Source organism: Danio aesculapii, chromosome 23, assembly GCF_903798145.1.
Source record: "Danio aesculapii chromosome 23, fDanAes4.1, whole genome shotgun sequence".
Classification (NCBI taxonomy): domain Eukaryota; kingdom Metazoa; phylum Chordata; class Actinopteri; order Cypriniformes; family Danionidae; genus Danio; species Danio aesculapii.
The window spans coordinates 49,058,856-49,194,111 of NC_079457.1; the positions used below are offsets into that span (position 1 = coordinate 49,058,856).

Genomic DNA, 135,256 nt, shown 5'->3' on the forward strand with positions numbered 1-135,256 from the left:
CCAGCGACCTTCTTGGTGTGAAGTGACAGCACTACCCACTGCGCCACCGTGCCGCCCTAACTGTAGCTTATATAATGTGAAAAGTAAGGGGCAAAGAACTGAGCCTTGATCTGTATAATGCCTCTTCATTAACTGATACACACTGATAATGTTCAGATAGATAAGACCTGAACCAGGCCAATGCAGTTCCTGTAATACCGACATAATTTTCAAGCCTTTCAAGGAGAATCTTATAAACAACTGTTTCAAATGCAGCACTGAGGTCCAATAACACTAAGAGAAAAATGCAACCACAGTCGGACGACCAGAGCAGGACATTGGTATCTCTTAGGAGTGCTGCTTCTGTGCTATGAAATGCTCTAAATCCAGATCTGAATTTCTCACACACATAGTTGAGCAGATAAGACTTTTTCTAGTATCTTTGATAGAAAAGGCAGGTCTGAATGGGTCTATTATTTACTATTTCTTTGGGATTAAGCAGTGTTTTTTATAAGAGGCTTAATGACAGCTAGTTTAAAAGTTTTAGGCACACATCAGTGGCGATTTTAGGATTTTCATTTTAGGGGGGCTCAGCCTCTTATAAGGTAATGAGATATATATATATATATATATATATATATATATATATATATATATATATATATATATATATATATATATATATATATATATATATATATATATATATATAGCCTAATATTACATTTATAAGTAGTAGTTTAATAGTAATACACTTAAAATGTTTGTTTAATATGGGTTGTATACTAGTATTCCACTATTACATGGGCAGGCATAACCATTTGAGCTCTAAATAAACCAAATAGGCTCAACACTTATTAAATGACACACATATAAATATATATATATATATTTTAAACTTACAGGCTAATTCACATATTTCACCATCTGAATGATAATAATAAATAAAAAGTTTCTTTTTAATAGCCTACTAGACAACACATGATGTTTCTATCTCTGTCAGTGACTCAGTGACTCTTAAGCGCTTCTGTCACTGTGTTTAATCCTTTCAGTGCAAGACTGTATGGTATAGTTAATGCTGCTGGAACTGTAAAGTGTTTAATAATAATTGTAGTTCATTTTGAAATAAAAATAGCTAAATGTTTATTAAGAGTTTCATTTTTCGCTGGAGGAAGCAGCTGTGCTGATGAGGTGAACGCAGAGAAAATCCGACTGCTCCTCCGTGACATCGGGATACAGGTGATACAAGGTTATCTATATCAAAGAACTGCAAATAAGCAGATATTATAACAATTTATCAATAAACACACACCTCGTTCTCTCGCTGTCCATGGCTGTGGTTTACTGATCAAATGAAAAACAAAAGACGTGGAGGAGATGAATTCTGCTGCCGTTTTCTTATCAAATTTAAAAGGGATTGAGGTGATAATTTAGTGTGCAGTTTATGAGCTAATCGCAAAAGTTTTAGGGGGGCTGTGTAGAAATATAAAGAGGCTACAGCCCCTCTAAAATAGGCCTAACAACGCCCATGGTACATATCCTACAAGTAGGGATGAATTCAAAACGTTAAGAACAGGTTCAGAACCTTCTGAAACAATCGTTTTGATAATATTGGCGATGCAGGATCTAACACAGACATTGTTGATTTGGAGGAATGTACCAGTTTACAGTTCTTCCTCACCTTTTGTTCAGAAAGTCTGAAGTTTGTCTATTAATGCTCTACATTGCTCTAATTGGGACGATGCTGTAGGAGGCAGACTGATGGTGTTTATTTTATCCATTATATTATAAATCTAGCATGTGAAGGAATTCATAAAGTCATTACTGCTGTGTTGAGATGCATGTTGATGCTTTATTTTTAGTTAGATTACCCACTGTGTTAAACAGGACCCTAGGATTGGGTTTATTTTCTTCTATTAAAATTGAAAAATAAGCAGATCTGGCAGACTCATACATAAGAAATTATTATTATTATCATTATTATTATTATTGTTGCAGATTTTGGTTGTGACAATTGAGAACTAATGCATAATATATATATATATATATATATATATATATATATATATATATATATATATATATATATATATATATATATAAAAGAAATATCACTTACACTCTATAAAAGGTTGCACCAGTTAATGTTAGTTAATCTATTTATTAATGTGAACTAAATAATACTTGTTCAGAATTGATTAATTATAAATTACAGCTGAATTTACTAATTTTTTTCAAATCCAAAGCTTTTTAACATTAGTTAATGTACAGTGAGTTAACAAACTAATAATGAACAAATTCATTTTCATGAACTAACATCAACAAACATGACTAAATGCTGTCATAAATGTGTTGTTTGTTGTTTGTTTGTGTTAGTAAATACATTAAAGTAAATTCTAAGACAAGTATAGACTCTGGCTGTCCATAAAGGATGGGGCAAATCTCAGATTTCCCCTAAATATCTTAATTTGTGATCTGAAGATTGAACAAAAATCGAAATGAAATAAAACAATTATTAACACTTGTTTAATTTTGGGTCAACTAAGCCTTAAAATAACGTTAACTAACGAAACATTATTGTAAAGTGTTACCAAAATATACCTATTCGCTATCTCAATATGTTGTCGGAGTTGTGTGCACAAAAGATCTGCCTTTTGAATGCATAACATGTACTAGCACATAGTATGTAATATCTGAATAAATATCTGTGAGCTGCAGTTGGTCAAAATGTTGACATGTTCCCTTCACATGTTTCCTCATTCATATGAATGGTTAAAGAGAGCAAAAAATAAAGATGTTTGGAGACACTACCTTTCAGTTCTCTTTTATGTCATGAATGAAGATCCAGCATTCGGATATGGTTTGCGTGTTGGGCCCGTACAGCATGCTGGTTTACATGAAACTGATGGATCTCCAGTTATTATGCAAGCAGAAGCACAAAACTGACATATGTGTACCATAATATGGTTATAAGTGTGTGATCATAGTTAAACATGCAATAAATTATTTAATAAAGAAAGACAGGTTAAAATGATTGGCCCAGACAACTCCTCAGTGTTAAATGCTTAGTTTTCAGAGTGTCCTAGTCCACGGAGAGTGAAAGTAACCCTGAAGCAGAGCTGCTGAAAGTGAAGTAGATTCAGTCTGACCTTTAGTGGTGACACTTGCAGAACCACTGAAGATAAGAGGAGCAAGAAGAACAGAAACACAGAAGAAACAGGCAGGCACACATAATAAAACTGCAAAAACACCATCTCAGTGTTTACTCATCAGTCATTTGGACTGGGACAGGTGTATAGGCTTAAGCACCTTTTGAGAGAGCAGGAGAGTGAGGTTTACCTGCACGGCACTTCAATAGCTGGCCTAGCATGGGTGTAAATCAGACGTCTCATCATGATACAGTATTATATATATATATATATACAGTGGGTACGATAAGTATTCAGACCCCCTTAAGTTTTTCACTCTCTGTTATATTGCAGCCATTTGCTAAAATCATTTAAGTCCATTTTTTCCTCATTAATGTACACACAGCACCATATATTAACAGAAAAACACAGAATTGTTGACATTTTTGCAGATTTATAGATTTATTAAAAAAGAAAATCTGAAATATCACATGGTCCTCAGTATTTAGACACTTTGCTCAGTATTAGAAGCCCCCTTTAGGGAAAGATGCAGTTTTTCACACCTGAATTTGGAGATCCTCTCCATATCTGTCAGCTTGGATGGTAAACATTGGTGAACAGCTGTTTTTAGGTCTCTCCAATGATGCTCAATAGGGTTTAAGTCAGGGCTCTGGCTGGGCCATTCAAAAACAGTCACGGAATGAAGATAATCCTTTGTTATTTTAGCTGTGTACTGAGGGTCATTGTCCTGTTGGAATATATATATTTAATATATGCATCAACTTGCATATATTTTGTCTTTAATGCATTTAACTGAAGGTATGACTCCTCACATCGTCTGAGAAAATCAGTAAGTACTGGACCATGACCTGTTTCATTATTGTAAAGTTGGCTGACAATGACAATAACCCTGTGAGATGTGCACATTGTGTATCATCCACAAAAAATGGACATTAATTTAAAACAAAACTAAGAATAAATAGATAATAGGTGAAAAAGTCAAGTAATGCATGACGAATAAACAATACATGATTCTGAAATGTGTCCTGCAGCTGATGATGTGATGTTACATTGTGATGAGCCATATTTGCAGATGGTGTAGTCAATAAACCAGAAGACCAGAATACGCTTTAGTAGAAATGACTTCATGCAGGTTTGTGGTGTATTTTCCAGCAGGGCTGAGATCCCGATCTCTCCTCCTCACCTTCACCTCCTCTGGTCTTCCGGAGATCTGCTGCATCATAAAGATTTCAGAGCTCAGAAACATGATCAGCCCAAAGAAGTGCTGCACACGGGAAAAACGATTCACATACAGCACAGAAATGCAGCCAGCTGGGTCACTAAATGAATCAAATGCATCTTTAGTCCCTAATAGAGTGCTGTTTGTTGAATCCGATGTCTCTGTTTTTCATCTCTGGTTTCAATTTTAAAAAAATGTATTCAACCCAGGCTCATTCTGAATACGTACCCTTATATACATTTCTGGAGAGCGCCAAATACGTCCCAGGAGGTACGTTTTTTTTGCAGTTTATGTTTATGTGAATCCACCAGAGGCCGCTGTGTACACTTTTTCAAATCTCAGATTTCCCTCGTGAGTGCCATTCACGCATATCGTAAATCCACTAGAGGCCGCTGTCGACTGACTAACTGACTGACCCACCCTCATCCTTCACTAAACCCAACCGATAGTGTTTTTAAAAGCCCCAATTCACCCAACCCTGTAGTGTTCGTTTTAAAGACAAAAGGCAGTCATACGTACCTCTGGTTACATAATTTGCGCTCTCCAGAAATTTATATAGGGCTACGTTTTCAGAATGAACCTATGTTGCGACTTCTTACAACTTCTTGAGGAAATAAAACATTTTCGAAGCATCAGACTCTATTTTAACGATCCAGGCGCAAAGTCTAAAGCACATGGTACAAAAGCATTAAGGGCGTCTCCGAATCCACTTTTGCAATTTTAAGATTGGATAAATCCGCTCTGTGCCCCGGTGCATGGTTTAACAGGGTTGAGCTTATTCTCTAAATGAGTTCTGGCTGTGTTTTGAGCAGAACGTGCATTAAACCAATCAGAATCTCGTCTCTCATTCCCTTTAAGAGTCAGTTTCGTCGCTCCATGGTGCATTTACTATTTACATGGAGACTTTGTAATTGTAAAAACAAACACTTCACTAGCGAGAAAACAGTTAAACAGAGTATCTGCAGCGCGAGGATAAAGAACGAGCCTCCTCCATTCAGCCTCTTTACTTTCTCTTTACTTTACTCCTTTACTTTGGTGGAGTAAGGAAACGGTGTTGTACTCACTCCACTGAACACATCCATCAGCCCACATATTTAATTTAGTTTGTTAAGCGCAAAGATTTGATCAAAACTATTTCTAAACTCAGATGCAGATCGTCTAAATAAACTGAAAAAGCCCCCCGAGGTGAAGAAGGCATGGAGGCAGTGCTGTTTATACTGATGTAGAAAATCATCATTTCTGGATCATTTTAATCCTTTAATTGTTTTCATCTGTAAAGATATGTGTGTGTTGCTGTTCATCCTGTGTGTATTCAGCAGTGTGTAAGTGTTTGGACCTGCATAGACGCATAACTAGCGCGCTCTGTGCTGGGCTTTAGAGCAGCTTTTAGTTGGTCAGTGCAGTCTATTTCAGCTCCTCAAAATAGCAACGCTCCAACAATGCGCCTTAACACACCTCCTTTATAGACCAGCACACCCATGAGTCCACAAAGCAGCGCAAATAGATTTGCTATTTAAACAACGTTGCGCAAAACGTTAGAATTAGGGTTGTGCTGGTCTGAAAATAGCAACAAATCACGCTCAACATGTCTTGTGCCTTATTGTGCTGTGTGTATGATAGGGCCCATCATGTTTATGTTCATCAAATGGACCAAAAGTGATCATGGAGCTGTTCATTGTGGTGTCCTGTGCTTGCTAAATAGTGCCTCCATACTAAGAATGAAGAGAGACATTAAATAGAGACATTCGGGTTTTTTTCCTTACAACACTTCTACTTGACTAACATCCAAAGATGTACAAATGAATGTCCGACATGTAATTAAAGCTGGGTAACTGTGTGCTATTCTGCGCAGTTTAATCTAGTCTCATCCAAAGAAGCGTGTGAATGTGCCAGATTCTCCTTCAGAAACATGTTTTCAAAGAGAACGCTGACACTGCACCCGCTGGACTGTGTGTGTGTGTGTGTGTGTGTGGCTCAGTTTTGGTTTGACTCAGAGGTTTCTGTGACACCGTGGACTCTCAGAGATAGAGGCTTTGTGTAGGATGAGTCTTCTTTAACATTTTCTCTCCTACTGCTGTCTCTTTTTCTACCCTGCCCTTTTGGCATGACATTATTTTTTCTATCTCTTTCACTCTTTCTCTCTCTCTCAGCAGCTTCACGTCTTGCTGTCTCCCACTCATGTGTTATCAGATCACTGTAAAAACTTTTCTGTGTGAATGTGCAGTTGATTCCTGGTGCCAAGTTCAACGTTATTCCTTATAATCACTCCGGAATTTCTACAGATGTAGTTTGATTAACTGACAATTAATCAACATAGGCTCATTCTGAAAACGTGCCCCTGTATACATTTATGGAGATCATGAATTATGTAGCCAGAAGTACCGATGGCTTAATTTCGCCTTTAAAACGAATGCTACTGGGCAGTACGACACCGTTCCTTTTTGCGTTTACCAGCTGACCGCTTACCTCCGTGTGGACGGCTTTACCAGTTTGTCCATTGGCTCGCCACGTATATTGGTGGACTTAAGATGCAGAGACAAGTTGAACGCGATGGCGGGGTTTGAGACCGGTGAGAACAGATCCAGAAAGCAGGCAAGGACTTGAGTTGCAGAGCAGAATTGACCACGGCGACAGTGAAGAACAGTTCCAGTAAGCAGGTAAGACAAAAACAGAAGCCAAAAAATACAATAAACAAGTAAATAACAGGGTGAAAATGTGGTAAAATCTGAAAACGTGGTGAAAATAATGGGGCTTTTTTTTCTGGACTGCTTTTGAAAACACTGTCAGTTGGGATCAAGGAAGGAGGAGGGTGGGTCAGTCGGTCGGTCAGGCAGTCAGTCGACAGCGGCCTCTGGTGGATCTGAAAAAGCGTAAACAGCGACCTCTGGTGGATTCACGAAAAAACGTAGCTCCTGGGACGTATTTGGCTCTCTTCAGAAATGTATACAGCAGTACGTTTTCAAATGAGCCTGGGTTGTATAAGACTGGTCCTCTTCAAACACTTATATAAGGTATAAAGCTTTGACTCTGGCGTCCAGCATCTTTATGTCAGACGGGAGTGATTAATATGAAGAAATATGTGCCTATTTATTTTTATGTTATTGACTTGTTATTGCATAGCTAAATAATTTGCAGCTACTTTTCATATATTGTGATGTCACAGTGTTCCCATTGCATTATTCAGGATAGAGTTTCTACAAAAGGCAACCTGTAGCTTACTATTCTTAGGAAAATCAACCACTGTAGCAACCAACTTTTTTGGGTTGTTGTGCATCCTGTGGTTTTAAACACCATGATTTTGAGACTATAGCTTTACTATAGTAATATTGTGGTAATACTATAATAACACCATAGGAACCATGACTGTAGTAACAATGTTTTTTGTGCAAATTATTGTAGCATGACAATATAATAATACTAGTATTAGTGCACCAATAAAGCTATGGTAATAATGTAGTATTAGTACTGCACTAAAGCTATAATAATCATAATACAGGAGCAAAGCAGGTTGTATTAAGTAAGGTAAAAATCTACGAAAGAGAATGTAAACTGCATTTGTAAAAAGGTTTACATGTGGCAGGATAATTAAGAAAGATCAAGTATTAATCAAGTATGTACATATAAATAAATCCATGGTAGTAAAACTAGGCTTATTTTATAGTCACTATGGTTTTACTTCAAAATCCATTAAACCATGGTTAATTTTCGTAAGGGTCTGTAACTGCTGATTAATAAAGAAGCGCTGGTGATGTTGATAGAAAATCAGATGTGCTAAATAAGAAATACAGAGTGTGGCTCCCATGATGAGAGTTAAGCAGCACTGCGTTTCAGAGCAGATGACCATTGATAAGCGTCTTCTTCCCACTCAGGGACACTTCTCAGCTTTCACCGTACTCTTCCATCAGGACTCAGATTTTCAGTGTGTGAGAGGCTAGCCAGCATGATGCCACAGAAGCCAAGATACAAACATGACAAAATATGTCCCTCGCTGTTTGTTTTGGCTGCTTGAGAACTCAGATTAGCATGGAAGAGATACTGTAGCTCATCATTTTCTAGTGAAACCTAAAATTAAGTGAGTTTTTCATTAAACCAAATAATCTGCAAATGGCAACCCAGGCTCATTATGGATACCTACCTCTATATACATTTCTGGAGAGCACCAAATACATCCCAGGAGCCAATTTTTTTGCAGTTGTTGTTTTCGTAAATCCACCAGAGGTCGCTGTGTACGCTTTTTCAGATCTCAGATTTCTCTCACGAGTGTCTGCTGTTCTCACGTAAATCCACCAGAGGCCGCTGTCGACTGACTGACTGACCCACTCTCTTCCTTCCCTAAACCCAATCGACAGTGTTTTCAAAAGGCCCAATTGACCCACCCACCGTCTTCCCTAAACCCAACTAATAGTGTTTTGAAAAGCAATCCAGAAAAAGAAAAGCCCTGGAGCCAGCCTGATTTTTACCACGTTGTCAGATTTTACCACATTTTTACCCTGTTATTTACTTGTTTATTTTATTTTTTGTCTTCTGTTTTTCCTGCTTTCTGGAATTATTTTTTACTGTACTCGAACCCCGTCGTCATCATCAATTCCTCTCTGCATCTCAAACCCGAGCGAACCTCTGCGATAACTGGTCACAGCTGGAAAGCCGTCTGTGCGGAGGTAAGCGGTAGGCTGCTAGCGCAAAATGTAATGCCATCATACCGCCCCGTATTGTTCGTTTCAAAGAGGAAATGCAGCCATACGTACTTCTGTCTACATAATTCGTGATCTCCAGAAATGTATACAGGAGCTATGCTTTCAGAATGAGCCTACGTTGGAAAATGGGGTCAGCAAAATAAAAGGGGTGAGCTTTGAAATGAGATTCTTTACCTTACCCCACTGAAACATGTATTAAGGACTTGCTTGTTTTATTTTTGGGGGTGACGCGGTGGCGCAGTAGGTAGCGCTGTCGCCTCACAGCAAGAAGGTCGCTGGTTCAAGCCTCAGCTGGGCCGGTTGGCATTTCTGTGTGGAGTTTGCATGTTCTCCCTGCATTCGCGTGGGTTTCCTCCGGGTGCTCCGGTTTCCCCCACAGTCCAAACACATGCGGTACAGGTGAATTGGGTAGGCTAAATTGTCCATAGTGTATGTGTGTGAATGAGTGTGTATGTTTCCCAGAGAAGGATTGCAGCTGGAAGGGCATCCGCTGCGTAAAACATGTGCTGGATAAGTTGGCGGTTCATTCCGCTGTAGTGATCCCAGATTAATAAAGGGACTAAGCCAAAAAGAAAATGAATGAATGAATGTTTTAATTTTGATTTCAGAAAACACTGAAAAAAATTATCCAAAGATTATTTGTTGAATTTAGTCATTTTTTTAAGTTAAGTTGATGCAAAATACTGAATTTAAACACAAATCAGTTTATAATTACACACTGTGAATCATTTATGAAGCATTAGCAGTTAGTGAATTCAATATTTGGTAAGCATTACCTCTACATTAACAGATGTTAGTAAGCAGTTTACAACTGCAGATACAAATACTGGAATTTTTGACTTAGAAGCACATCTATAATGTGCTTAATGATTGCATTTTCATACTGTCTTAATTATTGTTTTGTTTTCTCATTACTAAATTAAGTATTGCATCATTTATAAACCAGTTATTTAAGAGTAGCTGCTGGTTTTAAAAGATCGTTCAGAATGTGCAAGTAAATGATTACTAAACTATTCAAATGAACTTTTATATATCTTATCATTATATATATATATATATATATATATATATATATATATATATATATATATATATATATATATTATCTACTTATATATTATCTACTTATATATATATACATTTTATCTGTTTTTATGCTTATTTATTTTATTTATTTTACCATTCTTATTATTATGTTTATGTAAAGCACTTTGAATTGCCACTGTGTATGAAATGTGCTATTTAAATAAACTTGCCTATATATATATATATATATATATATATATATATATATATATATATATATATATATATATATATATATATATATATATATATATATATATATCTACTTATATATATCTTATCATTCATTCACTAATAGTTAATTTGTATGTTAATAAATGCTTTATTAACTCAACCATCATCCAGTTTTGTGACCTAATCTAAAGTGAGGATTATTTATGATTTATAAATCCCTGATAAATGACAATTAAAGGCTCATTTATATTCTAAACAGGCAAAAAAAAAGAAAAGAAACGACTTTATTAACTTCTATTCATTTGAAGATGCACAAATGAAACTGCATCAAATGAAATCTTTGCTACCTTAACTAAATTATAATTACTGTGCAGTTTAAACTTCGCTAAATAACATTGAAATGTTATATATATATTGTTGTTGTTTTATCCAGTTTGATGTATATTTTCCTGTTATTCAGCAATGTTTAAACTTTACAGTAATTTAACTCTTTAGATAAGATTGCGAAGATATATTGTTCATTTGATTCTGAGCCTTCATTTATTAGGGATTTATAAAGCGTAAATAGTCCTCACTTTAGATTCGGTTATAAAAGCTTGCTGAAGTTAAGTTAATAAAGCATCTGTTAACATATAAATGAACTATTAGTTGAATAATAAGATATATAAATGTTGATTTGAATAGTTTAGTTATCATTCACAAACTCATTCTCTCATTATAGATGTGCTTATAACAACACAGCATTTGCATCAGCAATTAAAAACTGCGGACATCTATTAATGTAGTTAATGAATAACAAATGACGAATTAATTTGTTAATGCTTAATAGATTATTCAGTGTTTAATAAAGTGTTACCAACAAATCAGGTTGAACGTTAATCAATTTCATTAGCTTAAAATCAGCCTCTATAAATTGTTTGCAATAGTTTTGCAGAAATCTTTCCTTTATTTTAAGTGTATAAAATGGCGTCCAGTCCAGTTTTTAGATAACTGAACTAAAAACAAGACAATATACACTCTACAAGAGGAAAACATTTAATGCAGTACAGTTGTACATCATAGTTAGATGTTTTCACAGCTTATGATCAGAAATCTCAGACTTCTGCTTACGGTACAGCGATGAAACGAGAGCTATATCACTATCCATCTACATACTTGTCACGTATGTAAATGCATATGCTCAGAGTTGAGAGTGTGTGTTTGAGAGCGATAGGATGAGTGGGAGTGTGTGTAATTACCCGTCTGTTATTGCATGCATGTGTGTGTGTGAGTGTGCTTATCCCTTTCTCGGTGAGTAAGGCGAGTGGGCGACAGCAGCAACTGGTCTGCCTGTGTGTTGTTGCACAGCAGACATGCCTCTCAGTGCACGCTATTACTCATTTCCTCAGGCTTGTGTACATGCACACACACGCACAAACTCTCACACTTCTTCACCGTCAGCCTTGCAGCCTTTCGACATGGTGTGACACCACAATTTGCCTGTAGATTTGCAAACACCGTTGCCTTAGTGGTGTGTCTGCATGTGTGTGTGTGTAGATGCAGATGTGATGGACTGCAGTGGCGTCACATGGGAATCTGCACAGAACAGCCCATCCAGGTCAGTCTCTTCAGGTCAGCGGTGCCTTTCATTCTGATCACGCTTTAACTCCTGCTTCTGCTTGCTGGAGATGTGCTGCAACTCTTCATTCTGTCATTTTTGCTTCAGTATTTTCAGTTCCCTTTTATTGCTGCTCTTGGTTGTTTGAAGAGAGATGCTTTGCAGGTAGTGTGAACTAGTTACACCAGAACTTGAGTTGATGGAGCTGGTGAAAATCATTTGAGTTAAGCCTCTGTGTTATTGTGAGGGTTAAATGTAGTAATGTCAGTGCTCATGATATGCCGTCTGACCATGAAGAACAGCAGTTTGCAGAACTCTTGCTTTGCTCTGATGTCTGTGAGGACGGTGTTTAACTCCTCCAGTGTTCAGTCATTTACTGCATCTCAAATGCTGCTCTTAAAGACCGTGCTTGTCTTCTTCATGCGTTCAGTGTTTGACTTGTTTTCTGCACATGTGATTTTTTTTAAAGATTCTTTCTAAATATTCAAACCGGCCACTTTATTAGGCACACCTGTCCAACTGATCATTAACGCAAATTGCTAATCACATGGCAGCAGCTCAGTGCATTTAGGCATGTAGACATGGTCAAGACGATCTGCTGCAGCTCAAAGCGAGCATCAGAATGGGGAAGAAAGGGGATTTAAGAGACTTTGAACGTGGCATGGTTGTTGCTGCCAGACGGGCTGCTCTGAGTATTACAGAAACTGCTGATCTACTGGGATTTTCACGCACAACCATCTCTAGGGTTTACAGAGAATGGTCCAACAAAGAGGAAATATCCAGTGAGCGGCAGTTCTGTGGGTGCAAATGCCTTGTTGATGCCAGAGGTCAGAGGAGAATGGCCAGACTGGTTCCAGCTGATAGAAAGGCAACAGTAACTCAAATAAGCACTCGTTACAACCGAGGTCTGCAGAAGAGCATCTCTGAACACACAACACGTCCAACCTTGAGGCGGATGGGCTACAGCAGCAGAAGAGCACACCGGGTGCCGCTCCTGTCAGCTAAGAACAGGAAACTGAGGCTACAATTCACACAGGCTCACCAAAACTGGACAATAGAAGATTGGAGAAACGTTGCCTGGTCTGATGAGTCTCCATTTCTGCTGACACATTCGGATCCTCGGCTCACAATTTGGCCTCAACAACATGAAAGCATGGATCCATCCTACCTGAGTATTGTTCTGACCATGTCCATCCCTTTATGAGCACAGTGTCTCCATCTTCTGATGGCTACTTCCAGCAGGATAACGCACCATGTCATAAAGCGCCAATCATCTCAGACTGGTTTCTTGAACATGACAATGAGTTCACTGTACTCAAATGGCCTCCACAGTCACCAGAGCTCAATCCAATAGAGCACCTTTGGGATGTGGTGGAACGGGAGATTGGCATCATGGATGTGCAGCCGACAAATCTGCAGCAACTGCGTGATGCTATCATGTCAATATGGAGCAAAATCTCTGAGGAATATTTCCAGTAGCTTGTTGAATCTCTGACATTAAGGATTAAGGCAGTTCTGAAAGCAAAACAGGGTCCAACCCGTTACTAGTAAGGTGTACCTAATAAAGTGGCCGGTGAGTGTATATCAGTTTGCTGTGCATTTTCCAATAACAAAGTACATCATGTCTGAGCAGTTTAATGTCACAAAGAATCTTTAAAATGAATATTTAAATGTTTCTCCATGTTTAGTCCAAGATTTCTTTTCTTGCAGCATGAAATGTTATTCAGACATGAAACACACATACAGTCTCATGCTATACAAATGATGAAGCACTTCTAAGCGCTTGACAGATTCTGTTTTTAGGAAGAATCTTGCTAATACTCAACTCTCTCTCGCTGTCTGTGTCATTCACGTCTAAATATCCCCCCACAGATTATTCACTCGAGAACTTGATTTTTGTTGTTTCTTTTGCTCATCATGCGATGAGCGCTGAACAGTTTGCCGGCCTACGTTTCCTGACAGGATCCCTATATAACCCTCAGCCTTCTTTGGTCACTGTAGATGTATGGACTCAGTTTCCATGGAGACAACAACAGGGTATTGGGTTCAGTCCATGCAGACAGTGTGGTAGACAGAGGCGTATAGAGAGAGACCAGATGTGCTGGCGGTGTGCAGCAGTCAAATATAAGTGTCTAATTCAGTGTTGGATTGACATTACAGAAACTCCTCCATAAGAAGGTGTAAATGACTAGCATCTTTCACGACTTTCAGGAGCCTTCATGTGTGTGTGTGTGTGTGTGTGTGTGTGTGTGTGTGTGTGTGTGGTGTGTGTGTGTGTGTGTGTGTGTGTGTGTGTGTGTGTGTGTGTGTGTGTGTGTGTGTGTGTGTGTGTGTGTGTGTGTGTGTGTGATCACAGTTCAGTAAGGTAACTTTTAACAACAAAAGATGTATTTCAGAACTTTTAGGTATTAAAATTTTGTTTACAGCTTAGTAAATATCAATAAATATTTACAAAATGGCATGTGGTCGCTTTCCATATGTGTGTGTGTGTGCATTGCTCCAACTAAATAACATTCACAGAGGCTCTATAAACATAAGATAATCATATTTAGTGCTTAAGGATGATGTCTGAGATTGTTCTGCTTGATACTTCATACATTTGAACCAACTTTTTCAAGTCGTCTGATTCGGCAATTGTATTATTTTTTCTTCAATGTATGGTTTCTGGTCCAAATATTAAATTATTATTGAATAAATGGCATTATAATTATATTTAAAGCAATAATAATTGCTGTGCAGGTAAAAACTGTTTGTAATTTGTCAATATTTGTAATAGGAATTAAGAAACACAAACAGAATTTGCTAATATTATTTCAAGATCATCAGACAAGGCTGTTTTTAGACCAAACCAAGTCATTTCAAAGTGATTTCCACACATTTTCATGACAAATATGTGATTAGCTCAGCGTGGGGACGTTTCACTTTGACATTCAAACGTTTCAGACATTCAGAAATGTGTCATTCAGAGTTGTTTCTGTCTTTGAAGCTCTGCGAGCGATCACTGATGTGTGTTTTCCTCTCCTCTTTCTCCTGTCAGGTGAGTGTGTGTTCAGGACTTGGCGGTGTGTGACCGGAGCTGTGCGTGATGCTGATCAGCAGAAGAACTCATCTCTCTCCTAGCCCTTTGCTCTCCCCAGCCCATGTAACCTAGTGTGGCCTAGGAGGCCCGTGGGATTGTCCCATGAATCCAAGCCCAGACCGCAGCAAGGAATGTCTCCCCCCAAAAAAGAGGGAGTCCCGACAGGGCTCGGCAGATCAGCCAGCCGCAGAGGATGACTTCAAACCCCCTGCACCTTTCCGGAGCCGGAGGCCACATCAGGCCGCCGAAGGTCCCAGAGAGGGTGGAGATCTGCTGCCCCCTGTCCCGCTGCCGCTGCCTTGGCCGGTGTCCTACACCCCCTCCATCCATCCTCACACATACCTGCCCCTGCAGCTGGGGGAGCGGCGCGGGTCCTGGAGAGACGCGCTGTGTGGACGGGCGGTGGACGGCGGACTGGAGCAGAGCGTTCCTCAGCACTCTCGCTGGCTCAGCAGCGACATCCCTCACATTAGCATGCAGCCGCTCCTCTCTGTGCCCACATTTAAGAGCGTCTACAGTGGGGATTCCAGGGAGATGTGGTCCTGTGGCCTCGGTCGGCCAGACTACAGCTCATCTCTGTTCTCCCCCCATGTCTTCCCACAGCCTGCCGTTTATCCGCCCGACAGCCTCCCCGACAGCAGACTCAGGTACCAGAGTAGGCGGCACAACGGCATTGATGGCCAAGACAGCAAGTCTGGGTTCAGCAGAAGGGCGCCCTCCTGCGACGACTATGGGAATGACAGTGTCAGCAGGTTAGATGCTCCACATGCCAATGGCAGAAGAAGACAGGAGAACACAAGCAGACAGACCCCTGAGAAGCGCCTTCTGCCACAAGTGAGTACAAGTGCACATTCCTCACCGTGGGACAGGGACCCTCGGGGAACGCCCAAAGCTCCAATGCCCCCTTTACCTGACACAAAGGCAGGGAAGGCCATCACTTCTCAGGACCATTTTGGTGGTAGTGCCTCTCCGGCCGGAGCTCAGATCTATTATACTCTGGGGTCTCTTTGCCCTTCTGCTCAGCAGAACCCTCAAGTGTTCCCACAGCCGAGTTCTCCCGTGTCCTGCTCCGCAAGGAACTCCCAGAACCAACACAACAGCCATGGTGTAGAGACAGACTGGAGTTCCCCAGCAGGACCCTGCCGCCCTCCCCTTGCTGTGCTCATGGGTCCAGACCCTCCACCTTCTGCAGTCCTACCTCATTTTGCCAAAGGTTCCCTGATTGAACTAGCTGGTGGCCATCTGAAAAGGGTGGAGGAGCTGAAGACAGAGGACTTTTTGCGCAGTGCTGACACCTTGCCGGAGTTTCACCTGAGCTCCTGCACTATTCTGTTGATCTCACCAGGACCCTCTTACGGATTCAACCACTTGCAGGTCTTGCTCACAGACCGTAACACTCAGGTGAGCCCAGCAAAACACACATGCATACACAAATGAAACTAGAGTCAACCCTGAAATGATTCATACCCTTGCTGTATAATTCCAGACTTGACTGTATAAGCACAAGTCAAGTGAAGACACAATTTACTAATGATGTCCACAGCCTACCAAAAACTGATGAAATAAACACGGGTAAACATGAAAATCAACCCGAAACCTCTTCCTGATGCAACGACTGAACCAGCAGTCACGTGCACAGAGAGATAATGAATTTGTTGATGCTGATGTAAATCTCTGAGATGAAAGTGAGTGTTCTCTGAACATTCTGGCAAGGTTCATGTAAGGTAAAAAAATACGATTGATAAGAGAGTTATCTAATAAAGTACTCAGCTTTTGTACACTGTGTACATAACTGTCCAATAATGTGGAAGCTCAGTGTTCAAATTCAGGTCAAATTAAATTAAAACTACTTAAATTAAAGTGATGATTGACCAGTAATGGAAATTTGCACTAAATTTTGGAAATACTGTTGTGGTATAATTGTCTAAAACAGTATAAAGAACTGTCATAAAAGAGTTGCCTAAATGACATACTGTACAACTATACTATGAATGCCTTGGGGTTTAGATATGACAGTGATGTGATGGAACTGGAGTTTTTAGGTCAAACAACAGTAAGAACAGATCTAAAAAAGATCTAAAATCCAAGACATTCTGCTTACTCTACAGTTTTAATAAGGCATACTGTATGTACACTCTCTGAATTGCTCTATATATAGAATATATCTATCGTCTCCTATATTATGCATGACGATGAGAAATGTTTGTCTCTTTTCACCTGAATTCTCTTTCTTCTTGCTATGCACAGCTCCAAAAACTATATAAAAAGGAAAATGCTAATGATATTTTGGGGAGTTTATTGTGTGGTTAAGCATCTTGAGTCAAGTTTGTTGATTGGCTAATTGTCCGATTTCCAGTGTACTACTGTCCCTATCATTCATTTGACTGGACAAGTAAGAAGGTTTTGGTTATTGTCTCATTTCCACTCTCTGGTTAGTTAAGATCTTTTGTAGGGCTGAATAGATGGGTGAATTAAATGAGCAGTGGCTAGCTGTGTAGAAGCATGACATGCGTGAAATAGCAGACCCAAACATCACCTTGCTATGATCAGAAATACCCACAGTAAACAGAAAACACTTGAGTATATTACACCAGTGTATTCCAGTTATCTGGTGCTTGGGTAGATCATTATATCTTTAATTAACTGCATGAAGCGACTTACTACAACCAAGGGGCTGCCAAAAGAGCTCAAATTACAGCAATAAAATAAAATGACAGGTTATAATTAAAGTAGTTAAAACAGTTCAATGGTTTCCATCTTTATCTTCCTTAAACGGGTGTAAATTTGAGCTACAGTACTTCTACAGAAGCATCGCCCGCATTTCTGGAATAATTCAAAGCACCAGCAAACTCAGAAATTGCTAAATAATCTAAATAATTCTCGTTACCTTAATGTCTCATTACTTTCGGCCGCAGCCGTATGCGATCTACAGCTGATTAACTAGCTATTGGATGGATGATAACAGCCTTCTAAGCCTACCAGAAGGCACAAAAGGCTCCTACTGGCCCATGTCTGTCAGCTGTTAATCACTGATAACCCCCATTCAATCGAGTGATAACATTCGAATCACCCCCACACTTGTCATATTCATATCATGGTCACAAGCCTCTTTAACCACACTGAAGCCTGGTGACTTGATAGCAATTAGAATTATGGACTTAAAGCCTATGTGATGGCATGATGGTGAGGTTTTTATGCAAACATAACCTGATTGGTTTTGATAGTTTCATTAAGGCAACGTGGTGGCGGAGTAGGTAGTGCTGTCGCCTCACAGCAAGAAGGACGCTGGTTTGAGCCTTGGCTGGGTCAGTTGGTGTTTCTGTGTGGAGTTTGCATGTTCTCCCCGTGCACACGTGGGTTTCTTCCAGCTGCTCCAGTTTCCCCTACAGTCCAAAGACATGTGGTACAGGTGAATTGGGTAGGCTAAATTGTCCGTTGTGTATGAGTGTGAATGTATGTTTCCCAGAGATGGGTTGCAGGTGGAAAGGCATCCGCTGCGTAAAACATGTGCTGGATAAGTTGGCGGTTCATTCCACTGTGGAGACCCCAGATTAATAAAGGAACTAAGCCGAAAGGAAAATGAATGAATAGTTTGATTAAATTCAATGATCTTAAACTGCTCCGATTCTGTTTTCAGATCTTATCAGTAGGCATCAAATCTCTCACAGAGTCACACGAGCAGCTGCTATTGGTGACTGCCTTGTTCCAAGTGTAAGATCTCATTTGGTCAATCTGTTTTCTCTGTAAACCGAATTGTGGAATGAATTACAGTACCAGTTAGCCCAAAATTAAACAGTAATATAAATGTTTTTAGTAGTGTACTTTAAAAAAAGTGGTTAAAAACAGCAGTGTCTCCACAAGTAGTCTGTTATTAGTTTGTTTGATCATCCCACCTTTGCTTTTGCCTTCAGTAATTGTATGTAAAGAATTATAATGTTGTGTATCTGTATCTATTTTATTTTCCTCTTATGCCAAGCCTGCCATGGACAGGAGTTGAGAATTAGCAAGTCTGCTAAAACACCTAAACAAATGCATTTGGTTGTCCAGTGTAATTGTGAAGTCAATGGGGTAAAAACAGCCATCAGCATAACCAAAGGAGAGTCGATTTGTTCAGAGTGTATTGTTGAGTTTTTGAACATTTTCTAAGCATTTTCTCCAAAAGATGTGTCAGAATAGGATTTGTCAGCAAAATCATCCCAATTTGCTGAAACAGAGAAAGCTGTGGGCAAATAAAGACTTAAAATCAGCCCGGAGTGGGTGAAAGAATCCCCAACAGCATACAAGGGTTAACCTTGGTTGTTGCTAGATTGGATATGGATGCGGTCGGAAGTTAACGAGAATTATTTATATTATTAATTAAATTTGCCATATATTGTATTTTAATAATACATACCCCCACCCCAACCCTAAACCAAACCATCACAGCATTGTAAAAATATTAATTATTGTTATACAGCGTCATTAAAAACTTCCGGCCGGCTGCGTATCCAATCTAGACTTTACCATTAACCTTACCTGAGCCACATACCTACCAAGTAGATATCAGCGAACAATTTAACTTATTGAATCAATGCACTATAAGGAATCTGTAAGGGTTTTTACCTGTGAATCATCAACAACTAACTGAACTCTTCCCTGTTGTTGGTCAGGAGCTTCTGACGGTGTTATCGGAGTACCCGTTCTTCGTGCGGGACCGCGGCTGGTCGTCCTGCAGTCCCCAGCGGAGCGCGCAACTGTACGGCCTGCAGTGTCGGCAGCTCAGCACAGGAGACGTGTGTCTGGCCCTGACCCCTACACCCACACACAAACCCAAACCCGCCAGCAGCGAGAGCCGGGGCCCGCCGGGGGGCAGCAGAGAGCCTCCATCCGGCCCCGAACTTCAGAACGCACACCGGCCCCGCAAGAGACGCTGGTCGGCCCCTGAGCTGGAGCCCGGAGCCCAGACAAACACACACAGCCCTTTACCTCAGCACTCCCACACACACCACTGATGATCTGACACGCTTCACCTGCTTTAGTTATAGCAGTGCTCCCCACCCTGTTCCTGGAGGCACACCAACAGGACATATTTTGGATGTCTCCCTTAACTTCAGGTTTTGAGGTGTCTTCTAATGTTCTGATGAGCTGATTCAGGTGTGTTTGATTAGGGAGAGGTTGAAAAAGTCAACCCAGGCTCAATCTAATTATGTACCCCTATATACAATTCTGGAGAGCGCCAAATACGTACAGGAGCTACTTTTTTTGTGCTGTTTTTGTTTTCGTGAATCCACCAGAGGTCGCTGTGTACGCTTTTTCAGATCTCAAATTTCTCTCGCGAGTGCAATTTATGCCTGCTGTTCTCACGTAAATCCACCAGAGGCCACTGTCGACTCTCCTTCCCTAAACTCAACTGATATTTTCCAGCAGCACTGATTGACCAGGGGTCCGTTCTTCGTACGTGGATTACTCAATTTGCTGGATTTGGTTATTGACGATTTGACAGGATCCAGGATAGTTTCGTTCTTCAAAACTCATCCCAGAGTTGTTGTCATAGTAACAGTTCTGGTAGCTCAAACCTGCTCGGGAGCAGCAGCTTATTTCATATAAACAGGATTAGATTGGGTCAGTACCAAATGCTGATATTTTCTTACAGAAGTAACCTATAGAGTATATACACTGAGGAAAATAGTAAAATAGTTAAAAAAAATTATAATTTATAATAATTATTAATATTTATGTTTATATACATATAACTAAAATATATATAAATATATATAACCTAGTAAATAAAAATACAAAAACGGGATGGTTCTCCGCAAGGGGATCAAAGAGAACATTTATTATTATGGATTTTTTAGATACAAATGCGAACTATTTTAAGGTACCGATCCAGCTTTAGTACAATTGCAAAAGTTGCAGATGCCTTTACTGATTTCAAAATGCTGATGCAAAATTATTTTAAATTCCTTACACAGATTAAGAAACTAAAATAGGCCTATAGGCTACTATAGTGAAGAAAATCCGATTTAAAATGTAAAACTGAATAAATTGGGAAACACTCTTGACAGATGAAAGTGTAAAGCCTGCAGCCCATAGTCAAGGTGTAAAGTTATTGCATATCATATTTAAACTGTTTACTACTAATTTAATGTAATTTTGCTCACATGGATAATTGAATATTAATCAGATGATGATGTCATTACACTGCTGTGCTGTCAGCCAATCGTTGCCATGCTGATCATGATTTCGGGGATCGATAGATCTGTCCTTCACAACACACGCAGCGATCTCAGATCAGTTCATTCAGACATTTTAATCTGATTCGCAAACCAAATTAGCCAGAGATCAGTCATCAAGATTAACAGATCCGGGATCTGCTGAATCATCTTAGATCATTTAAGCGAGGTACAAAGGACAGACCCCTTATCACCCCCTTCCCTAAACCCAACCGACAGTGTTTTCAAAAGCAATCCAGAAAAAGAAAAGCCCTGGCCTGATTTTTACCATGTTTTCAGATTTTACCACATTCTCACCCTGTTATTTACTTGTTTATTTTATTTTTTGGCTTTTGTTTTTGTCTTGCCTGCTTTCTGGATCCGTTCTTCACCGGACTCAAACCCCGCCATTGCGTTCAACTTGTCTCTGCATCTTAAGTCCACCAATATACGTGGTGAGCCAATGGACAAACTGGTTACAGCGGGAAAGCCGTCCATATAGAGGTAAGCGGTCAGCTGGTAGCATGAAAAGGAACGACATCATACCGCCCCGTAGACAAAATGCAGCCATATATACCTCTGGCTACCGAATTCGCGATCTCCAGAAATGTATAATGTGTCTAAAGTCTGCCGACGACAGTTAACTGGACAAACTTTTAACAGTGGGAAAGTCATCCATACAACAGTCAACTGCTAGCATGAAAAGGAACAGCGTCATACCACCCCCTAGTGTTCATTTTAAAGACAAAATGCAGCCATATATATCTCTGGATACATAATTCGCGATCTCCAGAAATGTATACAGGGGTACATTTTCAGAATGAGCCTATATTGCAAAATGTGTACTGTTGGTGTGCCTTCAGGAGTTACAGGACACCTCAAAGATACCACGGTACAGTTAGTCAGCAGAAACTCTCTTATTAAATGTCAAAATGTAGAACGACATATGCTAGCAAATCCCAAAATGAAAACAAATATGAGACAATCAACACTCACATGTCTGTGATGCCACGCACCTCTTAGTGATGCTAATCTCAAGCCTTTTTCTGCAGGGTATGTCTTTTTAATCAGTATTATCAGAAACCAATACTACTGGGTGAAAACACATGTACTCCACTGTACGAGAATATATCAACATGAGTGTTCTGTGAATATGCTAAATGAAATAGTCACTGTTATTTTCGTAATGGCAGTCTTGTTTCATGCTTATGAACTGCGTTTGTACCTTCGGTCCAGCAGGCGAGCTGAATGTATTAGCAGCCTTCAGCCGAGCTCTCCGTGTGGGGTCAACATGCTAGTTTACATTAGCATTACACTCAGCCTGTTCTCAGCCAGGGAAGAGACACTAAAGATGGAACAAAACCAAACTCTCTCACTCTCTCTATTTCAATTTCTCTCTCTCTCTCTTTCTGTCTCACACACACACACACACACACACAGGATCCTGAACCTGGTGTCTTTGAAGAGCGATGGTGCTAATCACACATCAGAAAAGAAAAGTGGGGTTTCCTTCGGTGTTTCCTTCTGTCGGAGAGCAGGGGGATTAAAAAATGAAGACAAATCTCGGGTTTTGAACTCAGATACGGGTATATCTACTCTTGATTAAGCACACTCTATCACTTTATTTTCTCTGATTTATTTTTGTGTCGTTGTGGTTTCTCAAATAACAATTGCTGTTAGTTTTTTGTTGTTGTTGTTTTCTTTATAAATGTTCTAAATGCTCTAAAGTTGTATATTTTTAAAGTTGTGAGACTGTAATACAATGTTGGCTAGAAATAAAAGAACAGCTTTCTAGATTTATATTTAATCAATCTCATTTCGTTTTCTCCCCCTTCAGGAAATGGCACATCAGAACCGTATCAGTGATGGATTACCTTTCTTTCCAAGTCTAAATATAATATATGCTTCAGATAGATATTATTATGAATTTGACAGCATGTCAAGCTTATTAAAAAAAAGATTACAACATGAAATCTAACACACACACACACACACAAGCTTGCTTTAAAGGTGACGTCCCTACTGTAAAAACCAGCTTAAACCAGCCTAGGCTGGTTGGCTGGTTTTAGCTGGTCAACCAGCCTGGTTTTAGAAGGGTTTTGGCCATTTCCAGGCTGGTTTCCAGCCATTTCCAGCCTGGTCCTAGCTGGTCAGGCTGGGTGATGACCAGCTAAAACCAGCTTGACCAGCCGAGCCAGGCTGGGAGCCCAGCCAAAACCAGCTATGTCCAGCTTAAACCAGGCTGGTCAGGCTGGTTTTAGCTGGATTTAGCTGGTCATTTTCCAGCCTGAATAGCTAAAACCAGGCTGGAAATGGCTGGAAATCAGCCTGGAAATTGCCAAAACCCCTCTAAAACCAGCCAATCAGCCTAGGCTGGTTTAAGCTGTATTTTTCAGCAGGGACATAGGATGCAATTCTCAGCTTTGGTTTGTATGCTTTGTCGTTTTCTACAGTAAGTTTAATTCATGTTTATTTCTAGTGCGCTTTAACAATGTAGACTGAGTCAAAGCACAGATATTTACATTAGATGTCTCCTACGCTGTTGTTGTCTATTGGAAGGAATGCGTCAATAGAGCCGCCATTTTACTACAGGGTAGCGCTCCTTTGAAAATGAATGCGGGACCAATGTGCAGTGGAGGTCTGTGGCCATCCAGAGCCAGCGATATACACATATATACATATATCTATGATTGGGAGTTTCCCCCGCTGGTCAGTATGCTAATATTGTTTTTTAAATAATGAAAATTATAATTTTACATCACTTTTCTACATCGATGGATGAGTGACCGCACGGGCAGTGCAGACAAAGAGCGTGTGTTTGTGTGCATTAAATGTAGTATCTCCCTCCTTGTTAAAATTGATCTAATCCATGTCCTGAAACACACACCCCTCTCTCTCCTCAATTTAACTGAGGGAGCGATTCGTTTGTGAATGAATCTCCGTTATGAAGACTCGTTCACTTTTAGCTGACAATAATGCAAGTTTCTGGCAGTGCAGTGTCTTGTTGTCATATTTCATTTACATTGTTTGCTTATTTTATTCAACAAAGCTAGCATAAGCTGAGTATTTAGTGTGAGTTGGTGCTCCTTTGCCTTATGGTGAATTCAGTAGGTGTCTGTATTGTCATCAATAACGTTACCTGTTGAGCACATACAAAAGCGTACAAAACAAAATCTTGCCTATGAAATGTTCTGCCTTTATGCTTTGTTTTCTTTGTTTGCTCGTTACTACACAGCGCTAAAGTCCAGCATCTTCACATCGGCTGTAGTCTTGACTAAGTGCGGTTGAATGACTTGTCCTGGGAGCCCTGTACAAATGTGGCGGCAGTATTGACGCATGCTCAGAGTCCGTATGTGATATCTAGTGTATATATCTATGTTCTGCATCAAACACAACCCATATAAAATGTGTCTCCTCAGTACAAGCTTATTCCTAACACCTTCTGTAATAACCAAATAACACAGCACACTAAACAAACTCTTTATTTCAATTTTGAAAAAATAATTTTATAAACAGATTAAGAAAATAATTTTATCAAAATTGTGATTAATAGTAGGAATAAAGACTTAGAAGTTGCAAAACCAGCCAATGAAAACAAAGTAATGTGAATATCTATAGATTGCAGTACTGCACTGTCAGTATTATTATAATTAATATTATTACTTTTATTATATATATAATATGAATGGACGCAGCTCTGTTGAAGCTGGTGTGTTCACTGGTTTTCCTGTGCGAGGGGTTGTGGGGGCTTCATCTCCACATTATTATCAGCTTTAAGCTTGCGCAGAGCCGCCACAGCAAACAGAGGAATCACCTACACACAAACAGCGAGAGGACTGTTATATACACTGTATTATGATGCTACAATGCTGCCCTCTACTGTTAGTCTTAGAACTGCTGCTTTTACACACACACACACACGCACACACACGCACAAAACCCTTAAGTTCTGAATACAGTGAGATCACATATCAATGAGGAGATTTTCAAGTACATACTTTAAAATCTTAAAAAGAAGTAGTCCTTTACATGGTCAATATATATATAAGCTATTAAATGAATTTACAGAAATGGTACTATATCATGATATATACACTCACCGGCCACTTTATTAGGTACACCTGTCCAACTGCTTGTTAAAGCACATTTCTAATCATCCAATCACATGGCAGCAACTCACTGCATTTAGGCATGTAGACATGGTCAAGACGATCTGCTGCAGGTCAAAGCGAGCATCAGAATGGGGAAGAAAGGGGATTTAAGAGACTTTGAACGTGGCATGGTTGTTGCTGCCAGACGGGCTGCTCTGAGTATTTCAGAAACTGCTGATCTACTGGGATTTTCACGCACAACCATCTCTAGGGTTTACAGAGAATGGTCCAACAAAGAGGAAATATCCAGTGAGCGGCAGTTCTGTGGGCGCAAATGCCTTGTTGATGCCAGAGGTCAGAGGAGAATGGCCAGACTGGTTCCAGCTGATAGAAAGGCAACAGTAACTCAAATAAGCACTCGTTACAACCGAGGTCTCCAATAGAAGATTGGAGAAACGTTGCCTGGTCTGATGAGTCTCCATTTCTGCTGACACATTCGGATGCTCGGCTCACAATTTGACATCAACAACATGAAAGCATGGATCCATCCTGTCTTGTATCAGCGGTTCAGGCTGCTGCTGGTGGTGTAATGGTGTGGGGGAGATTTTCTTGGCACACTTTTGGTCCAATAGTACCAATTGAGCATGGTGTCAACACCACAGCCTACCTGAGTATTGTTGCTGACCATGTCCATCCCTTTATGAGCACAGTGTCTCCATCTTCTGATGGCTACTTCCAGCAGGATAACGCACCATGTCATAAAGCACCAATCATCTCAGACTGGTTTCTTGAACACGACAATGAGTTCAGTGTACTCAAATGGCCTCCACAGTGACCAGAGCTCAATCCAATAGAGCACCTTTGGGATGTGGTGGAATGGGAGATTCGCATCATGGATATTGCAGCAACTGTGTGATGCTATCATGTCAATATGGAGCAAAATCTCCAGTAATATTTCCAGTAGCTTGTTGAATCTACGCCACGAAGGATTGAGGCAGTTCTGAAAGCAAAGGGGGGTCCAACCTGGTTATAGTAAGGTGTACCTAATAAAGTGGCCAGTGAGTGTATTGTTATCAGGATATGAGATGGCATTTGGCAAAAATAATTCTGTCAAGATCATTGTTTTTAAATGTTAGAAACAACCAAAATCTTACTTGCTGTAGTTTAATGAATTAAACCCTTATTTAATCAACTTTATCTCATCTACAGCATTTTTACCTGTTAATCCATAGCCCTGGGCAAATGGAGAAACATTATTTAGCATGAACGTCTCCTTTTGGACAGTAAAAATAACTGATTATATGAAGCCCGTTAGTATATGAAGCACTAGCAATAGTAACTCAATTAGCTGAGCCAAATGGATCAGCCGTTTGCTTATGGCTGTAAGAACGTCTGTTTTGAAGGATTAACTTTCACTTCAGTTTGAGTTCATGACCTTGCTTGTCCAGTTCTCTTAAAATAAAAAGCAGTCTAAAAATAATGTTTGTAAAGTGCACGTCACTCTGGGCTGTTTGCCTGGCTGTGGATGACAGGATAAAAGAATAATTATAATATTGCTCTGCTTCAGGCACAGACTGGTCGTTTGGCTTAATAAGACTGCTGAGTTTTGTCAGGAGCCACAGATGTAGATTTTATGTTCCTCTTTCATCCTCATAGTGATGGTCAGTATTGACCTGCATTATAAGAATCAGCAAGAAGACCTGTTTCTTAAGGCCTGTTCACACCAAGCACAATAACTACAATGATAACGATGAAGATGTAAAACCGGTGACAGTGTTAAAGAGTTCGCAGCACAAATACGGCGATACAGAGGAACAATATCGTCACTTTCAGGAGGATTTTTCCTGATGAACGATACAACTGGCAGCCAATCAGAATCCAGAAGAAATTAAAGCTACAGACAACACTCTGGAGAAGCACACTGGTGATGTTCAGCCCTCGCTGACAAGATTATTTAAAGATAGTGACTATCGTGGACACAATCGGTTGAACCATGGGAAATCATGATAGTTAATGAAGTTATGAAAGTCATGCTGGACAATTGAAGTCTGAAAATAAACATAGCGCAGGAATCCAGTGCTAGTTTGTGTGAAAATGCTGGAGAACTGACTATTATTGCTGAACTGAGTGTTTGATTAGATTGAATACAGTCAGCAGATCAATGACAGCAGCACACTGAGACTGACACCTGCTGGTGACAAGAGATAATGCACAATTAAAAGCAGAACCTGAACATAAACAGATCATTATTCATCTGTGCTTGGTGTGAACAGGCCTTTAGATGGAGTTTGTGGTGAACAGTTTCGTGCAGAACTCACTTGTGCCCTGATGAGCTTCTTGTTTTTGGGCTGCGTGGGGTCTGGAAACTCCTCTCCGAAACACAGCTCCACAGTGTACTGCGGCTCGGGCCCGATGCCCTGCCGGTAGTTTAGTAACTCTACCAAAAACACAGGAGGACCAGCGTGAGTACATGCTGAACGTCACAGTGACACTGCTGAGACACCGTCAAAAATAGCTAACAGTAGGTCAGCTACTAGCTTAGCTTCATTTTTCAGTAGCCTAACATTAGCAAACTAGCGTCCCCAGTAGACCCCAAATCAGAAAAAGCGGGACAGTATGAAAAACACAAATACAAGAAGAAAGAAGTGATTTGTAAATGTACTTTGACTTGTATTTTACTGCAGACAATATAACAAACATGATGTAATGTGTTCCCCGTGACTTATATTGTTTGTTTTTGTTTTTAAATAATCACATATTCCAGTTTTGGTTCTTGCAACACATTTCAAAAAAGTTGAGCAGTAAAGCGTTTACACTGTGTAATGTTGCCATTCCTTTCCTCAACACTTATAAGACGTTTAGGGACTGAAGACACCAAGTGATGAAGAGTTTCAGGTGTCATTTTGGTCAGACTTTATTTTGATGATCCGTTTGTTGAGTTTACACTGCATCTAAATGCCAAGTCATTCACATCAGATTATAAGTAGACAGTTAGGTTGGGGTTAGTGTAAGTCGACATGTACTTGCAAAGGGTTAGGGTTAAAAGGAGCTGTATCAACAGATATTGAGCAGACAGTCTACTAATACTACTACTAAAACGGACCATCAAAATAAAGTGTTCCCGTAATTTTGCCCCATTCTTCCTGCAAACAAGTCTTAATGTGGGCAACAGTACGGGGTCTTCGTTGTCGCATTTTGCACTTTAAAATGTGCGACACATTCTCTATTGGAGACAGGTCGGGACTGCAGGCAGGCCAGTCAAGTACCTGTATCCTCTGCAGCAGGACTCTGTAATGTGTGCAGAATGGGGTTTTGCATTGTCTTGCTGAAATATGCATGCAATGTACTGTTCAGCATTAATTAAATCAGCATCACAGAAGTGCAAATTACATTTACCAAGGGCACTGACACAACCCCGTACCATGACAGACCCTGGCTTTTGGACTTGTTTCTGGGAACAGTCTGGACGATCCTCTTCTTTTTGGGTCCGGAGCACACGGCGTCCATTCTCCCAAAAATACATGAAATACTGTTTCATCTGACCACAGTACACGTTTCCACTGTGTGATGGTCCATCCCAGATGCCTTCATGCCCAGAGAAGTCGATGGCGCTTCTGGACACTGTTAACATAGGGCTTCCTTTTGGCACAGTACAGTTTTCACTGGCATTTGTGGATGTAACTCTGTATTGTGGTACTTGATAGAGGTTTGCTGCAGTAGTCCTGAGCCCATGTGCTGATATGGCTTATAGATGAATGAGGATTCTTGATGCAGCGCCCCCTGAGGGATCGGAGAGCACGGTTGTTCAGCTTAGGCTTGCGCTCTTGTCCTTTACATACTGAAACTCCTCCAGATTCCTTTAATCTTTTAATTATATTATGCACTGTTGATAGTCAAATATGTCTTCCTGTCTTTCTTTGAGGAACATAGGCTGTTTCTCAATTCCCGGAATGCAGAGAACGGACTTGCGTTCTTGTGGAGAGCGGTCTTGCCACATCACCTCGGAAGAACGAACTCGGGAGACAGCAAGAACAGAAAACGCGTCCTGTGAGGAATGAGATGCTGCGTTCTTCCTGATAGTTCACGCGGTTTTTACAGAAAGTTATTAAAATATCACAGCATTCATACAATGATCTACTGCTTTTTCCCTTTTAAATATATATAACACGCACAAAAACCTTACAAATATTCTTTGCACAATGAAAATAAAACAGATCTCAATGTGAATTACAGCAAATAAACCTTAATGTGTTTATGTCTTTATTAAGATTTAATGGTGATGTTTACTTTCACCGTCTCATTTAGGGAAACTCCTAAGATAAATAAGTTATTTTGCTGAACTTTATATATATATATATACCTTTTTTCAGGGTTTTCACCTTTAACTGATAGGACAGTAGAGTATTTACAGGAAAGTGTGGGGAGCAGAGAGAAAGGAAGGATCGGCAAAGGACCACAAGGCGGGAATCGAACTCTGGTCACCGTGAGCACTGGAGTGCATGTGTTGACGCACTAACCACTACACCACTACACCACTAGCGCCAACGTATCTCTGAACTTTAATAATAAATCTATATAAATGCTGCGCTTCCCACATGCTTAATTCAGTCACAATGACTTCTGGGACTTCTAGAGCGAGTTCGCTGCTCAAGTCGGCATCGGTGTGTCCTCGATATCAAGAACACATTCGGGAGTTTTCACGTGTCCTCCGTTCTTGTGGTCTCGAGTTTTGGAACTTTGGCGGTTGATGATGATGTTACACGAGGACGCAAGAACGCATATTGAGAAACAGCTATTGTTTTGAAACATTTCAATAATTTCCTCATGTATTTGTTGGCAAGCTGGCGATCCTCGGCCCATCTTTGCTCCTAAAGGACTAGACCTTTCTTGATGCTGCTTTTGTACCAATCCCCTATGTCACATCACATCATTATTTCAGCAGTTTACCTGATTACCAGCCCTAAACTGCTCCTGTACCCACCTTTTTTTGCAATGTGTTGCAGGTCTGAATGACAGGAAAGGATGTATATTTACAAATGAAATGAAGTTCACCAGACAACACATCAAATATTTTGTGTTCATGTTGTCTGCAATGAAATACAAGTCAAAGTCAATGTGGAAATCAATACTTTCTTATTTTTTATTTCCGTTTTCCATACTGCCCCAACTTTTTCTGTTTTGGGATTGCATTTTTCCAGCCAGTAGCCGGCAGCTCGACCACAGCTACAGTACATTAATGAAGCAGCACCACGTCATCTAACAGGATCACTTACTACAATTACAGGTATCTACATGTAAATCACACACCTCACGCTTTTACATTCATTTTCTCTTGTCTATAGTTGTCTAACTCTGTATACACCGTCCGTCTTCACTAAACCTCTAAAATAGAGCAGATCAAATGCTTTAGGTGAGTTTCTCCATCTACAGATTGAGTTCCTCCTCTTACCCTGGCTGAAGATCTTCATGTCCAGCAGTTTGCAGGTTCTCTCTCGCTCCAGCTTGTTGGGTTTCTGTCTGTGCTCCGCCAGCGGGCCGTCCCAGTACACGCGGCCCTGGCAGAAGCGCTTGATGAACAGGCCATCGGGGGCGACCCACAGCAGCACACCTTTCTCCAGGTGCGGCAGGAGGCGTGTCATGGCCTCGCAGATCCCGGCGGGCAGCGCAGCGACGTCCGGCGGGGGGAAGAAAAGCTGTGTGGCTGCGCAGGGGCCGTAGATGCGCTCACTGCCCACCGGAGCACAGCCCTGCAGGAGGAAGCACCCGTCTGGAGAACAGCTGAGCACACTCTCCACCACACGCCCATAGTAGAACACGCGCAGCTCCAGACGACAGTCTACAACACACACACATGCACAGATACCACACACATTTCAGTGCTCTCAAATATCAACACTTTAAACATGTAATGCAGCTTTTTCCCTGTACATTACAATGCGTCCTGGTCATTTATTGACACGGTCTATTTATTTTAGCGTAACGTTTTAGAGTAATGGTCCATTAGTCAATGTATTTACTAACATTATCCAAGTATTAACAATTATGTAAAGTGTTTATTAATCACAGTTCAACACTTACTAATGCTAGGCTTGGCCGGTATCCAAATTTTGATACCGTCAAACCCCTTTTTCAATGACGAGTTACTGTCCTGCTTCTTAATTTCGTTCATTTATTTATTGATTGATTGATTGATTGATTTATTAATTTATTTATTAATTTATTAATTAATTAATTTATTTATTTATTTATTTATTTATTTATTTATTTATTTATTTATTTATTTATTTATTTATTTATTAATTCATTTATTTATTTATTTAATTAATTTATTTATTTATTTTAATATTTATGTTATTCTGAGCAAAAATATGTCACATTTTAGACAGCCACTAAAATATCATTGAGTGCAGCAACACTTTAGATATTAATAAATCTAGTTTAACAAGAATCGCCCAGTCAACAAGCACAGTTTGGCCCTAAAAAATCTCATTTATTGTCATTTTGAATATATTTTAAACATCAACACCCAATTGTGAGCAAGAAAGATTTTTAAAGCATTTTAAATATAACACTTGGTCACTAACCCAGTGTTTCCCAACCCTTTTCCTGGAGGCACACCAACAGTACATATTTTGGGTGTCTCCCTTACCTGACTAATTAACTTCAGGTTTTGGAGTCTCTTCTTATGTTCTAATGAGGGGATTCAGGTGTGTTTGATTAGGGAGAGATTAAAAATGTGTACAGTTGGTGTGCCTTCAGGAACAGGGTTGGGAAACACTGCACTAACCCTTATAGGAAATTAATCCTGCATTCAATTTTCCTTTATATTTTAATCAGTACAGGTCAGAATATGTATTTTGTTCGATTTTACATAAATATGTAGCGCTGAGAGAAGGATGATGAACATTCTTTCACCCATATCTTCACATTTTATTTCATCAAAAACAGTAATGTTCATTCATTCATTCATTTTCCTTCAGCTTAGTCCAGGGATGGGCAAACTCGATCCTCGAGGGCCGGTATCCTAATCAAACACACCTGAACACCCTAATTAGTGTCTTCAAGGTCACTAGAAAGCTACAAGCAGGTGTGTTTGATTAGGGTTGGAGCAAAACTATGCAGGGACACCGGCCCTTCAGGATCGAGTTTGCCCATCCCTGGCTTAGTCCCCTTATTCATCAGTGGTCGCCACAGAAGAATGAACCGCCAACATTCATACACACTCATACACTACGGCCAATTTAGTTCATCAATCCTCCTATAGCGCATGTGTTTGGACTGTGGGGGAAACCGGAGCACCCGGAGGAAACCCACACCAACACGGGGAGAACATGCAAACTCCACACAGAAACACCAACTGATCCAACCGGGACTCAAACCAGTTCACTTGCTGTGAGGCCACAGTGCTAACCACTGAGCCACCGTGTCGCCAACAGTAATGATTTCCACCCATTTGCTTTGATGCATATAAAATCATGCATAAAATGTTAATTAACTTCACGTGGACACGTGTGCAATAGGACGTCCCGTCTTCGACTCGCACCATTTCAGTCTTTGTTTCCCCTCTCCCAGTGAGTGCTTCAATCATAATGACTTAATATTTAATACATTCATGAAAAATCGATGAAAATTGAGTATGCAAACTGCTCCCTCACCTGTTATGTGGACCTGTGGCGGATATAAAGCTGCAGGTTGGAGATTAGCGCAGGGTTTGGCTCCTGTACCAGGACACACAGACGCTGTCCCATTCACTGCGAACACACACATATTTGCAGTGTAAGTGAAAGTGAAACCGTTTGCCTGAACTGATTGTTTTCTGAAAGTAAAACACTAACCAGTCCATTCAGCAACGCTGTCGGACTCGTCCTCCTAGATGTGAAAACACACTATTATTTTCGTTTTCAAGCAGTATTCTGTAGAGCAGATTTCTCCATCTTTACCTGCATGGACAGGTGTGTCTCTCTGAGAGCTTTACTGCAGTCGCTGTCCTGTGATATTACTGGATTTACAGCAGCGTCTGACAGACAGGAGGTGGAGCTTAGTGACTGCACATCTGCATATATACTATACATATCTATACATTTAAACATACTGTCTACACATATCTATACATATATACATACTGTCTATACATATCTATTCATTTAAACATACTGTCTACACATATCTATACATATATACATACTGTCTATACATATCTATTCATTTAAACATACTGTCTACACATATCTATACAGATATACAGCAGGGAAAGTAAGTATTGAACACGTTGTCATATTTTTTTCATGGGAATATTATTGCTAAAGGAGCTGTTGACATGAAATTGAAGCAGATTTTAGTAAAAACCCAAACAATACAAACATAAGAATAAAACAAAACGTATAAATCTGAGAAGTGAGTTCTGTGTAATAATAAAATGACAGAAGGAGAAAGAGCTGAACTACTGAAGCGTGTTTAATACTCTATATAAAGGCTTTTTTGAGTGCTGCAGATTAAAGACGCCTCTCATATGGAGACTGAAGCCTCATGCATTGCTCAGGTGTGAGTTTCTCACACACTTCAACAGAGTGTCAAAATCTTGATCCTTCTGTGGGTCTCGTCTATCAAATCTGAGCTTTATTCTGTATTCTCTATTGGATTTGGCTCAGGTGATTGGCTAGGCCGTTCTGCAGCTTGATTTTCTTTCTCTGAAAGCATCTGAGAGTCTCCTCTGCTGTGTTTTGGATCATTGTCCTGCTGAAATGTCCACCCTGGGTTCATCTTCATCCTCCTGCTAATGTAGATGTTGGACTGAAGCAGCTGATGTTCATTTACACTGAGGAAGGGCAGAGGGTTGCTGAAGAACTACTGAGAGATTTCAGCTGCAGTCTGGGCTTTCACTGCTGAACTACACCTCCCTTTCTTCATGTGTTCAACACTTTTTCCCTGTGTCATTTCATTTTATTGCACAGAACTTCATTTGTAAACTAATTAGATTTGTTTTCTTTGCATATTTGGATTTATTTGGTTGTTATCAACATCTGGTGAAAATTTCAAGTCATCAGCACCTTTAGAAATATATTTTCTGAGAAAAATGGTGACGTGTTCAATACTTATTCTCCCCACTTTATATTCATTGAAATAAGAGTTTGGTCACTGAATATCTTTAGGAATAGAATGATAATATATTTACATTTAAACCAGTTATTGCAAAATAATAATAAATACAAACTACAATTTTTTAACAAAATTTTACACATTGCAAAAAATGCTTTTCTTACTTAGAGATTTTGTCTTGTTTCTAACCCAATTATCTAAGCATTCTTAAATCCAAAAGCATTTTCTAGACAAATAATACTATTTTGTTTTCAGAAATAAGTCAAAATGAAAGCAAGTTTTCCATTAAAACAAGCAAAATAATCTGCCAAGAGGGTAAGGGGAATTAACTTAGGTCAAAAACTAGATTATTCTCTAATAATAATAACTGAATCACTTCATTTTGACTCATTATTGTCATTTGTCAGAAAATGCTTCTTGTTTTATCATTGTGTAGATATTTGGACTAGAAGCAACACAAAAACTCTGAGTAAGACATGCATGCTTTTGCAGTGTATTTGTTATGCTTCTCTTGATTTTTTCCTCTTTATTAAAAATGTATTGAATATTTTTCCCCTAATATATTCGTTTGTGTGTATAATTTTTGCAATTGTATTCTTTGGTACTGACTAATCTAATGTATATGCCCAAATATACGACTGTAAAGCATAATATATTCATCCATTCATTTTATTTTCAGCTTAGTCCCTTTATTAATCTGGAGTCGCCACAGCGGAATAAACCGCCAACTTATCCAGCATATATTTTACGCAGCGGATGCCCTTCCAGCTGCAACCCATCACTGGGAAACATCCATACTCACTCATTCACACTCATACCCTACAGACAATTTAGCTTACTCAATTCCCCTATAGCACATGTCATTGGACTTGTGGGGGAAACCGAAGCACCCGGAGGAAACTCACAAGGGGAGAACATGCAAACTCCACACAGAAATGCCAACTGACTCAGCCGAGGCTCGAACCAGCGACCTTCGTCCTGTGTGGCGGATTGTGCTACCCACTGCGCTGGCGTGACGCCCAAGCATAATATAGGAAATATTAATGTAAAGGAGAGATCTGTGAGGGTTTTGTATGTACTGCAAATGCAGAAGTGAGCTGTTTTCTGATGGTTTGCAGATCTGTGCTGGTACCTGTCCCCCGTCCGATGTCCTCCAGGATCCGGTACACCTTATAGGGCTCTGAGATGTCCAGCTGGCTGCGCTCTGAAACCTCCTGGAAGTCTGAGCTCTTGTTGAGGGCGCAGCGCAGACGCGTTTTCCACGTGGATGGGTCTGCTTTATCCCTGCCCTCCTGAAATTTACCCTTGTACATGGCCCATGCCTGAGACGCACAACATGTTTAGTCTAATTTCTGTATAAATACTGTATATTGCTGTATTCCAGGTGTATTTTTCAGATTTAATAAAAAAACAGGCGGTCACACTTTATTTTAATGTATAATTCACGCTATTAACAAATCCTTAAATAAGACTTTTAGCTCAATAAACTACTAATTATATGCTTGTTAATAGTTGGTAAGGAAGTATTTGGGTTTAGGTGTTGGGTAGGATTAGGGATTAGGCATTGGACGATAACCATCTTCAAGGTATACCGTGGTTTGGAAAAGTCAAGGTTTTAAAACCGCCAAAACTTTCTGTAATACCATTCCTACAGTATATGTACGATTTTTTGGGAGGTTTTTTAAGGACAACAGGATGTCCAGCAGAAAAGATATCCAAAGATGCCGTTTTAAATTGTAAAGAAATCTGTGTTTTTGAAACTAATCAAAACAGCAGAAGTCAGTGATTCATTTGAATGATTTAGCCTGACATGTTTACGGCTCCAAAATATTACAAATGTTTCTCAAAATAATATATATTGGCTGTGTCTGAAACCGCCTGCTACTTAGTAGGTACTGCATTTCATTTTGAATTTACTACTCAATCGATAGAAAAGTACATTCTATACAGTCTGAATGGAGCTCGGATGTACAACGGATGCCATTTTGTCATCACCATGTGATGATCACTCCCATTCATGAATTCTCTTGTGATGTATCTCGGCATAGCAAAGGATGCACACTACCAGAATCTCGCTGATAGTACGTAGGTTATCCGGGTATTTCTCACATACTGTTTTTCGAATACTATGAACTACTCGGCTCATATACTGTTTTTTGTTTTGCGTACTATATAAGCATAGTAAATAAAAGTATGCCGTTTCGGATGCAGCCATTGTGTTCAAAGCAGAAAAAAGTTTGAGCAGTATTCACAATACCGTGAAACCGTGGTATATTTATCCAGGGTTATCATACCGTTAGAATCTTATACTGCCCCATGCCTATTCGGGATATAGAATAAGACTGTACTTTATAAGCAATAATAAACAGTTGATATCTTAATAATAAGGACAGGTAATGAGCCAGTAGTAAATAGTGTGAATTGTTACTTAAACTAAAGCTTTACCATATGTTTTTTACTTTTAAGTAAACTGTATTAAATGAGAAATTCAATGAAATTACAGTTAAAACATAACATAAATAAATGAATGCTTTATACAGTTGAAATCAAAATGATTTGCCCTCCTGCTGAAGTTTACATTTTATTTTTAAATATTTCCCAAATTCAGTGTAACGGAGTTAAACATAACAGTTTTAATAACTCATTTCTAATAACTTGATTTCTTTTACCCAACCCAGGCTCATACTGATTACGCACCCCTGTATACATTTCTGGAGAGCACCAAATCTGTCCCAGGAGCTGCTTTTTTTGCAGTTTTTGTTTTCGTGAATTGGCAGCTCTGAAGCAGCTGTGTATGCTTTTTCAGATCTCAAATTTCTCTCGCGCCTGCTGTTCTCACATAAATCCACCAGAGGCCGCAGTCGACTGACCAACCGATCCAACAAAAGCAATCCAGAAAAAGAAAAGCCCTCACCTGATTTTTACCACATTTTCCGATTTTACCACATTTTCACCTTGTTATTTACTTGTTTATTTTATTTTTTGGCTTCTATTTTTGTCTTACCTGCTTTCTAGAACCGTTCTTCACTTGACTCGAACCACGTCATCGCAGTGAAATCCTCCCTGCATCTCAAGGCGAGCCACTGGACAAACTGGTAGCAGCGGGAAAGCCGTCCACATGGAGGTAAGCAGTCAGCTAATATTGCGAAAAGAAACGGCATCATACCGCCCTGTAGCATTTGTTTAACAGACGAAATGCAGCCATACGTACTTCTGGATACATAATTCGCGATCTCCAGAAATGTATACAGGGATACGTTTTCAGAATGAGCTTGTGTTGCTTTTACCTTTGCCATGATGACAGCACATAATATTTGAATAGATATTCTTCAAGATACTAGTATTCAGCTTAAAGCAGTGGCGTTGCGGGGGGAGGCTTTGGGAGCTTAAGCCCCTGATGTATAGTCAAAACCCCCTGATCTTTTGGAATATGTTGCACTTAAAAAATAGGTTGTATAACATTTATTGTGTTATCCAAGTACTTAAAATTACCACATACATCACGTGCATTCCACTTAACGCAGCTTTCGGGTTGGGTATGTAAATAGTCAGCTGTTCAGCAGTACCTGCTTCTACCAGCAGGTGGTAGTGAGATTGCGCCACTGCACTGTCCTCATGCATTCATTATTTTGAGGAGCTGATGAGGTAATAATACAACTATTTCATTCATTAATTTTCTTTTCGCCACAGCGGAATGAACCGCCAACTTATCCAGCACATGTTTTACGCAGCGGATGCCCTTCCAGCTGCAACCCATCTCTGGGAAACATCCATACATACTCATTCACACTCATACTACAGACAATTTAGCCTACCCAATTCACCTGTACCGCATGTCTTTGGACTGTGGGGGAAACAGGAGCACCCGAATACCAGGAGAACATGCAAACTCCACACAGAAATGCCAACAGGCTCAGCCGAGGCTCAAACCAGCAACCTTCTTGCTGTGAGGCAACAGCACTACCTACTGCGCCACTGCGTCGCCCTACAACTGTTTCGCCAAACTGAATAATTCTAACTACTGACGAAGCTTGATGTTTGTTTTCACAGTGTAGTTTTGCTGAAATAAAATAACTGTAATCAATAAACTGTGTGTCATTTCAATGTAAATACATGCAAATTATTCAGAAAAACGTGAATTGTACTAACTTTCTAGATATGATATAGATATCTAGACATATTATCTTGATATGATACAGTAAGTCACATCTGTTTCCGTAAGTTAATAGTTAAATCACAGTGATCCTCTATCTTATTGTTGTATAGCTATATCCTACAGTAACATATCTAGCATTTCAGTTAGCATCGGATTATAAATTGACTTTATTATATGAAAATACCTAAAATTGCTGGAAGAACACATGTAGACCATTTATTTTTGTTCAGCGGGGGGAATTACAACTTCTTTGATTTGTTTTTTTTGGGGGGGACCCCTTATCCCTTTCAACACTAGCAATGCCCCTGGCTTTAAACATGACATTAAAAGGCTTAACTAGGGTAATTAGGTAAGTTAGGGTGATTAATAGAGGTAAAGTTGGTTTTATATTCGCACATTTGTTTATTTAGTCGTCTCTATATTGTTTACAATGCTACTTTGAATATTTGGTCTGAATTAGCATGTAATTATGACTTCAAAACAACATTAGCATAATCAAATTGACTGTGAACTGTGTTGTACTTTGATAGTCATTTGCTGCTAATATGATTCCCCTATTTAGAATTTGCAAATAATATATTTCTGAAATGATATTATTAAAGAGAATGTCTGAATATCTCAATATAAAACCAACTTTACCTCTATGGGTAATTAGGCAAGTCATTGTATAACAGTGGTTTGTTCTGGAGACAATCCAACACTAATATTGCTGAAGGGGGCTAATAATATTGAGCTTAAAATGGCTTTAAAACTATTAAAAACTGCTTTTATTCTAGCCCAAATAAAACTAATAAGACTTTCTCCAGAAGAACAAATATTAGAGGAAATACTGAGAGAAATTCCTGAATCTGTTCAACATCATTTGGGAAATCATTTGGGAAATATCTGAAAGCTTCACAGGAGGGCAAATAATTTTACCTTCAACACACACACACACACACACGCACACACACACGCACACGCACACGCACACGCACACACACACACACACACACACACACACACACACACACACACACACAGGTGTTGTCGTTAATCAGTTTATCCGGCTGTTCACCTTAAACAGAGCCGCGTCCTGGTTCTGTCTGTAGTCCTGTTTAGCGGCGTGTTTCCACGGGATCCTGAACATGTTTTTCTCCGCGTTCTCCCAGCTCAGCCCGGGGTAGTCTGCGCTGTCTATCTGCGCTATCAGCCACTCTCTGAGGCGCATGTGTCTGGACCTGTCCTCCATCCTTCCGGACCAGCAGATCTGCTGTTCTGCAAAAACAGAACCCATGGGTCTCACTACACTACACTATAATAAAGCTGCTGCTAAAGTCATGAAGAAGTCAAAAGTTTGACAAACTCACAGCGGCGCCCGTGCATGTATTCAGACGGCTGAGTGTGTGCTTAGGAAAAGTGAAAGTAAAAGTATGAAGTGAAACGCTTTCGGTTTCCCTTGCAAAAGCGCGTGTTGCTCTCGGTTTACAGAGACCTGGTGACGTCACACACACGATAGAGTAATAACCTCTGTGTGTATTACGTGTGCTGATCAGCGTGTCAGCTGTGTGTGCAGAAACACACGGACTGATACACGAGCAGAGCACAAACTGAGCCCCCAAAAATAACCTCTCTCCTAGTGTAGTTTCTGTTTGCCTGTCGGTGAATTCCGCTGGATTCAGTTCCCCGTTCCCCCACTCACTGCGCATGCGCGACTTCAGTGCCAAAATCATGACGTCATGATTCAGCTCATGCTGGTGGAAACAGAACCTGAAACTACTGAAAGTTTCAAGTTATTAATCTATTTACTTTGTTGATTAAGTTCCATATTCATAAGTGTAAATATTCTACAGTGTTTACCTTTGTAAACGTCGTACCCTATATGGTACAGAAAAGTGCTTTTATGGTACAATTGAAATAAAGGTACACAATTGTTCTCATAAAAAAGTGTTGGACAACTCCTCCTTTATTACAGTATCTATGAAATGATGATTATGATTGATAGCAGCTGGTACTCATTAGCTAACACATGATCCACCAATCAGACGATTCCTAAACCACTAAAAATAACCAGAGTGTCTTACGTTAGCCATCTTCGTCTTGAAGAATCCCCCCTTCCACCCCTTCTCCTCCCATTTCCTCGTCAGGGCAGCATGGAGGCCTAATAGTTAGCATCATTGCCTCACAGCAAGAATGTCACTGGTTCAGATCTTACCTCGCCAGGTCGGCGTGTCTGTGTGGAGTTTGCATTTTCTCCCCGTGTTTGCGTGTGTTTTCCCCGCGCTCTCCGTTTTCCTCCCTTAGACCAAAACCATGCAACACAAGTAAATTGACAAAACTAAATTGACATTATAGACAAGCATTGAATCCAGTATTCACTCTATAGCATTCATAATCTACATCTACCATTATCAAGCAGGGGAGTTCTCGAGATCTACCTGAACTCGGACTACCCTCTCGCCCTCCAATGGGGGGGAGCCCCGGGCTCGAGAATCTCACGAGCTCAGGGCTCTCTCCCGGGACAGCATGCCAAACAAGCTTTATAATCAATCATTAGCTAAGGGCGGACTCTTGAAACTTTTTTTAAAATCTTGTTTACATTTTTTTGATGGTTTACTGAACATAAATTGACACATCTTGGATAAAGCAAAATGCCTTTAAATAGTTCTTGAAGGAACACATTTGACACTGTTAAGGTGCAGTGTCTTGTTACTGAAGTGGTGCCTTCATGGATCAGATATGTACCTTTTGATGAAGGCACAATGTTGTATCTGCAGCTATTAAAAACCAAAGGTACATTTTGGTTTCCCATGGTACAAATCATGTCCTTAAAGGTACAAACTGCAATGGTACAAATGTGTTTCTTTGTCTTAAGGTACAATTCTGTTCCATCGAAAGGTGCTGCCACAGTGACCAGGGTTTGAACCTTCTTTGGTACAACATTGTACCATTTTTTTCTGAGTGTGTAACAAACAAAAAAACCTGTTTTACTGTGTTGAAAAATGACTTCTCGACTAGTCAACACTAATAGAAACGCCATTAAAACTGTCCATTTGTGTTTTATTTTCATAATCTTTGATTAATTTAAAGGTCCTACTTGTTTATAATGTTCCTGGGTTGTGTGCAGGCATATCAGCCTATAATCAAGCAACCAGTTATCCTGTGTTTACTGCAGATCTGGCCTTCCTTTCTCGTTTTTTGTTTTCAGTGAACTTCACTAATATTCAGTTTATTCAAATTAAATAACATGAACATATATGATTCCCTTTTCTTCACATATTTTGATCACTGCACCCCAAGTCCCCATTATGTCCTCAGACTCACCGCCAGGGGGCGCTGCTGTATCATCTGTTGTTTTGTTTTTGACAGGACCTTTTACAGTTTTCCTCAATTGCTTTTTGGAATTGGACAATTTAATTTTTCAAAGCAATAAATTCAGATCTCTGAACAATTAACTTCCTGTTCACGTGAGAGTGTAATTTCTGTAGTTTGGACTAAAACTAATCGCATTTGGCTTGATGACTTCTTTCATCATATAAGCCATCACACTCAAAACTGTTGATTCAATCATCAACCATTTGTATACACGCATGTTTACACCATAAATATCTGATATTGACATTGTTTGTAGTGTCTGCTAAACTGGTAAATGACCTCTAGTTGAATCTATTTATCAGTTTCCATGGTTGACTGTCATGGTGAATATGTGAACTTTATTTATAATTTCAAGAGGATCACGTGCTTATGATTGAACACAGCTGGTCATGCATTAGCCAATCCATGATTCACCAATCAGACGATTCCTTAGTCACTATAAATACCCTGAGATCCACATAACAGTAATCTTCGTTTTGAAGAATTCCCCCCTCCACCCCTACTCCTCCTCCTTTCCTAAATGGGTGGCACGGTGACCCAGTGGTTAGCACTGTTGCCTCACAGCAAGAACGTCACAGCTTCTAGTCCTTACCAAGCCAATTGACGTTTCTGTGTGGAGTTTACACGTTCTTCCTGTCCCCACATGGCTTCCCCCGGGTCCCCCCGGTTTCCTCCCACCGTCCAAAAACATGCAACTTAAGTTAATTGACTAATCCAAATCAGCACCATAGACGTGCTCAGAGTAAGTAGTTATCTCTCAAGAGCTGTTCATTAGCTACTACAGCAGGGGAGTTCTCCAGATCTACCTGAGCTCAAACTCCCCTCTCGCTCTGCAACGGGAGGGAGCCCCAGGCTCGAGGATCTTCTGAGCTCAGGGCTCTCTCCTGGGACAGCATGCCAAACACACTTTCAGCTAAGTGTGAACTCTTGAAACAACTAATCATTTTGAGCAGTGTGGCTCACACAATGACAAATACACTTTATGTTTTGGTGGTCTTGGCCAAATTACTGACACGATAACTGGGTTTTGAAGCATGAATGAAATGTTTTGGGGGATGAACTACATTTTGCAGACATGCAATACAGTTCTGAAGTTCCAGCAAAGCCTTTTGAGATTTGCACTGATGGTTTAGAGAATGCTAAAGGGTTTTGTCTAAACCCCAGCACACTTCAGAAACTTTGTTCCTCAATAAAAATCGATAAGAATCCCTCTGTCACCCTTCTCGAATGGCTGTGTTGCAGATTACTCCGCTATATAGGCACAGTCCCATAAACACTGCACTGAACTAAAACTATCAGCAGTTCACCGCACACAAACACACAGCAAAGCGTTATTTCCTGCAGTTAATCTTTCACAATTTCTCCTTCATAAGCTCTGCACCCAACACAGTCTCGCTTTTGTTGTTAATACTGTCACTATCTCAACAATTAATAAGGAATTAACCATGTATACAACACTAGTCTCTGAACAAGTAAAGTCAGACTGAGAAAGATCCATATTTTGGTAAAACTCTCACTATTGATGGGAAAACATATATGGGGGGGGGGGGGGTTAATAATTCTGACTTCAACTGTACAGTTTGAGTATATTGTGTATTACAGAGAGCAGTGCTGAAATGTAATGTTTGAGATGTGTGTGTGTGTGTCTATGTGCGCTGGTGTGTGAGTGCTGCTGTGTGGAGGGTCAGTGTGATCTGTGACGGGACGGTCCCGCACACACCCGCACCCGCACCATCTGCTCTTCACGCTCTGCTGAACACAACACCACACAGCACACCCTCAATATAGATCACAACCAGATCAAACCCTATAGAGTCCTCAGAGCTGTACAATCTGACACTCTCTAATGGGTAAATAAGCATCTTCTCTTTCAGCATTCTCTGCATTTCTCCAATGATGATGAGCATGAATGACACCCATGCTTTGTCTGAATTACTAAATCTGATCACAAAGCCAGTCATTTAAATTAAGATCATCAGAAAGCAGGATAGACACGCTTTACATTGATGTCTGGTTTTGTTATGACAGGACAATATTTCAATATCTGGAATCTAAGGGTTAAATTTTTTTAATATAATATAATATAATATAATATAATATAATATAATATAATATAATATAATATAATATAATATAATATAATATAATATAATATAATATAATATAATATAATATAATATAATATAATATAATAAACATTCATTCATTTTCTTAGTCCCTTTATTAATCCAGGGTCACCACAGCGGAATGAACCACCAACTTATCCAGCACATGTTTTACGCAGCGGATGCCCTTCCAGCCGCAACCCATCTCTGGGAAAAAAACATATACACACTCACTCACACTCATACACTATGGACAATTTAGCCTTCCCAACTGACCTAAAACGCATGTCTTTGGACTGTGACTGTGGGAGAAACCGGAGCACCCGGAGGAAACCCACGCAAACTCAGGGAGAACATGCAAACTCCACACTGGAATGCCAACTGACCCAGCTGAGACTCGAACCAGCGACCTTCTTGCTATGAGGCGACAGCACTACCTACTGCTAATATAATATAATATAATATAATATGATATAATATAATATAATATAATATAATATAATATAATATAATATAATATAATATAATATAATATAATATAATATAATATAATATAACAACAATATAATATAATATAATTACATGTAATAATATAATATAATATAATAAAATAAAATAAAATAAAATAAAATAAAATAATATAATATAATATGATATAACAACAATATAATATAATATAATATAATATAATATAATATAATATAAAATAATAAAATAAAATAAAATAAAATAAAATAAAATAAAATATAATAAAATAAAATAAAATAAAATAAAATAAAATAAAATAAAATAAAATAAAATAAAATATAATATAATATAATATAATATAATATAATATAATAAAATAAAATAAAATAAAATAAAATAAAATAAAATAAAATAAAATATAATATAATATAATATAATATAATATAATATAATAAAATAAAATAAAATAAAATAAAATAATATAATATAATATAATATAATATAATATAATATAATATAATATAACAACAATATAATATAATATAATTACATGTAATAATATAATATAATATAATAAAATAAAATAAAATAAAATAAAATAAATAAAATAAAATAAAATAAAATAATATAATATAATATGATATAACAACAATATAATATAATATAATATAATATAATATAATATAATATAAAATAATAAAATAAAATAAAATAAAATAAAATAAAATAAAATAAAATAAAATAAAATAAAATAAAATAAAATAAAATATAATATAATAAAATAAAATAAAATAAAATAAAATAAAATATAATATAATATAATATAATATAATATAATATAATATAATAAAATAATATAATATAATATAATATAATAAAATAAAATAAAATAAAATAAAATAAAATAAAATAAAATAAAATAAAATATAATATAATATAATATAATATAATAAAATAAAATAAAATAAAATAAAATAAAATATAATATAATATAATATAATATAATATAATATAATATAATATAATAAAATAAAATAAAATAAAATATAATATAATATAATATAATAATATAATATAATATAATATAATATAATATAATATAATAATATAATATAATATAATATAATATAATATAATATAATATAATATAATATAATATAATATTAGCAATGCATGCAACTGATCAAAAATTAGGTATCATTTTGCCTCATGCTGTGTATTCTAGGCTTTTCCCATTTACACACCCATGACTGCTTTTGTGGTCTCACGTATGACGGTGCATTTCCCCCATTGTTCCTAAAGTAAACACACTGGCATTGATGTGATTGGAGGATTGTGGTAATAATGACAGGGCTGTAAGCATAATGAAGGAGCCGGGCTGATGGAGGCTGTGTGAGTGTGTGTGTTTTCTCCATTGTGGCTCAAAGAGGGGAAAAAAAGGGAGGGGGGTGCAGGTCCAGAAGGATGATGTCACCTCTACTGCTCAGCCAATGGGAGACGAGTGGGTGGAGCCGAGGGAGAGCGGGGGAGGGGCAGAAAGGGTGTGTTTCTCCCTCACTGCAGCATCCTTCAAGCCTTCACTTCATTGGCCGAGGAGAACAGAGAGGAACACACACACACAGAAGAACAGAGCAAGGCGTGTCCCGCACCATCCAGACCAACACACAGATTCACCTGCAGAGGTAAGAATCCACATCATTTGTGTCGGATATCACAGGGTCTTTCTTTTGTGCTGGATGTGTAGTGCATGCATAGTGGATGCATGTGGGTGTGTGTGTGTCACTAGGTGTCGAAGGCAGCTTGAACACACCTTGGCCTTGTGTGTATTCACAGTTGTGAAGGAGCTGGTAGGCGGATCTGTTCTCTGCTGGAGGAAATAAAAGGATGTATTTAATAGCAGTGGGTTATTCCTGTATGTCCAATAATTAAGGGGTAAAGTGACATTGTTTCTGCTCAATCATTTCCAGGAGGCCCATATGTGAGCATGGCAGCTTTCCATTGCATTTAAGTGTTAATAATGAAAGCTCTCCAGCTGATTTGCTCAGTAATGTTCTGTAATCTGGTGTAATTCATACTTCTCTCATTAGTGTGGAGGAGCATCCCATAACTGAGGTGTTATTCTGTCTGTCAGTGCTGCTCCAGCCGCCTCCGCCTCTGTGTGTGCGTGTGTGTGTGTGTGTGTGTGTGTGTGTAAGGTATACGGGCTCAGCCATTGTTTCTTTATGTGCTCTGCTTGTTATGATGCAGGCTAAAGCTATACTAAACTACTTGTGAAGCGTTTCTCCGTTTGATCCTTCATGATTAACTGTGTTCAGTGTGTCTTTAATCTCACCGTCTACAGCTTAATATGATGAAGTTCTGAAGCACAAGCATGTAACAGAATAGACTAAATATGGCACAGTTAATATGGCAGTATATATTAATATCTGTTTATATCTGTTTTAAAATAACATTACACATGCTGAGGATAATAATGAATAATAATAATATTAATAATAATAATAATAATAATAATAATAATAATATCTGTTCTGCTAAAGACAAAAAGTCATCTATCTCCTCGACGGCCTGTGGAAATCATTCCTGCTCATTTCATCAGTCTGTATATTTCCCTCTTTGGCATTTTTAAAATTATTATTAATTTTAACACTGGTATATAAATGGAAATGCATGTTTAGGTGATTTGCTGTTGTCTCCTGTTCATCTATTCAATGTAAAAAGAGCTCATTATTATTGTTTATTAGCTGTTATTATCTGTGTGATGACAAGTGATCTATATATATTATTATTATTATTATTATTATTATTATTATTATTATTATTATTATTGGACAAAGATTAGAGATTGCTTCCAAAATGAAAGTTTGTTCTGACATAATTTAAGTGTGTGTATTGTGTATATTTATTAAGTATATAAAGACACACATACATGCATATTTTTTAAAAAAATCTAAATTTATATTTATATATATATATATATATATATATATATAATACAAATTATAAATAAAACCAAAATATCTATGCAAAAAAAGTTATGCATGTGTGTGTGTGTGTGTGTGTATACTGTATATATATATATATATATATATATATATATATATATATATATATATATATATATATATATATATATATATATATATATATATATATATATATATATATATATATATATATAGTATTTAGCATGTATAGCCTATATTTATTATATAAACAAGTTACATAGGCTGAATTTAAATACATAAATTAAGTTGAACATTACTAAATTACATTTGTTTAAATTCAGCCCATATGAATTGTTTGCAACCCCAATATAATGTGTAAAACAGCTTCATATGAACATTTACTTTACACAGTATATAATAAGAACAAAGCAGGAATTCCTGTGTGCACCCAGTTCGGGAAGACTTTCGGTCTTATGTGATGATGTCTTCTCATGTAACACAATAATTTATAGAAATAACCCATCGAAAAAGGCTTTAAGACCAAGCGGAGTCCTGGTGTGACTTTTTTAAATCAGATTGGCCAAGTAAGAAAGGCTGTGCAAGAAAACATCTGACATAAGCAAAGTCATCTTTCACTACTGTATTGCTTTTAAATAGAGAAAACATTTGATAAGGATCTTTTATTATAAATCTTGGACCTTATTCTTGAAGGAAAAAATGACCAATAAAAAGGTGTGAAGCACCAAAAGCTGTGAAGCCCATAATTAATTTGAATAATGTTTTGGATATTATGAAATCTCAAATGTACTTTTTTACAAGAGAGGCAACAAAAATGGTGAAGCTCTGAATTATTATTATTATTATTATTATTATTATTATTATTATTATTATTATTATTATTATTTTATTATTATTATTATTATATTATGTTTAAAATTTTTATTATTCAAATGGCCAAATTCTGACTGAGGAAAGTTGAATGAGCTGTGCCAGTTTGTTAATTGACTAATAAATTACGATAGGCTAGAGTCTGTAATTTAAAACTTTTTTCTAATGATATATGACGTATAGTTCCATAACTAAAATACATTCATTATTAATATTTGTCCTAATTCTTTATTCTAATATATTTAATATTTTCGGCACATCAGAAAGTGTGGTTATGATGACCATCCGACAAGCTAAGCCAGCTAAAATGGTGCTTAAATGTCACCAAAATTCAGTTTTTAAACCTCATAATTAAATAGAAAATGAGGTGAATAACTGCAAAAAGGTCCATTTTTTGTTTTTTTGAGAGAGAAAAGCACCAGCCCTTTCACCAGACTGGCTACAGTCCTGTTATGATTATTTATTTTAATGTTTTATCGTATCCATTTATTTACTTGCTTTTATTTTCCTCATAATTTAGTATTTTTGTTCATTATAATCTGGTTTTACATGTAATAGAGCTACTTGTATTAACCTGTGTTACTTTGTCATGAACCCGAAGAAACCTGAATTACCAAATCCTACTAGTTGAGAAGAGGAACAGTCATTCCCAAACGCTAGAAGAGCGCTAATTCATTTACAGTAACTTCAGAGACGCTCCGTAAATCAGCGAATATCGATCATCTAACGACACTCATTGGAGAAATATAAGATTACCTGCTGTGTTTAGTTTCACTTCGCCCTCATATAGGCTGTAATCCGACACAGAAACAGCAGTGTGTGTGTGTGTGTGTGTGTGTGTGTGCGTGTGTGTGTGTGTGTTTATGTGTGTGTGTCGAGCACAGAGAGATGTCCTGACTCTAAAATCAGATTAAATTTGAGGAGTTTAGCAGGAGTTGAGGAGGAAAGTGAACTGTAAACTGCTGGATACCGCGTGCGAGCGCGTGTGCGTAAGGATAATTATGCAAACGATTTCCCCCGAATTGGCTGATTGTCTGATCGTGCTCCTCCCGATGCTGCTTAATAAAACATCGTTTATTTTAACCGCTCAGGGCAAATTTCCGACACGATCTTCTCATTTGAAGATAATAGCGCGTTATTGTGCACGGTCATGTTTATGTCATCAGTTATTAACCTTACAGTGTTAGCTATTCAGCCTGTCACACACACACACAGCTGTTTATTTCCTCAGGCCATTAGGGATATACACCAGCAGTCAAAAGTGTGGCGTCAGTATGGTTTTTGTTATGTTTATATAATAAGCTTATTCTCCTCACCAAGGGGGCATTTATGTAATAAACATACAGTAAAATATATTCAATTGTGCATTTGGTTCGAGCTGGGTCAGTTGGCGCTTCTGTGTGGAGTTTGCATGTTCTTCCCCCACAGTCCAAACACATGCGCTATATAGGGGAATTGATTAACTAAAATGGCCGTAGTGTGTGAGTGTGTGTGTGAATGAGTGTGTATGGGTGTTTCCCAGTACTGGGTTGTGGCTGGAAGGTCATCCTCAGCGTGAAACACATGCTGGAATAGTTGGCGGTTCATTCCGCTGTGGTGACCCCTGATGAATAAAGGGACTAAGCTGAAGGAAAATGAATGAATGAATCTTAAAGGTTGAGTTGAGTATTGCCGCAGAGGAGATATAATCATCCCTCATCTGAAACTTGACAGCAAAGTTTGTCTCCTGTATGCTGAAAATGTCTGACAAGTCATGGAAGAAATATCTAGTGTTACAGGGATTGTATAAAGTAAAAGTCATTGTATAACAGTGGTTTGTTCTGGAGACAATCCAACACTAATATTGCTGAAGGGGGCTAATAATATTAACCTTAAAATGGCTTTAAAACTATTAAAAACTTTCTCCAGAGGAAAATAAATAAGAGGAAATATTGTGAAAAATTCCTTGCTGTGTTAAACATCATTTGGCAAATATTGGAAAGAGAATATATTTCACAGAAGGGAGATTAATGTTTCCCTCTGATTTATTGGTCGATGCATCATAACAGAATTATTTATAGTTTCACACATTTAGAGTTTGCTGATGATTTACTGCTGGTATATCAATCGTCTTTGTAGTAAAATCCTTAGAAGTATTGCTTAACAACTTATGTATTCAATATATATATATACTGTGCTCAGCATATATGAGTATACCCCTCACAAATGTCTTTTTTAAATGAGTCATTTCTATAGGATGCCTTACAATATTATATTTGTATATACACATGATTTGCATATACATTCGATTATTCAGTACTGAAGGCAAATCTCGAGCTACAAAATAACTTACAATAACTGTTCAAAAATTAGTAGTCAGAATTTATATGTCAGGGGAAAATATTAAATAGAAGTTTAAAAAAGAGCAAAAATCAAAAGAAACAAAAAATATATAACATTTTGTTGAAATTTTGTACTTTGTAATTGTTTTTGCAATATTTTGCATGACTTTAAATGTATTATCTTTCTATTTCTAAAGATGTTTGGTGACTAAAATATTAATTGAATAATTTATTTTATTAAATTTATATATTTAATTTAAGTTAATTTATAAATATATTGTTCAAATGCATCAAAATATGACCTATATTCACTGAGGAATGGATAAAAATGTTCATTTTCAAAATGTACTACTCATTTATGCTGAGCACTGTATATAATCCCCTGAATTTGGTAACTAGAGCACAACACAGTTAAAATAATAATTAGAATAATAATTCATTCATTCAGTTTCCTCCAGCTTTGTCCCTTTATTTATGAGGGATTGCCACAGCGGAATGAACCGCCAACTTATCCAGCATATGTTTTATGCAGCGGATGCCCTTCCAGCTGCCCAGCAATTCCCCTAGTGCATGTGTTTGGACTGTGGGGGAAACCGGAGCACACGGAGGAAACCCACGTCAACAATGTTTAACTGGGTCCAACTGACTCGAACCAGAGACCTTCTTGCTGTGAGGCCACAGTGCTAACCACTGAGCCACCATGTCTCCAATAATAACAATAATTATTATTATTATAGAATAAAAAAAATCAATCCCAATGCAAAATGATCACCCCAACCTTAAGCCAACAGTCTTTAAAACCTCAGATTAAAGTGATGATGGGAATGACTCTCCAACAGCTTCAACAATCACATCTGAGTTTTACAGTAAACAACAGCAATAATTAGCTGTGATCATCTACTTGCAGATTGGGTGTGTATTACTGGTGTTTTTACAGTGTGTGTGCTGTTCGGAGTGTTTGTGTTGAATTCGGTGCAGTGCTGACTGCAGTTGTAAACTAGTGAGGGACCCTAGACTCTCACATTACAGACTAGTGTTCTCCAGAGAGTGCGGAGGAAGACGCTGATATTTCCACAGTTTCGCAATGAAAGTTCTCCATAGTTCACAGCATTTCCTGACATATTTCATCAGTGCGGCGTCTGCTTGTGACATTTCTCTTTCCATATTCCCATTCTTTGGGGTTGTGTGTCAGAATGGAGGCTTTGTTTCACTCCTCGGCTGGTTTTTCCACTGAGTTTATTAACTTCATTCTGTTTCCCAGCAGTTCATGTGTCATTTCTCAGAACTGTTCATTTCTAGACGTGTTTTCAGAGCTGGAGCAAGAAATACAACTGACTCAGTGAGATAAATAAAATATTATATCAATTAAAAGTGTAGATCAAAACGAAAGAGCAGCCTAGAGTTCATACACCACACTTCAGTCACTGCTGTTCATCTGCAGCTGCTGGTCATTTCCTTCATTATCTCTGTGTGTGTGTGTGTGTGTGTGTGTGTGTGTGTGTGTGTGTGTGCGTGTGTGTGTGTGTGTGTGTGTGTGTGTGTGTAAGAGAGAGAGAGAGAGGGGGGGGGGGGGGGGGGGTACAGTGAGAGAAACAGATTCACTTAACTCAGCATCCTGAATGGGGCTCTTATGAATGAATCATTTTAGGAAATGCCTTTGCTTCCAGGAAATGCCTTTGGAACTCTTGAGAACGCTATTGAAGTAGCTCTGACATCATTAATTAGTCATGCATGCATAATATTTTTATGAGTTAATAAGCCATCTCGTCATTAGAGAGACAACACTTCCCCACCATTGATGAGTTGTTACGGCAATCTGTGTTTTAAATGTATTACGGTAAGGAAAGTGTTTTACGTTAAGCGAAGGGTAATACAGTAAGGAAAGTGTTTTACGTTAAGCGAAGGGTAATACGGTAAGGAAAGTGTTTTACGGTAAACGAAGGGTAATACAGTAAGGAAAGTGTTTTACGGTAAGCGAAGGGTAATACGGTAAGGAAAGTGTTTTACAGTAAGCGAAGGGTAATATGGTAAGGAAAGTGTTTTACGTTAAGCGAAGGGTAATACAGTAAGGAAAGTGTTTTACGGTAAGCGAAGGGTAATACAGTAAGGAAAGTGTTTTACGGTAAGCGAAGGGTAATACAGTAAGGAAAGTGTTTTACGGTAAGCGAAGGGTAATACGGTAAGGAAAGTGTTTTACAGTAAGCGAAGGGTAATATGGTAAGGAAAGTGTTTTACGTTAAGCGAAGGGTAATACAGTAAGGAAAGTGTTTTACAGTAAGCAAAGGGTTATACGGTAAGGAAAGTTTTTTACAGTAAGCAAAGGGTAATACGGTAAGGAAAGTGTTTTACGGTAAGCGAAGGGTAATATGGTAAGGAAAGTGTTTTACAGTAAGCAAAGGGTAAGATGGTAAGGAAAGTGTTTTACGGTAAGCGAAGGGTAATACGGTAAGGAAAGGAAAGTGTTTTACAGTAAGCAAAGGGTAATACGGTAAGGAAAGTGTTTTACGGTAAGCGAAGGGTGATACGGTAAGGAAAGTGTTTTACAGTAAGCAAAGGGTAAGATGGTAAGGAAAGTGTTTTACGTTAAGCGAAGGGTAATACGGTAAGGAAAGTGTTTTACAGTAAGCAAAGGGTAATACGGTAAGGAAAGTGTTTTACGGTAAGCGAAGGGTAATACGTAAGGAAAGTGTTTTACAGTAAGCAAAGGGTAATACGGTAAGGAAAGTGTTTTACGGTAAGCGAAGGGTAATATGGTAAGGAAAGTGTTTTACAGTAAGCGAAGGGTAATACGGTAAGGAAAGTGTTTTACAGTAAGCGAAAGGGTAATATGGTAAGGAAAGTGTTTTACAGTAAGCAAAGGGTATTACGGTAAGGAAAGTGTTTTACAGTAAGCGAAGGGTAATAGGGTAAGGAAAGAAAAGTGTTTTACGGTAAGTGAAGGGTATTATGGTAAGGAAAGTGTTTTACGTTAAGCGAAGGGTAATACGGTAAGGAAAGTGTTTTACAGTAAGCGAAGGGTAATATGGTAAGGAAAGTGTTTTACGGTAAGCGAAGGGTATTACGGTAAGGAAAGTGTTTTACAGTAAGCGAAGGGTAATAGGGTAAGGAAAGGAAAGTGTTTTGCAGTAAGTGAAGGGTAATATGGTAAGGAAAGTGTTTTACGGTAAGCGAAGGGTATTATGGTAAGGAAAGTGTTTTACAGTAAGCGAAGGGTAATATGGTAAGGAAAGTGTTTTACAGTAAGCAAAGGGAAATACTGTAAGGAAAGTGTTTTACAGTAAGCGAAGGGTATTATGGTAAGGAAAGTGTTTTACAGTAAGCGAAGGGTAATATGGTAAGGAAAGTGTTTTACGGTAAGCAAAGGGTTTTATGGTAAGGAAAGTGTTTTACGGTAAGCGAAGGGTAATACGGTAAGGAAAGGAAAGTGTTTTACAGTAAGCGAAGGGTAATATGGTAAGGAAAGTGTTTTACAGTAAGCGAAGGGTATTATGGGTAAAGAAAATGTTTTACGGTAAGTGAAAAGTAATACGGTAAGGAAAGTGTTTTACGGTAAGTGAAGGGTAATATGGTAAGGAAAGTGTATTACGGTAAGCAAAGTGTAAAATGGTAAGGAAACGTATTATGGTAAGCGGAGGGTGAGTGAAGGGTAATGCGGTAAGTTAAGTGTATTACGGTAAGGAAAGTAAATTACAGTAAGCCAAGGGTAAGTGAAGAGTAATATGGTAAGGTAAGTGTATTATGATTAGAATAGTGTAGGGGGGTAAGCGAAGGGTAAGTGAAGGGTAATACGGTAAGGTAAGTATATTACGGTAAGGAAAGTATTACAGTAATCAAAGGGTAAGTGAATGGTAATACACTAAGGTAAGTGTATTACGGTAAGGAAAGTGTATTCCGGCTAGAAAAGGGTCATACGGTAAGGTATGTGTCTTACAGTAAGGAAACTGTATTTCAGTAAGGCAAGGGGTAATATGTTAAGGTATGTGTATTACGGTAAAAAGAGATTGTATTACGGTAGGGGAAGTGTATTACGGTAACCAAAGGGTAATAGGGTAAATGAAGTGTATTATGGTAAAGAAAGTGTATCATGTTTAGGAAAGTTTTTCGCTAAGGAAAGTGTGTTATGATAAGAAACGTGTTTTACGGTTAGAAAAATTTATTACGGTAAGGAAAGTGTATTACGGTAAAGGAAATGTATTCCGGTAGGAAAGTGTATTACGGTTAGAAAAGTGTATTACTGTAAGGAAAGTGTAATGCTGTAAGGGAAGTGTTTTACAGTAAGGGAAGCCTAGTGTTTGTCCTGAATGAGTTACAGGACTCGTGGGTCTCCTGGGAGAAAGTGTAGATCACAAGTATAAAACGAAGAGGTATACCATACCGTCAAAATGAATTGATTGTTACATGCGTTGTGATGCAGAGGTGAACTATTCATCATCGGTTCAGTAATAGGTCATCACTGGTTATTATGTGCTCATGTCATTGATCTCAGATGTGCTATGTTGCGGTAGCTTACTATGGTGAAGGAGGCCAGCATGGGTAATTAAAACACTCAAACTACTTAAAAAGCTGACGACTGTGGGCGCCAATAGCCCAGTGGTTAGTGTGGTGATGTAAAGAGCAGAGGTGTTCAGAGTTTGATTACTGGCCTTCCCCCTTTTCTCTCTCTGTTCCCTCTCTCCACTGCCCTATCCTATAATAAAGGTGAACAAACCCTAAAAACAATAATAATTTCTCTGTGTGGAGTTTGCATGTTCTCCTCGTGTTGGCATGGGTTTCCTCCGGGTGCTCCGGTTTCCCCTACAGTCCGAACACATACAATATAGGGGAATTGATGAACTAAACTGGCCGTAGTGTATGAGTGTGTGTGTGTGTGTGAATGAGTGTGTGTGGATGTTTCCCAGAACTATGTTGCAGCTGTGTAAAACATATGCAGGATAAGTTGGCAGTTCATTCCACTGTGGCGACCCCTGATGAATAAAGGAACTAAGCATAGCTCTCTCAAAACATCCGTACAAGCATTAAAGATGATAGTGTACTACACAGAACAGCATATGATATACTCACGTTGTTGTTGTTGTTGTTGTTTTATAGTTAATTATTGATTGGATTTAAAAGGATAGCTGTGTTATTACTTATTTATAGTTATGCTGTTTATCAGTTTTGTGCCTGTCAGATGAGCTTACATTGATACCTTTTACAGAGATCACAGGGCTAATAATCTGTCCATGCAGAGTGAAATCTCGAAGATGCACTATATTTATGACGACACGCATCTGGATTCAAGTGAACACGCTGATGGAATTTGAAAATTTCTTTTAATCTATAATTAAATTTTAAGCTTGAAATCCTTAATTATTGAGTGTATTACATTATTTGAGACTACTTGAGGTTAAGTAGTTGTTTTTTTTAAAGGGGTTTTCACCTTTATTGATAGGACCGTGGAGATTTAGAGACAGGAAAGTATGGGGGAGCAGAGATAGGGGAAGGGTCTCAAGCTGGGGCTCGAACTCAGGTCACCGTGAACACCTCAGTGCCATGTGTCGACACACTAACCACAAGGCTATTGGCGCCGACAGGGTTAAGTTGTTATCTGACAGACTGCACTGCTGTCTACTGAAGCACAGTGTGCCCTGTCATTTCCAGCTCAGAGTCGTACACTGCCTGACCGTAAGCGTTTGCCTTTAATAGAGGCGTGTTTCTCTTAAGGTCGCTTGAATGGGAAACGCTCTCTGCTTGTGTTCAGGGGTTGAAGATTATTGAGTTTTTCAGGCAGGGCTCTTTTGGGAATATGGGCTTCATTAATTCTGCACTCTGTGATGGTGAAAACATCCTGCTTTGGCTTCCAGATTGTGCTGGAGTCCTTAGTGAGAGTAAATAAATAAATAAAAGTATTTCCCTGAGCTTAGTTATATGGAAATTTTGGGTCTGGCCTCTGAGAGATCCTACTCATAATCTCTGCCCTGTCAGCTGCGGATGCTCAGAGCAGTGTTTCCCAACCCTGTTCCTGGAGGCACACCAACAGTAGATATTATGGATGTCTCCCTTATCTGGCCCATTTACTTCAGGTTTTGGAGTCTCCTCTGATGTCCTGATCAGTTGATTGAGGTGTGTTTGATAAGGGAGAGGTGGAAAATGTGTACTTTTGGTGTGCCTTTAGGAACAGGGTTGGGAAACACTGGTTTAGAGCATACAGTTCTTCTTTGGGGCTCTCGAAATCATGAGTGATGTTTCACCTCTTGGTGCACCTTCAGTCCAGTCTTCTGCATGGTTGGTTTATTTGTCCGCACACTCTCAGGGTTTTGGGAAACACTTATAAATGATTCCTTCAGGACACATCGAGGCTGAGGCCTGCAAGCCAGCCGAATGTCCTTAAATTTCTGCTGGAACTCTCTAAGAGGAGTGCGGCTGATAAACTCAATGTCTAAGATGTGCTGTGCACACTAGAGCTGTGTTCCAATCCAGTTTTTATGCCCTTTACTCACTCGCTAATCCCTAACCCTAACCCAATCTACAGAAAATTATGAATTCTTCCCAAATAGTTATCTTAAGAAATTGGATTTTTATTGCAACATATATCACAAAAATACTAGATACTGCAATGTCAGATTTTTCTAATATTGTTCAGCTCTAGCAGCAACATATGAAAGTTGAGTTTGAGTTTCCGGTGTGCCGCATGGGTATGAATGGAGGTCTGTGGGGTGAAAAGTGCAGCGTGACCACGGCTTTAGACTGGGTTTCTGCAGCACAGAGAGCAGCATCCACATGAATGAATTGTTCACGTGCGCTCTTCACTGTTCATCTGCCACTGCTTTGTGCTGGTTTAGTTGAGTTTAGTTCATGTGTTTACAGGGGCAATGCACATTAATCTACATTCCTGTAAATTGTGCCAGAATCAGCCAAGAGTGGCTATTTTTCATCTGTAGACTCCTGACAGGAGCAAAAATACGAGCACTGATTGTTGATGAACACTGACATGGGATTGTGATTGTTTATCAAACATTAAAATCACATACCTAAAAAAGTAATGCATTCATTCATTCATTTTCCATCGGGTTAGTTCCTGATTTATCAGGGGTCGCCACAGTGGAATGAACCACCAACTAAGTATCACATGAAATACATTAAATAAAGAGCAGGGTGTGGCCGAAAGAGAGAGGAAGAGGAGGAGAAATCAGTGACTCAGCACAATCAAGCCCACTGTCTGGAAACTGCAGCTGGATGGACACAGCGATTAATGCCTGCTGCCCATTTCATCCATTAATGGGCCTTAATAACACAGCTGCCACTCCTCAATATTTCAACAGCGCACACAAACACACACACACACACAAAGTGAGAGAGAGAACAGAACAAATGTGTCCTGTTTCTCTTCGCAAAAGGACTATCATACATTTTTTCTAGAAGACTCCTGAAGTGTTATTGTGTGTAGTTTATATACACTCACCGGCCACTTTATTAGGTACACCTTACTAGTTCCGGGTTGGACCCTCTTTTGCCTTCAGAACTGCCGTAATCCTTGGTGTCGTAGATTCAACAAGCTACTGGAAATATTCCTCAGAGATTTTGCTTCATATTGACATGATAGCATCACACAGTTGCTGCAGGTTTGACGGCTGCGCATCCATGATGCCAATCTCCCGTTCCACCACATCCTAAAGGTGCTCTATTGGATTGAGATCTGCTGACTGTGGAGGCCATTTGAGTACAGTGAACTCATTGTCATGTTCAAGAAACCAGTCTGAGATGATTCACGCTTTATGACATGGAAAATCTCCCCAACACCATTACACCACCACCAGCAGCCTGAACCGCTGATACAAGGCAGGATGGATCCATGCTTTCATGTTGTTGAGGCCAAATTGTGAGCCGAGCATCTGAATGTGTCAGCAGAAATGGAGACTCATCAGACCAGGCAACGTTTCTCCAATCTTCTATTGTCCAGTTTTGGTGAGCCTGTGTGAATTGTAGCCTCAGTTTCCTGTTCTTAGCTGACAGGAGCGGCACCCGGTGTGGTCTTCTGCTGCTGTAGCCCATCCGCCTCAAGGTTGGACGTGTTGTGTGTTTAGAGATGCTCTTCTGCAGACCTCGGTTGTAACGAGTGCTTATTTGAGTTACTGTTGCCTTTCTATCAGCTGGAACCAGTCTGGCCATTCTCCTCTGACCTCTGGCATCAACAAGGCATTTGAGCCCACAGAACTGCCGCTCACTGGATATTTCCTCTTTGTCAGACCATTCTCTGTAAACCCTAGAGATGGTTGTGCGTGAAAATCCCAGTAGATCATCAGTTTCTGAAATACTCAGACCAACCCGTCTGGCAGCAACAACCATGCCACGTTCAGAGTCACTTAAATCCCCTTTCTTCCCCATTCTGATGCTCGCTTTTTTCTCTTTTGAAACAGGGAAAGAGTCCCTTTTTGGTACGCTTGTGATTGCATTTTTGTAAATTACTTTTGATTCACTCAAACCCTTTAAAGTGACATCTCACTGTGATCCACATTCAGCACATTACTGTATTTGGGTGTTGAGCGTTTTCTCTCATTTCAGATTCATTCTGATATAAATATGGCATGTAGTTACTGATCATACGATATTAATGTACATAAATAGAGATTCCACAATACTCAAACCATCATCTGATTTAAATGTGTTTCCTTTAAAGTTTCTGGATCTCAGTATAGATTAGCATGTTTGATCATACAGGATCATGTGTGTGTGTTTGTGTGTGTGTGTGTGTGTGTGTGTGTGTGTGTGTGTTGTGATAGAGAGATATTCAGGAAACGGACCTCAGAGTCCTTTAATGTAAAGAGACACTCTGAGATGGTTTCTAATGTAATAATCCTGCTCAGCCTGATCTCTTTATCTGTGTTCGCTAACGGTCAAATCAATCTTATTGACCTTTTCTTTCTTATCTGTGTTATCTGTAATCAAGTTTCTCTCATGCACTCTTATCAGTCTTCAGTGTTTTTTTTTAATGATGCCATTTACATAAGTCAAATATTTGTGTGTATGTGCATGCTTTTATAGGATCTGTGCTTTAGTTTTGAGCCCTTCGTCAATCTCCTCATCTGTTTACAGATGTGCTCACTGAATACAAACCTAACAGGTCGCTCTGATCATTTGGATCAAGTAAATTAGTTCAGTCAGAGCAGGGTGAATCAGCTACTAACAGCGCCCCTGCTGCTGGAATCAGCTTCCAGAAATGATCAGATGTGCTCCAACATTAGGCACATTCACATCAGGACTGAACACACATCAGTTTAGCTGTGCCTTTACTGAATGAGCACTGTGCTGTGACACACACATCACACTATAGTGTCTTTCTGTTCTCTTTGTGTTTCTTTATAACCTGTTTTAACACATTTTAATCTGTTTTAATCATTTTTATTCTTATTTTTAATTTTTATACATATAAAAAAAGTTGGGATAGTACTGAAAACGCTAATTAAAAAAACGACTTGTTTTCATTGCAGACAATACAACAAACATTATCATATGTGTTCCTCGTGATTTTTATTGGGGGGTTTTTTGTTTGTTTTATTTAGCTTTTTCCCAAATTAAACAAGTATTGCAATTTTGGTTCCTGCAGCACATTTCAAATGCAGTTGGACCGAGAGCAGTTTAGGGCTGGTAATCAGGTAAACTGCTGAAATATTGATGTGATGTGACACAGGTGATGTCAACAGGTGATTGTGATTATGATTGGGTACAAAAGCAGCATCAGTAAAGGTCTAGTCCTTTAGGAGCAAAGATGGGCTGAGGATCGCCAGTTTGACCACAAATACATGAGAAAATGATTGAAATAGTTTAAACACAATGTTCCTCAGAGAAAAAGAGGAAGACATGTTTCACTATCAACAGTACATAATATAATTAAAGGATTGAAGAATCTGGAGGAATTTCAGTGCATAAATGGGTGCAAGCCTAAACTAAACAACTGTGATCTCCGATACCCCTTAGGGGGCGCTGCATCAAGAATCCTCATTCATCTATAAGCCAGATCACCACATGAGCTCAGGACTACCTTTATCAAGTACCACAATACAGAGTTACATCCACAAATGCCAGTGAAAACTGTACTGTGCCAAAAGGAAGCCCTATGTTAACAATGTCCAGAAGCGCAGTCGACTTCTCTGGGCTCAGAGGCATCTGGGATGGACCATCACACAGTGAAAACTATGCTCAGATGAATCAGTGTTTCAGGTATATTTTGGGGGAAAAGGACATCATATGCTCTGGACCAAAGAAGAAAAGGATCATCCAGACTGTTACCAGCAAGTCCAAAAGCCAGGGTCTGTCATGGTACGGGGTTGTGTCAGTGCCCTTGGTAAAGGTAACCTGCACTTCTGTGATGCTCCATTAATGCTGAACACAGAGAGATTCTGGAGCTCAATGTGCTGCCTTCTTCTCCAGGGACGCCCCTGCATATTTCAATAAGACAATGCTTGACTGGCCTGCCTGCAGTCCCGACCTGTCTCCAATACAGAATACGTGGCAAATTGTAAAGCGCAAAATGCGACAACGAAGACCCCGTACCCCTGAAACACTTCATCACTCTGTGTCTTCTGCCCCTAAACATCTTTTAAGTGTTGTGAAAAGGAATGACAACATTACAAAGCAGCTCCAGCTGTTTTTCAATGTGTTGCAAGAACCAAAATTGAAATTTAAAAATAAAAAATACAATCATGAGGAACACATCAAATTATGTTTTTTGTATTATCTGCAATCAAATACAAGTCAAGGTAAATTTTTTCTTGTTTATGTAAAGCACTTTGAATTACCATTGTGTATGAAATGCGCTATATAAATAAGCTTGCCTTGTCTTCTCCTATGTGGTGCAGGATTGACCCAGACGCGAGCCTGTCCCCCAGACGTCCTTCAGTCTGTGTGTGTGTCTGGAGTCGGGGCTGTTTTCATGTTTGCTCCAGAATGCCTCCAGTGCAGAGTCAGCCTGCAGGCAGAAGAGGACAGAAGCGCACTCATCTTCATCTGCTGCTCCTCTTCCTCACCGCGGCACAAACCCATGCGTACATTCAGATCCCGCACGACTGTGAGTAAAACACAACGCAGACTCAGATCAAAATGTTTCCAACTAAACACGTGGTTTCTGTTGCTGAACGCCATCTGAATCCCATCTTTCCAAGTCATTACCACTTACAAATTAAGACTTACAGTCTTATTTGTTTTATTTGGGCTAGAATAAAAGCAGTTTTTAATAGTTTTAAGCTCAATATTATTAGCCCCCTTCAGCAATATTAGTTTTGGATTGTCTCCAGAATAAACCACTGTTATACAATGACTTGCCTAATTACCCTAACTTTACCCTAATTACCCTAGTGAAGCCTTTAAATGTGACTTTAAGCTGAATACTAGTGTCTTGAAGAATATCTAGTCTAATATTATGTGCTGTCATCATGGCAAAAAACTGGTGTTTAGAGTTAAGATAAGACATGGTAACACTACAATAACAGTGCATGAATAATGATGTATTAATATGTACACTAAACATTACTTTATTTTGACTTAATGAAGAGTTGAGGCGCGCACTAATCATGAACTAACTTTAAATACAACATGAGCCACAAAGAGTTCTGATGACCAGCTAAAACCAGCTTGACCAGCCTAGCCAGGCTGGGAGCCCAGCCAAAACCAGCTATGTCCAGCTTAAGCCAGGCTGGTCAGGCTGGTTTTAGCTGGATTTAGCTGAAAATTTTCCAGCCTGACCAGCTAAGACCAGGCTGGAAATGGCTGGAAACCAGGCTGGAAATGGACAAAACCCCTCTAAAACCAGGCTGGTTGACCAGCTAAAACCAGCCAACCAGCCTAGGCTGGTTTAAGCTGGATTTTCCAGCAGGGTAAACTAAGCATAAACTAATGTGGTAATTAATACATTAATTAACAAACAAGCATGAACTTACAAGTAATTAAGGTCGCCGCTATTCACACATGAACTCACGTGATTCGTATTGTAGATAAAGTTAGTTCATGATTAGCGCATGCATTAACTCATCATTATAATATGTTTAGTTTACACATTAACACATCATTATTCATGTACTATCTTTGTAAAGTATTACACAAGACCTTTTAATAACACAAAAAGAAACACCAGTTTCTGATATCAAGCATCATAACGGACTGTCTTGTGTAGCTGAATATAACTGGAAGCGAATGACAGCACAGGTTTTGACTCGTTCGACTTGCAGTGGATCAATAATGTGGATTGGATGCTGTATCAGATCTCTGTCTAACCCTGCTTTCCTTCTGTCTCTTTAATCTTCTTTCTTCTGCTGCTCTGCCAGACACATATAACAAGCGTAAGTACATCAGTGTCTCCGTTAATATCTTGACCACCAGCGCTGCACATCTGTCCTTTCTAGAGGACGTTTGTAAATCAGATAATCTCCTACCTACTGCATACTACAGAATTAACTCTTTCATTCTCTGAAGTGGACATTTAATGATACCAAATTTATAGGGGTGGGGTTAAAGTAATAGATATTGAACAAAAGTTGTATGAACGCCTATGAATAACAGTGGACAACAATATAAGACAAAATAAGGTTTGTGTGATATTTACAGTAGCTTTCAGCAGCTTGGAACATGCTTTCTGTCTGTTCCCGCAGTAAAACAGGCTCCAGAGTTCAGGACTCAGCCCATGTCTCACACCGCTTTCTCCCTGGATGATGTTAATCTGGCCTGTGAAGCCAGCGGAGACCCGCCGCCCAGGTCAGTCTGCAGCAGAGCAGCTTCTTATCATTATTATTAAGATCATTACACTGCCAACAACACAGAGGTCCAGCAGATCTTAGGTATCAAAACGACACCAATGACTGAACTTCACCTGGAATCAATACTGGCAATTCATTGTCTGTTTTCTCTTTTCATAATCTCTCTGGCATGTACGACAGCAGTGATGTCAGACCCTAAATAACTGGCTAAACTTGTGTGATATGAAAGAAGACCCCTCTGCATGCTCTAGTATATTCTCTCACTGTATCTGGACAGACGTAGATCCACGTAGACCTAGAAGTACGTACAGACGTAGGCGTAGAAGTAGGTTTAGAGCAGGGGTGCCCAAACTCTGTCCTGGAGGGCCAGTGTCCTGCGTAGTTTAGTTCCAACCCCAATCAGACACACCTGAACCAGCTAATCAAGCTCTTTCTAGATATACTTGAAATTTCCAAAAGGGTGTATTGAAGGAAGTTGGAGCTAAACTATGCATGACACCGGCCCTCCAGGACTGAGTTTGGGCACCCCTGATTTAGAGCCTGTGTGCAGGACAGCAGACAGTCCAACTGTTTAGGAAAATCAAGGGGAAAAGGAGAAACAGCTATACGTCAACTGTTTGAACTGAACAGGGCGATTTGCGTACAATCTTGTGTTTTCCTGTCATGTGGACTATATGGAAACCTCTGTTATTTGTCTTTATAGCTTTTTCAGGACAACACATCTAGCAGATTCAGCATGGTGTAAGCTATGTAGACATTTGAGCCACACATACATATTTACATTAATGACATTAGTTCAGACAAAACCTAGCTTTGCAACTAACTCCCCATTGAGAATTAGTAGTGTTAGTAGATCGTCAAGTCATGGTGAGTAGAACAAATTGACATGCTGAGTTACTTGTCATTTAAGATGTCACCAAACTTTTTCTCTCATCTTTATATATCTTTTTTTTCTCACTGACAGTTTCCGCTGGGTCAAAGATGGAAAGCAGTTTGGGGAGGTGCTGTTGGAGTCGGGAACTCTGACGCCGCATCCAACAACGGACCTGAACTTCTATCAGGGCACATATCGCTGCTATGCTGCAAATGAGCTAGGAACCGCCGTCTCTAACCTGGTGCATCTGACCACCGAGCGTGAGTTTTACCTTAAACACTGCGTCTCAGTTACTGTGTTTGGAAAAACCATTGTGTATTTTGACATTGCTTTGAGCTTTACCTCTTTAATTCGTCTTTACCATTTTAATTCTGAACAGATAGCCTGCATAAAAATATTAATTCTTTTGTTTTCCACCCCCTTTTTACTATGGGTTTACCAGCTCTACAGTTGCTCTGCTTGGATCTTTCTAAAAATGTTTCATCATTGTTCATACTGTTTAGACCTAACTAAAAGAACTAGAAGAAGTAAAAGAAGAACGTTTAGAACTAATAACTGCACATCTGCTTGTGGGTCATTGTGATACTATTGCAGCATTTGTGAAGTGGGTTCTGGGAAGTTTCATTTACCTTCCAGAAGAAGACTTCATCAGCTTCATTCCAGGCCCAGAGCTCATCCAGCCACCAATCACACACTTGTGCAGAGTGAAAGCCTGATCCTGTCTAGACAAATGAGCCAATATGAAGGACTGAGCCTGTCATCACCCTGGAGCTGAAACCAACAAGAGGTCTGACCCGAGTCTTCTACATGAGTCAACACTGTAGGTGTTTTCATAGAGTCTTAGGGGTTGGTTTGGTACCACACCCACACTCCAGCCACCAAAAGGGAGTTGCTGCATCTCTTCTGGTTTCCCTAGACCTAAATGTCCTGCATCTATTCTGGTTCCTCCAGACCTAAATCTCCTGCATCTCATCTGGTTCCTCCAGACCTGAATCTCCTGCATCTCATCTGGTTCCTCCAGACCTGAATCTCCTGCATCTCATCTGGTTCCTCCAGACCTGAATCTCCTGCATCTCCTCTGGTTCCTCCAGACCTGGATCTCCTGCATCTCCTCTGGTTCCTCCAGACCTGAATCTCCTGCATCTCCTCTGGTTCCTCAGGACCTGAATCTCCTTCATCTCATCTGGTTCCTCCAGACCTGAATCTCCTGCATCTCCTCTGTTTCCTCTAGACCTGAATCTCCTGCATCTCCTCTGGTTCCAAGAGCCCTAAATTTCTTGCATCTCCTCTGGTTCCTCTATACCTGAAACTTCTGCATCTTCTCCGGATCCTTCAGACCTGCATCCCCTCTGGTTCCTTTATATCTGAAACCTTTTCATCTCATCTGGATCATCCAGACCTGAATCTCCTCAAGCTCATCTAATTTCTCTAGCCCTGAATACCCTGCATCTCCTCTGATTCCACAATACCAGAATCTCCTGCATCTCCTCTGGTTTATCCAGTTCTGAACCTTCTGCATGTCTTCTGGCCCTCTAGCCATGAATCTACTGCACCTCTTCTGGTTCCTCTAGCCCTGAATCTCCTGCATCTCCTCTGGTTCCTATATACCCGAATCTTCTGAATCTTTCCTGCTTTGTCCAGCCCTGAATCTCCTGCCTCTCCTCAGGTTCCTCTAGACATGAATCTCCTGCCTCTCCTCAGGTTCCTCTAGACATGAATCTCCTGCATCTCCTCAGGTTCCTCTAGACATGAATCTCCTGCATCTCCTCAGGTTCCTCAAGACCTGACTCTTTTGTCACTCAAATGGACCCAAACCTCTTTCCTGACCTTCATCATCCTTGTGTTTCTGGTGTTCTCCCTTGTTTCAACTTCCTAAAAGAAAGTAAAACATATACAGTATATCAGTGACTGCATTCTCTTGTGGATGTGTGTGTGTGCTGTCTGAACTCACCTGTGTCCACCATTACCATTTGCTCTGATGCTTTTAATGAATATTGGCCTGCTGCACTAATCTAAAGTAGTACATGAGCGAATAGTGAAATGTCTGGATGTATTTCATTGAAATAAAGGGCGGTACATCTGTTTTGTTTAGATGTTCTGCTCAATTTAAACTGTGGAAATGGCAAAAGCGTTGACAAAGTTTGTCAGGATGTGAGCACTAGATCATCTCTGTCAGACCCAGTGCAGTATAAAACACTGTGAACCATCAATAGCAGTCATGCACACTCTTTCTTGGGAGTTAGCAGCTCAAGACAACAAAGGGAAAGATAAGTCATCAGAGTATTTAAACAGATTTTTCTGGTCAGTATAAAAGACAGTTGTGCTTATTCCTTTTCACAGCCGTCCCAAGCTTGGCCAAAGTGAAGAAGCAGAAACGAAGACCGTATGAGGTGGGGGAAAGTGCAGTCCTCCGCTGTAACCCTCCCAAGAGTTCTGTCACCCCGAAAATACACTGGATGGACATGCGTAAATCCTCTATTCAATCTAAATCAAAATGGTCCTACACAACATTAGAATTTTTATAACTGAATGCTTCTCTCTCTCTCTCTCTCTCTCTCTCTCTCTCTCTCTCTCTCTCTCTCTCTCTCTCTCTCTCTCTCTCTCTCTCTCTCTCTCTCTCTCTCTCTCAGAGTTTCACCACATTCCTCTGAATGAGCGGGTGACCATAAGTCTGGATGGAAATCTGTACTTTGCCAATCTTATAGCCAACGACAGCAGAGACGACTACACCTGTAATGCGCACTACATCAACGCCAGCATCATCCTGCCTAAAGAGCCCATGTCCATCTACGTCACACCCTGTGTGTAGCTTTCTCATCTGTATTCATGTAATTAGACTCAGAAATGTGAAGTAAAATGGATCCAAGAAAATGTTAACACTGTTTGTGTGCTGCCTCACATCTTTTATTACACAAGAATGACTGGATATTTAATATAATGATATTTTGTCCAAAAAGGTTTTGGCCAGCATGTGTTTTAAAAACTTTCTTCATTATAATTCAGCAGAAAAGCTATGTGGAGGACTCAGAATGGTTTCATTAACACTCTTCAAGAGTAATCATCTCTGCTATCAGAATTAGTGTCGTGAGCACCTCCTATCAGAATCTGACATTTTGAAAAGCATTTCCAGTAATGTACACTCACTAAAATGACTCTTGTGTACATTTGTTTATGTTTTTATGCAGACATAAAGCTTTGATTTAGTAATGGGGATTCATTTGTGTTCCTCCAATATGTTTTTTACAGCCAATTCTGTGGTGAAGAATCGGCGGGCGAAGCTGCACCACCCAGGCGGAGCCCGCAGCTCATACCTGGTGCTGAGGGGCCAAACACTGACCCTGGAGTGTATCCCAGAAGGCCTGTGAGTGTGTCTTAAGTGCTGAATTTATTTTTTGTGTACTATACCTCCTGTTGCAAATGTGATATATATGTAATTATGATATGTTGAAAGAAAACGTTTCATGTGCATGATCGCTATTTAAAATAAAGAACTGGAGCCAAAGACATGATATGTGAACGGCTTCTAAAGCGGTCAATGGGGTTGGCAGGGCAAATCCATTGAAACAAAGCTAAAAAAAATTGTCAAAATAATCGGACTCACATTGTTGTGGGAGTGTGTGTTAGAGATGAGGGGTGAGGGGAGATTTAAGAGGGCAGAGTTAAGAACCAACCCACAGACACAGATTAAAAGTAGCCCAAACTTCCAGGAAAACCACAGACTGGTACAAATTACTTTAGCTCCACCTGCTGGCCGGCGGGATGATCGCTGCTTCACACATTTATCAGGAGTTCAAGATGTATTGCGCTTAAATATATCATTTACTACCATGCACTTACTGTGTACATGTTTTTACATGGTACTTACATGAAAATTATCGGCGTGTATTACATCTGTAATTCATTTCAGTTCTATTTACTATCATAACAGAGTGATACACCTTAACCTAGCTTCAGATCTGTCTCCCGTATCGCACGTCAGGAACACCAGAAGAGTTGTGCAATACATGAACACTATAGGTACATTGTACTGACATAAGAAAATAAATACAAAGTACTTAAGGCAACTTCATATAAAGTGGGACCAGATAATACATACTGTATGAACCAAGCAGAAGAGTCACAGATACCTTTTGTTGAGACATTTTTCCCAATTTGATCAATTTACACACATAGCCCTACTAAGAATACTAGCTTAAACCAGCCTAGGCTGGTTGGTTGGTTTTAGCTGGTTGACCAGCCTGGTTTTAGAGGGGTTTTGGCCATTTCCAGGCTGGTTTCCAGCCATTTCCAGCCTGGTCTTAGCTGGTCAGGCTGGGAGATGACCAGCGAAAACCAGCTTGACCAGCCTAGACAGGCTGGGAGCCCAGCCAAAACCAGCTATGTCCAGCTTAAACCAGGCACGCTAAGACCACGCTGGAAATGGCTGGAGACCAGCCTGGAAATGGCCAAAACCCCTCTAAAACCAGGCTGGTCGACCAGCTAAAACCAGCCAACCAGCCTAGGCTGGTTTAAGCTGGATTTTTTAGCAGGGAGAGCTTGTCAGATAGACTGAATGAAGGGTCAGATGTGACAGGAGAGAACAAACCTTTCTGTTTTAAGCTAATATCTTTAAGCTTACGTCCAGTGCGATGACCTAAAATGCTTACGCCAGGCTTTGTGAAGACAAAATCAAAATTCACCTCAAGAGGCTTTACCTGTTTATTAATGGTGTTCATGAACTGAAGTATGCCATTGAAAAGGCTCAAATCTGTTTGTTTTTGTGTGTGTGTGTGTGTGTGATTCAGACCGACTCCAGAGGTACACTGGGAAAGGTTAGACTCCGCTCTGTCTCCAAACCGCACCAAGAAGCTGTACAACAACCGCTGGCTGCAGATAGACAATGTGCTGGAGTCTGATGATGGAGAGTACATCTGCACTGCCAGAAACAGCGAGAACTCTGTCAAACACCACTACACTGTCACAGTAGAGGGTGAGACACACACAAACACACACTTACTGAGTTCACTATCTAATGATAAATGATGCATGACTGCCTAAAGCAAACCCTGTTATCTTTACCATGAGAGCGGCATGGCTATTAGCACTTTAACAGGCTTTCACTTTCATTAGTTGCACAAAAACATGCTACGACTGATACACCATGCTATTTAGATTGTTTTGAAGCACAAAGATACTACATACTGCACTCTGATATCCTTATTGCGATCTCCGTGTAGTTTCTGATGAATATCTCAGGTTAGGGTTAGGGTACTATAAAATTCCAGAGACAAAAATGATGAAATGCACTGAATTTGCACACGTCATCATAATCCCCTGCTGCGTGCCTTGTTAAGTGTACTGTAGTCAATGCATATTATTAAAAGAAAGACTAGCAGTATTATAGAAGGGAAAACAACAGAACAGAATGAAGTATTGCTTGTTTTATATGTTCAGTATCACTAATTCCCTGATTATTGTATTTCACATTTGGAAGCATTATATATATATATATACACGAGCAATATCACATGAGTGGCAGTGCGATATGGCCGTATCGATGTATGTAGTGCTGATATACAGCCATATCACACTGCTACTCGTGTGATATTGTGTTTATAAAACAGTTCGATGGTATAATCATGTATTTAAAAAAGAAAATCAAACACAGAAAGTCTCAAAAGCGAGGAACTTTCTTCCTCCATTCATTGACATCTGCAGCTGACGTCAGAACAGCAGAAACCGCTGCTCATTCACCAACATCACAGCTAGTATTTGAATGATTCTCTAGCGTAATGATTATAGAAAAAAGTGATTTTGCTGCGATTTTAAGATTATAAGGCTGAACAGCATGAAATGCCATCAGTCTACAGAGATTTCCCGTTATTTCTCTATTGTAATCGGGATAATTAACCCCGAAAAAGCCAAAGCAAAAGCAAACACTAGCAGATTACTGTGCACTGTAAAAAAAAATATCGTAAAAAAAAGGTCAAATGACTGGCAGCTACGGCTGCCAAACAAAAACCATAATATTACGGTAAAATTTCTTTATTGAAATATAGTGCAAAAAATAATAAATCTACAGATGTTTTCATTAAAATGTTTACAAAAAAACACTGTTATTTTACAGACTTTTCCTAGATTATTACGATCAAATCCGTTCAAAAAAGTTACACACTAAGAGTTTTACAGAGAAACACTGTTATTTCACAAACTTTTCCTAGATTTTTATGATCGAACACCATCAATAAAGTGACTGCACTAAAATTTCAAGAGAAAAAATGTTATTTAAAAGAATTTTATCTCTCAACCATAACAATTAAACACCTTTAATAAAATGCCAAGACATGCTCATGGTCGTAATTTAACAGTTTTATTTTGGATCAAAAACATCTGGAAAAACAACAAACGAGATACAACTGATTAAAATTCTCACAACTTTAAGATTACAGTTGTTGCATTTTATTGAATAGTTTTTATGTAAAACATGTAGATGTTTAAGTTATATGGAATAATTCAGTTACAAATCTTAAATGAAATGGAACTTTAATGTGAAGGGGATGCTGACAAAGGAGTGCAGATCCAAATGCAGGTTTATTACACAGAGATGGTCAGGCAAGCAACAGTCAACACAGGGGCAAACAGATGTATGCAGGGAATCCAGAGTCATGGTCAAATAACAGCCAAATGGTCAGTCCAAGCGGCAAACCACATAAACAATTAACAAACAAAGCACGGCAAAAGAAGAGAAACGCATCATAATGTTCACAGTAACAGCATTACAAGACTTAACAATTGGTGCGTGCGTCTGTGCTGCTTTTAAAGTCCATGTAATCAGTTTATAACGATCCTCCGACTGTGTGTGTGCAATTAGCGGAATCCGGAACAGGTGCATGTGAGCGGAATTTATCTATTTTATTTATTGAACGGATTTGATCGTAATAATCTAGGAAAAGTCTGTAAAATAACAGTGTTTTTCTGTAAACATTTTAATGAAAACATCTGTAGATTTATTATTTTTTGCACTTTATTTCAACAAAGAAATTTTACCGTAATTTTATGGTTTTTGTTTGGCAGCCGTAGCTGCCAGTCATTTGACCTTTTTTTTTAAGATTTTTAAAATTTTTTTACAGAGCAAGTAATTACAATTTATTACTTTAATTTTATGTAATTTTAAATGTGCTTCAAAAAAACTGGAAAAAACACTAAATAATACGGCAATTGTATTGTATAAAACATGAAAATTCCTGTAATTTGTCATTAATTTTCTAGTACATAAAATAACAGTCAAGCTGTTAATTTACAAATATTGTTTGTAATTTTTACGGACTTTTGAATATAATTTAAAATAACAGAAAAAATACTGTATAAATAATACTGTAATTTCCCTGTATAAAAAACAAAAACGTCAGTAATTTGTTTTTAATGATAAAGTACCTAAAATGACAGTCAAACTGTAAATTTAGAAAGATTGTTTGTCGTTTTACTAAGTTTTGAATTTAATTTGAAATGACAAAAAAATACTGTAAAAAATGTAGAGATATTTTCTGTAAAATTAGTTTTTTTTTTACAGTGTGGTATAATTACAGCACTACATCATACAAAAGAGAGAGGTCGACTTAGTGTCACTTACCTGTTCTGTAATGGTTTGATCAGCTGTAGTTTGAAATTTACGCTGAGTTTTTTCTCCCTCTAAGGCAGAGGTTCCAAAAGTGGGGGTCGGGACCCCCCGGGGGGTCACGGGACAATGAGGGGGTCGCTTGGTGGTTTCCAAAAATCTAATTCATTTTAATTAAATATTGAACATATTTTATCCATAACCTGAAGAAAAAGGACTGAGGAAAAAAATAGTAGTTAATAGTAGCATTGTTAACACGTTAATAATAAACATTACAAAAACAACATGCAAATAAAAACTATCAGCCTTTTGATTTATGTGCAACCCCTGGGGTGATAACGTCATATTAAAGACACAGCAATAGCGCCAGATGCAGCACATTGATTTTATGGCACCTTTACTGCACTCACGTACATTAAATATAAATACAGGCCACAACTGAACATGGAGGATGGTCTCCGAGTGGCATTGTCCAAAATTAAATGATGAATAGACTTGGGCCTTTTGGTATGTGTGGGTCATTGTGTGCAAGGTTTATATATTTATGACCACCTCAAAGAAAATTGGGGGTTTCGAGTCACTGGAATTGTTATTTTGGGGGACACTGACTTTTCACTAGTCTCTGTCACCATCTTGTGGTGGTTAGCCATCAATTTCTTTGCTCCGCATGCTGATGGCTACCGACACGCTCCGAAATCATAAATATTTAAAATAGGCACTATCCTTATAAATAAACTGCAGAGCTGCAATCTAAACAACTACATTCTCACCTAAAAAAGCCTCAAAAGTACATTATGTTGTCCAACAGCTGCAATATTTGACAAACTGTAGTGAGTGTATTCCTCTGCTTGTCACTCTATGTGAGAGTAATACACAAGGACGGTCGTGTATGTATATATTTATATATATATATAAATCCAGTTTCCGCTGTTTGTGTTGTTTGCAGCTGCCCCTTACTGGACCAAGAGGCCTGAGGAGCATCTGTATGCCCCTGGAGAGACGGTCAGACTGGACTGTCAGGCCGATGGTATTCCTGCACCAAACATCACCTGGAGCATCAATGGAGTTCCCGTTTCAGGTCGACATCTAAAGCTCTGTGTCTGCATTCACAATCAGTAATCTGCTCACTTCTCTTACTAATCAGTGCTGTGTTTCCCAAACAGCAACGTAACTCACAGCTGAACTACTATAGTAGATCACCATTCTGGAAACAAACGATGTAGCGACAAGAGTTTCCCCTGTACTTTCTGTAGCCATTTGAAGTGAAGTGAGCCTGTCAAGTATGGTTTTACCCATACTCAAAAATGGTCCTCTGCTTTTAGACTATGGCGATGTCTCAAATTGTCTACTACTCAATTGCAATGCATTTAATATTGAATTTACTACTCGAGTGTTACGTTAAAGTACATTCTATACTCCATGAATGTCAGTATGATTACAACTTAGACATACTACATCCTCCATTTTGTCATCATCACGTGACCTACCCGCATCAGCTGCATTGATTCACTCCCATTCATTAATTATCTCGTGGTGCATTATGGGATAGCATAGCGTGCATTGGATCCACACTTCAGAATCTCGCCGGAATTAGTAGGCCATCTGGGAACTTCTCGCATACTGTTTTTTGAATTCTGTGAATTCAGACACACTACTCGGTTCGCATAGTATTTTTAGCGTACTATATAGTACACTCTCAGAAATAAAGGTACGTGAGCTGTCACTGGGGTGGTACCTTTTCAAAAGGTACACATTTGTACTTGGGTCCATACTGGTACCTCAAATGTATATATTAGTACCCTCAAATTTTAAGAGGAACACTTTTGTGCTTTTTAAATACTAATATGCACCCTTGAGGTATTAATGTGGACCTTTTAGGGTCCTTTTAAAAAGGTATCACCACTGTGACAGCTCGCGTACCTTTATTTCTGAGAGTGTATGGGAGTGTATGCAATTTCTGACTCATGTATATCTAGTGTGCCATGTATATCCAAGTGAGCACACACACATATTGAGTAAGGAGTGAGAAGACACACACAAACACACAGTAAGCTATTGCTTCCAGTGTCTCAGGGCTCCTCAGCTGCGTATGAACTATGGAGGATGGAGAGAGTGCTGTTCATTCAGTCCAACTTCCTAACGAATTTGAAAGAATGTAACATACAGCAGTATTGCAAAACTTTCAGATAATGTTTCCCCTTGTAGACCCATGACTTATGATGATTGTACATCTCTAAGGAGGAGAGCTAAGTCTAATGATTTTGTTGGTGTGTGTCTGTGTGCTGTAGGGACAGATGTGGACCCGAGACGTCGTGTGAGTTCTGGGAAACTGATCCTGTCCAATGTGGAGTTCAGCGATACGGCAGTTTATCAGTGTGAGGCCACCAACAAACACGGAAGCATCCTGATCAACACACACGTGCATGTTGTTGGTGAGTGTTAATAGTGTAAATGATGTCACCTCAGAAATGTTCCATACTTCTACACAGGCTCATTGGGAATATGTGCCCAGGGCTACATATTTGAGAAGTGCAAAATATGTACCCGGGCTACGTATTTCTGCATTTTGTGTGCAAAATAAAAGCTACGGCACAGTATGACGCCACCGACAACCTTCTGTACCTTTTCACTCAACACTGTTAACGGCTTGCCTACATATGGATAATTTTTTATGCCATGGCCAACTAGCTTACTGTTTTCCATGTACGATGTTGACCTTGGGATGCAGACCAGAGTGCACTCGGGTTTGAGATCAGCAAAGTAAAATGAAACAAATAAAAATAAATGAAAGCCAGTGTTCCTCAACCACTTTTCTCTTCTAGTTTGCTCTTGAAAACACTCTGGGTTGTGTTTAGGGAAGAGTGTGTGTGGGGCAGTCCATTTCAAGCTGATATTATACAAAAGTCGACCAGCCTCTCTCACGGGCGCTATGAGAAGACGATGATATTCGCAGAAATACTTGCCCCAGTTACATATTTGAGATTTGAGATTGTCAAAAATATACACGGCGCCCTCTTTTGGATCAGTGGAAAAAATTGCAAGAATGCATAGTCCGCGGTACATGTTTCTGGGTTCTCAAATATGTAGCCCTGGGAATGTATCTCCAATAAGTCTCCAATAAGTCTGTGTTAAAATGTTTTGACTTCCTAAATCAGTCAATTGAACACAGTTTTGTACCATATTTAAGATGGTAAAACTGATGTTGTTTTACAGACTGACCCTTGCCTTCTCTTTGCAATCTGACAATAATGTACTGTATTGTAGAACTGCCCGCTCAGATCCTGACCCCAGACGAGCGTCTCTATCAGGCCACAGCAGGACAGACTGTGATGTTGGATTGCAGAACGTTTGGGTCGCCTCTACCCAAAGTACACTGGTGAGCATGCACTTTGTTTTGCATTGTCATCATATATTTTCTGCACACACCTACTACTCAATACTGCAGAAGTAATAATGTATGTAATCTTTGTAGCTTTCAACCAAAGTGCACTTTCAGCTTTTTTTTTAAGTAATTGTTCATAATGCATCTTCTTAAATTCTTTCTGTAGAGTAAAGTGCATGCATTGGATTTAGAACCATGGTTATCTTAAAGGTTTGATTGGGGGATGAGAGAAGAGTAAAGCTTAATTGCGTAGAGCAACGTGAACGGATGTTTTGTTGTGTTTTATGTATAATCCAATGGGATTGATTGTTTGCAGGGAGATTCTAGACTCTATTCCAGCTCTGTCTAATGCTAAAATATCTCAGATGACCAATGGAAGTCTTAAGATCAGTAACGTGAGTGAAGAAGACAGCAATAGATACACGTGTTCAGTGAGCGAAACCAACAAGAGCATCAGTGCGGAGCTGGATGTCCTGAGTAAGTGTCCACTACACTGTCCTACGCCATAGCAAAACCACTCACATTCACCCAACAAACAAACTGTCCAATTTAAATTAATGACCAATAAAATAATATAATCCATTACACCCCAAGTTGACCCACATGTTGTCTCTGATATGGACGTGCATTGATCATTGATTGTCTTGTCATGGTGTTGTCTGCAGACAGAACTAAGATTGTCGGACCTCCCCAGAATCTCCATGTTATACGTGGAAGTGATGCGGTTTTACAGTGCAAATACACAGTGGACCACAACTTGAAATCTCCCATGGTTCAGTGGAAAAAGGATGGACACAAGATCACAGCATCTACAAGCAATGACAAGTAAACACAGATCTTCTTATCTTTATGTCGTGCTGTGCTTTAGCTTGTGGATGATCCTCTATTTATCACCACTTATTGGTCAAAACAATCTTATAAAACATGTTGATATCAGGTATAGCAAAACCCAAGAAATGCACAATGATTTTCTAGAGATATGTAGTGATTGAGAAAGTGTCCGGTGCATATGGAGAGAAGAGTGTTTCTACAGGTGGTTTGTCAAAGCCACTCACCTGGCATATTCTGGTTTGGTTGCAGATACTATGAAATCGAAGGCTCTCTAAAGGTCTGGGATGTTCAGATGGAGGATATGGGCATCTACAGCTGTGAGGTCAGCACTACACTGGACTCAGACACTGCCAGCGGATACATCACTGTTCAGGGTAAGTCTGTCAACACCACACACATCTAATCAAACCCAATCTCATGTTTCTTAAAGACGTTAATGTGTCGGACGCTCCACAGATAAACCTGATCCTCCTCAATCTCTGGAGCTGTCTGAAAAGATGGAGCGTAGTGTGACCATCTCTTGGATGCCGAGCGCCGAAAACAACAGTCCTGTCACTGGTAACTGCAGCACCATCCTCTTTCATTATATTTGAGGATGATTGGGGACGTCTCAGCAGCCACAAGACCTGGGAAGAAAAAGGCACACACAGTCTGTTGGTACTCAACCGAGCTGAGAGGTTCTGAATGGGGGGGGTTTGGACGATTCCAGGGGCCCAAGCAGTTTTGGTGCCCCCAGTGATATTTTTAGGGGCCCAAATGACCCCCCCCCCTTCACTTTCGTCTGCAAACAAGGGGTACAATAGGTCTCATTTGAAAGAAAAAGACTCCTTTAGGGGTGTGATTCTGGCTTGGGGTGCAAGAGGTTCTGGGTTCAAATCCCGGACGAGCCCCCAATTTCCGCTACAATCTTTTGGGTTTAGCCGTAACAGAAAAACAGTGGGCATGGCTTGTTTTCTCTACTGCGAGCTGATTGGATGTAGTAAAGTAGGCGTGTCATTCAGAGAGATGGGGAAAGGGTTTGGGGAGAGTTATTACAACCTAACAGACTCCTCCTGCTCATCATTTCTGTTTGCTGTCATAGTGACTGACAGCTGGAGGGGTGTGGTTAAGTGTGTTAGCCCCGCCTAATACCTCAGACAGACCAAATCTGAGAATTTAACTGAACACAAACAGGAAGTGCTTTCAATTAAAGATTACAAGAGCAAACTATTGTTTTGTTCTTAATGACATGCACAGACAAAATGTTCAGCACAAAAACTAACGATGTGAGCTAACGACATCATTATGGCTTGTTCTGATTTCATGTGTACTCTAAAACGCTTTATTTCTGTTGTCCTGCAGAGTATGTGATTGAGATGAATGAGGGGGAGACTCCAGAAGAGGGTCAATGGCAGAAATACAGGAGTGTTTCTCAGGACATCCGACAGCTGGAGATCCATCTGCAGCCCTACAGCAAATACCACTTCCAGATCCGGGCAGTGAACGGCATAGGAACCAGTGCTCCCAGCAGGCCCTCGCTCTCCTACAGCACTCCAGCTGCCAGTAAGACGGATTTCACAACCTTTTCTGTTTATTTAGCCAAATATACCATTTAATTTAAGAGATTTTTAAACTTATAGGTAAAAAATATAGCAAGTATATAGCAAGTATAGTCTTACTTGCTAACTTACTTACTGACTTAATTAATTACTAACCTACCTACCAACTTACTAACCTACCTACCTATGTACTTACTTATTTACTTACTGACTTACTTATTTACTAACCTACCTACCTACTTACCTACCCACCTACGTACTTACTTATTTACTTACTGACTTACTTACTTATTTACTAACTTACCTATCTACTTACTTACCTACCTACCTACGTACTTACTTATTTACTTACTGACTTATTTACTAACTTACCTACCTACTTACTTACCTACCTACCTACCTACTGACTTACTTATTTACTTACTGACTTACTTATTTACTAACCTACCTACCTACATACTTACTTACCTACCTACCCACTTACTTATTTACTTACTGACTTACTTATTTACTAACTTACCTACCTACCTACCTACCTACCTACCTACCTACGTACCTACCTACCTACCAACCTATCTACCTACGTACTTCCTTACTTACTGATTTACCATACCTACCTACATATTTACTTACTTACTAACTTACTTACTGGCATACTTACCTACCTATGTACCTACCTACCTACCTACCTACCTACCTACATATTTACTTACTGACTTACTTAAGAACTTAATTACTTTCTGACTTACTCACTGACTTACTGACCTACCTACTTGCCTACCTACGTACTGACTGACTGACTTACTTACTTACTTACTTACTAACTGACTTACCTACCTACGTACTTACTTACTTACCTACTTTATCCCAGGGCCATTTATATCGAAGTTGATATTTAGCTGCACCCTGTATGGTGTTTCCTAACATCTAATTTTTACGAGGTGGGTTGTCAGCCCAACGCTCAACCCCCAACCTGGAGGACCAGGACATACACACATACACCACGACCAATTTAGTTGATCAGTTCCCCTATAGCGCATGTGTTTTGACTGTGAGGGAAACCGGAGCACCCGGAGGAAACCCATGCCAACACGGGGAGAACATGCAAACTCCACACAGAAACGCCAACCGACCCAGCCGGGACTCGAACCAGCGACCTTCTTGCTGTGACCTTCACGACCTTCACCATATCGCCCCCCCAAAAAACACACATATAAACACATATATTAAATCAAGCAAAAAGTGAAGATAAAGCACAGAACATGGTCACCATTCATTCATTCCAATGGCTTGTTTTCCCCTACAGCAAAAGTAGTGGCAGGACATGTCGACCAGATCTATTAAGAGGAGAAAATCCTTCCATTTCTAAGTATTTTTGTTTTACTTATTAACATTCTCTGTTGTGCACAGAACCGGACACGAACCCAGAGAATGTGATGACTGTGTCCACTGACCCAAAGAGTATGATCATCTCATGGCAGGTGATAATCAGTGCTTTTTAATCCTCACCTAAAGAGAAACCCATATTCAAGAGTCACGATCTTCCACATAATCTCTTCTGTATTTCTGCAATATAGGAGATGGATCGGCGTCAGTTTAACGGGCCGGGGTTCCAGTATAAGGTGTTCTGGCGTCGAGCAGCAGACAGCGGTGCACACTGGACAGAGAGCAGCGTCTCCAATCCTCCACTCATGGTCAATAACACTGGAACATTCGTCTCCTTCGAGATTAAAGTTCAGGCGGTCAATGACCTCGGTGCGGCACCAGAACCGCTCACAGTGATCGGCTACTCCGGGGAAGACTGTACGTTCTCTAACATCTACATTAGTTGATCATGATTCTGATGCTGATGATATACAGGGCAATGTTGCTGGCCGAATTTTGCAAAGCCATGCTTGGCTAGTTTTCTACTGAGAATGGGAAGGAATATGGACCCTTTTCACATTTATAGGTTTCTTATTCGTCACAGTTGGTAAACTCCAGGATGACTACAGGAAAAACTCCAGGATGGTGTTATTAACGCTTTCAGAAAGAGGAAAACAATAGTGTGAGACTGATTACGTGTCATGACAGTCTTGTGATGAGGGTCAGTTGTATCTGTAACCCATTGCACTAGTCAGTTACCCTGTGTCTCCTATTTATGGCGTTATTCCCCAGCAACATTGCTGAAGAGCTTGCCTTGTGTATCATTAGCATAAGTGTTTTAGGAGTCTTGCTGAGAGAGTAATTGCTCTCGAACTCTTCCAGTTCCTCTGGAGGCTCCGTCAGCGTTGTCTGTCACTGAGCTGAACAAAACTTCTGTGACGGTGAGATGGAGTCCAGTCAGGTTGGAGTCTGTCCGGGGAAAACTACTGGGATACAAGGTACAGGATCTTTAAACCACAATCTGCACTTCACTAGGAAACATCCATACACACTCATTCACACTCATACACTACAGACAATTCAGCTTACTCAGTTCACCTATACTACATGTCTTTGGACTTCTGGGGGAAACTGGAGGAAATCCATGCCAACACGGGGAGAACATGCAAACTCCACACAGAAACGCCAACTGACCCAGCCGAGGCTCGAACCAGCGGCCTACTTCCTGTGAGGCAAACGTGCTACCCACTGCGCCACCGTGCAGCCATATATATATGTATATGCAGAAAGTAGCGGCATTACAAAATCACTGCGTTTAAGGTCTGTTTTCTTTGAAGTGGCCCATCAGGCAAACAACGTCATAAGACGTTAATATTAGGTTAGATTTAGGTCGTGACGTCAGGTGACCAATATTCAATGTCTAGCAAGCGTCTAAAGGCCCCGGCTCACACCGTGCAATTTTTTATAATCCTGAACGACTGTACGTCAGACTGCACGAACATGGCTCCCATGGCACACTGTAAGATCTCAGCTGTCATAAAGTCAGACTGAACAACAATGAAGACGTGGAAACACGCAAGAAAACTCTCCCGGAGTTTGACGTCATCCACTCGCCACACTTTCACTATCTGTAGTGGCAATTTTGCACACGCCGTGTCATTTGAATAGTCATATGGACTGCGTCATCAGATTCTGCGCTCCTATTGGTTCTTGGATTGACACTTATAGCAGCTGTTGTCACACTGCAGGAAAGTGTCTGAAATCTTCTGACACTGCCAGAACTTCATCTGAGAGAACATCTGATCGCAACAGGCAGTAAGCCGCTGTCTGTGAACATGTCAAACCCACAATCAAAGAGCACAGATTTAAGCCTGGGATTTCAGGAATCTTTTAGGATTTCCCAAATTTGTCTCAGATGACAAATCTCACAGTGTGAGCAGAGCTTTAAGGACAAAGTTATTTTGATGCCCAATAATGATGTCAAGTGATGTTGATTTTAGGTTGTGTTAGAAAATGTTCAAAATCCAATGTCAGGCCAACATCTTAAACCAACGTCATATTGACATCAGATACTGACATTTATTTATCAACTATGGCAACCAAAATCCAACGTCTGATAGACGTCATAGTGGTAACGTCCACACAACATCAAGCTGTAACATCATCAGACGTTGAAATTTGATTGATTTTAGGTTGGACGTTGGACGTTGATGTCAGTCTGACGTTGGGTTCTGGCATCAACCCGATTTTCATTTTCAAACAAAATCCAACGTCCCCATGATGTTGCAATACAACGTCAATCTGACATGTTGACGTCCTGTGCCTGCTGTGGGGTCTCAGAATGCACAAGAAGCACTGCATTAAATTCCATCATTCCCCGCCATGTCTTTCAATTCTGAAAATGATTTTACCACTCTATTTTCAATGGAGTTTCCTTTTTCCTGATGGCGCTTGTGTTTAAACTGTCCTTCATCTCGTTTTACAACTAAATGAATGCTGAAGTCTTTTAAACAGACTGTATTTTAATTACATTTCAACATCCATGCTGTGAAAGGAACCGTATGATATTGAAAAAAGTCTCATTAACCGTCCACCGAAAGTTTATCTCTAGGGGAGAAAACACTAGCTGTGCATATGTCATATAGTTGGCTTCTTTGTGTATTCAGATCTATTTGAGAATGAAGGGTCCCAGTGGGAGACTCCGGGCCGGGCGGTCTCCAGCAGTGGGTAATCCCACAGTGATAGAAGTCCCTGCTGATGCGGCGGAGAAGATCGTGAGTGGCCTGCAGTTTTACTCAGACTATGCTCTGACCGTCACTGCATTCAACAGCAAAGGTGAAGGTCCACATTCAGAGGAGAGCAGCTTCAGCACACCGGAGGGCGGTAAGGGCTCATCTCAGAGCATGTCAAACGTCTGTGAGTGTGTTAATTAATGGTAATTAACTCTGTCCTGCACGCAGCTCCTGGACCAGTGTTATTCCTGCCCTTCGACAGCCCGTCTGAGAGCGAGATCACCCTGCGCTGGGAAGCACCACACAAACCCAATGGGGAGATCAGAGGATACCTGCTGCAATACCAGGAGGGTGAGGACACACACACACACACACACACACACACACACACACACACACACACACACTAATCCAATTGAGAGATTCAATTTAACTTGAATCCTCAAATCTATTTAGCATGCCACTGGGGTAAGAGAAATAATCTAGATTTTCCTTTTGACACAAGATTATTCTGCTTACCTCATTGGCAAATTATTGGACCCACTTTATTTTGATGGTGCATTTGTTGAATTTAAGTTATATTGCGTCTACATGTCAACTAATTCTCATCAGATTAAAATTATATTAAAATATTGTGTGTTTAGTGGTGTTTGGCAGTGAGAGCCCACAGCATGTGGAGTCCATCGACCTGCCGGCGGTGACGGAGTTTACACTGAAGAATCTGAATCCGGAGAGCCGCTACACCTTCCACATCAGTGCCCGAAACAGTGCTGGCGATGGGGCCACGGCCATACAGAGCGGCGCCACCCTGCTGGACGGAGGTACACCACACATCTCTCATTTATTAGTCTGAGAACATAAACAGATATACAGATGAAGTCAAAATGAATCTCCTCTGAATTTTTCCTCTTTTTCAAATATTTCCCAAATGATGTTGAACAGATTGAGGAATTTAGGGGAGTAGGGGAGCGCGGGGAACAAAGTAATGCAGGGTAAATTGTAATAGAGTTTGAAGGTATTTGCTCAGGGTTGACCATGGCATGCTTCTAAGGTTTTCACCATAGTGTCGGCAGATGTCTTCCTGCCAATTATTAAAAAAGTTCAGGGAAATATGGATGAGAATCACAGGAGAAACCTTTTTTTTTTTTTAAAGAAATCTGTGAAAGTCTCTATGTAAGATCTTATATTGTTGTGTCTAGCGTCTTCTAGGCTAAAAGATGGAACCATTTTGAAAGATGTAAAAACAGGCAGTGACTGCTAGTCAGTTTTGAGGAAAACAAGACACAGCAGGGTTAGTTGTAACAGGGTGTTACAAATGAGCCCAACACTGTTGGACACCAACTAAACTAACAAAATAATTTTAGAATTTTGAGTTTAATGTTTAATTTTAAAAAATAAAATGTTTTTTAGTAGAAAATATTTTTTAATAGACAAATTTTTTTTTTTATTGCTAACACTACAAATAAATGCATTGGATAATAATGGATAATAATGCAAATCAATCCAAACGTGTTTACACAATAGATGAATAAATAAATGAACATACTGTGCTATGTAGAATAAAAAAAGAATTGAGCCAAGTACTGAGGAAAAATAGCTACTATTTAAAGTAAACTGGATTTAGATTAATTGTCTAAAATCTGCCTTTTTAAGCATGTGTTACAACTAACCCCCTGTCTGTTACAACTTGCCCCGCAGGTGGGGTAAATAGTAACATTTATACCCCGGGCACTTTAGGCAACAGTGCACAGAAACCACAGGTCCGGCGATCACACAACCAGTGCTCATTTGTAGGAGAGGCTTGTGTGTTATTGGTAAAAAGCTAATGGTTTGTTTAACGCCATTACTTTACTCATTATTTGGCCCAAACCAAAAAGTGTTACTTTGTGCCCTGCTCTCCCCTATTCCCTCTAATGTTTGTTCTTCTGGAGAAAGTCTTATTTGTTTTATTTCAGCTAGAATAAAAAGCAGTTTTTAATAGTTTTAAAGCCATTTTAAGCTCAATATTATTAGCCCCCTTCAGCAATATTAGTGTTGGATTGTCTCCAGAATAAACCACTGTTATACAATGACTTGCCTAATTACCCTAACTTTACCCTAATTACCCTAGTTAAGCCTTTAAATGTGACTTTAAGCTGAATACTAGTAAATATCTAGTCTAATATTATGTGCTGTCATCATGACGAAGAGAAAAGACATCAGTTATTAGAGATGAGTTATTATATCTATTTTGATTAGAAATGTGTTGAAATAATCTGCTCTCTGTTAAACAGAAATTTGGTAAAAAAAATATACAGGCTAATAATTCTAATTTCAACTGTGTGTGTCTCCTATGCAGAACCTCCATCTGCAATCAATGTGACGGCTAGAGAAACCTCAGTCAACCTCAGCTGGGTTCCTGGAGACCGACATCGAAACTTTGTCTTTAGTTTCCGTTACGGGAAAGATAAAGGTAAGACCCATATCTTTGATCTGCATTTTTCACCCATCGTATGATCAACTAACAGTAAATGAAAAGATGTTGATCACCATCAACAAACATTAGCGGTTAGCTGTGTTTCCATTACAAGATGCAAATTAGATTTTGAACAAAATCCAACCATAACAAAGTTCGTTTTGAGTTTGTTTGGAAACTGCTCACTAATGAAAACCTTTTAGGAGATGTTTGGTTTTGTCTCCCAAACAGCTCTGAGCTGTCATTGATTAGTGATGGTCTCTCTCAAGGTTTTTTCCTTCACTCTGGTCAATTGGTGAAGTTTGCTCCTCCACTGTATCCACTGGCTGCACATGGAAAGATTTTCTCTTCAGTGTTTGGACTTTCCGCAGTAAAATTAAACCACACTGAACTGAACTAAGCCCTATGTTAACAGTGTCCAGAAGCACAGTTGACCTCTATGGGCTCTGAGAGATCTGGGATAGACCATCACACAGTGGAAACATGTACTGTGGTCAGATGAATCAGTATTTCAGGTATTTTTGGAGAAATGGACGCCGTGTGCTCCGGACCAAAGAAGAAAAGGATCATCCAGACTGTTACCAGCAAGTCCAAAAGCCAGGGTCTGTCATGGTATGGGGTTGTGTCAGTGCCCTTGGCAAAGGTAACTTGCACTTCTGTGATGCTCCATTAATGCTGGAAAGCACAGAGAGATTTTGGCCTTTTTCATGGACTGGCCTGCCTGCAGTCCTGACCTGTCTCCAATAGAGAATGTGTGGAGCATTTTGAAGTACAACATGTGACAACGAAGACCCCGTACTGTTGCCCATCTTAAGACTTATTTGTAGGAAGAATGGGACAAAATGGCACCTTAAACTCTTCATCACTTGGTGTCTTGAGTTCCTAAACATCTTTTAAGTGTTGTGAAAAGGAACGGCAACACTACACAGTGGTAAATGCTTTACTGATCCAGCCTTTTTTCGAAATGTGTTGCTAGAACCAAAACTTGAACATGTGTTTATTTATTATAAAACCATCATGAAGAACACATATAATAATGTCTGTTGTGTTGTCCGCAATGAGACACAAGTCAAGGTAAATTTAGAAATCACTACTTTCTTATTTTATTTGCGTTTTCCATACTGCCTCAACCTTTTCTGATTGGGGTTGGAGTTTCTTGTTAGTTCTCTGTCTGATAATGATGGTGGTGATGTTTTTGCAGATGGTGCTGAATGGGAATGGGAGTCAGAGAAGATCAACTCTACACAGGCCTTCTATCAGCTGCAGGATCTGGTTCCGGGCGTTAAATACCGTCTACAGGTCCATCCTGGGAACTTTACTGTAAAATTCCAAACGATGCAAGGTACGCTCCTACTGTTTGTACAGGTAAACACAGGAAAACTAGCTGTCTGAAATTTGACAAGTAATGTAGGTCATATTTGTTTGAGCTGATGATTCTTAAAACACCACATTTCACAAACACAATTAGCTTGACAAGTTTAATGAACTAGTTTAAATTAAAAGCCTCAGTCTCAGTCACTATTTTCTTTCTGGTGAGGCTCATTTCTTCATTTTTAATGTTTGTGTTCATTTATTTATTTAAGATATGAACTGTTTATAAGCGCTTAATCCCTAATCCTATCCAACTCCTTACTAATTAATAAGCAGATCATTAGTAGTTATCAGTCAGTCAATTGTTTGTTAATGGCATAAATTGTACATTGAAATAAAGCGTGACCAAAAAAAGATATTTTGAAGAATGTTGGAAACCTTTTACCATTGACTTCCAAAGTATCTAATTTTCCAACTAAGTCAATGGTTACATGTTTTTAGCTTTCTTCAAAATATCTTCAAAATAAACTCGTAAAGGTTTATAACCACATGAGTGAGGGTAAATAGTGAGTAAAGTTTCCTTTTTTTGGTGAGTTTTAAGTAATGAGGTGTATTGAACAGGTCACCTACAGCTACTCACCAAAGTGCGTCGCCCTCTATAGGTCAAATAATCATTACATGTTGTCCCATACATATCTTGTTCTCTCAGAAAGTAAAGCAGGTGTCGTATGCAAGTAACGCAGATGACTAGATACTAAAGAGATGTTATTGAGTATGAAGTAAAAGTGTGAGTTTGGTCAGTCTTAAAGGGGCAGTTCACCCAAAAATGAACAGATTTACTGTTTACTCTCCCTCGGGTGGTTCCAAACCTTTATGAGTTTCTCTCTGGTGTTGAACACTAAAGAAGATATTTTGAAGAATGCTGAAAACCTGATTGACTCTCTATAGCATCTCTATAGCATTTTTAAAATCTCTTCTTTTGCATTCAACACTAGAGAGTAACTCATACAGGTTTGGGAGCACTTGATGGAGAGTAAACCATGAGTAAATGTTGATTTTTTTTGTGTGTGTGAACTGCCCCTTTAAGAGTTGTGTGTGTGCATGAATTTGTGTATGTTCTCAGAGCCGCACGAGTCGCCCAGGAACTTTGCGACGGAGGGCTGGTTCATTGGTCTGATCAGCGCTCTGGTTCTGCTGCTGCTGGTTCTGCTCATCCTCTGCTACATCAAGAAGAGCAAAGGAGGAAAATATTCAGGTGAGTGACTGAGGAAAAATCATCAGCACTCGTCACTCTGGAACACCTGAATGGTCTTGATGACGTTTGCATGTTCTCCCCGTGTTGGTGTGGGTTTCCTCCGGGTGCTCCGGTTTGCCCCACAATCCACATGCGCTATAGGGGAACTGATTAACTAAACTGGCCGTAGTGGATGAGTGTGTGTGGGGGGGTTTCCCAGTGCTGGGTTGCAGCTGTAAGGGCATCCGCTGTGTTAAACATATGCTGGAATAGTTGGCGGTTCATTCTGCTGTGGACCCCTGATGAATAAATGACTAAACCGAAGGGATAAATGAATGAAACCCACCAGAATTAAAAAGCTTCATAAGCCTGAAAGCTGCACTGAAATGAAATCACTTTTTTCTAATAGTATGTTAAGAGTAAAGAACATTTCAACTATTTATTAACTATTCAACACATCCTTTACTGCTTTAGGATAATGTTGAAGACTTTTTGATCCACTTCAAATGTTGAAATCAAACGCAAAACAAAGCATTAAATCTTAAATCCAAGTGTTGTTATTGTTATTATGAATAAATGACTGCGCTAGCTGTGTGAATGCTTCTTCTCGGAGGTAATATTGTGTGTGTAGAATATACTGTATGAAATGACTCCAGTTTTCAGAGCATCAGCACTCCTGTGTGCTCACTTGTGCATTATTTATGAAGTCTCTGTTTATTTGTGTCTCAGTGAAAGATAAAGAGGAGGGTCAGGGGGACGCAGCAAACCAAAAACTGAAGGATGACGCGTTTGGAGAGTACAGGTACACGTTCACAAACACACATCACGTTACGCAGAACCTGCGGAGGTAAATCAATGGATAAATGACTAAAAGTGCGCTTTACAGGTAGTGGAATGAAGTCAAATGCTTCAATATTGGACAATCGAAAAGGAAAAAAAAAGTGTTAAGATGAGCGGCAGTCCAACAGTCAGAGAAATGCACGATGCATCTGAAACTGCAGTTGTGATTAACTTATTATTGATACAATAATACCTATTGTGCACCTTTTACTTTGTACTTACATTTTTAAAATGCATACATTTACCACTGTAATTCATTTCTGTATTTGCATTAATAATTACACAGTTTGTTTAGTCGTAACCAAACCACTAAACCTAAGTGAAGAGAGTTTCTTCCTTCAGTGGACATTTAAAGCTAGATGAAGGGAAGCTCAGACACTGGTGTTTATGAAGATTTACTTGTTAAGATGAAGCTGTTTTAATGCTACTCTGGCTTGTTTTAAACGTATTCAAGTAACCTGCATTCATTTATATAAAACAAAACCTTAATACTGACAACGATGCTAAAATGAGAACGTCCCAGTAGCGACTGTAACCCACGCTCCCTAAAGGAGGGAATGGAGACGTTGTGTCTTGGGGAACACATTTGGGAATCACCAGATGACCAATCACTTTGAAGAGTACCAAAACAGACTAAAGCTGCGGTCACACTGGACTTGTCTCCCCATAGATTTACATTCATACACACGTGAATGCTTCAGACTGGAAACGCAAGGTCTTGCGTCAAGTTTTGCATCAACCTTATCACCCATCACTTGACTGTGTGAGACCAATCAAGGATCAAAACATGACCTCTCTGCACAGAAATGTAAAATATGGAGCAATGGCTCGCTTTTTTAAATGTCTAACCATTTAGTTTTATCCCGTCCCTTTTTGCAGCGCCGTACAACAGAATTCCGCATGCACAAACTCTAGTGTGACCGCAGCTTAATGAGTGTAGCTCATCTAATCACCTGACTATATAGGCAGCACCTGAGGAGAGCAAGCCAGGCTTTATTTGAGGATGAAGCTGAATGCTCAGCTATCGGATGGAGATCCAGCTGCTGTGGCAGAGGAGACAAAACTTCTCCTTCAGGAAACGTGGGTTACAGATGTAACCAGGACGTTCCCCTTCAGATCGGGAACTCCAATGTTGCGTCCTTGACACATTGGGAATGTGTATGGAAGCTGAGCCCGTCAGGCGTTTGGTGAGAGGCTTGCCAAGTACAGCGTGAGTGCACAACATCACCAAGAGAGCAACCTTCCAACATCCCCAAGCCATTAACTAACCAGAATATGGGAATATTTAGAGTAAAATTAGGGAGTCCTACAAATCTTTTACCGAGCTAGCTGCAGACTAGGTATGCTGGCAGCTTGCACTCTGCAACTCTTATATAGTCGCCCACTGAAGCTAAGCAGGACAGCATCCGGTCGGTACCTGGATGGGAGACCACATGGGAAAACTAGGGTTCTGCCTGAAGTGGTGTTTGTAAAACCAGCAGAGGGCGCTCAACCTGTGGTCTGTGTGGGTCCCTAACGCCCCAGTATATTGATGGGGACTCTATATTACACAGTGAGCAGTGAGATGTTAAACTGAGGTCCTGACTCTCTGTGGTCATTAATAATCCCAGGATATTCTTGGAAAAAGAGTAAGGGTTTAATCTTGGCATCCTTAACAAATTTGCTCACTCACCTCTGTCCATCATGGCCTCCTAACCATCCCCATATCTTAATTGGCTTCATCACTCTGTCTCCTCTCCACCAATCGGCTGGTGTGTGCGGTCTGGCTGCTGTCGCGTCATCCAGGTGGAATCTGCACACTGGTGGTGGATGAAGAGATTCCCCTGAAAAAATATGTAAAGTGCTTTGAGTGTTTAGAAAAAGTGCTATATAAATGTAAGGAATTATACATTATTATTTTAGAGATAAGACTGTACGTTGGAAAAGTGTGCCAGACCCGGAGGGGAAGGATGCTGTGAAGGCCATCAGCTACCCAAGGGGACATCTGAAGACAATATAAGCATATGGGCTAGCCCTATTCAGGGGAGCACTACATATGATAAGCTGGTTGGTGGGTAGGGAGGACACGGGTCCACCTAAGTAGAGAGAACTTCACTGTGACTGAATGACATAAATGGGATGGCCAATGGGGATCACACATAGCTGGAACCGATCCCCATAACGCGGGTAGACCAATTCCAGACATTGTACTGGGCTAAGCACCCGGCTCCAATGAAAAGGCTGGTTCTGCCTCCTCAGCAGGCATCGCTTGTAAGTTCACTACCTGGTCTTGAAGGGGCGTGATAGGAACCTTGGGCACATATTCGGGCTAAGTTTTGGGCACGATTCGCTGAACCCCCAATATGTGATGCAGTACCTGTGCCCATCATCTGGAGACAGGAACCACCACATCCAGAAGCGCACAGTCAGAACAGCGTCTTAAAAAATATGTGTTGCCTGATTGTGTTGCCCTCTTAGGGGAAATCTGCTCTTTTATTAGACTGCTCTTTTAACAGTACCCAGCAAAACCCAGCATTCAGGGTTTGGAGATTCACCCAGCCCGACTGCCGCTGTCTGCGTCATCATTAACACTGGATACATGAAGCTTGATCTCTCTGAATTCAGCGCAGGAGATGTTGTCTTTTAGTTAAGTGAGGCTTCTGAAGCGAAAACTCTGCCTCGTTCTCTGAGGCTGGTGGAGTTTATACTCCACTGATTGTAATCAATTGCACCTTAGACATTCACTGGCCTGTTTTCTTACTCTTCAGAGTGATTGGTCATCTGGCAATTCCCAATGTGTCAAGGACACGACATTGTAGTTCCCAATCTGAAGGGGAAACTTGTTTGTAAAGCTGAAAGCATGCTAACTTGATCAGACTGTCTGAGTGACTTGTGCTGTTTTCTGTCTCATGATTCCCTCTGCTTTCCCACTCACGCACAGATCTCTGGAGAGGTAAGATCTGCTTTAGTTACTGTGTTCCTCCTGAATGTGCATGAGTCTGACCACTGCTGTGTGTCTCCATCAGTGATATGGAAAAGTGCTCCATCAGCCAGCCGTCAGGGTGCGAGAGCAAGCGCAGCAGCAACGACAGCCTGGCGGATTACGGGGACAGCGTGGACATCCAGTTCAATGAGGACGGCTCCTTCATCGGGCAATACAGTGGCCGCAGGGATCCCCGTGGGCACGACAGCTCTGGCGCCGTGTCGCCGGTCAACCCCAACATGCCTCCACCCAGCCACAGCTTCCCCACTTCCGTCACCGGGATCCTGGGGCCTAATTAATAATGCATCATGGGCCCTTTAGGGACTTTAGACAGGATAACAATTTCAGGACGGTCATGATTAAAAGTCGTCATCTGCAGACACACATCGACTCACACTCATCCCACAGGACGATTTCTCGTAACATTCCACCCTGAACACTGTTTACAACGTCCACTCCTCGCCCGCTGCTGTGTCCCTGTAGGGGTCTGGGTCTGCAGAGCAGTAGGTGTTGCTGCAGCCTGTTCAGCATTGAAGCTCATTGCACACTGATGCCGAAATGTACATGTTCAGAAATAAATTCGACCTCAGGTTGTGTCAGGTTTATTGACAGACTGCCTACGAAACGTTCATCTGTCATTAAAAAATTGATGAATTCTGAGAGGAGTTTTGACAGTTCAGGAGAAAGGCAAAATCCAGAACGCCGTCACTCGCAGTACAGATCACTTCATGACAAACATAGTGTGTGAAATAAAGACAGAATGTGGAGGATGGTTAAGAAACACTGCTGCAGACAACTGATTGTGCGTATGTGTGCATGTGTGTGTGTGTGTGTGTGTCCTTTAATGTACTGCCAGTCTATGTTCAGGATTCGTTTACAAACGGAATGTGTCAAGTGACACAAGCAAACTACCAAAATGCCGCTGACTTCCTGAAGTAAACCTTTTGTCTCAGGATAATCCCACGCAGCTCTTTGATACGCTGAACTCTCCATCCTCTCGGTAGCCTACAGTGGATTGGATGAACATAATATTTTGAAGTGGAATTGAATATTTTGGGAAGGAATTGAATTTGAATTTTTTTTCCGTTTGTTGCAACAGATTAATTAACACACTTCAGACTACACGGAAATACATCTATACGAACATTTCGGACTTCAGTGTGCAAAGACCTTTAGGGCCAGACTCGGGCCGTGCACAAATTTAGTAGGAGCTTCAGTCTGCGCTGAGTTTTCAGCACTCCAACACCCAAACCTGGTGTTGGAGGCCTTCAGTCCTGCAGATCAGCTCCACACATCCATCTGGAGGATTCTAGTATGTCTACTGAGAGCTTGATAGGCTGCGTTTCATTATGGTTCGGGCTAAACTTATCACGGGTGTATTACCCAAACAGTGAGGTACCTGCCATACCCACCACCATACCTGAATCATACCTGCCAACACAAGGAGTCTCCTGTATTTCACATCCATCTCCCACCACCCTCCCGTTTTGTTATTTCTCCCGGAAATCTCCCATTTTCCAACCCCTTCACCATAACCCCCAACACCGCATCACCCCAAGCCCATCTTTTTGGTACAGTCTTCTACACTCCCACTAGGTCATCAACTTTAGTATAGTATCCAGATGCTGGCGCCGCCCTAAATCCAGTCCATGGTAAATTACTAACACCACAAACATCCCGCGCCCCTGGTTCTCAACTTTGTTCCTCAGATTGTCCCACCCACATCCACACCAGCCCATCCCCCCAACACCATCTTTTTGGTACAGTCTTCTACACCCCCACCAGATCATCAACTTTGTTATAGTATCCGATCGCCGGCGGTGCCCCAAAATCCAGTCCAAGGTACAGTTACTAACACCACCAACATCCCGCACCCCTGGTTCTTAACTTTGTTACTCAGATTTACCTACCCACATCCACACCCAACCACCATCCCCCCCTCCCAACCCATCTTTTTGGTACAGTCTTCTACATCCCCACCGGGTCATCAACTTTGGTATAGTATCCAGTCGCCGGTGCCACCCGAAATCCAGTCCATAGTACAGTTACTAACACCACAACCATGCTGCACCCTTGGTTCTCAATTTTCTTACTCTGATTTCCACATCCACACCCAACCTCCTATCCCCCAAACCCATCTTTTTGGTAAAGTCTTCTACATCACCACCGGGTCATCAACTTTGGTATAGTATCCGGTCGCCAGCACCGCCTGAAATCCGGTCCATGGTACAATTACTAACACTACAAACATACTGCGCCCCTGGTCTCAACTTTTTTACTCAGATTCTCCCAATCACATACACCCTGTCACCCTCTCCAACTACCCAGACCCCCCCCCACACACACACACACCCACCCCCCCACCCCCACCCCCCCAAAATGCGTACCCAGTCACCAAGAAATTCATATGCAATTGTTGGCAGGTATGGCTTAAACTACTGTAGTATAGTACATTGTTCATGAAATATGCCGGAACAAGTGTTTCCCAAAACCTGCCAGAGACCCTTCGTGACGTCCCGAGTCTGACCCATTTCCCTCTACCCATCACACACTCAATCTGAACACCACACACTCACACATGAACTTCAGGATGCCTTCCTAAGTCTCACGAATGATTGGCTTTTAAAAATCCTATCCCTCAAGAGCCTGATAAACGAAACAAACAGATCTTGCTGCCTCTCTGAACAATGCCTTATGTAGAAAACATCAGCTGAAATCTCTGCAGTGCTCCTGTACGGGGCGCACGCAGCAGAAACAATGTCCTAAAGGCTGAACAAGCAGAAAAAAATAATCCTTGGTGTTTTATTATGATTTATTGTAAAGCCATTCTTCTTATTCTTTTTAGTATTTTATTTTTTACGAAATACATGTTTTACATCTTGCGTTTGGTTTTATAAAGGCTAATATATTTTGCTTTGTAAATATCACTTTTTTTAAACTTCAGTCGTGTACTCTTATTGTTTGTTATTTTGCAAATGATGCTTCATTAATCCTTCATGTTTCTTTTATAATGCAGTGTGTAGAAACATTTATTATTACTACCGTCTCTCCGTCTTAATAATCAAAGTTCAGGGCCGTGTATCATTTGTATTGTTGCCCAAATGTGTTACGCGAGTATGTTTTTAAACTAATGTATTTGATGCAATTTCTTACATTAAATCCCTCTGGAGTACATACAGCCGCTGCACTAAAGCCAAATTTTGTGATTTTGAAACTAACATATTATATATTTTTAATGGAAAACAAACAGCAGCTTTGTTTGAGGGTTGATTTCCTGCGGCGAATAACAGCATGTGGAGCTGTAGTGCTAGGCTAGTTAATGTAGTAGTGTAACGCTGAGGCTAATCCCATCATACTGCCTTAGGGGCCGTTCACACAGAATGTGTTTTTCCTCTCCAACGTGCTACTTTTCTATTGATTTTCAATGTAAACACACACTTGACGGACGTGTTTGACTATTACGCTCACGCCTCGTGTCTTTTAGCACCATGTTTTTTAGATGCCGTGTCAAGTTAAAGATCTTCAACTTTCACACGCAGTCAGTCAGTCCCACAGCAGTGGACTAATCAGAAGAGCTCGGAGGCGGGGCAAACATTGCAAGCTTTTGTTTATAGTAGAAAGATCCCATGACAACTGTTGTATTTACCGTTATAGCATGGCGGAGGGGGCGCTGATTGAGTGTCCAGATATCCTATGTTATATAATGTGTCTTCAAGTGCTTCCAGGTCCAAACGCTATATCAAACTGTATGATAAGACTCAACAAATGGTTATAATAAACATTTACAAAGCGCCGTAATGCTTTTGAAAATCACGACCGCACTGTATATAACCATGCCTAATATCAGATGGCCAGAAAGTGATTAATTAAACTGTTAAAACATTAGTGTCTATGATGAAGTCCAGAGACTGGCGATGCAGTGGTGCAGTAGGTAGAACCGTCGCCTCACAGCAAGAAGGTCGCTGGTTTGAGCCTCGGCTGGGTCAGTTGGCATTTCTGTGTGGAGTTTGCATGTTCTCCCAGCGTTCGTGTGGGTTTTCTCCAGATGCTCCGGTTTCCCCCTCAATCCAAACACATGCGCTATAGGGGAATTGATTAAATAAATTGGCCATAGTGCATGTGTGTGAATGTGAGAGTGTGTATGGGTGTTTCCCAGTACTAGCTTGTAGCTGGAAGGGCATCCACTGTGTAAAACATATGCTGGAATAGTTGGTGGTTCATTCCGCATGTGGCGACCCCTGATAAATAAGGGACTAAGCTGAAGAAGCTGAATGAATGAATTATAACAATATCAACAGCAGTGCTGATTCAGTGGTTGCTTAGCAACATAAAAAGCGCAGCGCACTTCTCTTTTTCTTGCCAACAATAAAAGGCAATGCGCTCTCAGAGGAGAAAACACATTCAGTGTGATCGGCCCTTTGTGGAGTCTTAGTGCTTGAGCGTTTGGTGTCATCGGTCTGTCAGCTTGCCAATATTAACACTCCAGCAGTGCTAATCGTGTACAGTAAACTCCTACTAACAAAACCCGTCTTATGAAATAACCTGTGGCGCATCTGTGTAATGTCATGGGCCGGCGTGACTCTAGCTGTCTATGTGTTGACGGAAATTACGACGAACTGACGGCAGGTAAATAAACACTGATGGTTCACATTATGAATGTATTGCTTAGATCTCACCTTTGATACTTTCTGTTGTATTTATACTATATCCATGGTGTCATGCTTGAATTAGCGATCCTCTTATTTATTATCATGCTAAAATCTGACCTTTAGATTAGCTTTTAGAGAAAAGGTCTGAAATGCGATGCAATTTTTTGAACTGGTCTTCTTCTGAATGAATGAATGTGCTGAATACTGTTGTAATTGCGTGCGACACTTGATTAAATGCGTTTTGGGAGCAGTGATGGTGTCGTTACAGCCTTACTGGTTTGGATGGAGGTTATAAAGTTGGTTTTACATTCGCACAGACTTTCAGTAACACAGAATTTTAGAGAACTGGCATATAGGAATGACTTCAAGACAACATTAGCACTATTTCCCTGACTGTGAGTGATGTTGTACTCTGACAGTCATTGGCTGATCATATGATTTACATATCTAGAGTTTGAAAACAATACTATTCTGGCATTATGTTAAGAAGGTGAAAGTAAAAGTGCGAATATAATACCAACTACACCTCAATCAGTTTGATGACAGTGTCAATCCATTGTACTTGTTAGCTGTTTTCTTTTATACTGTAGTTCTTGCTTTACTGATATCATGCTGGTGCATTTTCAGAAACACACATCCAGTCAGTAAAATAGACTTTGAGTTAACTGCTTCATAATATCATTTAGCACACGTGTCACTCCTGAATTGTACTGTTGAAAGTCATCCTGGTTAAATCAGAATATTTACAACAAATGTATGTAAGATTATGTAGCCTGTGTACGCATTCAAATCTATTTTCCTATATGAACAAAGTGAAGCGGTGGAGTCCGGTGCATGGCTTTACTGTAAAAGACCCGAAGAGACGCGACAGCGAGCACGTCACCTTCCTTTCCTGCTTTTTTTGGGATATGTTGATATTGTATGTAACCGTCTTCTTACCTCTGCCTTCTATTTGTACGATAAATGACTATAAAAAGACAGTCAGAGTGCTAACAATGAGCTGTGGTGACGAATGAGCGTCAGTCACGATGAGCTGGGTCTGTACAAAAACAGAGAATATAAGCAGTCAATGATGGAGCTTGTGAGCTGCAGTGGTACCGTGTGCTGTATGTGCTGAACAATACTCAATAAAACAACAATAATTATGCAGAAAAGAACACCTCTTGCCTTGTCATATGCCTTTTTCTTTTTTTATATGATGTATTTAACATTTTTTACATCCCAGCAGACACACAACGTCATAAGACGTTAATATTAGGTTAGGTTTACGTCGTAACGTCAGGTCACCAAAATCCAATGTCTAGCCAGCATCTAAGGACAATGTTAATTTTTAAAAAACGAAGTGAAATAAAGATTAAATAACGAAGTGTCTAAAGTGACCAAAATCCAAAAGTGACCAAAATCCAGCGTCGAGTCAACATCATAAACCAACGTCATATTGACGTTAATTACTGATATTTATTCATCAGGTATGGCAACCAAAATCCAACATCTGATAGACGTCATAGTGGTAACATCCACACAACGTAAAGCTAACATCATTAGACGTTGATATTTGGTTGATTTTAGGTTTAAGAAAGTGACCAAAATCCAACGTCGAGCCAACATCTTAAACCAACATCATATAGACATCAAATACTGACATTTATTCATCAGGCAACCAAAATCCAACGTCTGATAGACGTCATACTGGTAACGTCCACACAACGTCAACCTAACATCATTAGACAACGATATTTGGTTGATTTTAGGTTGTAGGAAGTGACCAAAATCCAACGTCGAGCTAACATCTTAAACTAATGTCATATTGACGTCAAACACTGACATTTATTCATCAGGCAACCAAAATCCAACGTCTGATAGACGTCATACTGGTAACGTCCACACAACTTCAAGCTGTAACATCATTAGACGTTGATATTTGGTTGCTTTTAGGTTGTAGAAAGTGACCAAAATCCAAAGTTTTTTCTCTTTTTATATTATTCCATAAGTATTTCTGTACTAGCTATTATTGAATTTGCTCAATGTCCTTATTGTTACCATCATCACTTTCTCTTATTCCCGCACGCTTATTACTGAACAGCAGAAATAACGATACTGACAGTCAAAAGTAAAGTTGAATTATTAATTCAGTAAGCATTTAATCATATGAGTAGAGAACAGAGGAGGGGCTTTTTAAACAACAGAAGCAACAGTAAATGAACATTAAATCAGACGAAGAAATAAAAAGCTTATCTCGGATATTTCATGAAGGGTTCATTTCAGGTACTTTAGGGGGAAAAGGTAAAAACTTTACAAATTAAGAGTTATTGCATGTGCTGAACATTCAGAGGATCAACCAGGAGCGTTTAATAACATTTCTGATCACTTAATAACGACTCTTTCTGTATCACTGCTGAAGTCAAACGCAGAGTTCAGGAGTTTTACGGCAGAATCCACAACAATGCATCGTAATAATGATCATCTTAAAGGGACAGTTCACCCAAAACAGATTCTGCATTGCAACAGAAGATAATTTGAAGAATGCTGGAAACCTGTAACCATTGACTTACATAGTATTCATCAGTGGTTACCGGCATTCATCAAAATATCTTCTTTAGTGTTCAACAGATGAAAGAAGCTTATAAAGGTTTATAACCACTTGAGGGAGAGTAAATAATGAGTACATTTACATTTTTTTTGGGTGAACCGTCGCTATAACTTTCTTAAAAATGGTTTTGTAACTGTAAACATGACATTATTTGATCAGTTCCTGTCAAGTGTAACTAAGTGTGAACAAATATCTAGAATAAACCAGCAGTGCTGACAGGTGTATGTGTCCCCTGGCAATAACATTCACATTAATGAAAAGGATACTCACAGCATTCGGATCGGGACACTGCTAGGCCACACCAGACCACTAGCGCAGATAAAACAAAACTGTGTCGGCGGCTCACGTCAGGTTCTGTCTGGACTAAAAATGTACACGTGAACACACCAAATGAACGAAAGCTGTCTGAAACAAGAGTGTGTGTTCTGAACTTGCACAAGATGACATGTGTTTCCGCTCCCGCAGGGGGCAGTGTAGTCTGTTTTCTCATTCAACAAGAGGAAATCAAAATTCTGCCGCTTGTGCAAAGCATAAACAAAGCAGCGTTCAGCAGTATAATCACAGCAATCGTCACTCACCAGTGAGGGATTCGAGCCTGATCTCACGAGGAAACGTAACTATTTTACGTTTTGTCCGTTTAGTGGCGAGTTCAGTCGTACAGAAATGTACGATATTAAAAAGGAAGCGTGGCACCCAACTCCACCCCCAAACCCAACTATCATTGGGGGATAAGCAAACCCTACTAAATTGTATGAATGGGACTCTACGACTTCATTCGAATTAGCCACTAATTCCAAAAGTTACGAATTGCTGTGAGATCGCGTTGGGGATTCACTCCTGCAGATATGTCTGATGATCTAACTATCCATATAGTTTACAGATATTACACAAATGTAGTGAAACTGCAGCTGGCTTCTGTGTTTCTTCCTGACTTGAATTGTTTACGTCACTTCACTACGTCACACTCTGATTCGCTGCTGCTGAGATCCAATTCCCGGATCTCATTGGCCAGATTTGGCATGTAGAATGATTGGTTATTCAGCAGCGAATCAGAGTGTGCCATAGAGTTTAGATTCTCTGCCCAAGCCGAACCCAGACTTGACCCGACCCGATATTTCCTGCCACTATCTTCAGGTCAAGCATTTGTGGCTTTTAGTCAATATTTAATTAGCCTAATTGCATGAAGAGCTAAACACAAATCTATAATGAGAGCATTCGATTACGTTCCTACTGCTTGTGCTCATTTAAGACGAAATTATATTGGAAACCTGCAACCACTTACTTTCATAATCTTTGTTTTGCCTACTGTGCAAGTCAATGGTTACTGGTTCAGCATTCTTCAAAATATCTTCTTTAGTGTTCAACAGAAATAAACCCATAAAGGTTTATAACCACTTGAGGGAGAGTAAATAATAAGGAAATGACTATTTTTTGGGGTGAACCGTCGCTGTATTCAGGGTAGAGTTTCTTAAAAATAGTTTTGTATTTGTAAAAATTATTATTTGATCAGTTTCTGTAATAAAAAGAGTGTGAACAGATATCTAGAATAAACCAGCAGTGCTGACAGGTGTATGTGTCCTCTGACAATAGCATTCACATTAATGAAACAGATACTCAAAGCATTCGGATCGGGACACTGCTAGGCCACGCCAGACAGCTAGCTGTCTTTAAAATAAAAAGATGCCACGACGGTCATGTTTACATATTATTAAGTGTGTTTGTCTGTTTAAAAACACACCAAAATCCCAAAGCGTCCATTTTCGCTCATCTTCAAATGGCTTGTACAGAAGCTGATCTGAGAACAGTCCTTAAACAGTCCGTCAGTGCGTATGGAGAGCAGAAGCAGAGTGCAGGCGTTTGCCTTTCACACTGCTGATCGACAGCTGATGCACAGATCGATCTATCTCTATTCTATATAGTTACCCAGCTATCTGTATATATAAATACACTTTTTATTTCTATTTTCACCTGCACCAACTTGTGAAAACATGTGAAACATGAATTGACAGATTCAGAGCTTGCATAATGATTGCAGCCATTTTATATTCCTTTCAACCTGATTTCAAGCCAAAATAAAGTGAAAGCATGATTCTCTTGAACAGCTCTTGCAATTAGACTACATCACATTTAAGATGCTGCGTTCACTTTTCATAGAAAGATATGGGAAAATGTTTAAATGGGACGATAGCGGGATAGAATGGCAAGAAACAGGAGAATCCCAGCAAACAGAGGGTTGCCAGGTATGCAGAAAGGATGATAGTCAACCTTCAATGTCCTCTTTAGTCACTTCTTCAAGGCAGCATACCCCTGAGAGCGAGGTAAGATACATCTAAACTAATTTCCCGGTTATGACGCTCCACGTATTCTGGCTTAAATCGGGCTCGAACTTTAATGTCTCAGACTGGGTCCGGTTCGGACAAGGTGCACAGGCTCTAGGTTTTATTTTTTGGGCCCGATCTAAGCTCTAGTGTGACGTAGCGAAGTGACGTAGCAAGTAAACAATTCAAGTCAAGAAGAAACACACTGAAATTCCACTACATTTCTCAAATATCAGCAAGCGATATGAGTTATTAGATTATCAGACATGGTGAGTGACGGTTACTGTGATAATGAAGCTTTGTTTATGCTTTGCGCATCGAAAGTTTGGTTTCCTTTTGTTAAATAAACAGACTATACTGCCCCCTGCTGGAGCAGAAACACTCCTCCTCCACACAGGCACAATCACACACTCTGGTTTCGTTCCGCTAGTTATTCGCCATCAGCTTGCGGTGTCTCGGTCTTAAGCAAAAGCATATCTGAAGGATAAATAACGAATCAGTTCTGATCAAGTGTTGTCACGATACTGACATTTTAAAAGCATCCACTTCTCGCTAACATTTGAGCACATTCTGAAACACCGCTGATTGGCCGTTGTGTTCACCTGCTCAACAGAAATGACTGTGATTGGCCGTGAAGGTCATCAGTTTTCATTCGTGTTCAACACAGACACAGGGACACTGGAGTGTTTTAGAGCCGCGTAGATCAGCTGATCTGTCTATGAGCTGACATACCAGCAATCTGCTGATGGATCGACTGATCTTTGCGGCTTTAAAACACTCCAGTGTCCCTGTATCGGTGTTTGCACGGGTGAACAGTGATGAACTGAGGACCTGCACGGCCAATCACAGTCATTTCTGTTGAGCACATGAACACAACGGCCAATCAGCAGAGTTTCAGAATGCGCTCAAATGTTAGCAGGACATGGATTTAAATGTCAGTATTGATCTGTTCTGAAATTCAGTATCGTGACAACACTAATCAGATCTTTTAGCTAGTTATTAAAGTGTTTAATGCGCAGCAGTGGTGTGTGAGCTAGGAGCAGAGCTCCAGCGTGTCCATAGGCTCCTCCGGCTCCGGCTGCTTGTGGTTTAATCCGTTCGTTTCTCCAGTTCTGCTGTCCGAGTCCGGCTGGGGGAACGTCTCAGATGAAGCAATGCATTCTGGGCTGTCAGTCCGATCTCTGCTCGCTCCTGATGCTAAACCTGATGCTGATCCTGCTGCAGGTTCTGTAGGCTCTCCAGCACACACTGGACTGTCCATCTGATCCCGAAGATCTGTGCAGTCCACCGCTCCAGCTTCACCCTCACTGATATTATTATTATTAGCCAGATTCTGGAGGTCTTCATCTGGTGTGTCTGCAGGCACATCAGCGCTCTGTCCATTATTCAGATGCTGCTCGTCTGTTTCTGTGTGTTTCTCCGGATCTTCAGCTCCGGACACACTCTCTCCGTCCTCTTGTTTCTTCACATCGGTGATATCGGCGGTGGATTTGCAGTGTTTGGCGTCCGCTTCTCCATCTTTACTCTTGTATCGTGAGTCTTCATTGGCTGCGCTCTCTCCGCTTAGCACCACAGAGTTCTGCCGCTTCTCCGACTTCTTCTTGAAGCGCTTCTGGATTTTTCTGGGACACCACACGAACTTGTCTTTGGGCTCAAAGTGCTGGAAGGCGAAGCGCACCAGCTTCCTGCGCTCCCGCTTGTCCCGCACCGCGAACAGGAAGTAGTCCAGGACGCTGCGTTTGACACTGCTGAGCGTCTTCCGGACCAGCGTTTCCTCCAGGAAAAACCGCACCAGAGGAGCCTGGAAGTGCTCGAAGCCAAGCTCTCCGAGGCTCTTGAGTATCCGGGTAATTCTCAGATTATTGTGCATGTTTCTAAAAGAGGAAAAGCAGATTTAGAAATAAACAGAACACCTTGAAAATATGAACTGAGCCTTTAATTGTCATTTATTAGGGATTTATAAATCATAAATAATCCTCACTTTAGATTAGGTCACAAAACTGGATGATGGTTGAGTTAATAAAGCATTTATTAACATACAAATTAACCTAAAATAACCTAGTTTTCCCCCCTTTTTTTTGTCAAGTATGAGTCTCCGAATGGTTCCTCCAGTGACCGAATGAGAGCGGCCGCTTCGTATTCAGGCACTGACGGCTGAATGGCAGTAGAGTTCAGAGGTAGGAGCTTTTGCCCAGTCATTTTGGACTTTGGCTGTGGGACTGGGGTTATCTGACCATGAACTGATGACTATTATTAATCAATGTCTGGATTACCCTCTTTCTATTGAGGGGATGAAATCACTCAGTTTTAGGAGTTTGCTGTCCCCCTTAAAGTGAATAGTCAAGAGTTTCATTGTGTTCCCAAGATGGTTTTCACCTAAAGATACCACCGCCCCAGACTGTCTTTGCATGGCCTTAGAGCTTAGAGATTTTGGATAGTGTTGAGACGCAGCCCCAAGTTGATCTTTTTGAATCCCAGCCTAAGGGAACTTCTAGTCCTGAGACTCCACTGGAGATTGTTTTTGCCCCAGGACCCCAGGACCCCTTTCTAAAATGGCTGATGAAGTGGAATTTTGTTTAAACAAAGCCGATATTGTCGGCGCAATAGCCTAGTTGTTAGCGTGTCGACATATGGTGCAGTAGCACGTCAGGGCGTCCCGAATTCGAATCTCTTCTTGAGGACATTTCTCTACCCTACTCTCCTCTCTCTCTAATTTCGCTTCCTGTCTAAATACTGTCCTATCTAATAAAGGCAAAAAGTTCAAAAATAAATCTAAAAAAAATAAAAACAAAGCTGATACCTCTGAACCTTTTTGCAAATGGACATTAGTTCAGATTTCATGATTGTGGCCACAGCATTTGCCTAAGATGGTTGATAGTTCTGAGCTTCGGTGCCATGTCACGGCTATCTTCAAACCAGTCCCTGAACCCTTTGCTAGTTTTGATTTTGTTTTGAAACTGCATGTTCAGAGGATTCATCCTTAGAGTTAGGGGAATCTTTATTTTCAATGCTTTCTGACTTTTTCTGTTCTTATAGAACCGATATAATTCTAATATTTTGGAAACATAATTTTTTAGTTTTCTTGAGTTTCACATCAGTGAACCCTCACCCTCAAGCGCCGGTAGACCCTCGCCCACAAGAGTCGGTGAACCATCACTTTCAAATGCTGAGCCTTCAGGTGCTTTATGTGCTTTATTCAGTGTTAAATGCTTATAACGTGACTTTGATTACCATTCCATAAAAATCCATTAGGTGTCATTTAAATAAATACCTAAATTTGATGGACTGAAGCATGTATTACTCAAACTAACATCACTGAAATCCTCAGCCATACCTCTCTAGATTAGCGAATCTCTCCCTCCAGTTGTCGGCGCGCTTCACTTCTCCAGTTTCTCTGTTCTGCAGCTGAAGCCCATAGAAGCCCAGCATGAGTTCATACGAGTCTAGAAGACGACTCTTAGCTTCTTCACTCTCCCTGAACGCCTACAGGACAACACAAACACAAGACACTCAAACTAGGACAACACCTGGAGAACATCTGGAGAAAACTCAGTGTTATAACTCACCTGGATCTCTTTCTTGGTGAGCTCTGCTGCCATGTAGTTCACTCCCGGCTCTCGCAGAGGAAACAGCCTGAATGCAGGACAGATTTAGTTTTCAAGAGCAGGAAAACATACTAACATACTACCAAATCACATACGTGTGCACTGTTCTACGTCATTCTGTAGAACAAATAATGTCAGTAGCTCATTCACAGATAAAACTACCTAGAAAGAGTAGGTGCACTTTAAATGGGAGGAGCTACTGATGAAGGGGAGGAGCTACTAATGAAGGGGAGGAACTGATGATGAAGTGGAGGCGATACTGATGATGAAGGGGAGGAGCTACTAATGAAGGGGAGGAGCTAATGATGAAGTGGAGGAGATACTGATGATGAAAGGGAGGAGCTGATGATGAAGTGGAGGAGATACTGATGATGAAGGGGAGGAGCTACTAATGAAGGGGAGGAGCTGATGATGAAGTGGAGGAGATACTGATGATGAAGGGGAGGAGCTACTAATGAAGGGGAGGAGCTGATGATGAAGTGGAGGAGATACTAAAGATGAAGAGGAGGAGCTGATGATGAAGGGGAGGAGCTACATATGAAAGGGAGGAGCTACTGATGATGAAGGGGAGAACCTGATGATGAAGAGGAGCGACTGATGAAGAAGAGGAACTACTGAAGAGGTGGATACTGATAAAGAGGAGGAGCTACATATGAAGGGGAGGAGTTGCTGATGAAGAGAAAGAGATTCTAATGAAGGGAAGGAGATCCTGGTGAAGAGGAGGAGCTACTGATGACGAAGGGGGGACCTGATGATGAAGAGGAGGTGCTACCTATGAAGGGGAGGACATACTAAAGATGAATGGGAGGAGCTGATGATGAAGAAGAGGAGCTACATGTGAAGAGGAGGAGCTACATATGAAGGGGAGGAGCTACTGATAAAGAGAAAGAGATTCTGATGAAGGGGAGGAGAAACTGATGAAGAGGAGGAGCGACTGATGAAGAAGAGGAACTACTGATGAGGTGGATACTGATAAAGAGGAGGAGCTACATATGAAGAGGAGGAGCTGCTGATGAAGAGAAAGAGATTCTGATGAAGGGGAGGAGACCCTGGTGAGGAAGAGGAGCCACAGATGATGAAGGGGGGGACCTGATGATGAAGAGGAGGAGCTACTGATAAGGAAACTACATATGAAGGGGAGGAGCTACTAATGAATAGGAGGAGATACTGATAATGATGGGGAGGAGCTGATGATAAAGAGGAGCTACATATGAAGGGGAGGAGCTACTGATGAAGAGGAGGAGATACTGATAATGATGGGGAGGAGCTGATGATAAAGAGGAGCTACATATGAAGGGGAGGAGCTACTGATGAAGAGGAGGAGATACTGACAATGATAGGGAGGAGCTGATGATAAAGAGAAGCTACATATGAAGGGGAGGAGCTACTGATGAAGAGGAGGAGATACTGATAATGATGGGGAGGAGCTGATGATAAAGAGGAGCTACATATGAAGGGGAGGAGCTACTGATGAAGAGGAGGAGATCCTGATGATGATAAGGAGGAGCTACTGATGAAGAGAAAGAACTCTACACGACATGATTGAGTATAAGTGCAAACGTGTGTCATTTGGGATGCAACCATTGCCAGACAACAACTAAGAAGATGGTGTTAAAGTTAAAGATGTTTCATACCACTGAATGTAGGAATGGACTCTCTCCAGCCTTTTGTAATCGGTCCTCCACTCGGTGTGAAATGTCTCAATCGAGACGTCTAATGACCAGAAAGAAGAAGATCAGGTTCAACTCAACTCAACTTTGGGAAGTGGAGAAGAAAGCCAGCACGTACCGTCAGGAGAAGACTTAATTTCATTTAGGTAGAACTTTAAGTTGGTCATTCTTTCTTCTGGGCACTCCTCTTCATTGATATTCTGTAACGAGATGAGAAAAATAATGTCAGGTGCACATTTAATAACGTCTCCATCTCACTTTAGGAGGGAAAACCCAAACTCTTACTGGATATCCGTGTCTATAGTTCTGCATATCCTTGGCCGCTCTGAGGTTTCTGGAGGAAGAGTTGGACCACTGCAAAGATTGAAAGATTGATTCGTTTCAGGTTCACGCTTTCATTGCCTGCATGCCCGACTAACGAAATCCCAAACCATCTTTCTTAGATGCAGTTGAACACTTTGATTTTTAACATGTTATTAAGATAAGTTCCTTCTGCTCACTGAGATGCATTAATTCAACATACAGTGCATCCGGAAAGTATTGATAGCGCTTCACTTTTTCCACATTTGTTTATGTTCCAGCCTTATTCCAAAATAAATTTAATTGATTGATTTCCTCAACATTCTACACACAATCCCCCATAATGACAATGTGGACAAAGAGTTTTTGAAATTATTGCAAATTTATTATAAATGAAAAATCACATGTACATCAGTATTCACAGCCTTTGTTCAATACTTTGTTGATGCACCTTTGACAGCGATTACAGCCTCAAGTCTTCTTGAATATGATGCCACAAGCTTGGCACACCTGTCTTTGGGGATTTTGGCCCATTCCTCTTTGCAGTACCTCTCAAGCCAGGTTGGATGGGAAGCGACGGTGTACATCCTTTTTCAGATCTCTCCAGAGATGTTCAATAGGATTTAGGTCTGGGCTCTGGCTGGGCCATTCACAGAGTTGTCGTGAGGTCACTCCATTGATATTTTGGGATGTGTCTTCTGTCTGGCCGCTCTACCATACAGGCCTGATTGGTGGATTGCTGCACAGATGGTTGTCCTTCTGTAAGGTTCTCCTCTCTCCACAGAAGAACGCTGGAGCTCAGACAGAGTGACCATCGGGTTATTGATCACCTCCCTGACTAAGGCCCTTCTCCCCCGATCACTCAGCTTGGATGGCCGGCCAGCTCTAGGAAGAGTCCTGGTGGTCAAACATCTTCCACTTACGGATGATGGAGGCCGCTGTGCTCATTGGAGCTTTCAGAGCAGCAGAAATGTTTCTGTCACCTTCCCCAGCCTCGTGCCTCCAGACAATCCTGCCTCAGAGGTCTACAGCCAATTCCTTTGTCTTCATGCTTGGTTTGTGCTTTGATATGCACTGTCAACCCTGGGCCCTTATATAGACAGGTGTACGCCTTTTCAGATCATGTCCAAACAGCTGAATTGAGCACAGGTGAACTCCAATGAAGCTGCTGAAACATCTAAAGAATGATCAGTGGAAACAGAATGCTGAGCTCAATGTAGAGCTTCACGCCAAAGCCTGTCAATACTGATGTACATGTGATTTTATAGCTTTTTATTTGCTTTTTATCCAGTTTGAATCCAGCATTCTTTGTTTTCCCTATTACAAATCAGATTGGAATTTGGAAATACATTTATTTTGAATAGAAAGGAAATATTTTTGTTTAAAGTGAAAATAATGAAGGTATTTAATAAGGTTTAGGCTATCTATATTGTGTATAAACAGCATCTAAATAGTTATTTTAAATATTCTATAAACAGTTATTTTCCACCTGGTGTTAAATGCTAGCGACATCTTAATGTAATTAATTTGGGTTTACAATGTTAGTTGGCCTGCTTCACCCATATTCTCCGACCGCATGGCTCCGCTTGAAGAACATTTAATAAATGACACATCCCTTAATAAAGGTGCCTCCCTTTCTGTACAAAGCACATACTGCTTAGACAACTATATATTTTCCTCTTAGCATATATAGTTGCCACCATATATAATTATTTTTATCTTTGTTCAAATGTATAATCAATAAAAAGCACACAGATATTTTTCATTATTTTGTTTTAACTAAATACAATGCTTTAAAGGCTTTAAAAATAAGTTAAATATTTGTAGACTAGAAATATATGTACTATATATCATTTATTTAAACAAATACAGGCAATACAATATAGATTAATTTTATTTCAAATATATTAATCTTATTTTTAATTCATCTATAGGGGTATGGCCGGGTAAGGGGGCCCTACAAGACATTGTACCCAGGGGCCTCTGAATTCTTAATCTGGGCCTGTGTAGTGGTATACATTGTACGGGGTCTTTTATAAATAATACTCTGTATAATTACTGTTTTTACATTACTGTGAGGGTTGGGGTAGGGGTAGATGTAAATAAAATACAATTACTGAGTAAACTCTCTGCTGAAAAAACTGCTTAAACCAGCCTAAACTGGTTGGCTGGTTTTAGCTGGTCGACCTGGCTGGTTTTAGAGGGGTTTTTGGCCATTTCCAGCCTGGTATTAGCTGGTCAGGCTGGAAAATGACTAGCTAAAACCAGCTTGACCAGCCTGGATTTAACTGGACATAGCTGGTTTTGGCTAGGCTGGTCAAGGTGGTCTTAGCTGGTCATCTGCCAGCCTGACAAGTTAAGACCAGGCTGGAAATGGCTGGAAACCAGTCTGAAAATAGCCAAAACTCTCTAAAACCAGGCTGATCGACCAGCAAAACCAGCCTAGGCTGGTTTAAGCTTTTTTTCAGCAGGGATAATACATAATATGAATAGTACTAGGTATAATTACTGTTTTTACATTACTGTGATGGCTTGGGATGGGGGTAGACGTTAATAAAAATACAATTAATCGATAATTTGATCAATAATGGAAACAATTCGCGTTTGTTTCCAGCCGCAGCTGTATCCCTTCAAGCAGCAACCCCCAATCTCACGTCCAGTCGATGACGTGAAATCATGGAGTGACGTACATCCGGTCAGCAGAGCTTACGTTAAATAACTAGCTAACATGCTATTCTGTAAAACACACTAAAATAGCCGAAACAGAGCTTCAAGTGTATGTAAATTGTTGCTTCAGAGAGGTTTATTTGCACACTTCCGCTCGAGCTCATCAAGTGATAAGAGAGTAGCGGTCCCACACGCACACATGAATAAAAACACGAATATCACAGCGCGAATAAAACCAACGTCTCTCTGAGGCTAACCGCAGCGTTTCTGTAGGACCAAAGAGTCCCTGTGCAGAGCCTTAATGTGTGTGTATATAGTAAGAACACGTACATATGTCTAATATATAGATGAAGGTGTATAAATAGACACATACGAAGGCGGGCCGTGTTTTCCGGCTGCGGCCGCTGTGCTCCAGCTCGTCCCCGTCGCTCTCCGTGTCCCAGGTGGAGTCATACTCACACAGCAGATCGTCCTCCATCCCTGAACAGCCGAGCGATGATGGAGAATAAGCTGATCAATAACCTGATCAATAATCAACCCGCGCTGTGGAGAGCAGCATCCGCACAGAGCCATTGGAGGAGCAGATGACCGTCCGCTGCTGCAGCTCAGCGACTGCACACACACACACACACACATACACGCTCGCTCGCTCACACACACACACACACACACACACACACACACTCACACACACACACACATATATACTGTACACACTTATGTACGTTCACACACACCCATACAAATACACAAACATATACACACACGCACATACATATATACACACACATACACCTCTACATGTACACACACACATATATATCCGGTATATTATATATTTTACATATTAAATCTTAATGCAGAAATGAAGTGCTATAAACGAAAATAGCAGTTATATAACCAAACACAGAAACAAACATGTAAAGCATAGGAGTGTTTCTAACCAAATGTATGGTGCATTAAGTCAGGAGGAGTGTGTCCTACGGGTGGTTTGTCAAGCCCACTCACCTGCATAGCGCACTTATGGATCATTATGTGTTAACGATAGGTCTTTAAGCTAGTTTTGAACTGAGAGAGTGTGTCTGAGCCTCGGACGTTATCAGGAAGGCTATTCCTGAGTTTAGGAGCCATATATGAGAAGGCTCGACCTCCTTTAGTAGACTTTGCTATTTTAGGTACTACCAGAAGCCCAGAGTTTTGAGATCTTAAGGAGCAAGTTGGATTGTAGCGAGACCGATAAACAGGAGCACAATTATTTAAAGATTTATAGGTAAGAAGCAATATTTCATAATCAATACAGAACTGAACAGCAGCCAGTGTGAGGAGGATAAAATTGGGGTGATGTGATCATAGACTTTGTATGAACTCTGGCAGCTGCATTTTGCACTAGCTGAAGTTTATTAATAGAGGACGCTGGGCATGTGGTGTCAAGTGTGTTAATGCCGTCCTGCTGAACTACTTTCATTTCTGTATGTCAAAGCGCTTCTGGATTACAGGTGAGATGAGGTATAAACAACAGCAGACTCCATGCAGAGACTGTGCAGCCGATTAGCCTCGGCACTGAACTGCTATTTCTGAACGTGGTAGCTATGGCAACAGCTGTAATGAAGCAGATCATAATAAGCCAGAGATAACACTCATCTTCGTCAACATTGAATTCTATGATAATGATTCCTCTGTGTTGTTTACTATGCCACTGTCATATGATCCTGAAGGAATGATGGGTGGGATTCCACCAGCCTGGTTTTAGAGGGGTTTTGGCCATTTCCAGCCTGGTTTTAGCTAATCAACTCCTTGCCTAACCAGAGCAGGCTGGAAATGGCCAAAACCCCTGTAAAAGCAGGCTGGTCGACCAGCTAAAATCAGCCTAGCTTTAGGCTAGTTTTTTTCACCAGAGATATACCGCGACTTAGATTAAATATAAGCATTGCTTTTCTAACATTGCTATTTTATTCACTCACCAGAGAGAGAAAGAGAGGCCTTCCCTACTGAAAAATCCAGCTTAAACCAGCCTAGGCTGGTTGGCTGGTTTTAGCTGGTCGACCAGCCTGGTTTTAGAGGGGTTTTGGCCATTTCCAGGCTGGTTTGCAGCCATTTCCAGTCTGGTCTTAGCTGGTCAGGCTGGAAAATGACCAGCTAAAACCAGCTTGACCACCTAATCAGGCTGGGAGCCCAGCCAAAACCAGCTATGTCCATCTTAAACCAGGCTGGTCAAGCTGGTTTTAGCTGGCCATTTTCCAGCCTGACCAGCTAAGACCAGACTGGAAATGGCTGCAAACCAGCCTGGAAATGGACAAAACCCCTCTAAAACCAGGCTGGTCGACCAGCTAAAACCAGCCAACCAGCCTAGGCTGGTTTAAGCTGGATTTTTCAGCAGGGTTTGCTTACTTGACTTTATATGTGTGAGTAAATCAAAGCCCCTCAGTTCTCAGAACACTGTAAACACAGCAAGTGTACTTCTGCACACACACGCACACACACACACACACACACACACACACACACACTATAATCTGCTGTTTTACTCCCCTGAACACCATATAAAAGACAGAAACTCTTATGTAAAGGGTTAATGCTGACATCTGATGATCAACAGTAAATATTAGGAATGTTCCCTCTTCCCAACAGGTAAAACCAGCAGCAATCAAGAATGCATGATTATCTGCTGTCATGGCTTTGCCATCAATAAATGTGATTATAATGGAAGTCAATGGGGGGAAAACAACACCAACATCACCAATGGAGAGTCAATCTGAACAGTGTGTTGTTGAATTTTTTAACATTGTCTAAGCATTTTCCCAAAAAGGGTTAAATCGCGTGATTTGCGCATCACAGGAAGAAAAGTGAAGAGGCTCCGCTAATCTGATCTCCTCTCCAGCATCTCTGCCTAATGTAATGTAATGAAGGAGACGGCGACATGAACACGACGCACTGTGCGCTTCCCCGGGAATGCCTCTGACAGTCGCGACAGCCTGCACCCCAGCTGAGTGTGTGTGAAGATGAAGAAGCAGAATGTGCGCACTCTGTCCCTCATCCTCTGCATCTTCTCCTATCTGCTGGTGGGCGCCGCGGTGTTCGTGGCGCTGGAGTCCGACACCGAGAGCGCCCGAAAGCGGATGCTGGAGCAGAAGCGCGCGGAGCTGCGGAGGAAATACCGCTTTACCGACGGAGACTATCTGGAGCTGGAGCGCGTGCTGCGGCAGGCGGAGCCACACCGCGCCGGCACACAGTGGAGGTTCGCCGGATCCTTTTACTTCGCCATCACCGTCATCACCACCATAGGTGCGGTCCAGGGTTTCACACACTAGAGTGGGTTATATTCTCACACACATGCAGACATTCAATAAAACAGCAAAGCAGGGTTTTAAATAGGCGAATGCAGGTTAATAATAATGAGTTATGAGTTATGAGATGATATTGTGTGTGAAATCGCCTTCAGACAACATCAGCACTATGTCAGTCAGCAGTGTTGTGTTCTGATAGACAGTGGCTGATCATATGATTTACCTGTTTACAGTTTAACAACAATACTTTTCATTATATTAGGAAGGTGAAAGCAGGTAAAACCAACTTCACCTTATTTAAAGCCCATAAATAAATCTACTTGCTAAAAACATCTCATCATCAAATGCTTATTAAGTTTAAGTCTCATTGATTTTACTCTTCAGTCCTTGTTACAGTAGATATAACTCAAATTAATCAATACAACAGTCCTAAAAACCAAAGCCAACCTAATATATATTTTTATTTTATAATTATTATATACTCTACTCATTTAAAATGCCTGGATCAATCAATAATCAATCTTTAATCAATTAATTTATCAATACAATTATGATTTGGAAAGAAAAGGCTTATATGATGACTAAATAAGTGTATGATTAAATTAAATAATACAATTAACATTACATCTTTAGAATTTACAATTCATAAATTCTATACATTATTCTACAGTTAATAATCTAACATTTAATTATCCATTAACGTTTACAATTGTGGCGCAAATGGGTAGCACAATCGCCTCACAGCAAAAAGGTCTCTGGTTTGAGCCCCGGCTGGGTCAGTTGGTGTTTCTGTGTGGAGTTTGCATGTTCTCCCCATGTTGGTGAGGGTTTCCTCCGGGTGCTCCGGTTTCCCCCACAGTCCAAACACATGCGCTATAGGGGAATTGGGAAAGCTAAATTGGCTGTAGTGTATGAGTGTGAATGGGTGTTTCCCAGTGATGGGTTGCAGCTGGAGTAGTTGGAGGTTCATTCCACTGTGGCGACCGCTGATTAATAAAGGGACTAAGCAAAAAAAAAAAGAATGAATTTAACATTAGTCAGCTGATTTACAAATCGAATGTTAATTTACAATTCATCGGTATCGTAAACTAACCACACAGCTTTAATAACACAGACAATTATTGTTACTACTATTATTAAGAAACACTATTAATTGTGTTTAGAAAATTACATTAGTTTCCATATGAAAATCTAAATAAAGTACTTGAACAGGTCAGTCAGTTAGACGGTTTACTCAGATCTGGAGATATTTTGAAGAATGTAGGTTTCAAAAACGCTGCCGGTCCTCATTAACTTAGACGCAAGCCAAAAGAGACCAGTTTCTTTTCGGCTTGGTCCCTTTAATAATCAAGGGTCGCCACAGTGGAATGAACCGCCAACTTATCCAGCGTATGTTTTACACAGCAGATGCCCGTCCAGCTGCAACCAAGTGCTGGGAAACACCCATACACTAATTTATTTGCACACATACACCACGGACAATTTTAGTTTTTAGCACATATGTTTGGACTATGGGGGAAACCCACACCAACACGGGGAGAACATGCAAACTCCACACAGAAAAGCCCAGTGGAGGCTCGAACAAGTGACCTTCTTGCTGTGAGGTGATTGTGCTACGCACTGCGCCACCGTGACACCCTGAGACCAGCAGATAAATCTTCAAAATATCTATTCTTTTCCTCAGAAAAGAAAGACATGTCTGGTAATATTCAAGGATTAACCCTTGTGTACAGTTCAGACTCCCCATTGGTGATGTTGGTGCTGTTTTTCCCCCATTGACTTCCATTATAATCACAATTTTTGATTGCAAAGCCATGACAGCAGATAATCATGCATTCTTGATTGTTGCTGGTTTACCTTCAGGGAACTTCAATGCTCCGTCAAATATCAACACTGTGGGAGCACTTTGTGTTTGTCGATGTCCTGAAGCTCGTGTGCAATCACTCTAAAGGATCTGGCGATGCGTGACATCACTCCAGGAAGATTTATATAACCTGGGCTTTACATACAGCTGCAACTGTTTTTGTTGAAACGAGGGTTTGTGTGACACTCTCTCCCCACCTACGTTGAAAAATATACAGTTACATTGTTCAAAGGATGGCAGAAAAGAAATACAGATGTCGTGTTCCTTCCTGTCCTCGTTACTTGACGGAGCAGAACACACACGAGCTGTGCACTGAGTGTTTGGGAAAGGATCAATCAGCCCTCAAAAAGGTGTTGAACGTGTTGCGAGGATCACAGATGCATTTAGCAGAGGGGTTAGACACGGGCTCTTTCTCTTCCCTTATCTGCTATATCCGAGGAGAGAGAATATAATGAGCATCTGTTTGGGAGATGGAGATCTGCAACCTTCCTCTCTCAAATATGAGGTGCTAATGATTGGTATTATATAATTGGTAAGGCATGAAATAAGTCCTATTCAGTCCACATGTTGTGTGGAATCTTGCATATGGAGGAGCATTTGTCTCATCTCCAATTGAAAAAAATCATCTGCAGTGACCTCGGGGGACTGGGCTCAAAGATTGAAAAAAAATCAATAACTTCTTTGGGCCGTGGACCAGTCTCTTCACACCACAGATGAGATGGCCAAGGCTGCTCCATGATGGCTAGCATGGTTATGGAGACACATTTGAGCCAGACTATTGGAGACACTGCTTGCTGCAGAGCCATTTGAGCTCCAGCGAAGGTGAGCTTGAGCTCTCGCTCCTCCTCCTGTAAGCTGTTCTAATGCGTACACCCACCCCACTCCTAACCCCAACCACCAGTGACATCACTCGTAGAAGAAGTGCAAGGAAGGAGGAGCTGGAACTCAAGCTCCCCCTTGTTGGAGCTCAGCTCTGCCCAAGTGACTCTGCAGTGAGCACCACTTGGGGGCTATTGTGGAACTCAGTCAGCAATGTCATTAACTCTTCTAGGCCTGTGAGGCGGGGGCAGCCCCAGCCATCAACCAGCTCCTCAAATAAGCATCGAGCGGTGCAGAAAAAAAGCATTGCCACCCGCCATCCCCCTAAAAAACAGTGGTCTGAGGATCACTGTGGTCACCAATAGGGTCTCAAAGAGACTAGGAAGTCAGTCTTTCACACGATTAAAGTTATGCAGTGTTGCGGTCGAGCCCTGGCCATGTGGAACAAGCCCTGGTTCCTGTCCCAGGGTCCAATGCTGGCAACAGTTTGTCAATGCATCACGCTGACAACAGACGCTTCCTGCATGGGCTGGGGAGTGACCTTGTGAGGCCTCTCTACATCAAGACAGTGGGGAGATCATCATCTCCTGTGGCACATAAACTGCCTGGGGGTGTTGCAAGTGAGACACTTTCTCCGTCATGTGAGGGGTCACCATGAGTTGATCAAACACCAGCTTACATCAATCACCAGGGGGGGTCTGAGGTCACACCCTCTTTGCAGACTGGCACATCACTGGTTGGCCCGAGTTTGGTTCTTGGACCTAGTGTCCATCCTGGATGGCCTTCCATGGGAGATTCTGTTCAGAAGAGACCTCCTATCCCAGGTGGTGACTGTGCACCCCTGTCAGGATTTGTGGAAACCTTTTTCATCTGCCTCCTTTCACATCACAAGACCAGGAAAAGCCTAATTTCTTTACCCAGTTAGGGCTCTGAATGCCTACGTCTACAGAGCTGTCCTGTGGCATAGATCAGATTAGTTGTTTGCTCTATGTGGAAACCCTCATCATGGTTCCCCTGCGTCCAAGCAAGTTTGAGCAGGTGAATAGTAAATGCTGTCTCATTGCATACATAGTCCAGTTTCAGCCCTGTCCGGGCCCAATCAACACAGGTATAGTGGATTCCAACTCCTTATCTGGAATTATCCGATGTATCCAACTCAGTGGGAAGGTCTACCCCTCACACCTTCACCCAGTTTTATCAAGTGGTTAAAGATCCCTTTCCAGGGTCTAACACTTTAGTGCTTTGACGTTGTTGGGATTGCGTTCACATAGCATCAATATTTGTAATGTAATGTCTATTTATATTGTGCATATATCATGTATGGCCATCCACCCAAAGCACTTCATAATCATGAGGGGGTCTTTCCACACCACCACCAGTGTGCAGCTCCACTTGGATGATGCGACTGCAGCCACAGGACAACGGCACCAGTGCTTCACCACACACCAGCTACAGGTGGAGTGGAGAGACAGTGGTAGAGTTAATTAGGTGGATGGGAATGATTGGGAGGCTATGATTGGTAAGGGCTGATGGAGGGAATTTGGCCAAGATACCAGGGTTACACCCCTACTCTTTACCAGAAGTGCCATGGGATTATTAATAGGCACAGAGAGTCAGGACCTCAGTCTCATCTGAAAGACTGCGCTCACTGACAGTATTGTGTTCCCTTCACTATATTGGGGCATTAGGCCTCACACAGACCGCAGGTTGAGCTCCCCCTGCTGGCCTCACGAACACCAGTGCCAACAACAACCTAGCTTTCCCATGTGGTCTCCCATCCAGGTACTGACCAGGCTCAACACTGCTTAGCTTCAGTGAGTAACTGGTTTTGGGCTGCAGGGTGATATGGCTGTGGCTAATATTTGACGTAGCACTGAAGTTTCCTGAAGGAGAACATCTCAGGTTATGACTGTAACATGGTTCCCCGAGGGCAACGAGACGCTGCCTCTTGTTGCCATACCTGCATGCCTGGGTGCTTGTTTCGACAAAGTTGAAATTGAAGCTGTATGTAAAGCTCAGACACTATAAATCTTCCTGGTATGATGTCAAGCGTTCCGCCAATTCCATTGGAGTGATTCCACACATGCTTCAGGACCTTGACAAACACAAAGTGCTTCCAGTGTCGATAATTGATTTATGAATTTGTAGATATTTGGACTAGAAACAAGACAAAAATCTTAAGTAATAAAGCTTTTTTGTAGTGTTCAACTTGCTGTGACGTAACTGTGCCTTTGCCTTGGCAACACTGTCCCGCAGGGTATGGGCACGCGGCCCCAGGCACAGATGCAGGGAAGCTGTTCTGCATGCTGTACGCGGGTCTTGGCATCCCGCTGACCCTGGTGATGTTCCAGAGTCTAGGCGAGCGCATGAACACTGGTGTGCGTTTTCTCCTCAGCCGAATGAAGAGCGCTCTGGGCCTGCAGCGCACCGAGATTTCCACCCAGAATATGGTGCTGGTGGGCGTGCTCTCCTGCCTGGGCACGCTCTGTGTAGGCGCCGCTGCATTCTCACATTTTGAAAGCTGGACGTTCTTCCATGCCTACTACTACTGCTTCATCACGCTCACCACCATCGGCTTCGGGGACTTCGTGGCGCTGCAGAAGAAGGAGGACCTGCAGGAGAACCAGCCGTACGTGCTGTTCAGCTTCATCTACATCCTGCTGGGCCTGACGGTGATCGGTGCCTTCCTCAATCTGGTGGTTCTGCGGTTCCTGACACTGAACACCGAGGACGAGAAGCGGGATGCAGCAGAGCGGGCATCACAGCGGGCATCACTGCGAGCATCATCACAGCGCAGAGCTCCAGCTTTCAGACGGGACAGCCAGACACACAGCCGCACAAACCTGCTTTCCCCGCAGCCCACGCCGCACCTGCGCTGGTTCTGCAGCCGCATACACCTGGAGCACACCTCCGCATGCAGAAACACCTGTGCCGGCTGCAGCGTGAGCTCCGTGTCCTGCAGGATTCATGCGGATACAAACAACACAGCGTTCTCCTCCCCGCGCAGCACACTGTCTGCTGGACTCAGCTTCACCACACGCAGGAAATCTCTGTAAATATAGTTAGAACAATCGCTGGATATATAGAGTTGAGGTCCGTTTTCACATGTGTGTGTTTCTCAGTCAGATCAGTCAACAACCATTCAGTATGCTGACTGAGGACCGGTTAAATGGGTAAAGCCACAAAGGCAGGGGTCACCAATCTCGGTCCTGAAGGGCCGGTGTCCCAGCAGAGTTTCACTCCAACTTGCCTTGAAACACCTACCTGGATGTTTCAAGTATACCTTGTAAGACCTTGATTAGCTTGTTCAGGTGTGTTTGATTAGAGTTGGAGCTAAAATCTGTAGGGTACCGGCCCTCCAGGAACAAGTTTGGTGACCCATGCACAAAGGGATACAGCTGCAGATAAGCACATCAATATAGCATCATTTTTGTAACACTGTACAACAATTCATATTTTGACGTTACTGTAAGGGTGGGATGTTAATAAAATACAATTTAATAGGTAATTTAATAAGTAATATGAATAAAACTCTGTATAATTGCTGTTTTTACATTACTGTGATGGTTGGGTTTAGGGTAGATGCTATTAGAATACAAATAATGGAAAATGTAATAAATATTAATCTTTTTAACTCCCTCTGACAACCTTCCATGGATGAAAGTAAAGACCGGGGGAGGGGGGTGTAGTGTCGTGGATGAAAGTGAACATCAGGGGAGGGGGCGGTTGAGGTTTGCGTGGATGAAAGTGAAAACCTGGGGCAGGGGTTGTAGTGTCGCGGACGAAGGTGAGAAGCCTACGGGGGGGGGGGACTAGTTGCGGAAGATAGTGGAGTGAAGATTGGGGGGAGGGGGTTGCGCAGACGAAAGTGAAGAGGGGGTGGGGGTGATTTGCGCCGACAAAAGTGAAGTGAAGGCCGGGGGGAGGGGTTGTTACGCAGACGAAGGGGAAGATTTGGGGGGTTGGGGTTGTATAGTAGGGTTGTATGCCCCTAATATCTCTGGGAATCATCTCTTAAAAGTGTCCTAACTTTGTCGGTGCAAAAGCCTTCTGGTTAGCGCGCTGACATATGGTGCAGTAGCACTTCAGGACATCCCGTGTTCGAATCCCGGCTCGAGGACATTTCCCGTCCCTACCTCCTCTCTCTCTCCCTCCCTCTCCCACTTCGCTTCCTGTCGGAATTACTGTCCTATCCACTTAATAAAGACAAAAAGGACAAAAAATCTTTAAATAAATAAATAAATAATTGTCCTAACTTTCCCCTCCCCCCACTGGCGCCCCTGCTTCCGGACACAGCTGTTTCTCTTCTAGCAGCAACCAATTTCAAAGCTCCTGTGAAGTTTGTATTTTATATTCGATGTTAAACATGGAGAGGGCGGAGAGTATAGTAGCTCCTCCTTTTTGAAAATCAGCCAATAGTGTTTAGTTTTCCTCACAACTCTGCCAGAGAGTGGTTGAGCTAATGAGAAGGGGGGCGGGGCATGTAAGACACTAGAGAGCATTTGATTGGTCAGAAGAGTTGATGGGAAACTGAAGTATGAGAAATCTTTGATCCATTTAGGCGGAAGAGACTAACTGTAGAGGTTTAGATCAGGTTTAAATCTTCTAAATGTGAATTTTGTCAGTGTTTTGGAGACACTAGATTATAGATGTCCTTACGACTAACATGCTGATACTAACATCTAAAACACAACACATACTGCAGCATATTGTAGGCTGACTAGCACATTAAGGATAAAATCAGAATGCCGGAGAGACAAATCTGCTCACCATTGTGCCTTTTATAATAGTAACTTCTAAGTTTATTCATTTGGGCACTTAGAAACTACATCTCTGATCAGAATAAGATATTAAAAGTCACCCATTATACAAAAAACACTTTTATAAAGGGTGTGTGTGTGTGTGTGTGTGTGTGTGTCAAACTCTCCAGCAGCCTCTAATGGTGAACAGTAATTAATTGTGTTTGTTCTAATCAGACTTGATGCAGAAACACTTTGATTGACATTCTCCCTTTGTACGTGTCATCAGAGGGGGAAAGCTCCGCCCACTAGTGCCCATCTCTCCATCTCATTAGCATAAACAGCAGCCCTGAGTGAGAAGCAGTCGTCTGTCCATTAGCCATTAGAGTGTTTGAGCTGCTGAAGATAATGTCAGCATAGACTAAGAGGATTCTAGATGTGGAGTTTTAGATCAACAGAGACAGGAGCGACATAGACTGACAGAAGACTGAACACACACTCACACTGAAGCACACATGCACACCTGACCAGCACTGACAACACACACTGCTGTTTTACAGCAGTCTGTAGCTCCACCCTCTTCTGAAAAGAGCACAATCTCATTTGCATTTAAAGCAACAGTCACCAAAACACCACAATTAGGATGAGAGCCTGAAAGGATCAGTTTCAGAGAACATTATCTGTGTGTATTCTCAGCTCAAACTCACACACACACACTCTAGAGGCAGCAGAGATGCAGTTTACAGCTTGTAGGGGCAGAATAGAGCGCCACAAATTGAAGAACACAGCTGGGAAATAATAGTTGCTTTAGTACTGCACATATACTCTGAAATGCTAGACTGTTGTAACCCAATGTTGAGTCAGATATGGACGTCCAAGTCTGGGTTATATTATTTTCTATTAAATTTAAATGACACTTTGTGTAGTCAGTGGTTGCGTTTGGTCATTAGGTCGTTGATGAGTGTATGGTTGATTGTTTTATACATCTTTGGCTACGCTTATTGTTGTTCTATTGGCGTGTGTGTTCAGTTGATTAATTAAAAGGCATAGTTCATCCAAAACTGAAAGTTGTCATCATTTACTCTCACTTCACTTGTTTGAAACGGTTTTGAGTTTGTTTCTCCTGTTGAACACGAAAGATAATTTGAAAAATGCTGAAAACCGGTCACCATTGACTTTTTTTTTTTTTTTTTTTTTTAACAATGAGTCAATTGTGACCGGTTTTCAGCATTCTTCAAATTATCTTTCATCTTTCTCCTGTTGAACACGAGATAATTTGAAAACTGGTAACCACTGACTCCTATTGTTAAAAAAAAAAAAAGAGAAAAAAAAAAAAAAAGCAAGTACAATAGAAGTCAACGGTTACCGGTTTTCAGCACTCTTTAAAATTTATTTCATCTCTTTCACCTGTTAAACACAAAGATGATAATTTAAAGAATGTTGAAAACCGGTCACCATTGACTTCCATTGTAAAAAAATAAAAATAAAAAAAACAAACACAATTGAAGTCGCTGGTGACCGGTTTTCAGCATCCTTTTAAATTATCATCTTTCATGTTCAACCGGTGAAAGACGATAGATGATAATTTGAAGAATGCCGAAAACCTGTAACCATTGACTTCCATTATGTTTATATAAAACAAAAAAAAATTAAAAAAAATAAGAAAAGTGAAAATTCAATGGTTACAGGTTTTCAACATTCTTCAAAATAACTTTAGTCTTTCTCCAGCAAAGAGAATTAGAAAAATGCTGAAAACCATTGACTTCCACTGTATTTATTTTTTTTATTTAACTTAAATTTATATATAAAATATAAAGTGTTGGTCAGGACAAAAACTCCCTTTGCTTTTTTTATAGAACAACATTTAAACCATTAAATCAGCCTTTCGGCTCAATCATCAGACTTACTTGGTCCTCAATCTGGCGTTTTAAACCAGGTGTGCAATACCTTGTTAGACCACTGGGTGTCAAACTTACATACTGCACCTTTAATTTCTCAATGTTGCTAGAAGCACCACAATGAAATTTTGCAAAGCTGAGAGGAATAATAATAATAATAATAATAATAATAATAATAATAATAATAATAATAATAATAATAATACAAATAAATTACTAAGGATATCACGGTGACGCAGTGAGTTGCACTGTGGCCTCACAGCAAGAAGGTCGCTGGCTCGAACCCCAGCTGGGTCAGTTGGCATTTCTGTGTGGAGTTTGCATGTTCTCCCCGTGTTTGTGTGGGTTTCCTCCGGGTGCTCCAGTTTCCCCCACAGTCCAAACACATGCGCTATAGGGGAATCGGGTAAGCTAAATTGTCAGTAGCGTATGAGTGCAAGTGTGTGTGTATGTTTCCCAGTGATGGGTTGCAGCCGGAAGGGAATCCGCTGCGTTAAACATGCTAGATAAGTTGGCGGTTCATTCTGCTGTGGCGACCCCTGATAAAGGGACTAAAGCCAAAAAGAAATGAATTAATTAATAATAATAATACTAACCCAGAAATGCATAATAATAGTGATCACTCAAACTCAGGATTTTAATTTCTTGGGTTTATTAACAATCACTATAAAGCACAAGACCCCTTTTATATTTACACAAAACAAAAAACGAAACCAAAGCAAAATAAAAAGAAAGCATTGGGGATCACAGACCACAGACCGGAGGCGTCTGCTCCATCTAAATGTAGATTCTTTTTTTATGCACAGCCAAATAACGTCGGCCATAAATACAAATAAAAGTGCCATCCCAATTCAAAAGATCCGCCGATAGCCTAAAGTGCGAGTTCATGTAGCGGGGCTTCTTCACATTAAACAAAAGAAAAGCATGAAGGCCATTCAACAATAAAACGAGAAACAACATGGCCTTCTCTTCCAGGAGTGCTGGAGCAGGACGAGGAACCAGGAGTTTTGAAGACCGGAAATCAAAACGAGATTAACAGAGCAGGAGTTCTGGAGGAGGAGAAATATACAGATGAAGAGCACAGCTACACTTATATTAATGCCATAATCAGCAGCATTGACCACATGGCAAAACCTATACTGAATATACACCATACGATCAAATCGGCTTCTTAAACATTATACAAAACACTGTAGTCACATGCAATCTTTGATAAATGTTTAAATAGGTGCGTTCTGGAGGAATTTAACTTTCACTGGCAAAAATACAGCAATAAACACATCAGGGAAATGACCCATTCAGACGGAGCGCACTAATGATGGCCACTACTCTGCATAAGCAGCACACTTTACAGTGAGAGTAGTCTTTCTAAGAAGAGTCGTCTTGTTTCTAGTCCAATATCTATATTAAATAGGTTTTCAGAAAGTCTAAAGTGAGTTTCTCCTTAAAACAAGCAAAATAATCTGACAATGAGGGAAGAAAAATAACCTGGTCAAAAGAATCTTGTTTTAGGGAGAAACTACACCTAAACTATTCTTCAGTTTCAGATAATTGGAGTAGAAATTAAAGCATTTTAGATGTGCTCTGTTGATTGATCTTATACACCAGTCTACATGGCTGTTTAACCCAGTTCACTTGAGTTTATTCTGATGCTGAAACAGACAGGAGTTGATTCTTCATACGTGGATGACTCCGCTAACTGGATTTGACACGATCCAGGAACGTTTCGTTCTTAAACTCAACCGAGAGTTGTCATGGCAACAGTTCTGGTAGCTCAAGCTCAGGAGCTGCCTCATTTCATATAAACCAGATTAGATCAGTTCTTAAGCAACGGTGATACTGATAGTATGTACTGAATGCTGGTATTTTCTTACAGTAGTAACCTATAGGTTATATACACTGAGGAAAACAGTAAAAATTATATAAAAGTACATAATAAATAGAAGTTTTTAAAATTCTAAATAAAACTTGTGCAATCTGCACTCTGAAATAACTGAAGCCGTCACGGGGCAACAACTTTCATGTAATTTTGCTCAGATGGATAATTGAATATTAATCAGATGATGTCATTAAGCTGCTGTGCCGTCAGCCAATCGTTTCATTGCTGATCATGACTGAGAGTCGATAGAGCCTTCACAACACACACTGCAATCTCAGATCAGTTCATCCAGACATTTAATCTGATTCACAAACTTAAACCAAATTAGCCTGAGATCAGATCTCTAGACAAACAGATCCAGGATCTGCTAAATCTTAGATCATTTGAGCGAGGTATGAAGAACAGCACCCAGCGCTTTACGCTAATTTAACAAGGTTGCATGAACTAAAATGTCAGATACACATTTAATTTGAATATTTATAAAAATGTAAGCTATTTATCTTATTTGGCATACAAATGACCATGTAGACTGCAGCGGTCTTTGTGCTACTCAGGTTTAGCACTAGCACACAATGCTAGTTTAGATTGCCAATAACTCCAAATAGTCAATAAACAAATCTAGCTAAATACAGTAGTTCAGATGTGAAAAACAGACCCCAGTCATTGAAGATCTAATATTTCACAACAAACACTTAACTGTCTCTCCAACTGTCTCTCCAACTGTCTCTCCAACTGTCTCTCCAACTGTCTCTCCAACTGTCTCTCCAACTGTCTCTCCAACTGTCTCTCCAACTGTCTCTCCAACTGTCTCTCCAATCAGGGTATGACGTGACTGGTTTCGTGATAAGGAATTTGTTATATTGGCCAGCTCAACTTAAATTCTCTCAGACTTCGTATGGTTTGTGCAAATCTAAATTCCTGGTTAATCAGCATTTTATAGACCAGCAAACCAAAAATAAAAGATTTACCTTGGTTTAGAATGATTTAAGGAAAGCATTTGTGTTGTAATTAATCTCTGCACACACTCCGACTCACTCATGGCGTGTGTTTCACACTCGTGCGCTGCCTGCTCTGTGTGTGAGCGTGCGTTGTGCTGCTCCTCTGCCCCGTCGGCCACCGAATCCCCGAAATCCTCCAGCTCTCAGATAGCGGCCGGGAACACCAAACGTCTCCACATTCAGCTTGCGCTCCTCCGCCCATGTGGTTCGCCTGTAAGAGGAAACACTGAACGCTCAGAGAAACACACACTCTCTGCACAGTGAACAACTGTAAACGAGGACGCTTCAATCACACAACAGGAGTCCTGCGGTGTGGAGGATGAATCGGCTTTATTTTCTGCAGTAGCTGAGCTAGAAGGATCTCTACAGCAGCAGATTCACTGATTGGTGGCCATCCTGACACATCTGACAGGAGGAGATGAGCAAAAACTGCACAACGTGGGGAACGCATGTGTTTGTGTGTGCACATGCTAACATAACAGCATATGCACGCCTCATTCATCTTACTGAGGTGTTTGGGACAGAGTTCTGTCTGTCATCAGTTCTGTTTATCCTGATATCTGAAGCTGATTTTCCTGAAATGTCCTGAGTGGGCGGGGAAAAGCAGCTCATTTGCATTTAAAGGCACAGGCATAAAAACAGCTACACTAAAAACAGACATTTGCAGCAGGGTATAAAAACTTAACTCTGGAGAGTGAGTTGGAGATGTACCTGGACCGGAGCTCAGAGGAGATATTGTCGAAGAAACTCTTGGCTTTATCGTAGAAACACTTCGGGCCCAGAGGATCGTCTTCAGCGGCACTCTCGTGTTCAGAGTCTTGCTTCTGTTGCTCAACCACACTGCAATCTTCTGGAGGAGATCTGGGCTCTGAGAACACACATTTATAGTCATAAACACACTTAAGCATGCAAAGTTCCATCTTGTATTTTCCTGCAGTCTTTAACCAGTGTGTATGGTTCAGATCGAGTCCCCTTTGGTTATGCTGGGGGCTGTTTTTGACCCATTGACTTCCATTCTAAATCACATACACCATGGCATCAGATAATCATGCATTCTTCATTGCTGCTGGTTGTCCCTGTTGGAAAGAGGAACAATTTGGACAAACCTCTTCCCAACAGGTAAAACCAGCAACGAGCAATCAAATTCAACTCAAGCAGGTTTAAAAGTAAATGGAGAGCGAGATGGTGAACTCCATTTAACTAATTTGAGTGTGAAGCACCCTATTAAGGGCACTCGCTGCAGTGCTTGATCTGCAGTGGTTTAGGAGTCTGAACGGAAGCGAACACCTTGAATGCTGATCTGGTCTTCGATCTCTTTCTCCAGGTCATCTTTATTGAACTGAGCGTTCGCCGTTTCAAAGTCGAAGTCCGCCTCGAACTGCAGGGTGGAGGGTTTGGTGCTGCCTACGAGAATCTGCCCCTGACCGCGGTTCCTGGACCGGCGGGTTCCTGAAAGAGTTCAGAGGAGGATCATGTGCACTGCAGAACATGCTTTAAGTCAGAGTTTAGGTGCATCCCAAATCACAATTAGAGCATTCAGACTGAAGCGCTCCATTTTAAAGGTAATACCCAGATGATGCACTTATTCAAACAACCATGGATGTTTTTATTCTGTCCAGATTGGACTACTGCAACTCTTAGTATTTCTGGGTTTCGCAGTCTACAATTATACACCTGCAGCTGGTCCAAGATGCAGCTGCTCAGCTTTTAACAGGGACAAAAAAAATAAATAAATATAGTATCTCACCAGTTTTATCATCTCTTCACTGGCTCCCAGTCCAATTTAGGATTCAATACAAGTTATTGTGATGCGTTTTTAAAAGGTTTGAATGGTCTGGCACCTACTTGCATCAGTAAGCTTCTTCACTGGCACACTTCATCGAGGCCAATCAGGTCGGAAAACCAAATTCAGCTAGCTGTTCCCAAATCCCATTTAAAATCAAGACGTGACGGGGCTTTTGCTGTCAGAGCCCCTCGTCTGGGGAACGGTCTGCCCTTACATATTAGGTCATGCTCTTACCTGGGTGCTTTTAAGTCTTATTTAAATAAATAAACACCTGTCTCTTGCAGACAGATAGAGATAGATCAATCTTATTTTCACTTTGAAATGATGCCAACCTGATTTCATCAAGTAGGACATGATCCTGGATTCACATCCATGTTCATCCTGGAACATTTCAATCAGCCAATCAGATTTAAGGGATCTGTTCATCATTTGTTGAGTTTAGTCTTACGGTTAGTTAGATAATCATGTAGAAGTGCATAAACCTATTATTCCCCTCTGATTTCAGGAATAATCTACAGTTATAGTTGGGTTTAGGGGTGGGGAATAGGTGTGCATTACATTTCCCAACAAAAATGTTCCAGCATCAACAGATGTTAATCCAGAATCGCATCGTACTTGGCAAAATCAAAAACCATTCAAGCACGTCATGATTTAAGAATTTAGACATTTGGACTAGAAACAAGACCGTCTCCTAGTTAGAACAGCATCTCCTGCAGGGTGTTCAGCTGAATGTTAAATAAAAACCCCTTACCTGGTTTTCTTCTGCTGGTCGGAGGCTTGTTCTCATTATTAGCTGGACTCTGGCCCTTTAAGGCTGCTTGCTGTGCAGATGATGAACTATCTGCAGACCAGAGAACAGACAACACCACAAGATAGTCTGTGTGGGAATATACCCGTGCCTTCCAGAACATCTCCGCTCACAGCAGGCTCTTGTTAATAATGGTAAACGGGACTGGAAACGCATGTACGCACCTTCACATGTATAATTTATGATTTATAAAGAAACTCATTTGACTGGGGAATGAGCGTAGCTGTAAGCATATTTAACTTGAATAAAGCACTTTCAAATCATCATGAGCCGTAATCAATAATAAATAGATTTATTCTGAAGAGTCTCCTCCACTCAGACTCTTCTTCTGCAGTGTGTGTGTACCTCCTCTCGGTGTTCTGGCTCCTCTCTGCGCTCCTCCACCTTGCTGTCCTCCACTCAGATTCTTCTTCTGTTGCTGCTGCTGCTGAGTTTTCTCTGCCGGCACTGTCTGCACCGCCTGCTCCACCATCGGTCCTCTCCTGCCAGAAACACCATGCAGACCTGACACAGAGGAAAAACACGCTTATACTCGTCTACATCCTTAAACAGTGCACACACACACACACACACACACAGGTCACACTCACACATTCAGCCATAAATCACCGCCGCATCTCCTCATAGCTTAGAGGGTCACTGGTAGGCCCACACAGAATCTGCGCATGCAGAAATCTGCAGGTTTAGTCCATCATTGAGTGCATGCATTTACGTGTGTAAACTTATAATTTATTAATTTAAATTAAATTTCACTAATATTATTCTGATACAATAACGGTAATATTAAAGTGTTCATATGATTTATTTACAATACAGTGTGTACAGTAATATTTTCATCTTTTAGTAGAGATATTATATGAGACTTGATTTGTTTCCCAAATAAAGTTGATCTAATTGGATTTGCATTGTAAACATTAAATAAAAGTTCACATATTAAGTTTAGTTATGATAACTCCCAAAATCCTTCTGTTCAAGTCTGCAGATTAACCAAAATTCTCCGCAGAAATAGCAAAAAAATGTCCACAGACTGTAGTCACTGGCTGTTCAGCACACTCAGATTAGGGCTGCATAATACATCACAATTATAGTATAAGCTTTACACATACAGACGTGACATTTATTTTGTTATGTGGTCATCTAAATCTGACCAATCAGATGGGGCAATGACATCTTTAGTCCCGCCTCCCCAGTATTTATTTATTGCCACATCAGCAACTTATGGCTATTTCATGGCAAGATGGATATACAAAAAAATAAAATAAATATTACAAGATAAAAACAATCCGTATTACAATAAAATGTTACTTGGATAAATATATAAAATATACAAATAAAAAATTCACAAAAATATTCACAAGTTAAATATGATTTCAGTTCAATTTGATAATTTCAGATTCTTCTTCCTGGTGGTACCGTTTAAAAATGTCCAAAGTACTCTCCAAAGCCTCCCCAAAATTATTAGCGGTTTGCTATTGGCTGGAAGCTGAACAAACACTAAATGGGCCAATTAGTTTGAGAAGTGGAAAATGACAACAACCAATCAGAGTCAGAATATCTGCATATCAGGTTTACACCCAGTCTTTAATCCTTGTGTGCTGTTGGGTCGTTTTAATCCACTCTGGGCTGATACGTTCTCACTGCGTAAAACGAAATAACTCTGCAAACAGAGATTATATCTCTGCTCACAGTTCAGACTGCGGCTGCTCATTAAACCTTGATGAGTTCACTATACCGGTGGTCAGAAAGATGCATAAAAAATAAAAAATAAAAAAAACACAAATGATCAGCGTTCAGTCACAAGAGACTTTAGGTTTCGAAAAGCGAAATACCAACACAATCTCACAGCAATTTGTAACTTTGATTCATTGGCTAATTCATATAAATTCATACGATCCAATTCGTACAACACCCAATGACTGTTGGGTTTAGGGGAGGGGTTAGGTGCCACGCCTCCTTAAAAAAAAAAAAAAAAACCCTTTCGTACGACTGAACCCATCCGAATTAGCCACTAAACTGACAAAACGTAACACTTATTTTCTTATGAGATCAGGCTGCAAATGCACATTAGTAGTAGAACCCTTTACAGTTCATAAAACACCATGTTTGTCTGTAAAAAAGGGCAATAATCATATTAAACAATCTGACAACGTGCCTCATACAGTATACACACTGTGCATAATCAGACATTGTGCCGTCCGTAACAGTACTTTTGCGCATGCGGGTCAGTTTAGGACCATGATCTGTTCACACTGCCAATCTAATATCAGCCACATTATAACACTGGGAACGGCCATGCAAAAGAGATAAAATCTGATCTGAGCACTAGCGTTGCAGTGTGAATGTAGCCTTGGAGTCTTAATTTAGCCACAGCTGTCGGCGTTTCAGCAAGCAGGATGATTTTTCCTGACAAAACTTATTTTGATGCATATTTTGGGAAAATGCTTTAAATTCTCAATACGCTGATCGACTCCCCTTTGGTTATGTTTGGGGCTGTTTTTGCCCCATTGACTTCCATTATAGATCACATTTATTGATTGCAAAAGCCATGACAGCAGATAATCATGCTTTCTTGGTTGTTGCTGGTTTTCCCTGTTGGGAAGGGGAACAACTGGACATTTTCACAGCGGATCATCAGCTGCGGTGCCAAAAAAAGTGATTATAATGGAAGCCAATGGGGTAAAAACAGCCACTAACATAACCAAAGGGGAGTCAATCTGAACAGGACACAAGGATTAAAGACTACATGTGTGCACTGACACATGTTTTTGTAATGTTAAAGTAAACTGGTAAAACTAATTCTTTTAGATGCAATTCTAATTCACACACACACAAAAATCTATCTAAAATAAAAGCTAATAATAAAACTTCAGCTGCATATTTCTCCAGTATTTTTGCACAGGCACACAGACACTCACTGACCCAGGCCCAGTGCTGCGGCGTACTGCTGGCTGAACAGAGAGCTGGCCGCCAGCTGGTTGTATGCAGGCAGGACTCCTCTGTATGGGCTGTAGCTGCTCTGGGACGGGTAGTGGACGGAGGACGTCCCGACAGAAGACTGATGGACACAAAATACATTAGTCTTGAAATATACCCAAGAGGATTGAAGGCATAGCTCACCTAAAAATGAAAAGACTCTGTAACAGGTCATGCAAGACTGAACAATACTGGTGTCAAACACCAAAGCAGATGTTAAGCTGAATCTGTGGTGTTCGGTGCTTCATATAATGGCAGTGAATGGTGACAGGATTATTAGATTAAAAATACTCATGCAAACCAGTCCAAATCAATAGCAGTGGCTCCTGATGACACACTGAGCTCTTGTGAAGAGAAACCGTCGCTCAGTGCAAGAAATTAAACATTTACGGTATCATTGGCTTTAATAACCAGCCTGTTCAAATAATTGCATGTGAATGCTCTGACAAGTGCGAGAGCGTGCGATTGGTCGGGAGGTCAGGTGATGTTGCCAGATATTGCTGATTTCATCACCAGCTGTTCTGCTTTCATCATTAAAGCGACTACAGTCTGACTACATTCACACACGCAACTGCATTGTGGATTAAAGCTGATAATACTGTAAATAAAAAGTTCAGTTTCTTACACAGAGCGATGGTTTCTCTTCATACGGTCATAAGGAGACATGGCTATTGATTTGGACTCATTTGTATGAGTTTTTTAATCTAATAATCCTGTCACCATTCACTGCCAGTATATGAAGGACCAAACACCACAGATTCAGCTCAACATCTGCTTTAATATTTGCTTGAAGAAAAACTAAAAGAAAATAAAGTCTCCTACATCTAATGACCTGTGGGGGAGTAAACTAACAGGACATTTTCATTTTTGATTGACCTATCCCTTTAAATGAGTAGTTGACTTCCAGAATGATCGGTCACCATTGACTTCCACAGCATGTTTTTCTTACCATTAAAGTCAATGGTGACCAACTGGATTAGAGCTCGGCAATATGACCATCTATCTATATCAGGGGTGCCCAAACCTGGTCCTGGAGTGCCGGTGTCCTTCCTTTTTTTGTTCCAACCCCAATCAAACACACCTGAACCAGCAAATCAAGCTCTTTCTAGGTATACTGGAAAGCTCCAGGCAGGTGTGTTGAAGTAGAAGCTAAACTATGCAGGACAGCGGCCCTCCAGGACAGAGTTTGGACACCCCTGATCTATATAAATTCATTTATGTACTCAGACCACATGTAAAAGGACTATTTATTTTTTATATTTAAAAAAATAAATAAATAAAATAAATAATAAATAAAAAAATAATAAATAAATAAAAAAAGAAAAATAAATAATAAATAAATAAATAAATAAATAAATAAATAAATAAATAAATAAATAATAATAAAATAAAAAAATAAATAATAAAAAATAAATAAATAAAAATAAATAATAAAAAAACAAATAATAAATAAAAAAAATAAATAAATAATAAAAAAATAAAAAAATAAATAATAAATAAAATCGCCATGGATTATTTCCTACTTTATTTGCCAATTTAAAAATAACTAGGAATGTTGCTTTGAAACGCAGCATCATTTTTACAGTTTTATAAATGAACTTATCTGTCCGTCCATCCATCCATCCATCAAAATATAAAAGTTATTTATATCAAGTTCAATGCTGAATAGACTTGTTGCGCTGCTCCTGCCATTGCCTTGCTTTGCTCACCGATGTCTTGTGCATTGTCCTCTGACAGCATTTACATGATAAAAGTCTGATTTATTTACATCATTTAAATAACATTTAATCTTAGTTGGCTTTTTTTTTGTAGCTCCTCAATTAAAACAAAAACTAAAGACTATTCAATTCGAGATGATCTCTGTCAAAGATGTTCACCCCAACAAACTCTGCATCATTCTGCCTTTTTCAGATGGGATGGCAGGCCAAACCAAAGGTTACCATGGGCCTTTGGGCACTTCTGATCTATAGTTTCTCTCTGCATCCCTGTAATGGAGTTTAATATTGTGCTCATGTAACTTATGAAAAGTTATCATAATAATGTATTGTGACAGCACAGAATAAACAGAGCATAATGAAACCGAAAACGGTCCACATGAGATCAATCATACTGCACAGCCCTATAGTGTTGTGTATTTTTGAAGATAACTATGGCAAGCCAAATTAGCTTAAATTGCATCCAACATAACTCCACATAATTGGATTTTTGCTATAATAATTTAATATTAGATCTTTCATATAATTCCTACCAGTAACTATGCAATCATGAGGAGTACCCCTGGGTGCAGATTAAATCTACTTTAAACAAGCTGTAAAATGAGTCTCATTCATTACAGGGATTACACACACCTGGACAATAGCAGGGTCTTGAGGCAGGCCGTGGTGGATCTTCAGAGGCTCACAGACTGTAATATCCTTAATATCGCTCCCTCTGAAGATGATGTACTCGAAGATCTCATCCCTCGTCGGCACAGGGCGATCTGTGGGACGGCCCTCAGTCCCGAAAGACCTCACTGACAAACCAGAACAAGAGAAACTTCAATCTCAGAGATCATGAAGGAGATTAATATCAGTCTGCAAGATGAGGGTCAGACACGCGATCTGTTCTAAATTCAGTGTATTTTTTACTTGCACTGCAAACAATGCTTCTCTTAGAGCCGTCTTGTTTTTACTGCAAATATGTAAACTCTTGAATCAAAAAGCAGTATCTAGACAAGAAAATAGGGTCTTTTTCAGAAATAAATCAATATTAAGTGAGTTTTTCCGTAAAACAAGCTAAATAATCTGACAATGGGAGAATCAGCAGATTAATCTAGAAAAAGCTTTCCTTTTGACATATTATTCTGCTTCCCCAATTGGCAGATTACGGTGCTTGTTTTGAGGCAAATCTCACTTCATTTTGACTTTAATTTCTAAAAAGAAGACTATTTTGCCTTGATTTAAGTATCTTTAGATATTTGGACCACACACAAGACAAAAACTAAGCAATCAAAGCATTGTTTGGGGTGAATACAAATATTTATTCAGTTTATATTAAGTTCAGTAATATTATTGAATGCACAAATGATTATATGATTTATACACAGTTTGTAAAATAATATTTTCAGTCTTTCAGTGGACAAAATCATGAGACTTGCTTTGTTTACCAAACGAGTGGAAACGGGATTCACAACGTAAACCTCAAGATAAAGTTTTTATATTCCTTGCATTAGGTTTAGTTACTATACTGCCTAATTAAACAGGTTTTTGCTTTAGTTCTGTGCAGAAAATTAAAAAAAAATGTCCACAGATTCTATCTATTCTCTCACAGAATGCCTTTTAATGTTATTGTAAAAAAAATTTTGCCGTACGGCGTTGCCCATGAGGAGTAAACATGGGAACTACTCTTAATTGTATAGCTTGGTTTTGTTGCTCGCGTTCTTTTATTCTTTTAATTGGACCTTGAATATGTAAAATAGTCCAAGGCACTCGGGGGTGGGTGGGTGCTGGGGGACGTAAAAAGGCTTTACTAACATGGCTATTCCATTAAAACTGCACCTACGCAAACACTTGCCTCCATCAGTTACCCATAGGTAGGGCCAGACAGAATCTGCGGACAATTTTTGCCATTTCTGTGCAGAATTTTGTTAAATAAAAAAAAAAAAAAAAAAAAAACCCTAATTTAAAAAACATTTAACTTTTAATGTTTACAATGCAAATCATATTAGATCAGTTTTGTTCGCCAAATAAATGGGTTTCTCATATAATATATCTACCATATATCTACTAAAACACAGAAATTATTACCCAAATTATTTTGTAAGTAAATCATATGAACGTTTTCATCCTAGTCAGTAATATCACTGAAATAAAGGTTTAAAACTCAAATATAAAATTTACACACATTCACACAACTAAAACACTCAACGGTGGGCTAAAAATCTGTGAAATTATGCGGATTTCTGCATGCACAGATTCCAAGTGGGCCAACCCATCAGTTATCATTGATAAAGACAAGTGTTTGCTGAAACACATGGTGCAGTTTTAATAGAATAGCCATGTTAATGAAGGCTTTTTAAATAATTTCACTTTTTTTGCCAAGTGCCTTGAACTTTTGCTGTTTATCTTTATGTATCCCTCATCCAAAGAGCACAGACACATTATCCCTGAAGCACTTTATTTCGGATTTTTAAATTGAAAAAGTCATATAATATCTGATAGAGGTAATGTTGGTTTTTTATTCATACATTCAGACTTCCTCCCTAATACTATAACTCCAATGACTATCAAAGTACAAGATTATGGGTCATTTAAATAGTGCTAACGTTGTTTGGAAGTCATACTTGCATGTGATTTCAGACCAAACATCCATTCAAATTAGCATTGTGAACAATATAGAGACTGTTAATGAAGAAATGTGCAAACATAAAACCAACTTTACCTCAATTCATATCTGGCTTTGCTCACGCCAAATAAATGCAGCCAGCTGAAAATAAATAAACACTAAAAAGACATAAGCCTGTGTGAACTGCTCATCAACTTTATTAAATTCTGAGACTGGAACTCATAGCAAAACAATGTTGGGTCAATATTAGGTTAATTTTACTTCTATTTTAAAACCAAAAGTTGAATTTGTCCATATCTGACCCAACACTGGCTTACCACAACCAAGCATATTTTAATTGGGATAAAGTTGGTTTTATAGTCGCACTTTCTGACTTTCACCTCCTTCAGCAAAGTCTAAACAGGTAAATCATGCGATCAGCCAATGACTACCATAGCACAACATCGTTGGCGGTCAATGAAATAGTGCTAATATGGTTTAAAGTCATACTTTGATGTGATTTCAGACTGAATATTCAGTAGTAGCATGGTTAACAATATAGGGAGTGTGTCGAATGAATATAAAGTCAATTTTCTCTCAATACAACTCACAACATTACAAAATCAGTATAATTTATCTGTATAAGCCTTATTAAATTCTGCTTTACGATTTTAATGATCACCAAAGCTTGAATGTGCGAAAATAAAACCAACGTTACCTCAATATTACACGTTTACACGTTGATAATACATCCATGCTGTACTGAGAGCCCTGTACCAATATGGCGACGCTACTGACGCATGCAATGCCTAAAGCATCCATCATGATGACCCATTGGGGAAATTAAATAGGAGTATACATACACTGATGTAAATTACAGACGGTTTAAAAAAAATACACCTGTAAAGACTCACCTTTAGCCAGGGCCACAGTGGAGTTATCGGTGTCGATAGTGTATAATATTCCCTCATAGCGAATCTGCGCTTTAGAGATCAGGCTGATCTTACTGCCGATGTACGGAGTTCCGCTGCTCATTATCTCTGTTTATCACACACTTTCTGGAGATTAAAGACACACAAACTGCCCGTTCAGATCAGCAGCTGTAAAACTAACACCATAATTACACTCCTAAACATATATGCTCTAGTCTGGTCTGAAAAACTGCGCGTCGGTGTGATTTATAGAGATTATTTTCCCCGCCCTCCATTACAGCCGCAGCACCTGAGCCGCATTCCACCAACACTCGCACATCATTATATTATATTATATTATATTATATTATATTATATTATATTATATTATATTATATTATATTATATTATATTATATTATATTATATATTAAAATATTATATTATATATTATGTTATGCTATATTATATTTATTTATTATATAAAATTATATTCTATTATATATTGATATATATCTATAATGTTTGTCATTCATTCATTCATTTTCTTTTCGGATTAGTCCCTTTATTAATCCGGGCTCACCACAGCAGAATGAACTGCCAACTATTCCAGCATATGTTTTACGCAGGGGATGCCCTTCCAGCTGCAACCCATCAATGGGAAACACCCATACAGTCATTCACACTCACTATGGCCAGTTTAGTTCATCAATTCCCCTATAGCGCATGTGTTTGGACTGTGGGGGAAAACGGAGC

The 135,256-nt window shown here is 40.2% G+C and overlaps 6 protein-coding genes across 7 annotated transcripts in view; 3 read left to right on the forward strand and 3 right to left on the reverse strand.

Moving 5' to 3' along the window:
• Positions 1 to 22,935, forward strand: part of zmp:0000000926 (ataxin-1) — a 35,649-nt gene extending 12,714 nt beyond the window's left edge. The window contains exons 1-3 of one of the 2 annotated variants that reach the window (XM_056449907.1): positions 11,748 to 11,898; positions 14,936 to 16,378; positions 19,627 to 22,935. In XM_056449907.1, coding sequence (XP_056305882.1) covers positions 15,080 to 16,378; positions 19,627 to 19,968 — 1,641 coding nt within the window. In that variant the 5' untranslated portion in view covers positions 11,748 to 11,898; positions 14,936 to 15,079 and the 3' untranslated portion in view covers positions 19,969 to 22,935. Of the gene's footprint in view, positions 1 to 11,747; positions 11,899 to 14,935; positions 16,379 to 19,626 lie in introns of those variants that run through there. The other variant, XM_056449906.1, reaches the window with a different exon arrangement.
• Positions 22,936 to 24,787: 1,852 nt separating this feature from the next.
• On the reverse strand, positions 24,788 to 40,173 carry irf10 (interferon regulatory factor 10). The gene is made up of 9 exons (XM_056449211.1): positions 39,864 to 40,173; positions 39,572 to 39,771; positions 35,491 to 35,680; positions 33,203 to 33,279; positions 33,098 to 33,131; positions 32,918 to 33,013; positions 30,712 to 31,098; positions 27,581 to 27,699; positions 24,788 to 24,985 (listed from the first exon to the last, which is right to left on the reverse strand). The coding sequence occupies exons 2-9, from the start codon at positions 39,743 to 39,745 to the stop codon at positions 24,887 to 24,889; spliced, it is 1,176 nt and encodes a 391-aa protein (XP_056305186.1). The 5' UTR covers positions 39,746 to 39,771; positions 39,864 to 40,173; the 3' UTR covers positions 24,788 to 24,886.
• A 5,867-nt stretch (positions 40,174 to 46,040) lies between these two features.
• l1camb (L1 cell adhesion molecule, paralog b) lies at positions 46,041 to 92,772 on the forward strand. The gene is made up of 28 exons (XM_056449451.1): positions 46,041 to 46,123; positions 61,434 to 61,642; positions 63,219 to 63,321; positions 64,288 to 64,457; positions 66,538 to 66,663; positions 66,828 to 66,998; positions 67,444 to 67,558; positions 68,982 to 69,166; positions 72,738 to 72,869; positions 74,080 to 74,223; positions 75,056 to 75,167; positions 75,490 to 75,650; positions 75,839 to 75,998; positions 76,254 to 76,378; positions 76,461 to 76,562; positions 77,346 to 77,546; positions 78,953 to 79,023; positions 79,120 to 79,345; positions 79,790 to 79,905; positions 81,574 to 81,790; positions 81,868 to 81,990; positions 82,284 to 82,460; positions 83,978 to 84,091; positions 85,296 to 85,436; positions 86,529 to 86,660; positions 87,369 to 87,441; positions 90,400 to 90,411; positions 90,485 to 92,772. The coding sequence occupies exons 2-28, from the start codon at positions 61,522 to 61,524 to the stop codon at positions 90,738 to 90,740; spliced, it is 3,786 nt and encodes a 1,261-aa protein (XP_056305426.1). The 5' UTR covers positions 46,041 to 46,123; positions 61,434 to 61,521; the 3' UTR covers positions 90,741 to 92,772.
• A 4,459-nt stretch (positions 92,773 to 97,231) lies between these two features.
• On the reverse strand, positions 97,232 to 108,874 carry ogfr (opioid growth factor receptor). The gene is made up of 7 exons (XM_056449376.1): positions 108,614 to 108,874; positions 105,559 to 105,627; positions 105,392 to 105,473; positions 105,238 to 105,316; positions 103,565 to 103,631; positions 103,333 to 103,481; positions 97,232 to 101,872 (listed from the first exon to the last, which is right to left on the reverse strand). Exons 1-7 carry the CDS (start codon positions 108,716 to 108,718, stop codon positions 101,032 to 101,034), a joined length of 1,392 nt encoding a protein of 463 aa, XP_056305351.1. The 5' UTR covers positions 108,719 to 108,874; the 3' UTR covers positions 97,232 to 101,031.
• Positions 108,875 to 111,103: 2,229 nt separating this feature from the next.
• kcnk15 (potassium channel, subfamily K, member 15) lies at positions 111,104 to 117,344 on the forward strand. The gene is made up of 2 exons (XM_056449575.1): positions 111,104 to 111,522; positions 116,464 to 117,344. Exons 1-2 carry the CDS (start codon positions 111,240 to 111,242, stop codon positions 117,261 to 117,263), a joined length of 1,083 nt encoding a protein of 360 aa, XP_056305550.1. The 5' UTR covers positions 111,104 to 111,239; the 3' UTR covers positions 117,264 to 117,344.
• Positions 117,345 to 121,479: 4,135 nt separating this feature from the next.
• Positions 121,480 to 134,753, reverse strand: lsm14b (LSM family member 14B). The gene is made up of 9 exons (XM_056449525.1): positions 134,505 to 134,753; positions 131,637 to 131,800; positions 129,235 to 129,370; positions 126,661 to 126,819; positions 126,259 to 126,348; positions 125,009 to 125,170; positions 124,433 to 124,589; positions 123,759 to 123,932; positions 121,480 to 121,893 (listed from the first exon to the last, which is right to left on the reverse strand). Exons 1-8 carry the CDS (start codon positions 134,623 to 134,625, stop codon positions 123,773 to 123,775), a joined length of 1,149 nt encoding a protein of 382 aa, XP_056305500.1. The 5' UTR covers positions 134,626 to 134,753; the 3' UTR covers positions 121,480 to 121,893; positions 123,759 to 123,772.
• Positions 134,754 to 135,256: the final 503 nt, after the last annotated feature.

Excerpts from the sequence above, each read along its gene's own strand:
- irf10 (XM_056449211.1), bottom strand. The coding sequence starts at position 39,745 with ATGGAGGACAGGTCCAGACACATGCGCCTCAGAGAGTGGCTGATAGCG. Across the intron at positions 33,280-35,490 it reads GGACATCGGACGGGGGACAG|ACGCTGCTGTAAATCCAGTA; the intron begins GTACCAGCACAG and ends CCTGTCTGTCAG. Across the intron at positions 33,132-33,202 it reads AGACACACCTGTCCATGCAG|GAGGACGAGTCCGACAGCGT; the intron begins GTAAAGATGGAG and ends TTTCACATCTAG.
- l1camb (XM_056449451.1), top strand. The coding sequence starts at position 61,522 with ATGCCTCCAGTGCAGAGTCAGCCTGCAGGCAGAAGAGGACAGAAGCGC. Across the intron at positions 74,224-75,055 it reads CACACACGTGCATGTTGTTG|AACTGCCCGCTCAGATCCTG; the intron begins GTGAGTGTTAAT and ends ACTGTATTGTAG. Across the intron at positions 82,461-83,977 it reads CGCCACCCTGCTGGACGGAG|AACCTCCATCTGCAATCAAT; the intron begins GTACACCACACA and ends TCTCCTATGCAG.
- ogfr (XM_056449376.1), bottom strand. The coding sequence starts at position 108,718 with ATGGAGGACGATCTGCTGTGTGAGTATGACTCCACCTGGGACACGGAG. Across the intron at positions 105,474-105,558 it reads ACTATAGACACGGATATCCA|AATATCAATGAAGAGGAGTG; the intron begins GTAAGAGTTTGG and ends ATCTCGTTACAG. Across the intron at positions 105,317-105,391 it reads AATTAAGTCTTCTCCTGACG|ACGTCTCGATTGAGACATTT; the intron begins GTACGTGCTGGC and ends TCTGGTCATTAG.
- kcnk15 (XM_056449575.1), top strand. The coding sequence starts at position 111,240 with ATGAAGAAGCAGAATGTGCGCACTCTGTCCCTCATCCTCTGCATCTTC. Across the intron at positions 111,523-116,463 it reads CACCGTCATCACCACCATAG|GGTATGGGCACGCGGCCCCA; the intron begins GTGCGGTCCAGG and ends ACTGTCCCGCAG.
- lsm14b (XM_056449525.1), bottom strand. The coding sequence starts at position 134,625 with ATGAGCAGCGGAACTCCGTACATCGGCAGTAAGATCAGCCTGATCTCT. Across the intron at positions 126,820-129,234 it reads CGCCGCAGCACTGGGCCTGG|GTCTGCATGGTGTTTCTGGC; the intron begins GTCAGTGAGTGT and ends CCTCTGTGTCAG. Across the intron at positions 126,349-126,660 it reads AGCCAGAACACCGAGAGGAG|ATAGTTCATCATCTGCACAG; the intron begins GTACACACACAC and ends TCTGGTCTGCAG.